Consider the following 144,179-nt stretch of genomic DNA (forward strand, 5'->3'; position numbering starts at 1 on the left):
TAAAGGGGGGATAGTACATTTGTACAGTCACCACTTTTTATGCAGGTGGTACCCTAGGCATTTTACATTTGCAAACATCCGTAATCCAGATATATTCTTGCAAGGCAAGGATTTTTTTTAATTGATGTATAGTCAAGTTTACAATGTTGTGTCAATTGCAAGGTGTTTTTTGACGTTTGAATTAAAAAATACTTTTTCAGGAGGGAAATTAGGTGTATTTATTTGTTTGATTTTTTAAAATGAGGTACTGGGGTTTGAACCCAGGATCTCGTACATGCTAAGCATGTGCTCCACCAATGAACAGTACCCTCTACCCCAAGGCAAGTTTTCTTATCCATTATTATGAAGCTTAGGAGTTCAAATAAATTGAATAGGAATCCAGATCTTTTGATCCTACTGTGGTCCTTCTCTTTATATTCTGCTGAAGGGGGTTGGGGAAGCATTTCCTTTGTTCATTTCTTTATTCAGCATTTTTGAGTAGTGACTTTATATCAGAGCCTTGCTAGGTGCTTGGAAATATAAAATAAGAAATGACACTTCTCTGCAGGGGCAGGAAGCCTAGACCAAAAACTGGGTAATGTGATCCGAGCTACAGTAGCCATGTGCAGACTATGAGGACAAACTGTACCCGCGGATTTGCTTTGGCTTCCCTTGCCTTCTGTCTGGTACACACCAGGTCACCGCAACCCAGATGGGCCCATAGCACACAGCAGAGTATGTACCTCGATCTCCTCTCCTGTCTCGGCAGGGCCTGCAACATGAGCATCCCTGACTACGTGCAGTGTGCTGAGGACCACCAGACTCTTCCCGTTGTAGTCCAAACCATGGAGATCATCTCAGAGGAGAATTTCTTTTGCATCTATCAGCTACTCACCTCGGTGAGCCATATCAGCCCATGTGGCTCCCAGTGGACACTCTGTATCCACTACAGGCACCGCTATGTGCCCGAGAATGGGTGGAGCGTCTTCCAGAAACACTGCAAGGTCGTGGGCCTTGTCACCATTACCGACTGTCTCTCTGCCAAGGCCTTGGAGAAGCTCCACGTGCAGAGGAGCTGTATGGCACCTCGATAATGACTCTCAGCTCTTTGCCTTTGTACTGCATGTGGAGGAAGTCGAGCAGCCGCGCACCGACGTTGCCTTCAAATTTAGAGGACTGCAGGGTGGTGGAGAAGAGGATCGAGGACTTCACTGAGTCACTCTTCATCTTGCTCAAGTCCAAGTGGCTGGATGGTGGCCCCAAGAATTCTGGGGACAAGATCCCCCTCCCCTGCATCCCGTTTGAGAAGGAGGACTTCATGGGACTGGACACAGACAGCAGGTAAGTTTACCTGGAGGCCAGTCCACCCTGGCTTTGTGCCGGATTGCTTCCCTACATCCACAAAGGGATCAGCAAGGAAGAAGTCTGTCTTGTAGCCAAGGGGGGATAGAGATGCAGCCCGCCGGTTTCCAGACATTTCAAAGTGAATCCGCCTTTGTTTCAGAGAGATCCTTTTAGGGTTAGTGTGGACACTTAGTCCCGCTTTACAGCCATGACCATGGTGGGACCCCTGGGGTTGCTGTCCAATAAAGTAGCCAAAGCCACTGATGCTAGGAGCACTGGGGAGGAGGCTGGACTGAGCTGAGATGTGCTGTAGGTCAAATGTACATCAGACACTGAGGCTTGTCTAGTAAAAGTATATAAACTATCTCTTTACTTCCTATATTGATTACATGTCAAAATGATAGTATTTTACATACAGTAGATTAAGTACGATCTGTTCTTAAAATCAGTTTCTAGTATTTGTTTTTTGTTTGTTGGTTTGTTTCTTTGTTTACCATTTTAAACGTGACAAATGGGAAACGTTATTTACATGGCTCTCATTTCATTTCTGTTGGGCAGCCTGTCCTGGGACAGTCTCATCCCTTTGCTTATAGATGAGATGCTGAACCCCGAGAGGCGGAACGAGGAGCTGGTTGAGCTGGGGCTGGAGCCGGTGTCTCCTGCCTCCCAGGCCCAGCACCTATTCTGCTCAGGCCCTCTCTTCTTGCCCGACAGCCTCCATGCCAAGTTAGGACATCAGAAACACCGCCGGGGACTTCCGAATGAACTCCTTATGCAGGGAAAGGCGTATCACGGTGTATGGGACAGAGCAGGGAAATGTTCATTCTCACTTTTTCCCTGTGATTAAGTCAACGGCCCCACTTTGCCTCGGAAGTACAGACGAGCTCTTCTGGGCTGCCTACCCCCCCAACTTCAGCTCTGTTTCCCGGTGTATCTGTTGTGCTGTCCCTCAGGCAGAAGAGGGTGAGATGCCTTTGCCGAGACGTGGAAACCTTTGCTGGGGAGAGTGAGGGAAGCTGTGTTCCCCCGGCCTACGGCCTCTGTCCTTGAGTCTGGAGAGGGCTCATGGTGGTCCCACAGGTGACGGTCGGAGAACCTGGCACATGTTTCTGGGCCCGCTGTGAAGGAAGTGCTCTGTGACTCTTGAACTTAGCTAAGATCAGATCCTACTCTCTGGTTGTTGGTAAGTTGGAGGAGAAGATGCTAGAGAATTGATAAAAAGAATGTCTAGACCAGCCCTGTGAGTGAGAAGCACAGGGGACACGAGTCCCACCTGCGAGAGACAATGTAGCGGGCTCTGGATGAATTTTCTGTTCCTCCCAGACATACCTCTATGACTTAAGGAAGGGGAGAGGCATGCTGTAGCCATGATCTGTACTTGTCCTCTCAGGGCCCTGTGATCTACATGCCCGCACTCCCCATCTGCTTCTTAAGATGAGCTGGCATGTATAGGAGCCTGGGCACTGCTGAGGGCATAACTGCCAGCACCGTGCTACACCAAGTCTGGCTCCGTTCACCTCTCCTGTCAACACCTGCTGAGGCCCCAGGCATTAGTCAAGGTAGGTGCATCGGTGCAACATAAGCAGGGACCACTTCTCCCCCTGGACAGACTGGTGAGTGAGCAGTGGAAGCCTGGAGCCCTGCCCCAGCCCCCACGCCAGTGCCTCCTCTTTTGTCATAGGAGGCACTGGTGATATTTTTGCTCAACAAATGCTTGTCTCTGAGTCTGCAGCCCCACCAGAGAATGCCAGATTGTTTTTGTCTTTTGAAGTCTGCCCTTGGGACTTGGCGGAGTATCCGGATGTGTAATTAGCATACAGTGCTTGACACTGTCCCCATTGTTTTCCCAGAACCTCGTGTACCAGGCATGGCTCCCAGTATCGAAATACAGCAGCGCATTAAACCTCCCTCCTTTTGGGTCTGTCTGTTCTGGTACCATAAGGGCTCAGCCAGCTTCTGAACGTCAGTGAGATAACGCGGCCAGTGAGCTCGGGTCAAGCACATTCTCCTCCAGTCACTTTTACCCCATTGTTGCTTTTAGTATTCCACAGTCATTAATTATTTAAACAATTCTTTGGTACAGGAGCAGAGCCTAATTCTCTCCTGCTACTCTTGGTGGAAGTGAGTAAAACGGTCCAGACTGAAATGCGACCACAATTTGTAGCTCAAAAGCTGCCTTGAAGCTTGTAGGTGGAATTTTGGTTAGGGGCGCTGACCACGTTGGGGTCCCCCGGCAGCGCCGCTCCCCTCAGGTCCCTGCTTTCCCTGGAGCAGGGGGTGAGGGTGGGTCTCACCATCCCCTCGTCCCTGGCCTCACACACTCACGTAAATTCTTGTACATGCTGTCAAAATCATTTTTGTTCTTGTGTGTTTCTAATTTTCTCTTGTTCCTCTTTTCCTTTTTCTTTATTCCTTTTTCATTTGTACTGCCCAGTGAGCATGTTGTTGCATCTGAAAATGTGGGCTGTGCACACCCTGCATTGGAAATAGCCAGATTGCCCTCCATACTGTCTCCATCGCTTTAAAAAGCAAAATCTTAATATCTGTCTTGATCCATGTATTATCCTAGTCATTTTGTATTTTCTAATGTTTTGGAATATTTGCTTTGTTAGCACATTACCCACTGGTGTTAGATACCTGTTAAAATCCTTGCTTTGAGGGACCTGTTTGGTCCTCCTTTTATTTGGTGACAAATGCGCCCTTATTAAATTTGTTTGATTGTTTTGAAGAAGTAAGATGCGAATTGATTTAGTCGGCTGCTCAGGGATTCTTTTCATGGAGTATTTAAACTTGTAAGGTCAAACCCTGCAGCATTTTGCTCGATTCCTGCTTTTACACAAACGTGCTCGGCACGCGGTTCCTGGCTGTCGCTGTGTGACGTGCGTGACGGCGCTTCCTGGCCGGCGGTCACTGGTGAGGAAGTGGCCGCCACGGAGGTGACAGCTGCAGGGGACGCTGTTGGAGGAAGCGGTCACCGTTTGGTTCTTTAATTTTTTTTTTTTTTTGCATTCAACTTCCCCGTGCCATTTACTTTACTTTGCCTTCATAAAGGGGCAGAATTGGGTCTAAAATCCATGACACTATTTGTTCCCTTTACGAGGCTGGTTTTTCTGGGTATCAGGACAACATGACCTTCTCCTAAGTAGCTGGCTCACCTGGATCTGTTGGACACAGGGACAGCTAAAAGGGCCGTAGCTTCCTCTCTGCTCCAGCCAGTGGGCATTCAGAGCTGGGTCTGTGGTTTGCCTCAGCAGCCGTGCAGACCTCCCTGCCCCGGCCTTTACTTTTAACCCATGTTGGCAGTAAAGAGTTGAATCCGTTTCTGTTGCAGCTGACATCCACCACTGACAGCCGTGTCGTTAGTTTGTGGTAGTCAGTCTCCAACACCCCAGACAACCGTGAAGGAAGATGATTTGGCCGACCTAGGACCCTGGATTCTCACCCTCACCATGGTTCATCTCACCCGGTGGAAGGGTGTGGCCACCACCATCATGCTGACCATGAGGCCTTGTTTCTCCTTTCATGCTCTGGTCCAAATGTGGACACTTCATTTTTCACTGAATTTGTCTCACTTGAGACAGGCCAGAATATCTGAATGAGTCCATCACATTCTGGGTGGGGAACAGAACAGAAGTAAGTGTCGCAAGTAGATGGAGTCTAGGCTGTCCGGGTTGGCAAATGCAGGCTGGGATCTGTGATGGCTGGGCTGTACACTGGACACAGGTCTTTCCCGTGGCTCCCGAGAGCCCAGGAGTTGGAGTGATAACAGCCTTCCGTGGGTTCCCCCATCCTCATCTGCTCACTGGCAAGTGTGTCTGCTAATTAGGAGCTCCCCCAGACCTCGGGCCCTTCAAAGCTCAGACCATGGGAAAATCTTGAGTCCCTTCTCCTGGGCCTCCTGTGTGAGAATGCAGTGCCTTCTGAGGTGACCAGCGGCAGGAGATGCCTCCCCCTCCAGGGAGCACCCTACGGCGGACTGTTCGTGAACCATGCTGTGAGCTTGTGTGTTTCCGGCCATGGTCCCTGCAAAACCACACTTGAGATCAGCTTATTGGTGAAAATAACAGGACTGATTCCAGGGCAGGGCCTGGGGGAGGGAACAGTGGAAATTGAATGTGACCTGAGACAACTAGGTGGGTGCTGAGGCTGTTACTAAAATGGGGAGTCTGGGAGGTACCTGCCAGGAATCGAATTCCAGAGTAAATGGTGGACATGAGGCATTTTTAAGATGCCATTTTTCATCCAAGTTAGGACTTCAAAGAGGCACTCGGCTCTATGAGACTGGGGCTCAGGTGAAGGAGCTGGACTAGAGATACAAGTTGGGAGTCGTCATTCTTAGCTGGTGTTCACAGCCTTGCATGTGAATTAGATCATCTCGAGAGCTGCAGACTGAGGCTGAGGGAGGGGAGGGCTGTGCCTCGGTTGGAGGAAAGCCCAGACCATGCAGCTTTGGTGTGTCAGCCAGCGGCGTTTGTCATTTTCAGAGCAATGCCATTTATCCTTAAGGGGCCTGGGGGTCAGCAGGGCCAGCCAGAAAGAAATCCAAAGGGAGAGTCTTGGCCACGTGTGCGTCTTAGGAAGGTGCAGAGGCTGCAGGATACGGAAGGTTAGAATCCTCAGAAGCTGGAGTTGGAGTGGGGAGAAGGTATTCACAGTCACCTGTGAGGGAGGGAGGGAGGCCTAGGGAGTCCCCACCCTACCGGACTCGCTTTCCCATGAACAGGAGGCAGTCAGACAGAGGATCTGAGGTAAGAAGGATGGGCACTGGGAGGGGAGCCAACCTGGAGAATGGTGCTTGGAAAGTTCTGGAATAGTCTCCCTGAAAAATAGAGTTAAAAATACCCAGACTCTTAAGAATATTGTTAGTGACTTGGGAGGAGGCAGTTGTTTTTCTGGCCTCCTAAGTGTAAGTCATGTATCCAGGGATACACAGAAGATACGGGCAGTCTGTTCCGGGGACTTGATCCTTACCAGGGGGATCAGTGCAAGTTTAAAGGGGCAGAAGGGCAGCGGAGCGAAACTAGCCAGGCCCCGTGTCAGGTAGCAGTCGGCCGCCCTACTTGCGTGTTTCATTCACATCCATGCCTCCCAGGTGGGCGCTGACAGCCCCCTTTTGGGGATTGGGAAGCCTTCTCAGAGGGGTTAAGGAATTGGTTTGTTTAGCGGTTGATAAATGCTGTAGCAGGATTCAAGCAGAGCCTTGTCAGACTTCAAGGGCATGTTCTCTGTACTGTTTCCAGTACTTCCCTGTTATACCTGGAATGGTGAAGTGGGTCAGATTTGGAGCCTTTCAGAAAAAGTATGATTTAAGAGCCTCAGGACTGTTTCACAAAGCTCAGCATTCTTTGATGGTTCTGAAGCATGCAGTGCTTTTCGCCCCACAGAGGTAACGTCTAACTCCATTGTCGATGATGTGCTTGCAAATGATATACAGGTGTAAAACCACACTTCGCAGCTTCTAAAGGGAAACTCTCCAATTCTCCCTTGGTCGGCTTTCTTCCACGGGGTGTAACTGTGCTGCAGCATAGGCCTGAGCTTCCGTATGGAGTGAGGATTTAATATCCGATGTTAGCATAAAATGGTCAGATGAAGAAAACCGACATTGACAATTTATTTTTGGGTTTCATTAGTCAAGATATACTATCAGTTAATGGCCCATATAGCAAATGAAATTCAGTATAGGACATTGCATTTCTTCCTTTCTATTTAGAGTTCTCTTACCGAATAAGGTTGCCTGCTTTGGAACATCAGATTCACCACCACGGCACCTATCAGTGTGTTGGTGTGATTGCATTTACAGAGTGAATCTAATCTGGTCTTCCTCAGCCCCAAACACTCCAGTGCAGAATCACGGGCTGTAGCCATCTGTTAGTCACGCAAATACTTCTAAAATTATATGATGCCAGAAAAGAAAGAAGAGAGAGAGAGAGAGATTGCCTTTATCAAAGTTCCTTTCAGTTCTAACTGCAAACTGTTGTTGAGCAGCTATTGTTTCCTTTGGATATGAATATATACATTTCTTTGCATGTAACCTAGGTTTTGGACTAGAACACCAAGTTCTTGCTGTCCCCAAGCCACAAAAATAGTAGCCAAATTGGACCCGTGTGAAATAGTTTATACTTTTTTCTGAGAAAGTATCCTTGAATTTGGGACTTGGACTGTGATTTCTGCTTTTTGCTTCCCTCAACCGTCTTGTAATCTCCCACTCCTTCCCACGTGGTTCCCAAGTGTTCGTGGTCTCAAAGGAGCGGGCAAACACCCAGTTGGTCACCATGTACTGCTGCTATAGATAGAGACCAGACAAGACCTAAAGGACATTATCGGAGAGGAATTCCTGGAAGAAATGGGCTCTACATTCAGTTGTGAGGACAGAGTAAGAGTCAGCCAGGAGAAGGAGTCAAGAATGTGTCTCAGATCGCAGGTGCAGCCCGGGCAGAGGCCTGGAGGCTTTTGGCGTGGGGACCCGTGGAGAGTGCCCTGTGCGGTCCAGGGTGGAGGGAGCCCCTGCTGGGGAGGACACTGGAGAGAGTCCGGGATGTAGGGCTTTGGAAGAAGTTGAGTTTTACTAGAACTGACACAGTAGGCAGTGAAGGGTGTCAACAGAAGTGACCCTCAGGAAAGGTACTTCTGGTTTTGCTTCTGATATTCTACAGACCGAAGGATCGGTACGGGCGAGAGCAGGTATGTCTGTCCCTTTGAGACCCAACCGGTCATTCATTTATACATTACACGTGCACTTCTGTGAGTCTAGGGGAGAGAGCATGTAGCCACATTAGTAAGCAAAATGTATTTGCTTCTTGAGAGCTTAGCATTGTCAGAAGTTGACTTAGCCTAGAAAGCTCTAGGAAGAGAGGAACAAATTGTGGAGGTTGGAGGGAGGGAAGGCTTCCTTGGGAAACAGTCAAAATGAGACTGGAGCAAGTGGGAAGTAGGAGCAGGTCAGGGGCCCCTGTGGTCACTGGGGACCTGTGTACTTAGGTGAGGATGGGCTAGCAGGGTCTGGGGTGGGGCTAGAACTCTAACAGGGAGCCTCTAAAGGGTTTGAAGTGGGGGTTGATGTAATCAAATTTGTGATTTGGGAAGGCTGCCGTGGCTCTCTGTGTTTGTATAGCGGGGAAGAGGGGGTGGGTGCCACCAACTGGGGGATCATTAGAAGACCATTCACAGGCTGGGATATGGGCATCGGGGCTACTTAGGGATGGCAGGGGCAGTGTGGATGCCGGCTTTCCTTATTGGGGGAGTTGTTAGCGGGCCGACCTAGAGGCATTTTGTGGCTGGAAGAAAACTGATGGAGGCCGCCAGGTGGATTTTCCTCTTCTCTCCTTCCCTGCCTAGTGTGATGATCTTAGCTCAGCCAACATTTGGAACAAAAGAGCTAATTTCCAGGGTTGCCCAGGACTTTGTAGAGCTCCTTCGAGTGAGATCTGATAGGATTTAGGTTTGTGTTCAGATCTGGATGTTCACTTAGCTAGAAACGTCCTGTCATTTCGATTTCCATAGGGGTTTTTTACTTCATAAAGATTGCTTTCTTGGTGAGAGGAAATTTAATACAGCTGTTGTCTTTTTCAAAAAAATCATATCATTTAAGAACTTTAATATTCAAAAGAATAGAAATATATAAAATATTTAAGGAAGTCGTTGGTGTAGTTTCTTTGCTTTCTGAGCTAATGTGGAGTTAGAGCCTTTGCATTACTTAATAGCACATCCTTGTCAGTATTTAAAGAGCTGATAGTGGGCGCCCCAGGCCCCACCTCTCAAAGAATCGTTAAAGTTTTCTCTGAAATAGTGAGGTCATAAAGGTCTTGTTTTCAGAAATCAAACGGTTTATAATACGCAGCATAGCCACATTTATAAAATAATAATTAGTTCAAAATTAAGAAAGTGGAGGATAATTGATTTTTTTAAAGCCTATACGTAAACTTTCTTGTGCTAATGTTGCAACTGGAAATTTTGAAAAGAAAAATCCTACTGCAATATCATCTACATGGAATACATATATGAGTTTTACGCTTGAAAAGTAACTGCGCAGTGGTTTTCAAAGTCAGGAGCATTCCAGCTCAGATACTGGCAGTGATGGTTGCTGGTTTTCAATGAAAGAGCCTAAATTTGCCTTCTTAGCTTTTTTATTTTTGTATTGAGAGGGTTGATTAGTGCTTTGCGAGCATGATTTTGGGGCAAATTGAGGGCAGATGTCGTGTAAAAACAGTGAGATATTTCCATGCATTTTATTTTCTGGACATCACCAGGGCACATGTGGGGTTTGTGCCTGCAGGCTGGAATGCTGCAGGACTCCCTAATCCATCACCATTATGTCCTGGAGCTGCTCAGGTCATTGAATGCTTTTCTGTTGCTTGGAGGAAAGGTGGTCTGATGGAGATGATCAGATGTGCAGTTAAAGTGCTATTACTTGAAATAAGAGTAACCTAGAAACATTGCTCTAACAATACAGGATGAGGGAGGAGAATTGTCTGAGCTACTTGCAGTGGGGAGTCTTCTCATGTTTCTCCCACACCGTGACTCCTGCCAATATCCGCCACAGTCCTGCACGGTAGTCCTGCCGAAGCAAGCAAGCACTTTGCTCAGAAACGCACTGAATTTCCTTGTGCCTCTGTTTGTTGGCTTTTTTTTGAACGCACATTTTGCCCTTTGCTTAAATGCCATCCATGCTAGTCAACTCTTACACTCATTTTTCTGGAACTCGTCCATAAATAGCTGCTGAATGGATGAACAGAATGTAGTATCTCCATGTAGTGGAAGATTATTCACACGTAAGAGTGAATTAAAAAGAAAAAAAAAAGAGGAAAATGAAAAAGGCCACCTGTTTTTGGAAGTCCACCCTGACTGTTCAACCCACACTTTTCCCTTTGAAACCCAATCACTTATGCTCCACTCTACTCTTTTTGATAGTGCTTACCACCTTCTAATAATCTTTAACGATTTCAAAAAAAAAAAAAAAGAAAGAGATGCTGATACCACTTCAAAATATACAAGCCTTGATAACAGCTTGTTAATTGAAAGGAAGCAGACACAAACGGTCAAATATTGTTGATTTCAGTGATCTGAAATGCCCAGAAAAGGCACATGCAGAGGCAGAGAGCAGGTGATGGCTGGAAGGGGCTGGTTGGAGGGGGATTAGGGAGTGACTGCTAGTGATAGGCGGATTCTTTAGGGGTGATGAAGTGTTCTGGAAATAGAAGGTGATGGGTGCTACACAACCGTGAGTTTGCAGAAGACTGCTGAGCGCTGTGTCTGGGAGTGCCTGTTGTTGGGGCATCTTTATTTTGTTCTCATCCTGCAATGTGAAGAGCCATCTTCTGCTGTGGCTGTTCTACTCCTGTGAGTGGTGAGGGTCAGAGACTTTGCAGAGTCATGTTTCTTTTTTCCCCCTGGGTGAGTGTAGGCAAAAAAAGATTTAAGCCTAAGAAAGTGCTCCATCTGCAGAAATGTCTTTTTGTTTTGCATGGTGTAAAAACCTTGAGAGCTTTTAATCGTTGAGGCCAGTCTGTGGGAGGAAATAGCCCGTGAAGCCTGTTTGAGCCCGGGAAGCACCGTGCATCTCTCCCAGACACGGGTGGGGATTGCACCCCCGTTCAGGCAGTGAAGGGCCCAGACCCGTGAGCAGACTTGACAATCGTGAATATTTACGTGTATCCGCTGCTTCATCTTGGATATTAATTTCAAGCTGAGTCAGTTTGTGGCGGCAGCCTCATCCTACATCAGGAATTTATAGTATCTGCTCTTTGAGGTGAAGACCTGACAGACTTGATTATTTAACAGTCTGCCTTGAATTGATATCTCAGATTCCTTTGTCAAAAGCAAAACAGCAGAAATACAGACGTCCTTTAATGCCAATGTGACCTGGAACGGGATTAGCCTCTGTGCCTCAGTCGCCTTATCTGTGAGTGGGTAAGATGATAACAGTGCTTCCCTCAGAGGAGCTGGTGAGGGGAGAGTCAGAAGCACAAATGGAGGACTTACACGAGGTGCTCATGAATGACCTAGTTTAGTGCTGTCAGTCTGGTGAGGCCTGAGGGGCAGAGATGTCAGAACAGAGCAGTCCTAGCCGGAGCTCGAACCGTGATGGCAGCTGTTATGATCAGTATCACCACTGTTGATTATCAGGTAGTTTATGACTTGGTAATATGAATTCATGAATAATGTTAAAGAACTAGATATCTCAGATCCAGTTTACATAGTCCTCAAAATTTCCTCTGAGAAATAGATGGTATCTTCCCCATCTTAAATCTGAGATGAGTCTCTAAAAAAGTCTGTATTCCTCCATCTTTTTGCTTTAATTCCCCATTTCTTAAAAAACAAAGTTTTTAAATGGAGTTACTGGGGACTGAACTGAGTGCCTCATGCATGCTAAGCACATACTCTCCCACATGAGGTATAACCTCCTCCCTGATTTTTTTTTAATTTACTTTCTTAATTTACGGAGTTTAGAGGCCTCTAATTCTTTTTCTGGAGACTTGTCCATGAACCTGTAAATCTATAATTAATGGACAAAATTTGGTTTATTAAAAAAAATCAATAGAATATTGTGCAATCCATCCAAAAAGAAATGCTCATTGACTTAAAATGTTTCTCCTTTAAGGGGATTTCTCCTTTGTGGTCTAGCTTAATTTATTAACAGGCATCCTCATCATCATAATGACCAAACTCGCTGTGAGTGGACACCTACCTAAGGCTAAAATGCTTTCCTCATGTTTTAGTTCATAGCAGGTGTTTGATTGTAGGTATCAGTGTCTCCTTTTTTGCAGCTGAGGGATTGAGAGATGGAGCAGCTTGTCCCAAATTACACGCAGCAGGCTGTGGCTAGCTCGGTGCTGGAACCCAGGCTGCACAGGATGCTTTCTTAATTGCTCCTCTAATCAGCCTCCCGTTAAGTGGTTACCCAAACACCTGTGACTCCATAAATGGCCGAGTTTAGTGATCTCAGCTTGATGATGCCTTCAAAGGAGAGACACCATTGAGAAGGTGAGACAGAGTGGCAGAAATTACAATTGTTTAGTTTCACAAATTTATAATTCTCAGGTAATTACTTAAAAAGTTAATTTTATATTTTAGTGCTCTGTAAGCACTAAAACATAACATTAAAAATAATTATAGTGCAAAAGAGAAGTGGGCTGAAAGTCCAACCACTGCTATTGATGTTACTTGTTTTTCTCTAGTGGCCCTTATTGACAGAAATACTTACAAAGACTGAATTGGTTTTATGTAGTCTTAATATGGAAGAAAAGGTTGTCAGTGAATATTGTAAGTAAAGTCTTTACTCTTTTCTTTCCTGTTGATGAATATGTAAGTTGTTTTCATGGCTTAAGTACATTTCCTCATTTGTGAAATTTTAGTAATATTGTTTAATTTGTCTGACTGTGAGAGTTAGACGCCTTGTATACAAAGAACACAAGAGGTGCTTAATAAAAGTGCTGTCACAATGACAGATATTTTAGATTGATCAACTCTGAATACTAAAGAGTGTCGCTTATTTCTGATGCATATTTAATATGTATATGTATGATATATTTGAATATGGTTTAAAGTAACAAGGATTCATTTTTTTTTTTGGTGTAGTATGAAGTTTTAATGAAATCTGTATCATTCTAGTGAGACAGGGACTAGTTAAATTGCCTTAATCAGATGACCTTGAAGATTATTTACACAGAATATGTATTGTTACAAATCAGAATTTATGTTGCCGTGTAACCATCCACTCAGATATTTAAATTCGTGGGATTCTGACCAGATCAATTAAGTTTAGTAAAATCCACATTGATCATTTTCAGGGAATAAGCTCCTCTCTTTTGTGATTAAAGAAAATTTTGATTTTTTTCTACACTCTTAACAGGTTTAAAATATCAAAACATTGATTTGACACATTACTTTTTTAATAGAGAGAATAAAGCTCATGCTGTTTTATTATGTAAATAAATATTTTTGTATGTCGACAAACTTGTATGATATCCTGGATCTTTGAGAAGTATTTTGCAAGATATTAGATAACCTACTGTTGGAAAAATACAAACGTGACTTTTATGAACATAGGCGTAGTACAGATCTGTTGGTTTTTGCTACAGTGCAAGACATGAGGCCTAGGATGCCTTTGCTGCCGATTGCCAGGAGGACACATTCCATGCCTCAGTTTCCCCTCCTGTAAAATGAAGTGGCTGAACTGGATTCTTTCCTCTTCTAAGATGAGTTTCCATGAGCCTATGTCTTCTGTTTATATTCAGGAGTATTAGCAGTATCAAATTAAATACTGAATATCCCTCCCTTCCCCCGAATCAAAGTGCAGTATATGCTACATAAGCTTTTAGTTATCTGATTCTCCTTTCTGATCCTACAGGCAATTTTTGTGTTGCATCTTTCCCGGCAACCTGGAAGGTCATTTTAGCCATAGGTGGCACTGTTGCACCTTCTTACAGTCTTAACATTCCTGTTTGTAAAAGAAGGCTTAAATAACTTTATTTTATTTTGATTTCTTTACTTAATGCTTCAGAAGAGCCCAATGTCTTTTATGTGTGTCTACCTGGAAAAGTTATTCTGCTTATATCTTAGATTTATTCTGTCATCTCACTGTGAACATTTCAGACTTGCTGTGCAAGCAATGGGAAAATCGGGCTTTTCTTCTAGTGTTAGAAACCAGTGAGCCGGGATTTTATAAAACAGCTAGAAGCGGCATCTGGACGACCTTAAAGGTGAAAAGTGTATTGAGTTCCCTGAGTTTTGACCCCGCCGCTGTGTGTTAATTGGTGGTAGGAGATTTGGTACATATACGAAGGGGTGTAGTTTTTTGACTTGGGTTTGGTTGCACGTGCTGCCACTGAGCCACGTGAGCCTGAGACAGTTCGTTTTGAGTTTTTCCCTCGTCTGTGAGATGGGGACATTCATATATGAATTGTAGAATTGTGAGAATTAGAAATTATGTGCAGTGTTTAACACAGTGAGTATGTCAAGAGGGCTCTTAAACTTTAGCTGCTGTTTTGTGTGAAGCCATCATTTGGGAGTCTTTGGCAATTACTAAGAAACAGGAAAATAAGAAGAGCTGTTTTTATGATGAAAGATATTTGAGGAGGTTCCATAGTTCCTATACCCATAATTTAGCATCAGCAGAGTCAGGACAGTTACACAGTCGCCCTGAACCAATGTTAAGCCACAGAATTATTTGTTGCTTCATATATTTTGGGGCTTAAGGAGATCCAATACTTATACACATGTTGTCTCCAGCAGCCAACTGAGAGATGACACAAAAGAGTAGACAGGCGATAAATGTCTTCTTTGTTACTGATGAAGCCACGTTCTTCATGAACTTCAAGGCTGTGGGAAAATGCGTGTCATGATACTGTGTCCCAGAAATACAGACTCACCCTGTCCCATGTAGCTCTGGGCCACAGCGAGCCTTCCCTTGAGAGGACCTGCCCCTTCATGCACAGGGCTTTCCTGCCATGGAGCTGAGCATCCCAGGTGCTTCCCAATGGTGACCAACACTGGAGTGAAAGGAAGGGTTTCACATGCCCCGCTTGTCTCCCCGGACTCACACCTCACTCTGTTAGTGTGATGAGTGCTAGCTGTGGGCCAGGGGCCAGGGGTGTGAAGGGAGAAGCACTCTCCATGGCCCAAAAGAGTGGTTAGGAGGCATCCCCTCCCTCAGTTTAAACAGGTGGTGGGGTGGAACATAACGGTACTCCCCAATTGTTTATAAAAGGAGAAATAAGGATGTTCTTTGGGACTTAGGCTAGCCAGGAAACACATAAGATGATTAGAGGGGAGACTTGTAAATCACTTTGATATTAAGTTGACATTTGTTGAACACCCAAAATGTGCTACATTCTTTTCTGAGCATTTTACAGAAATGAATCCTTCAATCTTCTCAACAAGCGAGTAAGGAAGGTTTGATTGTTATCCCAGTTTTACAGTGTGGAAATTGAGGCACACAGAGGGTAATTAAGTTGGCAAAATCACAGAACTATTAATTGGCAGAGCTGGTATTTAAACCCTGGCTGTCTGGTTTTGAGGCTCCCAGAGATGGGCTTTTTGTGTTTAGCGTTATCAGCATCCCTGAATCTTTGTACCTCTGTGCATCAGTTAGCCTATAAAGGACAGGGAAAGGAGAGTTACATGGGTGCTCATAGTCATGTCTTGCCACTGTCCACGGAGAGTGCACCGTGATTGGCGTTAATTGTCTTCTGGGCAGTAGATCTGTTCGTATAATAGAAATTTAGTTCATTGAGTTAATCTAGAAACCCTTCCTGCTCCGTTTCTGTCCATGCTTGCCATGTGACTGCCTGCCCGTTATCGGGCAGTGGAGGAGAAAATGTACTCATGGTTGAACTCTGATATTTCAGTCTGGTTCATAGATTCACGTCTTCTGTTACATTAATAAGCTAAGTTTCTGGTTTTCTTGCATCAGTGTCTCATGACTTTGGTTAATGTGAAACCAGTCCATGGGAGCCCAGGGGTGATGACGGTATAATTTCTGAGCACGCTGTGGCACTTCTACCCATGCAGACGTGGCTGAAGGATGTCCACCTTCCTCACTGATTTCCCCCAACAGCAGGGTCCTCTCCCACCCCTGGATGTGAGGTTGGGAGCTCTCTGAGTAGGCCAGTCAGAGGCCCAGTTAACCAATCAGAAAATGATGAAGTACCTGGAAGTGGGTTTAATAGAAGAAAAGGGCTTCCAGGTAGTCAGATGGGCTGTTCGAGTCCATTTGGTGAAAAGCTGTCCACTGTCTGTGGTTTAGCTGCTTCTTTGCTATTGAAAAGTCTGGAGTAGATGAAGGGATTTTAAAAAGCAGAAAGGAATGATTTCAGGTGGTACGTCCACACTGGTGAGAAGTGATGGATGACCACCAGTGTGAGGCATAGACAGAGTCTTACAAACTTCATAAAACAGCATTAAAAGCTCTGCCATCTGAGTGCACTTCATATGGGGTCCAGATCATCACTGGTGACGCAGTGAGGGCAAGTAACTGATGATGGCAGAAAGAACATGGACGCATCAAAAAGGTCTCGTTCACGTTCCCTGTTTAAGGGATGCGGCACAGTGTAATATATTTGAGCTGGTTTTTCACTGAAAAATTTTTAGTGTTTTCTGGGACTCCCCAGTACCCCAAGGGTCCATGCAGCTGGGTGTCCCCTCAGTGCAGCACTGTCAGCGCTTGCCCTGGGCTGACGCGGTGTCACACGGAGTAGGACGGTCAGCGTCCCCGGCTCCTCTGAGCTCCGTCTCCTCATCCGCAGAGCCGGGTTTCTCATCCGTGTCTACTTAGTAGGGTTGTTGAGAATCACACGTGAAGCTTCAGGGGTGACTTGTGGTTGTCTCTGTGATTGGCATATAGTGAATATTTGATAGAAACACTTGTTTTTTTAGTATAATTGTAGTACCTAGGTTGCAGTGGTTTTTAGTCTGCGTTTTTTTATAACTTTATTCTTATTTTTTTTGTTTTGCAACTTTGTTTATTTACTTTTATTTTTATTTTTTAACATTTTTTATTGATTTATAATCATTTTACAGTGTTGTGTCAAATTCCAGTGTTCAGCACAATTTTTCAGTCATTCATGGAAATATACACACTCATTGTCACATTTTTTTCTCTGTGATTTATCATAACATTTTGTGTATATTTCCCTGTGTTTATTCTTTTTTTTACATTTTTTATTGATTCATAATCATTTTACAGTGCTGTGTCAAATTCCAGTGTTCAGCACAATTTTTCAGTCATTCATGGACATATACACACTCATTGTCACATTTTTTTCTCTGTGATTTATCATAACATTTTGTGTATATTTCCCAGTGCTATACAGTGTAATCTTGTTTATTTATTCTACAATTTTGAAATCCCAGTCTATCCCTTCCCACCCTCTCCCCCCCCCCCCCCGGTAACCACAAGTCTGTATTCTCGGTCCATGAGTCTATTTCTGTCCTGTATTTATGCTTTGTTTTTGTTTGTTTTTGTTTTTTAGATTCCGCATATGAGCGATCTCATATGGTATTTTTATTTCTCTTTCTGGCTTACTTCACTTAGAATGACATTCTCTAGGAGCATTCATGTTGCTGCAAATGGCATTATGTTGTCGGTTTTTATGGCTGAGAAGTATTCCATTGTATAAATATACCACATCTTCTTTATCCAGTCACCTGTTGATGGACATTTAGGTAGTTTCCATGTTTTGGCTATTGTAAATAGTGCTGCTATGAACATTGGGGTGCAGGTGTCATCCTGAAGTAGTTTTCCTTCTGGGTACAAGCCCAGGAGTGGGATTCCTGGGTCATATGGTAAGTCTATTCCTAGTCTTTTGAGGAATCTCCACACTGTCTTCCATAGTGGCTGCACTATTCTTATTTTTAAATATGCACTTAGTTTATTTATTTTTTTGGAGGTACTGGGGACTGAAGCCAGGACATTGTGCATGCTAATCAGGTGCTCTACAACTGAGTAAAACACACCCTCCTTTTCTGCACTTGAATATAAATATTGCTATACACAAAATAGCTCTTAAACACCATCATGGGACCTAGTCACTGTATAGACAATTGAACACGTATGCTATTTCAATAGGAATAAATGTTGATGAGACATACATTTCTGAATCTGTTAATGTGCTTAAAAACGATCATAGGTAGTGATAAACACGAATCTTTGATCCAGTACTTCTTAGGGTCTGTTTTGCCATCAAGGGAAATTACATTCTACAGAGAAGGCTAACTGGGTCTCTTTGATATTTGGATGGTTTAGCAGATGATGAAGACTTTCAAAAGCTGACAGTTTTGTATTTTAAATTAACTACAAAGTTATCTTCTACAAGTTGTAAGTACTAAGCTTGTGAAGTGCTCAGTAATCCAGGGGGTATGTGTCTGTGTCTGTGTGAACGTTTGTGTGTGTGATATCAGGAAGATAGAAAGAAGTTCCATATAGACTTCTGATAACTTTCTCCTCCATTTCAAGGTGTAGGCATATATTTACATAAATAAATTGATATTCTTTTGTCATTTGGCATGTTGGGAATAAGACTTTCTCATACTTGTTTCAGAAGTGTTAGGGAGGTTGAGCTTAGGAAATGGGAGGATATAGAGACAGGGAGGTTCTTTAAACTGTGCAGAATGAGAAATAGTAACTTTTCTCTTTTCTTCTAGAGCAAACTGGCACTGAATTGTAACATAATATTACTCAGAATTGCTTTTCTGATCAGATACAAGTACCTCAGATTTTTTAAGGCAACATGAAAGATGAAATATGTTTTAGCATTTATCATTAAAAGAAGTTTTATTTTTCAAGTAAAAGGTTATAGCCTGTTCTTTCTTCCAGCGGTACAAGAAATTCTCATTGATCTATCTAAATGACCTCTGTGCTTAGATTCTTTGTGTTTTTTTTTTCTTTAAGTGCTTGTTTCATTGTGGTTTGAATGAATGTTTAAAATTTCTGGATTTTGATCTTTAGAACATGCTGATTTATCAAAACTGTTAAAAACCTGATTGTTCTCTGCTCCTGGTTTGGTGGGACAACCTACTGATTTCTGTTGTCTGTTCAAGAGGGAAATTCTTCCTCTAGCCTGCAGATCATTAAGTGAATGGTTTGCAGTGTGCCTTTAAAATTATTTGTATGCATTGAGCATGTTTGTCCAGTGAAATTTAAATTGACTCATTGTAATGACTTTGCTTTGATTCTGTGGTTTTGATCCTCTCCACAAGAATTTGAATTCTCTGTTGCATTTTGTATACGTGTTCTTAACAGGGGAAGAAATTTTACATTTTTTACAGAGGTGGGTTTTCCTATCCCCTCTGAATGCCTTCTAAAATTGATACATTAAAAAATCTGTTATTGCAGTGCATAATTATTTCATAAACTATTTTTTGGCATAATCAGAAACAATGACCAAGAATGATAATAAAAAATACGAAAATCTTCCTTCCTTTGAAGAATAGAAATCAGGTAGTCAGGCTCCCTCATGCTTTGTGCCTGACACAATTACTCTCATGTCATTGTGTATCATGATTCGGAGATGGAGTTGCTTCAGGTTTATAGATTTTTGTTTTAAAATTTGTGTTGAATACTTTCTCCAGACTGATGTTTCCTGTTGGGTTTGTGGAAAGAGTAGAAGGGAAAAAAATACTTTGTTTTGTTTTCAGGAGGCCTGAGTTGATGGGAAAAGAGTTGAGGGTGGGCTGAGGAAAAGAGTGACACTCCCTCTCCTCCTGGCTGAAATTGATGAACAAAGAAATCAATTAAGTATATCGATATTTGACCAATAGAATTTAGCGAGCCCAAACTGGCTAGAAATGCACAACGGAAATTACTGAATTCAGCTGCAGAATGAGGTGCTTTACCAAGTAGAAGCAGCAGAGAGCAATCAGAAAAATCAGTAATATGATGAGATATAAAAGGAATATTATATCTTTTATTTCTGAAACTTTTCTACGGAAAGTTGTGTAGAGCTAAAATTAAGTTTCAAGCATCAGGAGTTAAGAGAGTGGGTGGTTCCGTAGGATCGTTATTCTCGGATGTGCGTAGACCCTGCTAGAGTGGCTGAAGATGGCAGGAAGAGACCCACATCCAGGATTAGTCATCCTAGGGTGTCCTCCATAATGGTTCCATGTGGGGGCCCATGATTGGGTTAACAAATTATAACACAGCACAGTCGCCTCTGAACTTTAAGAAGAAAAAATATGCTTTGGTACTGCTTTGCAAGCAAGTTCCTGTGCATCTTCACTCCAGTCTCCTTTCCTTAAAAAGCAGAGACAATGCTTTGCTTGTGTAGTTGAGGTTTTAGGTAGCACTCTGCTGGTTGCAAAGCAAGGACTGAGACCCTCAGCTATAAACGCTGGGCTTGTGTGTTGTTAGTCTATTATCCCCAAAACAAAGACCTGGCTGGTCTGGTGGTGTGCTTTGTAATGAACATATCTAAAAGTGTATCTAGTTCCCCTCACCCCATGACTTCCCTAAACATACACTAATCCTTTGTACTCATTGTATATTCTACAATCCCTGCCTCATCCTGTCTTTCCCGAATTTCCTCCTTACTATCTCACAACTGTTAACGAATTTTTCCTTTGATTATACACAATAAATATGGGAACATTTGAGAGGCTCATGGAGATGGCTCCCTACTCCCTCTCGATTTCTTGACTTTTTCCACAGAGTCTTGAATAATCATTCCGTGTCGGTAAGACTTCTGCCAGCCAGAACCCACAGTTCCAGGTGAGAAGGATGCAGGCTTTATCTCTCCTACCGGAGGGAGAGACAGAAGAGAATTGAGATATGCTCCCCCGTGATCCCTTCCTGCCCCAGGTCTACTGCAGTTCACCTGCAGCCTTCTGGCCTCTGCTCACACTGCCTCTGTCCCAGGACTAAACTCATCCTTTTCTTCCCTTGTCAACATTTCCGGTACCTTTCAGAACTTGGTCTCTTCCCTGCAATTCAACCCTGGCAGATGTGATGGTGGTCAGCGTGCTGGTGGGCAGTCCTTTGGGGACCCCCAGGAGCCATGCTGATTCTCCTGAGTCTATCAATCTGGGTTACAGAACAGTCGAGCACTGAAGGAAGCCCATTCACGTGATGTCAACACAGCATTTCATCAGTTTCACTTTATTTTTAAATTTTCGGTGGAGAAAATATTTGTAGCAAACTCTTCCAGATATTCGCCGCCTGCTTTCCTCACCACCATTTCCTTGTTGGCTCTGGTGCTAGTTTTATGAATCAGGATTCTTCTCTGCTCATTTCTGGCAGCAGGGCTTGCCGAATCCTTGATCTGCATTTGAAGCAGAATGCTTCTTCGTGATGTCAAGGTGATTCTCCTATTTCTGAATATTTCGTGTACACTCAGCAACTGTTTCAAGTGAAATGCTCTTGTCCAATTTCGGTTAACTCACATTTGCTGATCTCCTGCTTTCATGCTGAGGGCAGTTTCTTTTTCCTCTAATAAAAGTTAGCAATTTGCATTTACTCTGGAAGGTACTGCCCCGAGATGCTTTTGTTCTTAACAGTTTTAATACAATTCACCCATTAAAATGTACATCGGTTTTTACTCTATGCCCAGAATTGTGCATCCCATTCAATCTTAGAACATTTTCATCCCCCCAACAGGATGCCCCGTATGCATAAGCAGACATTCCCATCTTCCCCATCCTCCCCCAGCCCCAAGGAGCCACTTTTCTCTCTGTGGATTTGCCTGTGCTGGACATTTAATGTAAATCGAGTCACTTCATGTAAGTGGAACCGTCTATTGTGACCGACTACTTTCACACTGAGTAACGTTTTCAATGTTTGTCCATGTTGTGGCCTGAGTCACTATTCTATGCTTTGCTATTGCTGAATAACATTCCACTGTATGGCTGGGCCCCTCTGTTTACCCATTCACCAGGTGATAGGCATTTGGGTTGTTTCTGCTTTTTGGCTGTGATGAGTAATGTCGCCGTGGACACTCATGTGGGATTTTTTATGTGGATATCTGTTTTCACTTCTCTTTCGTGTGTGCCCAGAGAGCAGAATTGCTGGGTAAGTCAGAAACGAAATGTTCAACTCTCTGAGGCCCTGCCAGGCTGTTTTCCAAAGTGGCCACGCTGTGTTACGTCCTCACCAGCAAGGGCTGTGCGCTCCACTTCCTCTGTGTCCTCATTAGTGCTTGTTACCATTTTTTTTTATTATAACCTATTGTTGTGAGTGTGAAGCGGCTTCTCCTAGTGGTTTTCACTAGATTTTCCTTACAGCTAATGCTATTGAACATCATTTCATTGTGCTTATTGGACATTTCTATGTTTTTCTTGAAAAATACCTTTTCAGAACATTTATTAATTTTTTAATTGAGTTGCCTTTTTATTGTTGAGTTGTAGGGGGTTTTTTTCTTCATTTGGAGATACAAATTCCTTATGAGATAAATGATTTGAAAAAATTTTCTCTAGTGTGTTGTTTTTTCACTTTCTGAATGGTGCCCTTTGAAGCAAAGTTTTAAATTTTGATGAACTCCAATTTATCTCTGTTTTCTTTGTTCCATGTGTTTTGGGGTATTATTTTAAATCTGAAGTATTTTATTTAAGCTTTTATGTATAAAATATCTAAATTTGTAGAAACAGTCTAGGAGATGGGTGCGGTTGTTTTCCCCCATCTTTGGATAGGAGACTGAGGTGCAGAAAATTTCACTGAAATATCAGTGTCACAGCTACCCAGTGCTGTGGGAGTTCAGACCCCTCATGTTTTTCCCCAGAATATGTGATCTTCACCACCATGCTCCACTACTGCCTGGAATCATTAATGAAAACATCTTTCCTTTTTTGATTTCTTGTTAGTTTGTTTTCTCATTGGGGACCTCATCTCCTTATTTTCCTTTCGGATGTCAGTGTAGATTTATTATAGGGCTCATGTAGGCAGAAGCATTGCTATCAGTTAACTTCTATATTACTCACTCTCCAGTGATGATTGTTGCTAGTTGACCTAATCAAGTCATGCTTAAGTCTTTCCTGCTCATGACACTAAAAACAGTCATGACTTACAGAACGCTCAAAGAAGAAAGTACTTGATTGATTTTATTTTGCTACCCAATCAAACCAATCAAGTAAAAACCCCAGTGTTGACACAGACTATAAGCCCTCCAGAATAGGGTCACTGTCTTCCTTGTGTTTCATTTATTTGGTCACAGTGTCTGGATAGTGCTTTGCTGTCCAGCAGTTTTGTGAGGATACTGTGCTCGTGAATATTTGTAAGCACAGAATTTTGACAACAGACTGTGTTGTTCATTTCACAAGGGAAAAGATAATATAGAAATACTGCTCAGATCTATTTTAAAATTAAGCTTGGAATTTTGAGAAGAATTCAAGAAGCCATACAAAGCTCTTTTTCACTAATTTTAGATCTATCTTAGACACTTTATGGTTACATAGCAGAGTAACTTATCAAGTAGATTTGACAAGAGGAGTGTTATATTGATTATTTGATTTAGTTGAAATATTCTACCAGGGATAAAGTCATAAGTGCCCATAAATGAACAAATATGTTTGTATTTCTATGCAACATGGGAGCAGACTACATATGTTTCTATATAATATATATGACTGTGTGTTTTAATCTGCCTGTCAGTGTTTTTTATAGTTTTTCAGCAATGTTATAACTTCAGAATTCTTCTAAGTTATTCACTCCCGATATTACTGCAGTTTGTACTGTGTATTCTATCTTATGGATGGGATTCCACTGTCCCCTCAGTGAGGAATTTCCTCTCCTATTCCGTTAGTAGCAGAGTTAAAGGAACTGTGATTTCTAGGCCTTTGCTTTTCATGTGTTTGCAGTTGGCTGTAAATCACGAATTTCCCTTTCTTGAGTTTTCATTTTTCAATAAGAATTTTTAAAATAATTGTTAATATGTTTCACCAGTCTCCCTAGAAACTTGATGTGTTTGTGCTTTTCAGTTTTCAATTTATGAAAATTGTAAATGCACACTTGTTTTTAAGTAGTCCTTTTTCACTAGATATTTGTTTACTTTTTAGAGTTAAAATAATTTTTTCCCAATGAATGAATCGGTGTTCATGTTTTAAAAGATAACTTACTTTTTATTTTTCTTATTCTAACAGGTATATTTGTTGTACAGAATTTAGAAAATAAGGATAAACAAAATAATAACTTAAAAATGGCCTCTAATCTCACTTGGAGATACAGATGTAAGGTTTGAAATTGAGAATTACAAGTCCTCTCACGTTGTACTTCTCTTTCAAGTACGTTTTGGTTACTGAGACCCTCGAATTCCCATATGAATTGTAGCAGCAGCTAGTCAGTTACTGCAGAGGAGCCCGCTGGGATTGTGATCGAGACCACGTTGTATGTATGCATCGCTCTGGAGAGCACTGCCATCCCAAGAATGCTGTCATCTGATTCAGGAATCTGCGTGGTGTGTCTTTCCAGGTATTTAGGTATTCTTTAATTTTTTTCAGCAATGTGTATGGTTTACATAGTATTATTTTATTTATTTTTTGCCTTTATACTGAGGACAAGTGTGCAAGGTACCAGGATTAGAATTGTATTATAGCCCCGCAACTTGCTGCCACCATGGACGCTGCGGTCTCTCTTTGCCCTTTGTAAAATCTCGCACAAAATAGGACCTAAGTAACTCTCTCTTGAAAGAATGATTATATGATTGCTGGATGATGCTTGAGAGTCCTTGGGATGATGTCTTTTTCCCAGACTTTCCTCTCTTCTTAACTATGCCCTTTCCCTTCCTTTCTTCCAGCCTGGGTTTCAGCGTGCCTGTGGCATTGATTTTTCTTGTCTGTGGACTCATCCTTTCACTAGTTCATGATAATGTTACATGTGGGCTGTGGAAACTTGCTAGATGTCAAGCAAGAGCAAATCCATTGCATGCTAGATTTTTTAGAGTGTGTTATTGTATTATCGATTGAAATTAAATCAGGCTGACCCATTGAGCCATCCCCTGAGCTCTTTTCGCCTTCCTACAGGTGATACTGCTCTCGTTGCTGCATGTGCCCTTCCCCCAGACTCGGTTTTGGAGTTGAGTAAGTCACCATCACTGGAGCCCTCTCATTAAAAATGAAGAAAACCTTTGCTCCTTCTCCCTGGTTGGGGACTTGGATGAGATGAGGTAACAGATAAAGAATGGAGCCCCACCTCATTCTGACCACCGCTCTTTCCGTTCATTTCTCCAGGGGAAGGGTACAATTCAAAAATATAAAGATTGTGAGCTAATGAGATAGACAAGACAACCGATCATTTATTAAATATCCTTTCATGCCAGAAACAAATGTATTATACACACAAAAAGCACATAAATTACGGTAGTACTGTGGTTACAAACGTGGGTCCGAGTTCGATTCCTGCTCTGGAGTGACAAGTCCTGTGAGATGGAGAAATGGTAGATCGGCTTAGCCTCTCTTGGACTTGTTTTCTGTCCTGCAGAGATGGGGTTCGCTAGGCATCCCTACCCCGTAGAGGTGCTGTGGGGTGTAAATGACGTGAGTGGGCAGCCCGAGCACACCTGCTCGTTCCTCGTAAGTGCAGGATAGCACAGCTTTTGCGGTGATGCCTTTATGACCACACCGTGTAGACTCTCAGTGCTCCGAAGGGATGCCTTGTGGATTGGAGATGGGATTCTCACTTCTGTAAATACCCAAGAATTGGGTTATTGGGCCTGGCTGATTTGAATCTATTCTTTAGAAAGTACATAATGTAGATATATTTTTCAAACATGCATGCTTTTTATCTTTTATTATTTATACTTCTACCCTCTCATCTCTTGGTGTGACATTTCATGGAATCCAGGAAACAGTCCTAAGCCACCTGCCTCTTCACACTTCTTTGTGGTGGTTTTCTTCCCTGACTAGAAGAGGGTTTTGCATAGGAAATTTTGTTTGCTCCCCTTCTCTTGGAGTCTCCCTGTTTGTCTGCCCATCTCTCACCTGTCCATCTGTCCATTTCTCTACCCACTCATTCTTCTGACTTGTTCCAAGAAGCATTTCAGGCAGCTTACAGAAGAACAGATACCAAATAAACAGGTGAGAAAATGGGGCCAATTTCAGACAGTGAGGCTTGCAGTTGAGCCTGTGTGAGATTTGCAGGCGTGAGACACACGCCTCTGCCTTGTGCCTTATAAGATAGACAGCATCAATATGCCTGAGGCTCCCAGCAGACACAGGGAAACAGGGTTTGTGGGAGATGCTTACTGTCTGTGAAATAAATAAGTGGCTTAGGAGAAGCCCAGACTTTCCAACTACTAAGGCTTAGGAGAATATATTGAGTGTCTTCCAAAATCAGATTATTGCATCTTTTCTTTTTCAGAGTTTTATGTATAGTTGGTTTACATTCTATAACTGGAAATTTCTCCAAAACTGCTGCCCACGTGAGTCCCATGACTCGGGAATGGGGTGGTTCTGCTCATTGACGGGTGTTGGCCAGAAACGGAAAATGACAGCCTCAAAGGAGCCTGGGATTAAGCAGTTATGTTTTGTCAGTGCTGTAGATTTCAGAAAATACTTTTACCATTTCTCTCTGCCTGAGGAAGCAGCGTGCTCTCTTCCCAGCATCAGGAGCTCAGGGCCACGTGATGGTGGGGGCTGACTGCACTGCCGTCAAAACAGCTGTGCTAGTCACTGCAGGTGTGGTGCTTTCACGTAGTGCATTTCATGTTCTTTAATAGGTTTCAACAGGTAGTTAATTAACTGAGTTAATTAACATTTAATAAATATAATGCTTTGTTGAAAAGACAGTTATAGGCAGAATATAAGTTGTGAACAATATAAAAACTGTTTCAATACTGAAATTTCAGTAGGGAAGATTCAGTTTATCTTATTTCCGCCTCTCTTTAAAAGAGAAAAGAAACAAGACAGAAAAAGCAGAGGATGATTTCTGTTCTTCCTCTCGGCTTGCAGGTGCCTTCACCTCCAGTGGCATCCATCCAGACACCAGCACTGACACTGGCCGTGCTCAGAACTGCCTCAGCCCTGAAGACACAACTGACAAATGGAAGGGGGACGCGCCCTGTTACAGCGGGTGCTTTCAATTTTTGGGTCCTTATGTAACTGCGCGGTGTTATTCAGGATCACCCATTCTGCACTGTGTGACGGTGCTTCGGTGTCTCCTAGTTATTTGTTTCTGTAAGTACTCATGTATTTTTTCCAATGTGTGTTACTAGACATCTAAAAATGCATTTTTCAGATGAAAAATAATGTGTATTTAATATAAAATTCTGAAGAAAGGGTCAAAAGGGTCTATCCTGTTCCCAGTATTCAGAGATAATAATTAACACTTTAAAATCTATTTTCTGTTCTTTTCATCAGTGTGTATTACCTCTGTCATAAAAACCAGCAAGCACTGTGTGCCTGTTTGCTGTGTGGAGACCTCCATTTTCCATTCAGCTTATGACAATTTTTTTTACAGTATTCTATCTCCGCTGGCATGATTTTTAATGACCATTATAGCATTCTGTCTTGTGGAGTCCTCGTCCATTTTACGTTGGACTTAAGTAAACTTTTATATTCCAAGTAAACTTAACTGGAATACTGAAAAGAGAACTGTGGTGGTACCGAAAGTCCCCTACTTCCCTTCCCCTTTTTTCCTGAGAGTAAAAACTGCTGACAATGTGGAGTATATATTTCATGACCTTTATGCCTATGTCATATATATACACACATACATAAACGTATATGAGAAATCTATGTATATGTGTGTGTATATATGCTTTATTGAAAAATAAGGCCATACTATATGTTTTCTGCAGCTCGGTTTATTCACTCAGGTATATATCACAGACGTCCTCTCCCTCCAGACTCACCCAGTCCTTTCAGATAGAGTAGAGTGGTCTCCTGATGTGCAGGTTTGGTCTCTTGTGTAAGGACACCTTTCGTGGGAGAGAACTGTGGACAAGGCCTTGGACCACGCCGAAACACCGGAACTTTAGTGGCCACAGCTCACCGTGATTTACCGCATCATTGTCTTGATGGTGGACACTTAAGTTTTCTCCATTTTCCACTGTCAGAAAGGGTGTCTGACTGGCATCCTTGTTGTACAAACATTCCTGTGATCTTGTATAAGTATTCCTTTAGTTAAGGTTTCTGGAAATTTAGTCCTTGGATGTGACAACTACATAAATCACAGGCTCCTTTCAAGTGAATCTAGAAATTCCTTCTCCTGTGGGGAATGAAAAGATGTAGAATAACTTATGTAACCAAATCTCTATCCGTGGGTATGATTCCACTTCAGCTTTTCTTCCCACCAATGTAAACAGTGCTGTGTAAATTCTCTGATGAGTACATCTATTTGAACTGATTCTTTTTGTAAATGAAACGATTCCTAAAAGTGAAGTTCAGCCTGTGTGTACACACGTTTTCCAGGGTTTACATATCCATTGACATGTCGTCCTCCAAAAGATCGCTCACAGTTTGTTGTCTCAAAGATGGACACTAGCTAGAATATCTTTTAAAAATATTTGCCAATATGATGAGCAAAATGATTTTCATTGTTTTAGTTTGCACTTTATGACCAGTGTGGTATTGAGCATTTTTCACTCATTAGCCATCTGACTTTTAAAAAGTGAATGATCCCTTTTGTCCTTTGCAAATATTTAAGTGAGGGAGCTTCTTGTTGCTTTGTGACAGCTCTATGTATATTATGAACATTAGCCCCTTGTCTTCATCAACATGTATCACAGAGCTTTCCCTTGTCATTTTTTGCCTTTCATTTTGTTCAGTAGGTTCATTTTTGTTATGGCCCAAAATAAACTTTAGATAGTAAATGTCTTCTTTTTCGGTTTTATTCTTGATATTATTCTTAGAAATGCTTTCTTATAATGGTATAAATTTCTTCTGTAGGTTTTCTTAATCTCTAAGATGGAGATGATAATAGTGTTGTCATAGTGAGGAGAAGCTGAATTGATATGAGCAAAGAGTTGTATTTGCTCTTATTAGTACTTTCTAATATTTACATCACTTTCTGTAATTTTTCTTGCGGTCATTTTGACCGGAATAGAATTTGATTTTTCAAGGGGATTCTGTGATTGTCCCAAGACAATTATTGAATTCCTACTTTGCTCTTTAATTTGAAATCCCACCTGTAAAAATACTTATATACACTAGAGTCTCTTTTTGAGCTCATGATTTATTTCTGTCAATCTTACTTTCCTACACTAGCACTATATCTTACATATTGTAAAAATTTATTTAATATCTGACAGTGCAAATTTTTTGATTTGCTTTTCGATCCCTATTTTTCTTTGCTAGTATTATGACTTCATTTTTCCTGAAGAATTCTAATATAATTTTTTCAAGTTAAAAAAAAGGATAAGTGTTGTCATGGGATTTTTTAGTAATTTTGAATTATCTTTAGGAGAACGTACATCTTTACAAAACTGTTTTCCTCCATACAAAGGTTGATGTCTCTACTTTCACACTTCTTACTTTACCCCTCAGTACAGTCCTGTACTTCCTCCATATACAACATGGGCATTGTTTTTGAGTTTATTCCAGATTATTGTTGATGTTTTTGTTAATTTTTTAAGTGAGAAATTTTTGCTATTATATTTTTTAACTGTTAAAACTGACACCTAGGAAGGCAGATTCGGTTTGTAAATACTCACTTTGTAACTTCTCATTTAAAATTGTAAGTATTAAGTACTCGATACACAATCCTTTCTTTTCTGTTTTTAAAAATTTGTTTCCAAGATTCTCAAAATGGTCATAGCTAAGTAGTATAGGTGGGGAGAGAGATGGAGAGAGGTAGTGTGGCTCATGTACAAACTGTGAGCACTTTCATGGCTGCCTTTATGCTGGAAAAGCTGCTGAAGAGTCCAGGTTAGACCAGGGGTGGCTTTGTATGCACTTGAAAGCCAGCTTTCCTGCCTGTATGGTGAAGCCTGGTGGGCGTGGCAGGTAGATGATCAAGGTCGAATGGAGGTTATTGGCTGCACAGAGCGCTGTGCCTGAGAACTGGAGACCATCGCCATGGGAAATGCTTGGTGCCAGGAACAATGCAGAGTAGCTGGGGACCCTGTGTGTTAAGGATTTTCCAGCCCTCGGAGTGGGAAGTTCAGACTCTGCATTCAGATCTGAGTTTGAATTCATCCTCTTTAGTTTACTTGTCCTCTGACTTTGGTCAAGCTATATACCCTCTTTCACTTCCTGTTTCCTTGTCTCTCAAAGTAGGAGAATTACAGCCTGCTGCTAGAGTGTTTGATCAGGTTAAATAATTTGTGTCTATAAGATGTCACGTACAGTCACAAGCTCAGTGAGAAAAGGGCTGTTGCCTGTTCTTCTGCAACTCAGTGCTTGACAAGACATGGGGGAAAGCCAGTCCGTAATTTGTGTGTGATGCAAGTAGGAACAAAAATAATGTCTTGCCTTTCCCTAGCAGTACTCTTACAGCTTTGCTTCATTTACATCTTTCCTCCTTTCCTTTCCTCTTTCCCATCCTCCACCAAAAGAGCCTGAGACTCTCTCAGAATAATAGATTCAAATTAATTTAAAGGTAGGCTCATTCTCACGAAATAATAGTAACATAAAAAAAAATCTGTGCACATCCCAGAATACATTGTATTTGATTTACACACACACACGTGTGCACACACACACACACACACACACAATCAGGCTACCTCCCACTTGCAGAGGGAGAAGGACCACTTTTTCTGAGTTTTCACTCACTGAGCGTGAGAACAATGTCTCTTACACAGACTTTCACCAGGCTTCGTGCATGGTGTTTTTAATTGAATTTCGGCTTTGTAGCCATAGATATAGTCTCCTAATAGAAGAGAGAAAGTGGAGACATAGACATTCTGCTGAGATATTGGTGTCATCATATTTTAGTTGGAACGGACTTAAGACAGCATAGAGTCATAACATTTCATGGGTGAGAATCCATTATGTTGTCACTTGGACAAGAAACTGGATCTTCTGCCATCTTGTCCACGTGGGTGAAGAGGCAACTGGGCAGGGGATGGCAGGCATCCTTCTTGCTTGAGTTCCATGTTCTTGCTAGTTTTCATTGCTCAGCTGCCTTTAGTTTATGTACATGAGGCCTCACATGGGAAGGTCACTCTGTCCTGATAGAATGAGTTTCTTATCAGCAAAAAGCTCTGGACCCACTCATATTTCCCAGAGTTTTCTGCTGACCTGCTGACACTTTATATAATTGAGACTTAAGAAAATACTGAATATAAAATCCTTATTGTTATTGTTTGCCCTCGAGTTCCATAGGAATGAGGTGCTGTCTCAGGCTGTCTAATGTTAGATCTGAACAATGATAGGGTGATAGGTTGTGCTGCTTTACCTCCAAAGTCAAAGGGGATTTCCACCTTAGCTTTTAGAATCAGGCAGATTAGTTCAAATCTTGCCTTTACCAATTATTATCTTTGTGTCTTGGGGGAGAAACTGTACTTTTTTGTGTCCAAATTTGTTTATCTGTAAATAAGTTCAGTATTTATTTTAAGGTTTCTGTTTCAGAATTGAATGAGCTAATACTCTCATTTATACCTAAAATAGTGATTGCATGGTTCTATGCTGGTGCCTTGGTAGTTGATTACTAAGGGACTCCGCAGTGAGAATGGGGGTGGGGGACTCCGGGGTAATAGAGCTTATATTCCAGGATATGCTTGTAAAAGACTGGATGTGCAGTGGATTTTTAGTAAATATCTACTCCTTTCCTAATCTGCATTGATTGTGTATATATCTTTATACTAATATATGAACAATTTTTATTGCAATTTAAATATCTTTGTAGTACTTACAATATGTAGCTTTAAAAAATACGTGAAATAAAATGATTTGACTTTTATTTTCTTTTCAATAAGCATAACAAAACAAAATAAAAAGAAGAAAATGTTTGAAGGAGTAGAAATAATTTTATTTCTTGGAATCAGTTCCGTATAATAGGTTTTTTGTTCGTGTTGTTAAACAGCATATAAAACTGATAAGTTGTGACATTCTGGAAATGAGGAAACAGTGGAGACATACTACCTCTAATGCAGTCACTTTGTTACCAAGTCCAAACTCGTTCTGCTTGCTGCATGACAGGCCTATAAATCGGGAGATGAGATGTTGGAGTAAGGAATAGTGACTTTATTTGAAAAGACGGCAGACCCAGAAAATGGCATATTGATATCCAGTAGAACTCTCTTCCCCAAGGCAGAATTCAGTCTCCTTTTATACTAAAAAGCGGCGGGGATGTAGCTGGTTGTTGCAAACTTCTTGCTGTACGAATTGTTTCTATTTGAAACCCTTTGTTCCTGCAGCTGTTCATGTGGGTCAAATTATGGTGCCCCCGTATAACCTCCAAAAAAAAGAATTTTTTTGCAACTTGCCATCTGTACATAAGTGTAGAAGAGCTAATATCCTTAAAGATCAGAGCCCGGAGAATAGGCCCTCCTGGGTATTTCAGGCTAAAGGCAACATTCTTTTACAAAAGGTGCAGAAACAGCAAGTCTGAGCCTAGAAAACAAGGTACAGGTTTAAAGTCAGACGAACACATCTAACATGGAGTGAAATTTGTTCTTTTCTATTAGAATTACTTTTTCTACCTCATAAATAATTTTAGTAAGAAACATGAGCAATTTTTTTATTTTTGCTTCTTAATAAAGGACTAAAACTACACTTTAGTGAGCAGGGATGCTGTGCGTGCTTTGGGGTCACAGCAAACTCTTGTTGGGGGTGCTCGACCCTGCAACATGTCTGATGCCCCGTGAGTGTTGGTGAGGGTCCCCCTAACCAGGGGCTCTCTTCAGGAACCACCATATGGGCATTGACCTCTGGAGACCTGTTTTTCAGCTGCAGGAAAATTTTTCAGAATCTGTGATGGGAAAATCACTCCAGCTGGGGATAATCAGGGAATAAAGGAAGAGGAAAAGGGCTTGAATTAGAGTAGAAGAGAAAGACAGAAGATCAGGGAGCCTGGGGGCTTGGCAGCGGGGCCTCGGGGGAGAGAGTAGCAGAGAAATGGAAGTGACCGTCTACGGAACCAGCTCCTGCACCTTTCCCCGCACCCAAGCCACACAGCTCTTAATTGGACCCAGGAATCTCTCCTGTCTGGATGTCACCCTGGGCAGAACCTTGAGAATCGAAGGTAAGGGGTGGGCAGCACTCACCTAGCGAGTCACTGAGGACTTTGATCAAGTCCACATTGACATTCCCAGTCATATGCCTTCACCTGTTCTTTATCTCAGGATCTGAGAAGCAGGAGCAAGGAACACAGGGAGAGATCCAGGAAGACATCTGACTGTGTTAAGAGACGACAGTCACAGCGACACTGGGAGTGAAAACACTTGTAGCAAAATAAAATAAATTCAAAACTATTGCATCAGAGCTGCATGTGTGAGAGAGCCTAAGCCTGTCTCAGAGTGCAGGGGACAAGAGGAAAGGAATGGTAAAATTAACACTGATAATTGAAATTTTGTTAAATAGCCTGCTACAGTTAATTTTATCACGTGAATGCATGCAGGTTTATTTCTATGAGCATTTATAGGTTCACACAACCCCACCAGCCCGTCTTGCCCCCATCGGGGATGGGATTTCTCAAGCACAGTGCCCCTCCTGCTTGCGTGGACCACGCTGCGGGTCCTCGCCTGGGGCCGCACTGCTACAGGACACTGAGTCCCCGAGGCACGGCCTGGGATACATGACAGGAACATCTGTGCTCTTGGCTGAGGGCCTCCGTTTCACTCTGCTGTGTAAGAATGCCGGTGACTCAGTTAGAAGCATGCATCCAAGCCGTCCTTCCGTGTCATCACCATGTAGAAGCAGTGTCTGAATCTTCTGAATTTCTGCAGAATGCGGTTTACAGTCACCTTCAACAAGTGAGTGTGTGTCCTCTTTCAAGTGGAGGAATTACTGCCGTTTTCCTGGAACTTACTCACCACTAGTCCATCTGATTTTTCTGTGCTAGGATTCAGTATGGTCTGCTAATAACTCTGCAGTCAGATCTAGAAACCCTGATGAAGAGGATTATTTATTTTCTTTCCTTATATGATAGAATTTTATTTTCAAAATTCTGAGTTTTCTGTTCTTGGAGGAATTTTTTTGGGCGTTGGATAAACAACTTTGCTCTTACCATCTTTTGACCTGTTGCTATATGCGTCTCGCCTGTCTTCTGTCACTTGTGAGGCGGTTCCATTTGTGACCCTGTCCTGGTTGTTCATGTAATAAAACATAAAATCTGTAAAAGTACAGTCCCTTTTACTCCGAAGACATTCCACAAATACTCCTTTAATCTGGGTGTGGTTTTAACAAGACACAATCATTAGAACATATACTTGCAGGTTGCCAGTGCAAAATCCCCAAATCAATTGTCTAGCTCAACATCTAAAATCTTTCTAATCTACGTTGGATTTGTATGGATAAGTGAAGTTGTTTGCTAAGAACTCAAGACCAGGTTTATAATACAGGCTGATTTAGCTCAGCAGGTCCTCCCAAGCTGAAGCTCTGCCAGAGGGCGGGGCCAAGGGGAGAGGGCGGGTCCTGCCCTCCCTGAGCTGACAGTTTCATGGCAAAGACCTTCATCAGGTGAAGAAATTGAAGTTTCTTCTAAGAAAATTGGGTCTGAAGAGTCCAAAAAGCGCGGGAGTGACACAATCCCATTTGTCTAAAGTAGGGAAGAGTGGCTGTGGGGCCACTTGGGAGACTCATGAGTCCAGGTGCGCAGTGTTGGTGGCTTCCACTTGAGTGGTAGGACAGTCAGTGGGTAAAAGCGAACAGATTGAAGGCATGTTTTGATGGTTAAAATGAAAGGATCAATGCTGTCTGTGAAGGTAGGATGGAGTAAGGCCCAGGTTTCTGGGTGGATTAATGAGTTAAATAATGGTCCTGCTGTGTTCTGAGGACGGAAAGCTGCAGAGAGAGTTCTGGGGGAAAACTGATGAGTTCAGCTGTGGGTAAAGTGAAAAGGTATTAGATGTGTGATCTGGGAGCTCTGGTGAGAGCCAGTAGTGAGTAGGGGGCGGGGAGAGAGACTTTCAAATCATTTTGTCTTCTGAACATACATATAAGAATGAGTAATGACATAACCCCTCTATATTCTGGATTTAAAACCCAGTAACATTTTGCTATATAGGCTGCAGGGGTTCTCAATTTTTTAATAGAAATAAAATAAATTGAAACAAAACAGTGGAGTTAATGAACATCTTAGAGTTGATGTGTGTCCTTGTATGTATTTTGATTTCTCATCTGTTTATAAACATAATCTACAAAAAGTTAACTTGCTTAGCATAACTGTTAAATAGAGGGATGTGACACACTCTGTTGGTGGCTCAAGGTGATTTCTTGGGCAAATTATGTAGCCTCTCTGTGCCTTAGTTGCATCTTCTGTGACTGCCCCCGGGCCCCTCATCACAGCTGATTCCCTAGAATAGATTTTGGGAGGGAGGCTGCTGAAGGGAGTAAGAGGTGGCAACTGCTAGGGACACTGAAGAGAGAGACAAAAACAGATTAAAGCCAAGAAACTGAGTGCTAATACACTCAAAGGAGAAAGAAACCCGCAGTGTTTTGAGCCCCTTAGCATAAGGGAAACAAAATCACGTGGATCCAAACTCTTGAGCATATGAGTATTGTGGGTGGGAGGGTGTTATCAGAAAAGGGTTGAAAGAGGCCTTTTGGTTTCCCTTAACGTTTCCAGTAAGGATGGGGCACAGAAGCGAAAACCACCTGCTTCACAGTAGAAGGTGCTGTTTTGTGCAAAACTGACGAAGGTTGGAGACCAGTGATCAGTTGTGCTGGCAAATGAAGAGACTTCTGGATTGGGACACTTGCTGTGACTTCCAGGTGACCTGCTGGCTGGGGGCTGTGAGGCGGGCAGTAGGTTTGCAGTGTGACCTGGGCATAATCCCTGGCTCTGAGGCCCCTGCAAGTTTCTGCAGCAGCTGCTCTTGCCCTGCGATGGGAGGGCATAAAAGGGCATTGTAGCACACGAGGGCAGGAAGGGGCTGCTTTAAAAGCAGACTTGTAGCCTCCTGCAGCTGCAGACCTGCAGGCAGTTTGGTTCATTGTCGTGGAGTGGACTTTGGAGGCCTTAGTGTCGTCTTAAGACTTGTTTTCCCTTGGGGACCGGGTTTGCCTTTGCATATTAATATTGAAGGTTTGGGCTTCTGGCAAAGCTGTTTTCACAGATGGGTATATACGTAACATATCGTATAAAATAAAACGTTTTTATTTAATATGTGGGACTTTGCAGTTTTTGGGAACAGCTCTTTTGACCTGGTCTCCACGGAGGACACTAGCGGTCGGCAGAGCGTGCGGGAGGGCAGGCAGCCTGCAGTGCTGCTGCGGTGGGTTCTCCCCAGCATGGTGCTCTGCTGAGTTCACTCTTCTATGAGTTTGGTTGCCAGAGGAGCAGACAGCATAGTAATGAGTTCTGGTGGGATTGTATAATGACAGGAAGAAAGAGGGAGCCGTAGTTCTTCGGGACTACTACACTCTTTTGGTTCCTGATCCAGTGTGTCCCATTACAGAATTGATGAGTTGTGTCTATTTTGGGACTTGATTGAAATAAACGTGCAGCCTGAATGTTAAGAGTTATGTTTTATTTGTCAGGAGGACTCGAGCCAGGATGACCGCCTCTCGGAACACTCTGAGGGACTGCTCCCAAGAGTAGGAGAGAAGCTAGGATTATATATGAGCTTTACAACAAAGACCAGGTAGTTAGAACAATAAAACATTGCTTGTTATCTAAAGAAAGCCAGGTATCTCACGTTCAAGAATTTAGTGCTTTTCAATATATGGGAGGAAGCCAACATTTGGGCTCACTGAATATATTCTTTAGACAAGCACCTAGCTATCTAGGGCCAGTAATCTGTCCTTTCTTATTCTGAGTCTGCTCAGAGGGCACCGTTGTGAGTGGCTGCAGGCCTGTTTTCACTGGGGTGCGGCAGCAGTCGCTGATGACTTGTTTTCAGCATTCTTTGTTTAGTGACATGGTTGCAGTATTTTCATTCACATTGTAGTATTTTCGTTCACAGAAAATTATGATATTACCCTGATTATGGATAATCTGGAACCTTGGAAAGGAACCGAGATGGAATTACTGCAGGTAACTTCTACTTTAATAAGCCGTGTGCAAACATGAACACGGAGGAAGCATACAAAAGGATTCGGTGGTGAATGGGAAGGGTTTCTGCACGTTACAGGAGAAGGCAAGGCAGAATTCCTCTTCTTTGTGGGCAGGGACGTGAGTCCAACTTTCCTTTCTGAAGTGCTTTCTGAGAACAGTTTATGGTAATTAAGGAACATAGACAAACGGTGGCACACATTGCGTTTAAAAGCTGGCCGGATTCAAACTTGGGTATTGGACAGGTGGATTTCATAGGCAAGTGGTCAGGTGGATGGGACAGAGATGGAGCCCAGGCCTGGGGCCATATTCACGTTGAAATCGCCATTACCTCACCATAGCACCTTGGACTAGAATGTAACCACTCTTAACCTGTTGGTGAATCTGTGAAATGGGCATGATAATATTCGTTACTTTCTGGGATCGTTGTAAGTTCTAAAGATCATTATAGCACACATGAAACACTTAACACACTGGCACTTAGCAGTTTACACTTTGTGCGGCCACCAAGCTTGGCGTGTGTCAGAGCCGTAAAGGCAGTATTTATCTGTTGAGGATGCACTGGTAGCCCCTTGGCTAGGTTGTGAATTTGGTGATTTCCTTTAATACTTGTAACTCTGTGTTCCATGGGCAGTTATTTTCAAAGACAGATGAGGAATCTCAGGGTAAAAAAGACTGTAATTTGCCCAAAGTCAGACCATAATTTTGGGTGCAGGGGCCTCGGTTCAACATGGGCCCCTAGGACTTGTGCCTTCTCCGTTCAGCACCAGAGCCAGATGTGGGCTCGGCTGTTTCCCTGCCCAAAATATCCGGCAGGCCGCAAGACACAACTGGCCCTGTGCTGCTTGAGCAAAATCTCCGGAGGAGAGGCAGTTACAAAAGGGATAAACATAAAAACAGACGACAGCAAACTGTGATCAGCTCTGAGAAGGAAAGGAACACGTCTCGCCGTGCAGAGCTGGGAGCTTTCCCGTCGGGCTGCTCTGGGGGCGTTCATCTCAGCTTAACAAACTCTACTGCTGCACCAAGGCAGGAAGGCAGGGCGCGTGTGGCCAGGTAGACAGGGCCTCATTGATCGTACTCATTCCCCATTAAGCGACAGCTCTCACGGGCACTTAACTAATAAACAGATGTTGGCCATAATCGTCACGCATTTTGACTGGTAGCTTTATTGGCGCCAACTTTGAGAGGAGGTCATTGAAGCTGGGGAGTTTGCTGCATGCCCGTGATTACCATGGAAATATTCCCACTGGTCTTTCAACCTAGACTGGTGTGGCTGTCATGTCCCGGCCCTGTGAATGGCATCGTGTAGCTTCTCCCAATTGCCCCAAATAACTTACATTGATATGCTTAATTCGTAGGAAATGGTATGTGGTAATAAGGGAAAAAAGGCAGTAAGAAATTGTTTGGAAAACTAGAAAAATATCTATTCTTTCCCAGCTGGGGGAGCGTACCCTGTATCACCCACCCTAATCACTGCCTGTCACCTCCTTCCTGCCGACTCCATGTTCAGAAGCCACTCTGAGCCTTGGGAGAACATTTTGCCTCATGAAACTTTTGACTAGGACCCGTGACTTCTCTGTCCCTGGTTAACTCTCTCTTCAAAGCCATGTAAATTTTTTGTAGGCTCGTCCACTCAGATGTAAGAATAGCCTCTTTAAACTTCTTGATGCAGCTCCTTAATGAAGATCTTGCGATGGAAACCTAGCCAAAACCTGGGAGGTATGCACATAGTGACTGCAACCACAGCACTTTGTGAGTTCAGAATCAGTGGGGTGGGTGACTCAGGAAAGGCTTTTTTAAGGTAATAAGGGGAAAGAGAAAGGACGCAGGCTATGTGAGAAAGAAACATCTCGGTCCCAGCCAGCAAGACACCTGTGTTCAGGATGGGGTGTGGCGAGTGCAGAGTTCTCACAAAAAAAGAACTGATGTGATGGGAGGGAGGACAGTTGGGTACTTTATTGGGGAGGAAAAAAGTGGGCTGAACATTTCCTGGTTGAATAAGAGGATTGTGACATGATGTGCTTGTATTTTGGAGAGAAGGGTTTTGTGGGGACAGGCCTAGGAGTATGCTGTCTGGCTGGGGAGTCAGCACAACAGAGAAACACAGAGAACCGGGCAGACCCCAAGACCCATGCTGGGGGAGAGGCTGCCTGCAAGCTGGAGCCCTGGAGGCTGCTTCTGTCCCTTAGCTGGGGTCTCAGACCTCCCTTCACAGACCAGTCCTGTTGATAGAAGAATAAAAAAACGTTGGGCATGAGAAGGGCTGTGTCCCAGGCTTTTGTTGAGTCCCTGGGATGTGCCCCACCAGATTTTGTTCCTTGACTTCATGCAGTAAAGAATTCAAGAGCAAGCCAGTGTTGAGTAAAGGTATATTTATTCAGAGAGATACATTGATAGGCAAGAGAAACTTCACGAGGTGTGGGGGTTTGATGCTCAGATTAGAAGTAGGTACACACTTCACAGACAGAGTGTGGGCCTTCACCAAAGAGGGAAAGAGTGGTGACCGCGAGGTGGCGCTGTGTTGCATGTTTTCTTGGGCTTGGTGGTTTCATATGCTAATAAGTAGAAGGACCAGCCTTAGGGCAAGGGGCTGGGATTTCCAAGGAGTTGGCCATTTCCCACCCTTTGACCTTTTGTGGCTATCATTGGGACTGCCATGGTGCCTGGGGCATGTTATTCACCAAGTTACTATTACAATGGGTGTTTACTGACTCTCAAGATCTGCTAGAAGTTAAATCTCTTCATCCTGAGCCTCAAGACCTTTTGGGGGTTGAATCCTTCACCATTTTGATGTCAATGGCTGCGGCCTTCCTTGAATGGCTGTGCTCTTCCCCCTTCCATCCTGTATCACTGTGATGACACAAAGACAGTAAAGGCTGGGCCCTAACCGTGCTCCTGCATTTAACGGCGGGAAGTGTGGGGTGGGCTTATGATGACTCTGAGTGGTGAGAAGGATGTTTCAGATTTTCCCACGTGAGACATGGGGACCTGCCAGCAGCCACTGCAGATTTATCCCACGGGCATTATCCCTTGTGTTGTTATGGAAACAACAGTCCAGCCAAGAAACAAGAATCACTCAGAGGGTTGGAGTATTGAGATTTATTACGTTGGCGGGCTCTGAGGGGCTTCTTTTCCAAAGCTCTGAGCCCCTCCAAGATGTGCACATGATGTTTTATACGGTTAATTACAAGTATGGGACTATTAGCCAATAAGGCTCAAACAACAAAAAGCAAGGGATCAGTACACTGAAGCTTATCAATTTGGAACAGATCCCGTTACTGACAATTGTTCACCTTGGATTTTCGGGTTAGCTTATTAGCCCAGTAAACTGACACTAAACTTCAGATTTACCAGGTATCCCAGCAAAACTTAGATCAGTAAACCGACACTTATCACATTTAGATTTGTGACTTAGCTTGTTAGACCAGCTGTGGTTTTCCTTCACAGTGTCACTTATCTTTTCTATTTTTCTTTTTTGCTTTTTTTAAGTATTTAATCCAAATTTAATATCAGGGTTTTTTGGGAAAGAAATTTCTCTTTTTCTTTTCTTTGGTGATCTTTTATGGGGGCAGGTAATTAGACGTATTTATCTGTTAGTGGAAGCCCTGGGGCTTGAACCCAGGACCCCGTGCACGCTAAGCACACGCTCTACCACCCGCCCCATCATCTTTTCTTTTTGGTTTAGCTGCCAAGAATCCTACAGCTGAATTTCTAGTCAGCCTTTAACACTTGCTCTGACTTCATGGAATCCATTTTTATGAGTTTATCTCCCCCTGGTTTCATTTAAGTATTGAATCTCCATTTTCTCTTCATTCTCAGGTTTGCCTTTTTGTTGTTAAGGTTGTTAAGCTGTTTTTAAAAGAATTGTTTAAATTCTCTTTAGCAAGAGGCTGAATGTGAATAAATATGTAAACAAACAGCACAATTAAATGCTTTTATACATTCTAAACTATTTAGTAGTTACTTAAAAACCGAATTGAATATTAAAGTGATAACATTTTAGAAATATTTTTTAATTTTTTAGAAAGGTATAGCTGATTTAAAATATGATATTAGTTTCAGGTGTACAATAGATGCTCCATTTATAGTTACTGTAAAACATTGTCTGTATTCCCTGTGTTGTAAGGTACATCCCTCTAGCGTGTTTACATTACATGTTGCAGTTTGTGTAAGAAAGTTGGGTAATGCAGAGTCTGGGACGTGGCTGTGTCTGACCCAGGTTCACGCTCACCCTGCCTGTCAGAGCTCAGGCCTTCACTCCTTTCTGCAGGGGAGCGAGTGGAGGCAGCTCTCATCAGTGCTGGCACCACCCTCTGAGTGGCAGTGACAGCAGTCACTGTGTGTGGACGTGCAAAGTGTTTTTCCAAGAGCTTTATATGCGTTTCTGAATTTAATAATAAAAGCCCTCCTGTGAGGAAGCGTTTTAAGCTTTTAATGTATAATACATCTTATTTTGATATTGATAGATTTCAAACCACCAGAAAATTTAAAGGAGTAGTAAAATAAAACCTTAAATACAGTTCACCTTAAAGGGCACTATTTGAATTTTTGTGTCTGGCTTTTTAGCATAAAGTTTCAAGGTTCATCCATATTGTAGCCAGAATTAGTACTTTATTCTTTTTGTTTGATAATATCATTTTCCTTTTTTTCGTTTTTGGTCTATTTAAAAATATTTTCATTGAAGTCTAGTCAGTTTATAATTTTGTGTCAGTTTCTTGTGTGCAGCACAACATTTCAGTTAATTAGGAACATACCTGTATTCATTTTCATACTCTTTTTAAACACAAGATACTATGAGATATTAAATATATTCTCCTGTGCTATACAGTATAAACTTGCTGTTTATTTGTTACATACTCAGTATCTGCAAATCTTGAACTCCCAATTTATTCCTTCCCACACCCTCTCCCCTCTGGTAACCATAGTTTGGTTTCTATGACTCTGTGTCTGTTTCTGTTCTGTAGATAAGTTTATCTTTTTGTTTCTTTCTTTTTTTTTTAGATTCCACCTGTGAGCAATCTCATATGGTATTTTCCTTTCTCTTTATAGCTTACTTCACTTAGAATGACATTCTCCACGTCCATTGATGTTGCTACAAATTGCATTATTTTATTATTATTTTATGGCTGAATAGTAGTCTATTGGACAAATATGCTACAACCTTTTTATCCAGTCATCTCTCAGTGGACATTTCGGTTGTTTCCATGTCTTGCTATTGTAAATAGTGCTGCTGTGAACATTGGGGTGTAGGTGTCTTTTTGAATTAGGGTTCCTTCTGGATATATGCCCAGGAGTGGCATTGCTAGTTCATATGGGAGGTCAATTTTTTGTCTTTAAAGGAACATCTATACACTTTTCCACAATGGCTCCACCAAACTGAATTCCCTCCACAGTGTAGGAGTGTTCCCAATTCTCCGCAGCCTCTCCAGTATTTATTGTCAGTGAACTTCTGAATGATGCCTATTCTGACTGGTGAGAGGTGATACTTGATTGCAGTTTTGATTTGCATTTCTCTGATAATGATATTGAACATTTTTTCATGTGGCTACTGGCCATTTGTACGTCTTCATTGGAGAAATGTTTCTTTAGGACTTCTGCCAATTTTTGAATTGATTGTTTGTTTTTTTTTCATATTAACTGTAAAAGCTGCTTACATATTCTGGGAATTAAGCCCCTAGCAGTTTCATTTATTGCAAATATTTTCTCCCATTCCATAGGTTGGTTGTCTTTTTGTTTTGCTTACTGTTTCCATAGCTGTGCAAAAGCTTGTAAGTTTAATTAGATCCCTCTTGTATATTTTTGGTTGTTTTTCTATTGCTTGAGTAGACTGATCTAGGAGAACATTGCTGAGATGTATGTCAGATGTTTTGCCTATGGTTGCTTCTAAGAGGTTTATAGTGTCTTGTTTACATGTTTAAGTCTTTAACAGATTTTAATTCTTTTTTGTGTATGCTGTGTGGCAGTAGTCTAGCTTCAATGATTAACATGCAGCTGTTCAGTTTTCCCTACACCATTTGCTGAAGAGGCTGTCTTTACTCCATTGTATGTTGTCACCTCCTTTGTCAAAGTTTCAATGACCAAAATTTTGTGGGCCTATTCTTGGTAATTTTGTTTATCCGTTCATTGATGGATGGATATTGTTAGTAACTTTTGGCTACTCTGAATGATACTGCTATGAATATTGATGTGAAATTTTTTATGAGAATATGTTTTCATTCTTTTGGCTGTACATTTGGCCCGCCATATCTGTAGTTTCCACTTCATGGATCTAGATGGCTGATTGTAAAGGGACTCAAACATCCTTGGATTATGGTATCCAGGGTGTGGGGTTCCTGAAACCAACCACCCAAGGGTATTGAGGGATGACTCTACATATAGGAGTGGAATTGCTGAGCCATACAACTCTAAGCTTTTGAGGAAATACCAGACTTCTCCAAAGAAGCTGCAGCATTGTCCCTTTCCCCTGGCCGCATATGAGGTTTCTCTGCCTCCTGAACGACATTTGTTATTGTCCATGTTTTGGTTATAACCATCCTAGTGGGTGTAAAATGAGATCTCATTTTGTTCTTGATTTCGCTAGTGATGCTGAGCATCGTTTCATATGCTTATTGGCCATTTGTATATCTATTTAAATTCATGGTAAATTTAAAAATTGTGTCTATTTTCTTGTATTGCTCAGTTGAAAGCATTCGTTATATATCCTGGATACTACTCTCTTATTAGATACATGCTTTGCAAAATTTTTCTTCTATTCTGCAAACTGTCTTTTCACTATATTTTTTTAAACATTAAAACAATTTCTTTACAGGGGAGGTAGATAGATGAAATGATTTATTTTATTTTTCTTACTAAGCACGCCCTCTCTGACTTGAGATAACCATTTCCCCTGTCATTTCACTTTCTTGATGATGTCCTTTGTAAAAAAAAGATTTTAATTTTGGTGAAGTCCAGTTTATCTGCTTTTTTCTTCTATCACTTGTGCTCTTGGTTTTGTATCTAGGAAACCAAAGCCTGTCCTAGGCCCACAAAGATTTATACTGTGTCTTCTTTTAGAAATTTTATAAGTTTAATTTTTACATTTCTGTCTGTGATCTATTTTGAATTAATTTTATTTGTTATATAAAATATGGGTGTTCAGATTCCAGATTGATTCTTTTGCCTGCAGATACCCAGCTGTCCCTGCACCATTTGTTGAATAGGCTATTCTTTCAATGGAGTGTTTTTGGCCCCCAGGTGGAAAACTGTCTGTAAATGAAAGTTTTCCCCGTGGGTTTTTATTGTGTCTCTTAAATTTATTTATCCAAACTTATGCCAGTTTCATACTGACTTAGTGCTATAGCATTTTAGTACACTTTAAAGTGAGTCCTCCAACTTTACTCTTCTTTTTCAAGGTTGTTTTTGCTGTCCTGGGCCCCTTGCACGTCCATATGAATTTTGGGTTCAGTTTTTCAATTTTTGCAATGAAGTTGGCTGGAATTTTGATAGGGATTCCACTGAATATATAGATCACTTTGAGGAGTCTTAACATTTTTAATAATATTGTCAATCATTCCATGAAAATGGAATGTCTTCCATATATGTAGATCTTTTAAAATTTATTTTGTTGATACTTCAAAAAGTTCAATGTACAAATCTTGTAAATTTTTGTTAAATGTATCTCTCACTTTATTCTTAATGCTGTTGTAAAAGGAAAGGCTGAGTTTCTTATGGGTGGTACTATATATCAATCTTCTTATTTCTAGAATTCCTTCACAGCAAATACCCTTGGTATATATTTGCTACATAAATCTATCCACAACTATTCCCCGCCCCGTGTTATAAGAAACCAAGACCCAAGGTAAGCTACTTGAAAACACCTATGTGGAAGTGAGAAATGAGACCCATGGTTGGGGCTTTGTGCAGATGATACTGAGAGCTTATTCAGAATGGCTTCTTCTTAATTACTTTTAAACAACCCTTTCAGTGTATTTAGTCAGATACATTAAGATTATGCCCTTTTGATGTGCGGAGTAGCTAAGACTATAATTTTCAAATAAATTCTAGTGAGAGTGTTGTACTTGAAACCTAATTTGCATCAATCTTTGAAGATTTATGTTTCAGGAGATTTGACTAAAGAACACCTATCTTTATTCTATTACGAGGACTAAATGCTCAAGCAACATGTAAGAGTTTGAGCAAACTGCCCCCGCCCCGTAGTGCTGGGTGGCTGCAGCTGTAACTGGAGTCAGTGCTTACCTCTCCCAGTACGCTAGTGCTGATCTGCTCAAAGTGGTTCATCCAACAGTTTGTCAGTAGCCTGTTGGACAAAGTCATAAAACATTGATTGAAGATTGCTAGAATGCAATATATTCTTACTAATATTAAGTAAGCACACATTGAGTGCTTACTGTATGATGGAATTGTCCCTCAGCCTCACATGAATATTATTTCTCTTAAAACCTCATATATTTCCTTGTTATTCTCACTTTACAGATAAGGAGACTGAGAATTAGGTCTTCTCTCTTTTGGGGGGAGCTCATTATCAATGATGGGAAGTTGTAAGGAAAAAGATATTGATTCATCATGAGAAAACATTTTTGTGAGAGTCAGCAATGAAGATGAACACTGAAGAATGTGATCATTGTTCGAGTGAGACAAGCCCTGGGTTGTGCGGAGTCAGCATCCCTGTCCTGGACACGGCACGTGTAGAGCTGCGTGCTGGGTGAGGCAGCGCGGCCACGCAGGGAACGCGGATGCTGGGGTCTTAGGCTGTGCTCAAGCCCGGTGGGGCTTTCTCCTAAGGGCAGTGCACCATCATTGACAGATTTTAAGTAGGAGAATAGGCTGCTCTCGTAGTTCATATTTGTCTTGTAGAATGCTTGGAAAAGTTTAGAAGGCTTGGCAGGAGGTGATGTGCTGAGTCAGAGTAGGGTGGCTGCGAGGTGTAGCAGTGTCCAATTTTCAAGTGGTTTTCAGGCCCAGGCTTGTGGCTTAGTAGCCGTGTCAGTTTGAATGACACACACAAGGAATTGAAACAATTTATCTAATCAATTGAAGCAGTGATGTACCCAATTCCCAGGACTGTTGTGGAGATCCAGTGAGATACACTGTGCAGTGTGCAGCGTGGTCTCCAGCAGAGAGTCAGTGCTGAGTGAGTGCCAGTGAGTATCTGGTAGGTCAGTTGAGGGTGGTGGTACTCTGTGACTGAGGATATCTGGTCCCTGAAGGAGGGGTCCATTCACATCTGTGAGTAATGGGCCTGAGTTGGGAGACGCAGGGAAACCTTACCCTCCGACCAGGAGCCCTGGGCAGGACGGCTATGGGAGGAACACCGTGAAGTCAGCTCTTTGCAGGTTGAGTTGGGAGTGCCCTTGAGATATCTACGCAGAGTCACGAGCTTAAAGAGGAGGTCTGGGCCCAGGCTGTGCATTTTCCTAAAATCTCAACTCCTGAGGACACCGATGTATTGATCACTGAAAGTGAAGTCATACTTTAAAGGACAAATGAATAGTAGTATCATCACTGTCAACAAAGCTCACGTCTATTTATTCATCACTCACTTTGCTAATTGGGTACTTACAGAGCTCACTTCACCGTCCTCCCGTGGGCTCCGGCTCCACAGAGAAGAGCTTGTGTGTCTCCTTCTTTTCCAGAAGAAGACACATTTAGCTTGTAGCCTTCTGTACCTTGCCAGACTTAGGATATTAGTTTGTTGGTTTAATTGTATTTTCTGTTGGCCATGTCCTGACAGGAGAGAAATTTTACCTCATGGTCATGTTTCAATTAGCTGTTACTGAGAATTGCTGATCTGATACATAGTGTATGTATTATATTAACTTTGTAGAGTAGTTATCATTTTTCTGTCTTTGCCCTTTAATTTTGTTTGCCCCTTCAGTGTTCTATCCTTTATGGGGCCTTATTTTTTTTTAATTAAATAATGTCTGTTAACAGTTAAGAAAACAAAAGCAAAGAAAAAATGCACATGAGAGCTAAATTTAGAAAATGTCTAGTGTGTTTTCTGTCTCGGCAATGGAGGGTTGTATAACCTCTTGGAAACCTTCATTAGACAAGTTTCTTAAAATGCTGATTGAGAAATAAAACCATCCTTCCTCATCTTTCAAGCTGCACAACTCATTGTCAAGAAAGGGGAAATCCTCAGAAGCCAAGACAAACGAGAAAGCAGGGATTCTGGGAGATAAGTGAGCGTTAGAATCCGTGGTGTGCTGGTTGGCTCCTGAACTGATTTTCAGTTGCCTTGACAGGAGGGCAGGAGTTTAGTCCCAGGCCTCTCACACTAGGAGTTGGATGGGTGATCATATAATGGGCCTTGCCCATCCTGAGAATCTTGGTTTACTAAAGGGTGAAAGAGGAAAAAGAAAATTCCTCAAGACAAGAAAGTAAGGAAAGTCAATTTTTTGGAAGAGGGGGAAAATAACAAATCCAAAGTAAGGATATAGTTTAAAGCTGTTCTGGCATGAGAGTGACCACAAACTCCTGGCAGAAAAGCACAGCTACTCCTTGATTGATAAGTTGTGTTTTGAATGAATCAGTGAACAGCTATTCCGAAAAAGGCCTCCAGAGTCTTGTGGATCAAGATACTGGACAGCAAACACCTCTCTTCCTAGGTCTCATTCAAATAACCAGAAAGGTTTTAAAGGAAAGTAGCAATAATCTGAGTTCTATTTATTGACATTACTATATGCTAAGAATTCAGAGGTGACTATGGAGTTGTCTCCTCTTTTATGGACCTTACTTTCTCTTTGGGGAGACAAAATGACATAGTTGGGTATCTTGGTGGAGGGAGGTGTTAGTCTGTTGCAATTAGCCAGGAGAGGAGATTAAGAAAACAGTGAAGGGTGGGTGAACTTTTTAGCTGAGGACAGTCTTGTTCACTTGGCTTTTAATTGCAGGCTCAATGAGCTGTCACTGGAGGGAATAGATCTTACGGAGGATGGGCTTAGCTCAGGCCTCTTTGGAATGGACAAGTGAACCTGGAGAAAGACAGTCAAATCTGTGCAGACATTAAAGTTCACTTGAACGTGTTCCATCCCTGAGCCAAAGATAGGACAAATATGGAGCACTTCTTGAGGGCAGAGGAGTGGTTTTTAAGGTTCTTCAAGAATGAATCCCAGGGAACCGAGATGGCCAGTTGTCAAATTGAGACTTTGTTCTTTGGACGGTGTACCCAGCAAGGGTATTGGCCTTTTATATGGTTCCATTTGTCTTTAATACATGTCTTTTGATGAGGACGTGGGCACAAGTGTTTGACACCTTGTCGAGGCGATTTTGGATACCTGCCTAGAAGCACGGGCACAGTTGCGGCTGCGTCATACATCTTGCAGCCCATCCCTTTCTCCGGCTCTGTAATCACGGCAGAGTGGTTCCTTGTTGACCTGTCCATCTCCTCTGTGACATCATAACCCATGAAAAGACCGGAGCATATTAACTTGGCTTTGTTAAAGTCAAAGGTACAGATCAAATATGGAGTCAGATTTGTTCTTTCCTATTTCAGTAGTGCCATGGAGAAGGCAGTTTGGGCAGCTTTTTGAGGTGTCCTGGAGGCTTTCTCTCTCAGCTTCTGGGCGCCTCTGTTGAAAACCCTTCATAGCTATCTGGCCTGCTGGAAAAGCACTCTGCCTGTTTTACCCTGAAGATGTGTTCTGTTTATAAACTCATCTCTACTCCTTGGAAAACAACACAAGAAAAACTCAGTTGGTTTTTCACCAGCCATGGCAGGGGTGAGATAAACCATGTTATTATTTCATAAAATAATAGTAATAATAGTAATATTAATAGTAGTAGCAGTAGTAGTAGTAGTAATAATAATAATAGTAATAATTATATTAAAAGAATTCTTAAAACACGACTGCACATTGGAGAGAGTCAATAAATGCTTTCTGGCTTAAATCAAAAGTGATGACTCAGTGATTCCATGGCTGCTGTATTTGCTATGCTAGTTACTCCTTTGTTCCATTACACAGTTTTTTTAACTGAAAAAGAAATACAAGCAAATGGTTAAAAAAAAAACTCAAACAGAGCACAAAAATACACAAGTGAAAGAAGTTTTCCCTCATCTTCTGTTCTTTCAGCCCTCTCTGGAGATGCCACTGTTTGCTATCCTTTGGGTGCTGTTCCAGATATGCTTTGCACATTCCCACCTATGTATGTAAATTCCTTTAAAATTTTAGTTATTTTTAACTTAAAGGGGTTTAAATCCTCAAGTGGCTTCTGGCCGGGTAATAGAACAGAACAAATCTGACTCCATATTAGATCTGTTCCTTTGAATTTAACCCTATGCTCTGTCTCCTAGGCTTCATCTTGCTTGTAATCAATGTCGCCTGGAGCCTGAAATATACAGGAGAGCCTATTCTGAAGCCTCTGACCTTTAAGGATATTTAACACTTTTTCATTCATTTAAAGATAGCAAATTGCAGAATAGAAAATAACGTTTGTTTTGTTGGAGGTTTGCAGGGATCTGACCCACGCAGATAGCTGCAAGAAGAAAGGATTCTAACAAGAAGGAATTCCTACACTAAGAAGTTTGCAACAACCAAGCACATAGGAAAGGATCCTGAATTGTGACTTGGGGAGATGGTTTTCCAGGACATTAGTTTGCCATCTAGGTCTACAGAAACTTGCTATTCCATGCCCCAACATCTGGTCTCCCAACTTATTGTCCTGTCCTGCACTGAGGAGAAAGAATTTCGACTTGGTAACACTCCTATCTACCTAGAAAGCTGGGCACTGGAGCTGAGTGTTATGGAAACAGGCCAGCCAAGAAAAGCACCAATCGGGGTGTTGGTGTACTCAGAAGTATTATGCCGGTGGGCTCAGTGGGGCTCCTGCTCTGAAGTTCTGAGCACCTCCAAGACGTGCACATGAGGTTTTAAAGGCTTAATTACAAGTAAGGGGGAATTAGCCAATAAGGCTCAAAGAACAAAAAGCAAGGAATCAGTACACTGGAGCTTATCAATTTGTAGCAGATCACATTACTGACACTTGTTGAGCTTGGAATTACGAGTTAGGTTGTTAGCCCAATAAACTGACACTAAACTTCAGATATATGAGATAGCCCTGCAGAATTTAGATCATTAAACAGACACTTATCACACTTAGATTTGTGACTTAGCTTGTTAGCCCAGCTGGACTTTTCCTTCACATGAGGACAGCTCTCCCACACCCAGGGAACTACTGTGAGCCCTTGAAGTTTCCACTAGGGTTGGGTATGGTTTACCCAGGAGGGATGGGGACTGTGCACCAACACTCAGGCAGTCTGCTCTGTCTGGGGCTCTGATCTTGTACCATCCCGCTCCCCGCCAGCCCAACACCTGGGACAGTGGAGCTAAGGCAGTGATCCTGCCTGCCTGTTTCCCAGCGTGTAAAAGGGGATTATGTACCTTTCCAAGGTAGTTCTGAGCGACAACACCTGCGGGTGCTTGGTTCTCAGAGCAAGAGAAAACCCAGGTCCGCGTGGGGGCAATGGGTGTGATCCCCATAGAGTTTCTGCAGAAGCATCCCATGGAGGGCTGGATCAGGGAGGTAAAATTTGAGCTGCGGAACTTGAAGGGTTACAGAAGGGTACAGAGGCAGGTCTGCCGCCTAGGGGTGCCCCAGAGGTAAAGCTTTTTCTCTCCAACTCCGCTAAGACCCTCCCCTCTCCAGATCCCTCCCTACTCTCTGCTCATCGTGTCCATCTGTATCCCTCCAATTTTCCCGTCCTCTCCACCCGCTCCCATGTTCTCCCTCCCTCCCTCCCTGTCCCACCTTCTCTCACAGAACCCAGAGAGGATCGCTGGCCCTCCTGCGCATGCGCAGTCAGTGCCAAGTGGTCCGCTGGTTGGAAGCTCTATATCCTAGCCGGGGATCGGGCCCAAAGGTTTCTCAACTCTGTCGCCCGGTAGGACTTTGGTTCCTGTCTGGGGCCGGGGCCTCTGGCTGTGGAAGTGCAAGGTGGGGGGCTCCCGGGAAAGTGGTCAGGCGGTTGCGGGAGGGCGGTCCGCCTGTCACAGTCCCCAAGGGCGCCAGGCAGCCCGTGTTCAGATGAATTGCTCAGGCCAGACCCCTCTACCCGCGCCACCTGCCCCGGCGCCCCGGCCACAGCTGCCAAGGGCCAGGTGTGCCCCTACCACCTCTCACCCAGCCGGGATCCCCTCAGTCCGCGGCTGCCGTCCCCTTCCCCTCTCCCGCCCGCGAGTCCTCTCCTCCCTGGCTTCCTCTCCTTGGCCACCGGCCCGTTCACGCCCATGGGAGGGCTGTGTCCGGGCGGGCGGGGACTGCGGACCCGGACGGGGCGGGGGGCTGGGGCTGGGGCTGGGGCTGACCTCACCTCCGAGCAGGGCTGCAGCCCGCGTCCCTCCCCTTTCCCTCCTCCCCGGGGCAGCCCTCCTCTCCCTTTCCCGCTCCCGGAGGACCAGCTCAGTGGCCTGGGCACTGCTCCCTGGGCTGAGAACCTCCGGCTGTAACGCCCTGCTTCTCCAGTTGGAGTCGGAAAAAGGGAGCCTCAGTGCTGAGCGAGCTTCTGTCTCCTCCCTCAGTTTTTCTGCTGCAGGTAAGTACTTTTAACACTTTCAGGTGTTATCATGGCTGTGCTTGTTGATGTCACGTGTTTTTATAGTGAGAGTGATTACAGTGGTGAAAGCAGGGCTTGGTTCTGTTAAAAATGAGCTGAAGGCATGAGGCTGTGACATCCTCCTTCCTTCCCTCTCCCAGGGTGAAAGGAGTGATCCTCGATTTTCAAAAGATAGTTACAGTCCCTAACTAGCCCAGCCCAGCTAGTGTGTGTTAAGAGGAACAGCACCACCAGAGGCCTTGGAGACCCAGGGATATTGCAGTCCTAAAGAGCTCCTGGCACAGTTTGGTTTGTTTTGGTTTTTTGTTTTTCTTAAATTGTGTGATAGACTAGTGGTATAAACAGAAAAATAATTGTCAAGAAATATTTCTTCATGTAACAGTGTTATTGTGATATAGTTCACACACCATGAATTCCATCCATTTAAATGGTACAATTCAGCAGCTTTTAGCATATTCACAGTTGTGCAACCATTATTATTCCAGAACGTTTTCATCACTTCAGAAAGACCAGTGGAAATGAATGACCTATCCACCCCTCTGAAGTGGTGGTTCTAAAGAAATTTCTTGGCTATTCCTGATCATAAATTAACTTGTTACATTCCAAGAAAAATCTGGTAGGAATTCTAATCAGAATTGCAATGAATCTGTCTATCAAAACTGGAAGAATTAATGTCTTTATGGCATAAACTTCTTCTACCCATGAATATATCTGGGACCCTATCTTTTCATCTGTCCAGTGACTGGCCCATGGGAAGTCCTCACTACTTGTTGTACTTGTGAATGATGAGATTCTATACATCGTTAGTTGCAACTGTAGCCTTTCACAGAAGAGAAAAGTAACCTCAGTGAAGCAAGTGACTCTCTGATGGTCAGAAAGAGTGACAGCCAGTGCTGGAGTGATCCAGTGGACTTGGTGCTTGCAACCAGAATTCTCCACCACATACAGTTAAGGGGATTAGAGTGTTCTTTTATTTTTTCTTAATGGCGTTGCTTTTATTTTTACTTATTTTTATAAATTCTTTTTTATTTAAGTTTAGTCAATTTACAATGTTAGTTTCAGGTGTACAGCAGAGATTCAGTTATAAACATATGCATATGTATATATATGTTTTAGATTGTTTTTAGTATAACTCATTACAAGAAATTGAATATAGTTCCCTGTGTTATACAGCAGGTCCTTGTCATTTATTTTATATTTACTAATTTGTATCTGTTAATCCCCCCTTCCCTGCCTGCTAAACACAGTTTACTTTCTATGTTCATGAGTCCATTTATAGGAGCACCGTTTTTCCTAGTAATATATGCTCTTTGGCTGCTTTCAGTTTCAGTAATTTCATCTTATCTGTGGGTGCTTTTATTCTGGTGGCCTTTATGTGGTTTGCACACGTGGTAATAGAGATCTGTATTTGGGACAAATTCAGGCCTCTGTAGTCCCTGGTACAGAGTGCCCACTGAATTGATGCTTGAACTGGGAAAAAGGCACAGTAAATTTTGGAATTTCAACTATGGTTGAGAATTCCAGGGTTCTATAACCTGTTTAGACAACCTTAATATTGGCTGCACCCATACTGGGTAATTTGGTGGAAATTCATGGTATGGTGGTGTAGAGACAGGGAATTGCATGCTTCTTCTCTTTCTGTTTTATTACACTCATTCTCCTGGGCCTCCCAGATCCTCCCCCAGAAGGGCCCAGGGCTGGCTTGGTGCTGCGCTGAGGCAATATTTGTTAATAAGGCCCTTTCCTCTACTCATCTGAGCCTCTGGTTCTTTCTCTGCACAATGAGGGCTTAGACTTGATAAGTACTTTTCAGTTTCTTTTAAAGCCATGTTTCCTTTGAGAAACAGAAAATGCAAATCTCTCCTCTCAGCCCAACCCTTTAGATTTTGATAATTCCTCCAAGGAGTGACATAGCTCTTTGTGGAATATGAATGTGATTGTGATCCCAGGTGAAACAGAAAAGACTCTTCAGAGATTGATTGCAGGCAGAGGGCAGGAAAGGGGCAGTATGTCACACTTTCTAGTGTGAGCACTGGAGCAGGGGCTTGGATTTAAATATGGTGACTGACGTGGCCTCTCTCTAATCTTGTAGAATGTGATAAACATCTCTACCTCAGTTTCTTGATGTGTCAAGTTGGGATGATAATATTTTAAGGCTTTTGTGAAACATTATACACATAAGCCACTTGTGTCTCGGTAGAAACAAGACCTGCTAGGGATTCAGGGATTTGTTTAAAAAAAATCTTGTCCATAGCAGACTGTCTGTGTGTATTTTAAGTTCCTGGAGGGTGAGGGTGAGTCTGAAGCCCATTGTGGGACAGGTGGGCCATAGTTCTCTGTGCCCCAGATTACCCCCTCCTCCCCAGTCCTCTTCCTCAGTCCAGGATGAAGTTCCCTTGTAGATTTTCTCAGAGGTCTTGTGGAAATAGCTTTTCATTTTATTGTTTCACCAAGAAGTTCTGCCATCATGATCTCTTTGGTCAGGCTTTGAAGGGCTGCCATCATGATATCTGGTAAAAATTCTATGGAATTGGGAGTTTCTATTTAATGAAAAGGAATAAAAATTACAAATAGAAAATTAGAACAAGGGTGGTTTCAGGGGCTCTTTGAAATGGACACCATTAGCTTTGTTAGCTTCAGGTGCTGTGGCCTGTTGCCACGAGGACCCATTCTCTTGCTCTGCAGTTGGAGGTACCAGTGGGTCCAGTGGGAATGATAACTGAGTGTATCTAATGGGCTGGGCATTGATCTATTTGTACTGTGTGTTCCTAATTTGAGACAGTGAGCTCACCTAACCTCAATAACCTCTTTAAAAAATTAGACTTTTTATTTTGAGATGTAATGTTGATTCCCATGTGGTAGTAAGAGATTATATGGAGAGGGCTTATGGATCCTTTTGCCCAGTTTTCCTTCATGGTTCCATCTTGCAATGGTGAGGTACAATTCATTACTGACTCACTAACAATTTGAGGTTTGTGTTATTGCCCTCATTTCTATTCATGAATAAACTGGGGCTTAGAGAAGCACACAGGCCTACCCAGGTCACCCACTTTGTTAGTGCAGAGTCGGGTGAACGTGGGCTTGGGATTTCCAGGCAGTACCATTATGATGGTCTGTGGCAGGGAGCAGCATTCACTTGCTTGTTTATTCATTCATTCAACAAACATTTATTGAGTAAACTCTGTGGGTCATATGCTTTCTTTGGCTTATCTGATTATTCATCACTACTGAGAATCAGGCAATGTTTCTATTTTTTAATCTGAGAAAATTAGCTCTGAGAGGTTATAACCCTCCGAAAGGAAGTATAGCTCATTAAGGAGGGATAGTACATTTGTACAGTCACCTCTTTTTATGCAGGTGGTACCCTAGACATTTTACATTTGCAAACATCCATAATTCAGATATATTCTTGTAAGGCAAGGATTTTTTTTTTAATTGAAGTATAGTCAAGTTTACAATGTTGTGTCAATTGCAAGGTGTTTTTTGACTTTTGAATTAAAAAATACTTTTTCAGGAGGGTAATTACGTGTATTTATTTGTTTCATTTTTTAAAATGAGTTACTGGGTTTTGAACCCAGGACCTCGTACATGGTAAAAATGTGCTGTACCACTGAACTGTATCCTCTTCCCCTAGGCAAGTTTTCTTATCCATTATTATGAAGCTTAGGGGATCAAATAATTTGGATACAAATCCAGATCTTTTAATCCTACTGTGGTCCTTTTCTTTATATTCTGCTGAAGGGGTTTGGGGAAAGCATTTTCTTTGTTCATTTTTTATTCAGCATTTTTGAGCAGTGACTTTGCATCAGGGCCTTGCTAGGTGCTTGGAAATAGAAAATAAGAAATGACCCTTCTCTGCAGAGGCAGGAAGCCAAGACCAAAAGCTGGGTAATATGATCCGAGATGCATTAGCCATGTGCAGACTCTGAGGACAAACTGTACCCCCGGATTTGCTTTGGCTTCCCTTGCCTTCTGGCTGGTACACACCAGGTCACAGCAACCCAGATGGGCCCGTAGCACACAGCAGATTATGTACCTCGATCTCCTCACCCCTCTCGGCAGGGCCAGCAACATGAGCATCCCTGACTACGTGCAGTGTGCTGAGGACCACCAGACTCGTCCCGTTGTGGTCCAACCAATGGAGATCATCTCAGAGGAGAATTTCTTTTGCATCTATCAGCTACTCACCTCGGTGTGCCATATCAGCCCATGCGGCTCCCAGTGGACATTCTGTATCCACTACAGGCACCACTATGTGCCCGAGAATGGGTGGAGCGTCTTCCAGACACACCGCAAAGTCGTGGGCCTTGTCACCATTACCAACTGTCTCTCTGCCAAGGCCTTGGAGAAGCTGCACGTGCAGAGGGGCTGTATGGCACCGCGCTTAATGACTCTCAGCTCTTTGTCTTTGTGCTGCATGGGGAGGTAGCCGAGCAGCCGTTCACCGACGTGTCCTTCAATCTACGAGGACTGCAGGGTGGTGGAGAAGAGGATCGAGGACTTCACTGAGTCACTCTTCATCTTGCTCAAGTCCAAGTGGCTGGATGGTGGCCACAAGAATTTTGGGGCAAGATTCCCCTCCTCTGCATCCTGTTTGAGAAGGAGGACTTCATGGGACTGGACACAGACAGCAGGTAAGTTTACCTGGAGGCCAGCCCACCCTGGCTTTGTGCCGGATTGCTTCCCTACATCCAGAAAGGGATCAGCAAGGAAGAAGTCTGTCTTGTAGCCAAGGGGGGAGGGAGGTGCAGCCCGCTGGTTTACAGACATTTCAAAGTGAATCCGCCTTTGTTTCAGAGAGATCCTTTTAGGGTTAGTGTGGACACTTACTCCCGCTTTACAGCCAGGACCATGGTGGGAACCCTGGAGTTGCTGTCCAATAAATTAGCCAAAGCCACTGATGCTAGGAGCACTGGGGAGGAGGCTGGACTGAGCTGAGATATGCTGTAGGTCAAATGCACATCAGACGCTGAGGCTTGTCTAGCAAATGTATATAAACTATCTCTTTACTTCCTACATTGGTTACATGTCAAAATGATAGTATTTTACATACAGTTGATTAAGTAAGATCTGTTCTTAAAATCAGTTTCTAGTATTTGTTTTTTGTTTGTTGGGTTGTTTTTTTGTTTACTATTTTATACGTGGCAACTGGGAAACTTTCTTTACATGGCTCTCATTTCATTTCTGTTGGGCAGCCTGTCCTGGGACAGTCTCATTCCTTTGCTTTTGGATGAGATGCTTAACCCCGAGAGGCGGAACGGGGCACTGGTTGAGCTGGGGCTGGAGCCGGTGTCTCCTGCCTCTCAGGCCCAGCACCTGTTCGGCTCAGGCCCTCTCTTCTTGCCCGACAGCCACCATGCCAAGTTAGGACATCAGAAACACCGCCAGGGACTCCCGAATGAACTCCTTATGCAGGGAAAGGCGTATCACGGTGTATGGGACAGAGCAGGGAAATGTTCATTCTCAGTTTGTCCCTGTGATTAAGTCAAAGTCCCCACTTTGCCTCGGAAGTACAGACGAGCTCTTTTGGGCTGCCTACCCCCCCACCTTCTGCTCTGTTTCCCGGTGTATCTATCGTGCTGTCCCTCGGGCAGAAGAGGGTGAGATGTCTTTGCCGAGAAGTGGTCCCCCTTTGCTGGGGAGTGTAAGGGAAGCTGTGTTCCCCCGTCCTATGGCCTCTGTCCTTGTGTCTGGAGAGGGCTCATGGTGGTCCCACAGGTGACGGTCCGAGAACCTGGCACATGCTGCTGGGCCCGCCGTGAAGGCAGTGCTCTGTGATTCTTGAACTTACCTAAGATCAGGTCCTACTTTCTGGTTGTTGGTAAGTTGGAGGAGAAGATGCTAGAGAATTGATAAAAAGAATATCTAGACCAGCCCTGTGAGCGAGAAGAGAAGTGGACCCGAGTCCCACCTGCGAGAGCCCACCTAGCGGTCTCTGGATGATTTTTCTGTTCCTCCCAGATATACCTGTATGGCTTAAGGAAGGGGAGAGGCTTGTCGTGGCCATGATCTGTGCTTGTCCTCACAGGGCCCTGTGATCTACATGCCCGCACTCCCCTTCTGCTTCTTGGGGATGTGCTGGTATGTTTAGGAGCCTGGGCACTGCTGAGGGCATAGCTCCCAGCACCGTGCTACACCGAGTCTGGCTCTGTTCAACTCACCTATCAACACCTGCTGAGGCCCCAGGCATTAGTCAAGGTAGGTGCATCGGTGCAACGTAAGCAGGGACCACCTTCTCCCCCTGGACAGACTGGTGAGTGAGCAGTTGAAGCCTTGAGCCCTGCCCCAGCCCCCACGCCAGTGCCTCCTCTTTTGTCATAGGAGTCACTGGTGACATTTTTACTCAACAAATGCTTGTCTCTGAGTCTGCAGAGCCACCAAAGAATGCCAGCTTGTTTTTGTCTTTTGAAGTCTGCCCTTGGGACTTGGCGGAGTAGCCGAATGTGTACTTAGCCCACAGTGTTTGACACTGTCACCATTGATTACCCAGAACCTCATGTACCAGGCATGGCTCCCGGCATCAAAATACAGCAGCGCATTAAATCTCCCTCCTTGTGGGTCTGTCTGTCCTGGTACCATAAGAGCTCAGCCAGCTTCTGAACGTCAGTGAGATAACGCGGCCAGTGAGCTCAGGTCAAGCACATTCTCCTCCAGTCACTTTTACCACATTGTTGCTTTTAGTATTCCACAGTCATTAGTTTTTTAAACAATGCTTTGGTGAAGGAGCAGAGCCTAATTCTCTCCTGCTACTCTTGGTGGAAGTGAGTAAAACGGTCCAGAATGAAATGCGACCACAATTTGTAGCTCAAAATCTGCCTAGACGCTTGTAGGTGGAATTTGGGTTAGGGGCGCTGACCACGTTGGGGTCGTCTGGCAGCACGGCTCCCCTCAGGCCCCTGCTTTCCCTGGAGCAAGAGGTGAGGGTGGGTTTCACCATCCCCGCGTCCCTGGCCTCACACACTCACGTAAATTCTTGTACATGCTGTCAAAATCATTTTTGTTCTTGTGTGTTTCTAATTTTCTCATCTTCATCTTTTCCTTTTTCTTTATTCCTTTTTCACTTGTACTGCCCAGTGAGCATGTTGTTGCATCTGAAAATGTGGGCTGTGCACATCCTGCATTGGAAATAGCCAGATTGCCATCCGTGCTGTCTCAATCATTTTAAAAAGCAAAAACTTAACAGCTGTCTTGATCCATGTATTATCCTCGTCATTTTGTATTTTCTTAATTTTTGGAATATTTACTTTGTTTGCACATTACCCACTGGTTTTTGATACCTGTTAAAATCCTTGCTTTGAGGAACCTGTTTGGTCCTCTTTTTATTTGGTGACAAATGTGCCCTTATTAAATTTGTTTCATTGTTTTGAAGAAGTGAGATGCGAATTGATTTAGGCGGCTGCTGAGGGATTCTTTTCATGGAGTATTTAAACTTGTAAAGTCAAATTCTGCGGCAACTTGCACGATTCCTACTTTTATACAAACGTGCTCGGCACGAGGTTCCTGGCTGTCGCTGTGTGACGTGCGTGACGGCGCTTCCTGGCCGGTGGTCACTGGTGAGGAAGTGGCCGGCTCGGGGGTGAGCATCTGCAGGGGACGCTGTTGGAGGAAGCAGTCACCGTTTGGTTCTTTAATTTTTTTTTTTTTTGCATTCAACTTCCCCGTGCCATTTACTTTACTTTGCCTTCATAAAGGGGCCGAATTGGGTCTAAAATCCATGCCACTATTTTGTTCCCTTTACGAGGCTGGTTTTTCTGAGTATCAGGACAACATGGCCTTCTCCTAAGTAGCTGGCTCACCTGGATCTGTTGGACACAGGGACAGCTAAAAGGGCCATAGCTTCCTCTCTGCTTCAGCCAGTGGGCATTCAGAGCTGGGTCTGTGGTTTGCCTCAGCAGCCGTGCAGACCTTCCTACCCAGGGATTTACTTTTAACCCATGTTGGTAGTAAATAGCTGAATCCGTTTCTGTGCAGCTGACGTTCACCACTGACGGCCGTGTCATTAGTTTGTGGTAGTCAGTCTCCAACACCCCAGACAACCATGAAGGAAGATGATTTGGCCGACCTAGGACCTTGGATTCTCACCCTCACCATGGTTCATCTCACCCGGTGGAAGGGTGTGGCCACCACCATCATGCTGACCATGAGGTCTTCTTTCTCCTTTCATGCTCTGGTCCAAATGTGGACACTTCATTTTTCACTGAATTTGTCTCACTTGAGACAGGCCAGAATATCTGAATGAGTCCATCACATTCTGGGTGGGGAACAGAACAGAAGTAAGTGTCGCAAGTAGATGGAGTCTAGGCTGTCCGGGTTGGCAATTGCAGGCTGGGATCTGTGATGGCCGGGCTGTACCCTGGACACAGGCCTTTCCCGTGGCTCCCATGAGCCCAGGAGTTGGAGTGAGAACAGCCTTGCCTGGGTTCCCACATCCTCATCTGCTCACTTTCAAGTGTGTCTGCTAATTAGGAGCTCCCCCAGACCTCGGGCCCTTCAAAGCTCAGACCACGGGAGAACCTTGAGTCCCTTCTCCTGGGCCTCCTGTGTGAGAATCCAGTGCCTTCTGAGGTGGCCAGTGGCAGGAGATGCCTCCCCCGCCGGGGAGCACCCTACGGAGGACTGTTATTCAGTGCACCATGCTGTGAGCTTGTGGTGTTCCGACCATGGTCCCTGCAGAACCACACTTGAGATGGGCTTATTGTCATAAATAACAGGACTGATTGCAGGGCAGGGCCGGGGGGAGGGAAGAGTGGAAATTGAATGTGACCTCAGAAAACTAGGTGGGTGCTGGGGCTGTTACTAAAATGGGGAGTCTGGGAGATACCTGCCAGGAATCGAATTCCAGAGTAAATGGTGGACATGAGGCATTTTTAAGATGCCATTTTTCATCCAAGTTAGGACTTCAAAGAGGCACTCGGTTCGATGAGCCTGGGGCTCAAGTGAAGGAGCCGGACTAGAGATACAAGTTGGGAGTCGTCATTCTTAGCTGGTGTTCACAGCCTTGCATGTGAATTAGATCTTCTCGAGGGCTGCAGACTGAGGCTGAGGGGGGGCAGGGCTGTGCCTGGGTTGGAGGAAAGCCCAGACCATGCAGCTTTGGTGTGTCAGTTAGCTGCATTTGCCATTTTCAGAGCAATGCTATTTATCCTTAAGGGGCCAGGGGGTGGGCAGGGCCAACCAGGAAGAAATCTGCAGGGAGGGTCGTGGCCACATGTGCGTCTTGGGAAGGTACAGAGGCTGCAGGGTCTGGGAGGGTAGAGTCCTCAGAAGCTGAAGTTGGAGTGGGGAGTGGGGAGAATGTAGTCACAGTCACCTGTGAGGGAGGGAGGGAGGCCTAGGGAGTCCCCACCTTACCGGACTCTCTTTCCCATGAACAGAAGGCAGTCAGACAGAGGATCTGAGGTGAGAAGGGATGGGCACAGGGAGGGGAGCCAACCTGGAGAATGGTGCTTGGAAAGTTCTGGAGTAGTCTCCCTGAAAAATAGAGTTAAATATACCCAGACTCTTAAGAACATTGTTAGTGACTTGGGAGGAGGCAGTTGTTTTTCTGGCCTCCTAAGGGTAAGGCATGTATCCAGGGATACACAGAAGATACGGGCAGTCTGTTCCAGGGGCTTGATCGTTACCGGGGGAACAGTGCAAGTTTAAAGGGGGAGAAGGGCAGCGGAGGGAAACTAGCCAGGCCCCGTGTCAGGTACCAGTCGGCCGCCCTACTTGCGTGTTGCATTCACATCCATGCCTCCCAGGTGGGCAGTGGCAGCCCCCTTTTGCAGATTGGGAAACCTTCTCAGAGGGGTTAAGGAATTGGTCTGTTTAGCGGCTAGTAAATGCTGTAGCAGGATTCAAGCAGGGCCTTGTCAGACTTCAAGGTCATGTTCTCTCTACTGTTTCCAGTACTTCCCTGTTATACCTGGAATGGTGAAGTGGGTCAGTTTTGGAGCCTTTCAGAAAAAGTATGATTTAAGAGCCTCAGGACTGTTTCACAAAGCTCAGCGTTCTTTGATGATTCTGAAGCACGCAGAGCTTTTCGCCCCACAGAGGTAACGTCTAACTCCTTTGAAGATGACGTGGTTGCAAATGATGTACAGGTGCAAAACCAGACTCTGCAGCTTCTGAACGGAAACTCTCCAGTTCTCCCTTGGTCAGCTTTCTTCCGCGGGATGTAACTGTGCTGCAGCGTAAACCTGAGCTTTCCGTATGGAGTGAGTGTTTAATATCCAAAGTTAGCATAAAACGGTCAGATGAAGAAAACCGACGTTGACAATTTATTTTTGGGTTCCATTAGTCAAGATATACTATCAATTAATGACCCATATAGCAAATGAAATTCAGTATAGGACATTGCATTTCTTCCTTTCTATTTAGAGTTCTCTTACAGAATAAGGTTGCCTGCTTTGGAACATCAGCTTCACCACCACGGCACCTATCAATGTGTTGGTGTGATTGCATTTACAGAGTGAATCTAATCTGGGCTTCCTAAGCCCCAAACACTCCTGTGCAAAATCACGGGCTGTAGCCATCTGTTAGTCACGCAAATACTTCTAAAATTATATGATTCCAGAAAAGAAAGAAGAGAGAGAGAGAGATTGCCTTTATCAAATTTCCTTTCAGTTCTAACTGCAAACTGTTGTTGAGCAGCTCTTGTTTCCTTTGGATATGAATATATACATTTCTTTGCATGTAACCTAGGTTTTGGACTAGAACACCAAGTTCTTGCTGTCCACAAGCCACAAAAATAGTAGCCAAATTGGACCCGTGTGAAATAGTTTATACTTTTTTCTGAGAAAGTATCCTTGAATTTGGGACTTGGACTGTGATTTCTGCTTTTTGCTTCCCTCAACCGTCTTGTAATCTCCCACTCCTTCCCACGTGGTTCCCAAGTGTTCGTGGTCTCAAAGGAGCGGGCAAACACCCAGTTGGTCACCATGTACTGCTGCTATAGATAGAGACCAGACAAGACCTAAAGGACATTATCGGAGAGGAATTCCTGGAAGAAATGGGCTCTACATTCAGTTGTGAGGACAGAGTAAGAGTCAGCCAGGAGAAGGAGTCAAGAATGTGGCTCAGGTCGCAGGTGCAGCCCGGGCAGAGGCCTGGAGGCTTTTGGCGTGGGGACCCGGGGAGAGTGCCCTGTGCATTCCAGGGTGGAGGGAGCCCCTGCTCGGGAGGACACTGGAGACAGTCCGTGGTGTAGGGCTTTGGAAGAAGTTGAGTTTTACTAGAACTGACACAGTAGGCAGTGAAGGGTGTCAACAGAAAGTGACCCTCAGGAAAGGTACTTCAGGTTTTGCTTCTGATATTCTACAGACAGAAGGATCGGGATGGGCGAGAGCAGGTATGTCTGTCCCTTTGAGATCCAACCCGTCATTCATTTATTCATAACACGTGCACTTCTGTGAGTATAGGGGAGAGAGGGTGTAGCCACGATAATAAGCAAAATGTATTTGCTTCTTGAGAGCTTAGCATTGTCAGAAGTTGACTTAGCCTAGAAAGCTCTAGGAAGAGAGGAACAAATTGTGGAGGTTGGAGGGAGGGAAGGCTTCCTTGGGAAACAGTCAAAATGAGCCTGGAGGCAAGTGAGAGGTAGGAGCATGTCAGGGGACCCCTGAGGTCACTGGGAACCTGTGTACTGAGGTGAGACTGGGCAAGCAGGGTCTGGGGTGGGGCTAGAACTCTAACAGGGAGCCTCTGAAGCATTCGAAGTGGGGTTGATGTAATCAAATTTGTGATTTGGGAAGGCTGCCGTGGCTCTGTGTGTGTAGCGGGGATGAGGGGGTGGGTGCCACTAACTGGGGGATCATAAGAATACCATTCACAGGCTGGAATATGGGCATCGGGGCTACTTGGGGACGGCAGGGGCAGTGTGGATGCCGGCTTTCTTTATGGGGGGCTTGTTAGCGGGGCCGCCCTTGAGGCACCTTGTGGCTGTAAGAAAACTGATGGAGGCTGCCAGGTGGACTTTCGTCTTCTCTCTTTCCCTTCCTTGTTTGATGATCTTAGCTCAGCCAACATTTGGAACAAAAGAGCTAATTTCCAGGGTTGCCCAGGACTTTGTTGAGCTCGTTCGAGTGAGATCTGATTGGATTTAGGTTTGTGTTCAGATCTGGATGTTCACTTAGCTAGAAACGTCCTGTCATTTCGATTTCCATAGGGGTTTTTATTCTTGATAAAGATTGCTTTCTTGGTGAGAGGAAATTTAAAACAGCTGTTGTCTTTTTCAAAAAATCCTCTTTTAAGAATTTTAATATTCAAAAGAATACGAATATATAAAATATTTAAGGAAGTCTTTGGTGTGGTTTCTTTGCTTTCTGAGCTAATGTGAAGTTAGAGCCTTTGCATTACTTAATAGCACATCCTTGTCAGTATTTAAAGAGCTGTTAGTGAGCGCCCCAGGTCCCACCTCTCAAAGAATCGTTAAAGTTTGCTCTGAAATAGTGAGGTCATAAAGGTCTTGTTTTCAGAAATCAAACGGTTTATAATACACAGCATAACTCCATTTATAAAATGATAATAAGTTCAAAACTAAGAAAGTGGAGGATAAATGATTTTTTTAAAGCCTAAACATAAATTTTCTTGTGCTAATGTTGCAAGTGGAAATTTTGAAAAGAAAAATCCTACTGCAATATCATCTATTTGGAATACATATATGAGTTTCACGTTTGAAAAGTATCTGCGCAGTGGTTTTCGAAGTCAGGAGCATTCCTGCTCAGATACTGGCAGTGATGGTTGCTGGTTTTCAATGGAAGAGCCTAAATTTGCCTTCTTGGCCTTTTGGTTTTTTTATAGTGAGAGGGTTGAGTAGTGCTTTGCCAGCATGATTTTGGGGCAATTTGAGGGCAGATGTCGTGTGCCAGCAGTGAGAAATTTCCATGCATTTTATTTTCTGGACATCACCAGGGCACATGTGGGGTTTGTGCCTGCAGGCTGGAATGCTGCAGGACTCCCTGATCATTCACCTTTATGTCCTGGAGCTGCTCCGGTCAGTGAATGATTTTCTGTGGCTTGGAGATAATGTGGTCTGATGGAGATGATCAGATGTGCAGTTAAAATGCTATTACTTGAAATAAGAGTAACCTAGAAACATTTCTCTAACAATACAGGATGAAGGAGGAGGATTGGCTGAGCTGCTTGCAGTGGGGAGTCTTAGTTGACTCCCTCACCGTGACTCCTGCCAATATCCACCCCAGCCCTGCACGGTAGTCCTGCCGAAGCAAGCAAGCACTTTGCTCAGAAACAGACTGAATTTCCTTGTGCCTCTCTTTGTTGGATTTTTTTGAAAGCACATTTTGCCCTTTGCTTCAATGCCATCCATGCTAGTCACCTCTTACACTCATTTTTCTGGCCTCGTCCATAAATAGCTGCTGAATGGATGAACAGAATGTAGTATCTCCATATAGTGGAACATTATTCACACGTAAGAGTGAATAAAAAAGACAAAAAAGAAGAGGAAAATGAAAAATGCCACCTGTTCTGGGAAGTCCACTTTGACTGTTCAACCCACACTTTTCCCTTTGAAACCCAATCACTTATGCTCCACTCTACTCTTTTTGATAGTACTTACCACCTTCTAATAATCTTTAACGTTTTCAAAAAAAAAAAAAGAAAGAGATGCTGATACCACTTCAAAATGTACAAGACTTGATAACAGCATGTTAATTGAAAGGAAGCAGACACAAATGGCCACATATTGTTGATTTCAGTGATATGAAAAGCCCAGAATAGGCACATGCAGAGGCAGAGAGCAGGTGATGGTTGGAAGGAGCTGGTTGGAGGGGGATTAGGGAGTGAGTGCTAGTGACAGGGGGATTCTTTTGGGGTGATGAAGTGTTCTGGAAATAGAAGGTGATGAGGGCTGCACAACCGTGAGTGTGCAGAAGACTGCTGAGCACTGTCTCTGGGAGTGCCTGTTGTCGGGGCATCTTTATTTTTTTCTCATCCTGCAATGTGAAGAACCATCTTCTGCTCTGGCCATTCTACTCCTGTGAGTGGTGCGGGTCAGAGACTTTGTAGAGTCATGTTTCTTTTTTCCCCCTGGCTGAGTGTAGGCAAAAAAGATTTAAGCCTGAGAAAGTGCTCCATCTGCAGTAATGTCTTTTAGATTTGCATGGTGTAAAAATCTTGAGATCTTTTAATCATTGAGGCCAGTCTGTGGGGGGAAATACCCCGTGAAGCCTGGGTGAGCCGGGGAAGAGCCGCGCTTCTCTCCCAGACACGGGTGGGGATTGCACCCCCGTTCAGGCAGTGAAGGGCCCAGACCCGTGAGCAGAGTTGACAATCGTGAATATTTACGTGTATCCGCTGCTTCATCTTGGATATTAATTTCAAGCTGAGTCAGTTTGTGGTGGCAGCCTCATCCTACATCAGGAATTTATAGTATCTGCTCTTTGAGGTGAAGACCTGACAGACTTGATTATTTAACAGTCTGCCTTGAATTGATATCTCAGATTCCTTTGTCAAAAGCAAACAGCAGAAATACAGAATTCCTTTAATGCCAATGTGACCTGGAACGAGTTTAGTCTCTGTGCCTCAGTGGCCTTATCTGTGAGTGGGAAAGATGATAACAGTGCTTCCCTCAGAGGAGCTGGTGAGGGGAGAGTCAGAAGCACAAATGGAGGACTTACAAAAGATGCTCTTGAATGACCGAATTTAGTGCTCTCAGCCTGGTGAGGCCTGAGGGGCAGAGATGTCAGAACAGAGCAGTCCTAGCCAGAGCTCGATCCGTGATGGAAGCTGTTATGATCAGTATCACCACTGTGCGTTATCAGGTAATTTTAAGACTTGGTAATATGAATTCTTGAATAATGTTAAAGGACTAGACATCTCAGATCCAGTTTACATAGTCCTCAAGATTTCTTCTGAGAAATGGATGGTTTCTTCCCCATCTTAAATCTGAGATGAGTCTCTAAAAAATTCTGTATTCCTCCATCTTTTTGCTTTAATTTTCCATTTCCTAAAAAAACATGTTTTTAAATGGAGTTAATGAGGACTGAACTGAGTGCCTCATGCATGTTAAGCACTTACTCTCCCAAATGAGGTATAATCTCCTCCGTGATTTTTGTTAAAATTTACTTTCTTAGTTTACAGAGGTAAGAGGCCTCTAATTCTTTTTCTGGAGACTTGTCCATGAACCTGTAAATCTATAATTAATGGACAAAATTTGGTTTATTAAAAAATCATTAGAATATTCTGCAATTCATCCAAAAAGAAATGCTCATTGACTTAAAATGTTTCTCCTTTAAGGGGATTTCTCCTGTTTGGTCTAGCTTAATTTGTTAACAGCCATCCTCATCATCATAATGACCAAACTCACTGTGAGTGGACACCTACCTAAGGCTAAAATGTTTTCCTCATGTTTTAATTCATAGCAGGTGTTTGATTGTAGGTATCAGTGTCTCCTTTTTTGCAGCTGAGGGATTGAGAGATGGAGCAGCTTGTCCCAAATTACACGCAGCAGGCTGTGGCTAGCTCGGTGCTGGAACCCAGGCTGCACAGAATGCATTCTTAATTGCTCCTCTTATCAGCCTCCCGTTAAGTGGTTACCCGAACACCTGTGACTCCATAAACGGCCGAGTTTAGTGATCTCAGACTGATGAGGCCTTGAAAGGAGAGACACCATTGAGAAGTTGAGACAGAGTGGCAGAAATTAAAATTGTTCATTTTCACAAATTTTTAATTCTCAGGTAATTACATAAAAAGTTATTTTTTTTTATTTTAGTGCTCTGTAAGCACTAAAAACAAAACATTAAAAATAATTATAGTGCAAAAGAGAAGTGAGCTCTTAAAGTCCAACCACTGCTAATGATGTTGCTTGTTTTTCTCTTGTGGCCCTTTTTGACAGAAATACTTACAAAGACTGAATTGGTTTTATGTAGTTTTAATATGGAAGAAAAGATTGTCAGTGAATATTGTAAGAAAAGTCTTTACTCTTTTCTTTCCTGTTGATGAATATGTACTTTATTTTCATGGCTTAAGTACATTTCCTCATTTGTGAAATTTGAGTAATATCGTTTAATTTGTCTGACTGTGAGAGGTAGATGCCTTGTATACAAAGAACCCAAGAATTGCTTAATAAAAGTGTGCTGTCACAATGACAGATATTTTAGAAGGATCAACTCTGAATACTAAAGAGTGTCGCTTATTTCTGATACATATTCAATATGTATTTGTATGATATATTTGAATATGGTTTAAAGTAACAAGGATTCATTTTTTTTTTGGTGTAGTATGAAGTTTTAATGAAATCTGTATCATTCTAGTGAGACAGGGACTAGTTAAATTGCCTTAATCAGATGACCTTGAAGATTATTTACACAGAATATGTATTGTTACAAATCAGAATTTATGTTGCCATGTAACCATCCACTCAGACATTTAAATTCGTGGGATTCTGACCAGATCCGTTAAGTTTAGTAAAATCCATATTGATCATTTTCAGGGAATAAGCTCCTCTATTTTGTGATTAAAGAAAATTTTGATTTTTTTCTACATTCTTAACAGGTTTAAAATATCAAAACATTGATTTGACATGTCACTTTTTTAATAGAGAGAATAAAGCTCATGCTGTTTTATTATGTAAATAAATGTTTTTGTATGGCAACAAAATTGTATGATATCCTGGCTCTTTTAGTATTTTGCAAGATACTTAGATAACCTACTGTTGGAAAAATACAAACGTGAATTTTATGAATATAGGCCTAGTACAGATCTGTTGGTTTTTGCTACAGTGCAAGACATGAGGCATAGGAGAACTTTGCTGCTGATTGCCAGGAGGACAGATCCCATGTCTCAGTTTCCCCTCCTGTAAAATGAAGTGGCTGAACTGGATTCTTTCCTCTTCTAAGATGAGTTTCCATGAGCCTATATCTTCTGTTTATATTCAGGAGTATTAGCAATATCAGATTAAATACTGAATATCCCTCCTTTCCCCCGAATCAAAGTGCAGCATGTGCTATATAAGTTTTATTTATCTGATTCTCGTTACTGATCCTACAGGCAATTTTTGTGTTGCATCTTTCCTGGTAACCTGGAAGGTCATTTTACCCATAGGTGGCACTGTTGCACCTACTTACAGTCTTAACTTTCCTGTTTGTAAAAGGAGGCTTAAACAACGTTATTTTATTTTGATTACTTTACTTAATGCTTCAGAATAGCCCAATGTCCATTATGTCTGTCTAACTGGAAAAGTTATTCTGCTTATATCTTAGATTTATTCTGTCATCTCACTGTGAACATTTCAGACTTGCTGTGCAAACAATAGCAAAATCGGGCTTTTCTTCTAGTGTTAGAAACCAGTGAGCCGGGATTTTATAAAACAGCTAGAAGCGGCATCTGGAGGACCTTAAAGGTGAAAAGTGTATTGAGTTCCCTGAGTTTTGACCCCGCCGCTGTGTGTTAATTGGTGGTAGGAGATTTGGTACATATACGAAGGGGTGTAGTTTTTGATATGGTTTGCCTGCACGCGCTGCCACTGAGCCACTTGAGCCTGAGTCAGTTCGTTTTGAGTTTTTCCCTCGTCTGTGAGATGGGGACATTCGTATCTGATTTGTAGAATTGTGAGAATTAGAAATTATGTGCAGTGTTTACCACAGTGAGTATGTCAAGAGGGCTCTTAAACTTTAGCTGCTGTTTTGTGTGAAGCCATCATTTGAGAGTCTTTGGCAATTACTAAGAAACAGGAAAATAAGAAGAGCTGTTTTTATGATGAAAGATATTTGAGGAGGTTCCATAGTTCCTATACCCATAATTTAGCATCAGCAGAGTCAGAACTGTTACACAGTCGCCCTAAACCAACGTTAAGCCACAGAATTATTTGTTACTTCATACATTTTGGGGTTTAAGGAGATCCAATACTTATACATATGTTGTCTCCAGCAGCCTACTGAGAGATGACACAAAAGAGTAGACAGGCGATAAATGTCTTCTTTGTTACTGATGAAGCCACGTTCTCCATGAACTTCAAGGCTGTGGGAAAATGCATGTCATGATACTGTGTCCCAGAAATACAGACTCACCCTGTCCCATGTAGCTCTGGGCCACAGCGAGCCTTCCCTTGAGAAGACCTGCCCTTTCATGCACAGGGCTTTCCTGACATGGAGCTGAGCATCCCGCATGCTTCCCAATGGTGACCAACACTGGAGTGAAAGGAAGGGTTTCACATGCCCTGCTTGTCTCCCCGGACTCACAGCTCACTCTGTTAGTGTAATGAGTGCTAGCTGTGGGCCAGGGGCCAGGGGTGTGAAGGGAGAAGCACCCTCCATGGCCCAGAGGAGTGGTTAGGAGACATCCACTCCCTCAGTTTAAACAGGTGGTTGGATGGAACATAAGGGTGCTCCCCAAGAGTGTGTAAAAGGAGAAATAAGGATTTTATTTGGGACTTAGGCTAGCCAGGAGACAGATAAGATGATTAGAGGGGAGACTTGCAAAACAATTTGATATTAAGTTGACATTTGTTGAACACCCAAAATGTGCTACATTCTTTTCTGAGCATTTTACAGAAATGAATCCTTCAATCTTCTCAACAAGCGAGTAAGGAAGGTTTGATTGTTATCCCAGTTTTACAGTGTGGAAATTGAGGCACACAGAGGGTAATTAAGTTGGCAAAATCACAGAACTAGTAATTGGCAGAGCTGGTATTTAAACCCTGGCTGTCTGGTTTTGAGGTTCCCAGAGATGGGCTTTGGGTGTTTAGCATTATCGACATCCCTGAATCTTTATACCTCTGTGCATCAGTTAGCCTAGAAAGGACAGGGAAAGGAGTGTTACACAGGAGCTCATAGTCATTTCTTGGCCGCTGTCCACGGAGAGTGCACCGTGATTGGCGTTAATTGTCTTCTGGGCAGTAGATCTGTTCGTATAATAGAAATATAGTCCATTGAATTAATCTAGAAACCCTTCCTGCTCCGTTTCTGTCCATGCTTGCCATGTGACTGCCTGCCCGTGATTGGGCCGTGGAGGAGAAAATGTACTCATGGTTGAACTCTGATATTTCAGTCTGGTTCATAGATTCACGTCTTCTGTTACATTAAAAATTTAAGTTTCTGGTTTTCTTGCATCAGTGTCTCATGAGCTTGGTTAATGTGAAACCAGTCCATGGGAGCCCAGGGATGATGACGGTATAATTTCTGAGCACGTTGAGGCATTTCTACCCGTGCAGACGTGGCTGGAGGATGTCCAGCTTCCTCACTGATTTCCCCCAACAGCATGGTCCTCTCCCACCCCTGGATGTGAGGTTGGGAGCTCTCTGAGTAGGCCAGTCAGAGGCCGAGTCCACCAACCAGAAAATGATGAAGTACCTGGAAGTAGGTTTAATAGAAGACAAGGGCTTCCAGGTTGTCAGATGGGCTGTTCGAGTCCATTTGGTGAAAAGCTGTCCACTGTCTGTGGTTGAGCTACTTCTTTGCTGTTGAAAAGTCTGGAGTAGATGAAGGGATTTTAAAAAGCAGAAAGGAGTGATTTCAGGTAGTACGTCCACACCGGTGAGAAGTGATGAATGACCGCCTTTGTGAGTCATAGACAGTCTTACAAACTTCATAAACCAGCTTTAAAAGCTCTTCCATCTGAGTGCACTTCATATGGGGTCCAGATCATCACTGGTCGCACTGTGAGGGCAAGTAACTGATAATGGCAGAAAGGACACGGAGGCATCAAAAAGGTCTCAGTCACTTTCCCTGTTTAAAGGATGCAGCACAGTGTAATATATTTTAGCTGGTTTTTCACTGAAAAGTTTTTAGTGTTTTCTGGGACTCCCCAGTGCCCCAAGGTTCCATGCAGCTGGGTGTCCCCTCAGTGCAGCTCTGTCAGCGCTTGCCCTGGGCTGACGCGGTGTCACGGGGAGCAGGACAGTCAGCGTCCCCGGCTCCTCCGAGGTCCGTCTCCTCATCCGCAGAGCCGGGTTTCTCATCCGTGTCTACTTAGTAGGGTTGCTGAGAATCACACGTGATGCTTCAGGTGTGACTTTTGGTTGTCTCTGTGATTGGCATATAGTTAATATTTGATAGAAACACTTGTTTTTTTAGTATAATTGTAGCACCTAGATTGCAGTGGTTTTTAGTCTGCATTTTTTATAACTTTATTCTTATTTTTAAATATGCACTTATTTTTATTTATTTTTTTTGGAGGTACTGGGGACTGAAGCCAGGACATTGTGCATGCTAAGCAGGTGCTCTACAACTGAGTAATACACACCCTCCTTTTCTGCACTTGAAGGTAAATATTGCTATACACAAAATAGCTCTTAAACACCATCATGGGACCTAGTCACTGTATAGACAATTGAACACGTATACTATTTCAATAGGAATAAATGTTTTTGAGACATACATTTCTGAATCTGTTAATGTGCTTAAAAACGATCATAGGTAGTGATAAACACGAATCTTTGATCCAGTACTTCTTAGAGACTGTTTTGCCATCAAGGGAAATTACATTCTACAGAGAAGGCTAATTGGGTCTCTTTGATATTTAGATGGTTTAGCAGATGATGAAGGCTTTCAAAAGCTGACAGTTTTGTATTTTAAAGTAACTACAAAGTTACCTTCTACAAGTTGTAAGTACTAAGCTTGTGAAGTGGCCAGTAATCCAGGGGGTATGTGTCTGTGTCTGTGTCTGTGTCTGTGTGAACGTTGGTGTGTGTGATTTCAGGAAGGTAGAAAGAAATTCCATATAGACTTCTGATACCTTTCTCCTCCATTTCAAGGTGTTGGCATATATTTACACTAATAAATTGATATTGAGTTGTCATTTGGCATATTGGGAATAAGACTTTCTCATACTTGTTTCAGAAGGATTAGGGAGCATGAGCTTAGGAAATGGGAGGAGATAGAGGCAGGGAGGTTCTTTAAACTTTGTGTAGAATTAGAAACAGTAACTTTTCTCTTTTCTTCTAAAGCAAACTGGCACTGAATTGTAACATACTATTACTCAGAATTGCTTTTCTGATCAGATACATGTACCTCAGATTTTTAAATGCAACATGAATGATGAAATGTGTTTTAGCAGTTATTTTTAAAAGTAGTCTCTTTTCAAGTAAAAGGCTATAGCCTGTTCTTTCTTCTAGCGGTACAAGAAATTCTCATTGTTCTGTTGCAATGATCTATGTGCTTACTTTCTTTTTTTTTTTCTTTAAGTGCTTTTTTCATTGTGATTTGAATGAATGTTTAAAATTTCTGGATTTTGATCTTTAGAACATGCTGATTTCTCAGAACTGTTAAAAACCTGATTGTTCACTGCTCCTTGTTTGGTGGGGCACCCTATTGATTTCTGTTGTCTGTTAAAGAGTGAAATTCTTCCTCTAGCCTGCAGATCATTAAGTGAATGGTTTGCAGTGTGCCTTTAAAATTATTTGTATGCATTGAGCATGTTTGTCCAGTGAATTTTAAATTGACTCATTGTAATGACTTTGATTTGATTCTGTGTCTTTTGCTCCTCTCCACAAGAATTTGAATTCTCTGTTGCATTTTGTATACGTGTTCTTAACAGGGGAAGACATTTTGCATTTTTTACAGAGGTGGGTTTTCCTATCCCCTCTGAATGCCTTCTAAAATTGATACAATAAAAATCAGTTATTGCAGTGCATAAATATTTCATAAATTATTTTTTGGCATAATCAGAAACAATGACCAAGAATGATAATAAAAAATACGAAAACCTTCCTTCCTTTGAAGAATAGAAATCAGGTAGTCAGGCTCCCTCATGCTTTGTGCCTGACACACTTAATCTCATGTCATTGTGTATCATGATTCGGAGATGGTATTGTTTCAGGTTTATAGATTTTTGTTTTAACATTTGTGTTGAATTCTTTCTCCAGGCTGATGTTTCCTGTTGTGTTTGTGGAAAGAGTAGAAGGGAAAAAAATACTTTGTTTTGTTTTCAGGAGGCCTGAGTTGATGGGAAAAGAGTTGAGGGTGGGCTGAGGAAAAGAGTGACACTCCCTCTCCTCCTGGTTGAAATTGATAAACAAAGAAATCAATTAAGTATATCGATATTTGACCAAAAGAAGTTAGCGAGCCCAAACTGGCTAGAAATGCACAATGGAAATTACTGAATTCAGCTTCAGAATGAGGTGTTTACCAAGTAGAAGCAGCTTAGAGCAATCAGAAAATCAGTAATATGATGAGATATAAATGGAATATTATATCTTTTATTGCTGAAACTTTTCTACGTTAAGTTGTGTAGAGCTAAAATTAAGTTTCAATCACCAGGAGTTAAGAGAGTGAGTGGTACTGTAGGATCGTTATTCACGGATGTGCCTAGACCCTGATAGAGTGGCTGAAGATGGCAGGAAAAGACCCACATCCAGGATTTTCATCCTAGGGTGTCCTCCATAATGGTTCCATGTGGAAGCAGATGATTGGGTTAACAAATTGTAACACACCCCAGTCGCCTCTGAATTTTAAGAAGAAAAAATATGCTTTGATACTGCTTTACAAGCAAGTTCCTGTGCATCCTCACTCCAGACTCCTTGCCTTAAAAAGCAGAGACAATGCTTTGCTTGTGTAGTTGAGGTTTTAGATAGCACTCTGCTGGTTGTAAAGCAAGGACCGAGACCCTCAGCTATAAACGCTGGGCTTGTGTGTTGTTAGATAATGTATTATCCCCAAAACAAGGACCAGGCTGGTCTGGTGGTCTGCTTTTTAATGAACATATCTAAAAATGTATCTTGTTCCCCTCACCCCATGACTTCCCTAAAGATACACTAATCCTTTGTACTCATTGTGTATTCTACAATCTCTGCCTCATCCTGTCTTTCCCGAATTTCCTCCTTACTATCTCACAACTGTTAACGAAGTTTTCCTTTGATTATACCCTATAAATATGGGAGCATTTGAGAGGCTCATGGAGATGGCTCCCTAATCCCTCTCGATTTCTTGACTTTTTCCACAGAGTCTTGACTAATCATTCCTTGTCAGTAAGACTTCTTCCAGCCAGAACCCACAGTTCCAGGTGAGAAGGATGCAGGCTTTATCTCTCCTACCGGAGGCAGAGACAGAAGAGAATTGAGATATGCTCCCCCGTGATCCCTTCCTGCCCCAGGTCTACTGCAGTTCACCTGAAGCCTTCTGGCCTCTGCTCAGAGGGCCTCTGTCCCAGGACTGACCTCAGCGTTTTCTTCCCTTGTCAATATTTCCTGTGCCTTTCAGAACTTGGTCTCTTCTCTGCAATTCAAACCTGGCAGATGTGATGGTGGTCAGCGTGCTGGTGGGCAATCCTTTGGGGACCCCCAGGAGCCATGCTGATTCTCCTTAGTCTCTCAATCGGGGTTACAGAACAGTCGAGCACCGAAGGAAGCCCATTCTCGAGATGTCAACAGAGCATTTCATCACTTTCATTTTATTTTTCAATTTTTGGTGGAGAAATTATTTGTAGTGAACTGTTCCAGATATTTGCCACCTGCTTTCCTCATCACCATTCCTTGTTGTCTCTGGTGCTAGTTTTATAAACCAGGTTTCTTCTCTGGTCATTTCTGGCAGCTGGGCTTGCCGAATCCTTGATCTGTATTTGAAACAGAATGCTTCCTCGTGATGTCAAGGTGATTTTCCTATTTCTGAATATTTCGTGTACACTCAGCAACTGTTTCAAGTGAAATGCTCTTGTCCAATTTCGGTTAACTCACATTTGCTGATCTCCTGCTTTCATGCTGAGAGCAGTTTCTTTTTCCTCTAATAAAAGTTAGCAATTTGCATTTACTATGGAAGATACTGGCCCAAGGTCCTTTTGTTCTTAAGAGTTTTAATACAATTCACCCATTAAAATGTACATCGGTTTTTACTCTATGCCCAGAATTGTGCATCCCATTCAATCTTAGAATATTTTCATCCCCCCAACAGGAAGCCCTGTACGCATAAACAGACATTCCCATCTTCCCCATCCTCCCCCAGCCCCAAGGAGCCACTTTTCTCTCTGTGGATTTGCCTGTGCTGGACATTTCATGTAAATCGAGTCACTTCATATAAGTGGAAACGTCTATTGTGACTGACTTCTTTCACACTGAGTAACGTTTTCAATATTTGCTCATGTTGTGGCCTTAGTCACTATTCTATGCTATGCTATTGCTGAATAACATTCCACTCTATGGCTGGGCCCCACTGTTTACCCATTCATCAGGTGATACGCATTTGGGTTGTTTCTGTTTTTGGCTGTGATGAGTAATGTCGCCGTGAACACTCATGTGGGATTATTTATGTGGATATTTGTTTTCAGTTCTCTTACGTGTGTGCCCAGAGAGCAGAATTGCTGGGTAAGTCAGAAACGAAATGTTCAACTCTCTGAGGCCCTGCCAGGCTGTTTTCCAAAGTGGCCACGCTGTGTTACATCCTCACCAGCAAGGGCTGCGTGCTCCGCTTCCTCTGTGTCCTCTTTAGTGCTTGTTACGCTTTTTTTTTTTATTATACCCTATTGTAGTGAGTGTGAAGCGGTTTCTCCTAGTGGTTTTGACTTGATTTCCCTTACAGCTAATGCTATTGAACATCATTACATTGTGCTTTATGGACATTTGTATATTTTCCTTGAAAAATACCTTTTCAGATACTTTATTAACCTTTTAATTGAGTTGCCTTTTTATTGTTGAGTTGTAGGGTTTTTTTTTCTTCATTTTGAGATACAAATTCCTTACCAGATAAGTGATTTGAAAAAATTTTCTCCTCTGTGTTGTTGTTTCACTTTCTGGATGGTGCCCTTTGAAGCAAAGTTTTAAATTTTGATGAACTGCAATTTGTCTCTGTTTTCTTTGTTTCTTGTGCTTTTGGGGTATTATTTAAACTCTGAGGTATTTTATTTAAGCTTTTATATATAAAATAACTTAATTCTTAGGACCGTTATAGGAGATGGGTGCAGTTGTTGTCCCCAGTCTATGGATAGGAGACTGAGATGCAGAAAATTTCACTGAAATATCAGTGTCACATCTACCTAGTGCTGTGGGATTTCAGACCCTCATGTTTGTCCCCAGCATTTGTGATCTTCACCACCATGCTCCACTACTGCCTGGAATCGTTAATGAAAATGACTTTCATTTTTTGATTTCTTGTTAGTTTGTTTTCTCATTGGGGACCTCATCTCCTTATTTTCCTTTCGGATATCAGTGTAGATTTATTTTAGGTCTCATGTAGGCAGAAGCATTGCTATCAGTTAACTTCTTTATTACTCACTCTCCAGTGATGATTGTTGCTAGTTGACCTAACCAAGTCATGCTTAAGTCTTTCCTGCTAATGACACTAAAAACAGTCATGACTTATAGAATGCTCAAAGAAAGTACTTGATTGATTTTATTTTGCTACCCAATCAAACCAATCAAGTAAAAACCCCAGTGTTGACACAGACTATAAGCCCTCCAGAATAGGATCACTGTCTTCCTTCTGTTTCATTTATTTGGTCACAGTGTCTGGATAGTGACTTGCTGTCCAGCAGTTTTGTGAGAATATGGTGCTCGTGAATCATTGTAAGGACAGAATTTTGACAACAGACTGTGTTGTTCATTTCACAAGGGAAAAGATAATATAGAAATACTGCTCAGATCTATTTTAAAATTAAGCTTGGAATTTTGAGAAGAATTCAAGAAGCCATACAAAGCTCTTTTTCACTAATTTTAGATCTATCTTAGACACATATGGTTACATAGCAGAGTAAGTTATCAAGTACATTTGACAATAGGAGTGTAATATTGATTATTTGTTTTAGTTGAAATATTCTACCTGGGATAAAGTAATCAGTGCCCATAAATGAACAAATATGTTTGTATTTCTATGCAACATGGGAGCAGAGTTCATGTTTCTATATAATATGTATGACTGTGTGTTTTAATCTGTCTGTCAGTGTTTTTATAGTTTTTCAGCAATGTTGTAACTTCAGAATTCTTCTAACATATTCACTCCCGATACTACTGCAGTTTGTACTGTGTATCCTATCTTATGCATGGGATTCCACTGTCCCCTCAGTGAGGAATTTCCTCTCCTATTGAGCTAGTAGCAGAGTTAAAGGAACAGTGATTTCAAGGCCTTTGCTCTCCACGTGTTCGCAGTTTCCTGTCAATCAGGATTTTCTCTTTCTTGTGTTTTCATTGTGCAATTAGAATTTTTGAAAATAATTATTAATATGTTTCACCAGTCTCCCTAGAAATTTGATGTGTTTGTGCTTTTCAGTTTTCAATTTATGAAAATTGTAAATGCAGACTTGTTTTTAAGTAGTCCTTTTTCACTAGATATTTGTTTACCTCTTTATAGTTAAAATAATTTTCCCCAATGAATGAATCGGTGTGCATGTTTTAAAAGATACTTTAGTTTTTATTTTTCTTATTCTAACAGGTATATTCGTTGTACAGAATTTAGAAAATAAGGATAAACACAATAATACCTTAAAAATGGCCTCTAATCTCACTTGTAGATACAGTTGTAATGTTTGAAATTGAGAATTACAAGTCCTCTCACTTTGTTCTACTCTTTCAGGTACGTTTTGGTTACTGAGACCCTCAAATTCCCATATGAATTGTAGCAGAAGCTAGTCAGTTATTGCTGAGGAGCCCGCTGGGATTGTGATCAAGACCACGTTGTATGTGTGCTTCACTCTGGGGAGCACTGCCATCCCAAGAATATTGTCATGTGATCCAGGAATTTGCGTGGTTTGTCTTTCCAGGTATTTAGGTCTTCTTTAATTTATTTCAGCAATGTGTATGGTTTACATAGTATTATTTTACTTTAATTTTTGCCTTTATACTGAGGACAATTGTGCAAGGTACCAAGATTAGAATTGTATTATAGCCCCGCAACTTGCTGCCACCATGGACGCTGTGGTCTCTCTTTGCCCTTTGTAAAATCTCGCACAAAATAGGACCTAAGTAACTCTCTCTTGAAAGAATGATTATATGATTGCTGGATGATGCTTGAGAGTCCTTGTGATGATGTCTTTTTCCCAGACTTTCCCCTCTTCTTAAATATGCCCTTTCTCTTCCTTTCCTCCAGCCTGGGTTTCAGCCTGCCTGTGGCATTGATTTTCCTTGTCTGTGGACTCTTCTTTTCACTAGTTCATGATAATGTTACATGTCGGCTGTGGAAACTTGCTAGATGTCAAGAAAGAGCAAATCCATTGCATGCTAGTATTTTTAGAGTGTGTTATTGAATTATCAATTGAAATTAAATCAGGCTGACCCATTGAGCCATCCCCTGAGCTCTTTTTGCCTTCCTACAGGTGATACTGCTCTCGTTGCTGCATGTGCCCTTCCCCCAGACTTAGTTTTGGAGTTGAGTAAATCACCATCACTGGAGCCCTCTCTTTAAAAGATGAAGAGAACATTTGCTCCTTCTCCCTGCTTGGGGACTTGGATGAGATGAGGTAACAGATAAAGAATGAAGCCCCACCTCATTCTGACCACTGCTCTTTCCATTCATTTCTCCAGGGGAAGAGTACAATTCAAAAATATAAAGATTGTGAGCTAATGAAATATACAAGACAACCGATCATTTATTAAATGCACTTTCATGCCAGAAACAAATGTATTATACACACAAAAAGCACATAAATTACGGTAGTACTGTGGTTACAGACGTGGGCCGAGTTCGAGTCCTGCTCTGGAGTGACAAGTCCTGTGAAATGGAGAACTTGTAGGTCGGCTTAGTCTCTCCCGGACTTTTTTCTTTCCTGCAGAGACAGGGCTCGCTAGTCATCCCTCCCCCGTAGAGGTGCTGTGGGTTGTAAACGACGCGCGTGGGAAGGCCAAGCACAGCTGCTCGTTCCTCGTAAGTGCAGGATAGCACAGCTTTTGCGGTTACGGCTTTATGATCGCACCGTGTAGACTCTCAGTGCTCCGAAGGGATGTCTTGCGGATTGGAGATGGGATTCTCACTTCTGTAAATACCCAAAGATTGTGTTATTGAGCCTTGCTGATATAAATCTATTCTTTAGAAAGTACATAATGTAGATATATTTTTCAAACATGCATGCTTTTTTTCTTTTATTATTTATACTTCTACCCTCTCATCACGTGGTGTGACTTTTGATGGAATCCAGGAAACAGTCCTAAGCCACCTGCCTCTTCACACTTCTTCGTGATGGTTTTCTTCCTTGACTAGAAGAGGGTTTTGCATAGGAAATTTTGTTTGCTCCCCTTCTCTTGGAGTCTCCCTGTTTGTCTGCCCATCTCTCACCTGTCCATCTGTCCATTTCTCTACCCACTCATTCTTCTGACTTGTTCCAAGAAGCACTTCAGGCAGCTTACAGAAGAACAGATACCAAATAAACAGGTGAGAAAATGGGGCCAAGTTCACAAATTGAGGCTCGGAGTTGAGCCTGTGTGAGAGTTGCAGGCGTGAGACACACGCCTCTGCCTTGTGACTAATAAGATAGACAGCATCAATGTGCCTGAGGCTCCCAGCACACACAGGGAAGCAGGGTTTGTGGGAGATGCTCACTGGCTGTGAAATAAATAAGTGGCTTAGGAGAAGCCCAGCCTTTCCAAATACTAAGACTTGGGAGAATATTTTGAGTGTCTTCCAAAATCAGATTATTGCATCTTTTCTTTTTCAGAGTTTTATGTATAGTTGGTTAACATTCTATAACTGGAAATTTCTCCAAAACTGCTGCCCACGTGAGTCCCATGACTCGGGAATGGGGTGGTTCTGCTCATTGACGGGTGTTGGCCAGAAACGGAAAATGACAGCCTCAAAGGAGCCTGGGATTAAGCAGTTATGTTTTGTCAGTGCTGTAGATTTCAGAAAATGCTTTTACCGTTTCTCTCCATCTGAGGAAGCAGCGTGCTCTCTTCCCAGCATCAGGAGTTCAGGGTCTCGGGATGGTGGGGGCTGACTGCACTGCCGTCAAAACAGCTGAGCTAGTCACTGCATGTGTGGTGCTTTCACGTAGTGCATTTCATGTTTTTTAAAAGGTTTCAACATGTAGTTAATTAACTGAGTTAATTAACATTTAATAAATATGAGGCTTTTTTGAAAAGACAGTTATAGGCAGAATATAAGTTGTGAACACTTTAAAAATGGCTTCATTACTGAAATTTCAGTAAGGAAGATTCAGTTTATCTTATTTACGCCTCTCTTTAAAAGTAACAAAGAAACAAGACAGAAAAAGCAGAGGATTACTTCTGTTCTTCCTCTCGGGTGCAGGTGCCCTCACCTCCAGTGGCATCCATCCAGACACCAGCACTGACACTGGCCGTGCTCAGAAATGCCTCAGCCCTGAAGACACAACTGACAAATGGAAGGGAGCCGCGTCCTGTTACAGCGGGTGCTCTCACCTTGTGGGTCCTTATGTAACTGCGTGGTGTTATTCAGGATCGCCCTTTCTACACTGTGTGACGGTGCTGCGGTGTCTCCTAGTTATTTGTTTCTGTAACTACTCATGTATTTTTTCCAATGTGTGGTACTAGACATCTAAAAATGCATTTTTCAGATGAAAAATAATGTGTATTTAATATAAAAGTCTGAAAAAAGAGTCAAAAGGGTCTATCCTGGTCCCAGTACTCAAAGATAATAATTAACACTTTAACATCTATTTTCTGTTCTTTTCATCAGTGTGTATGAGCTCTGTCATAAAAACCAGCGAGCACTGTGTGCCTGTTTACTGTGTGGAGACCTCCATTTTCCATTCGGCTTATTACACATTTTTCTACAATATTCTATCTCCCCTGACATGATTTTTAATGACCAGTATAGCATTCTGTTTTGTGGAGGCATCGTCCATTTTACTTCGTACTTAAGTAAACTTTTAAATTCCAAGTATACTTAATTGAAATTCTGAAAAGAGAACTGTGGTGGTACCGAAAGTCCCCTACTTCCCTTCCCCTTTTTTCCTGAGAGTAAAAGCTGCTGACAATGTGGAGTATATATTTCATGACCTTTATGCCTTTGTCATATATATATACACACATACATACACGTATATGAGGAATCTATGTATATGTGTGTGTATATATGCTTTATTGAAAAATAAGGCCATACTATATGTTTTCTGTAGCTCGGTTTATTCACTAACGTATATATCATAGACCTCCTCCCACTCCAGACTCACCCGGTCCTTTCAGATAGAGTAAAGGGGTCTCCTGATGTGCAGGTTTGGTCTCTTGTGTAACGACACCTTTCGTGGGAGAGTACTGTGGACAAGGCCTTGGACCACGCCGAAACGCTGCAACTTTAGTGCCCACAGCTCTCCGTGATTTACCGCATCATTGTCTTGATGGTGAACACTTAAGTTTTCTCCATTTTCCACTGTCAGAAAGGGTGTTTGACTGGCATCCTTCTTGTACAAACATTCCTGTGATCTTGTATGAGTATTCCTTTAGCTAAGGTTTCTGGAAATTTAGTCCTTGGATGTGACAACTTCATACATCACAGGATGCTTTCAAGTGAATCTTGAAATTCCTTCTCCTGTGGGGAATGAAAAGATGTAGAATAACTTATGTAACCAATTCTCTATCGCTGGATATGATTTCACTACAGCATTTCTTCCCACCATTGTAAACAGTGCTGTGCAAATGTTCTGATGAGTACATCTTTTTGAACTGATGTTTTCTAAATGTAACGATTCCTAAAAGTGGAGTTCAGCCTGTGTGCACACACGTTTTTCAGAGTTTACATATCCATTGACATGTCATCCTCCAAAAGATCGCTCACAGTTTGTTGTCTCAAAGATGGACACTAGCTATAATATCTTTTAAACATATTTGCCAATATGACGAGCAAAATGATTTTCATTATTTTAGTTTGCACTTGATGACCAGTGAGGTTTTGAGCATTTTTCACTCATTAGCCATCTGACTTTTAAAAAGTGAATGATCCCTTTTGTCCTTTGCAAACATTTAAGTGGGGGAGCTTCTTGCTGCTTTGTGACAGCTCAATGTGTATTATGAACATTAACCCCTTGTCTTCATCAACATGTATCAGAGAGCTTTTACTTGTCATTTCTTGCCTTTCATTTTGTTCAGTAGATTCATTATTGTTGTGGCCCAAAATAATCTTAAGATAGTAAATGTCTTCTTTTTGGGTTTTATTCTTAGAAATGCTTTCTTATAATGGTATAAATTTCTTCTGTAGGTTTTTTTAATCTCTAAGATGGAGATGATAATGGTACTTGTTACAGTGAGGAGAAGCTGAATTGATATGAGCAAAGAGTTGTATTTGCTCTTATTAGTACTTTCTAATATTTACATCATTTTCTGTAATTTTTCTTGTGGTCATTTTGACGGGAATAGAATTTGTTTTTTCCAGGTATTCTCTGATTGTAACAAGACAATTATTAAATTCATACTTTGCTTTTTAATTTGAAATCCCACCTGTAAAAAATACTTATGTATACTAGAGTCTCTTTTTGAGCTCATGATTTAATTCTGTCAATCTTACTTTCTTACTCTAGCACTATATCTTACATATTGTAAAAATTTATTTAATATATTACAGTGCGAATTTTTTGATTCTTTTTTCGATCCCTAAATTTCTTGGTTTGTATTATGACTTTATTATTCCTGAAGAATTCTAATATAATTTTTTCAAGTTAAAAAAAAACAGATAAGTGTTGTCATGGGATTTTTTAGTAATTTTGAATTATCTTTAGGAGAACGTACATCTTTAAAACTGCTTTCCTCCATACAAAAGGTTGATGTCTCTACTTTCACACTTTTACTTTACCCCTCAGTACAGTCCTGTACTTTCTCCATGTACAACATGGGCATTGTTTTTGAGTTTATTCCAGATTATTGTTGATGTTTTTGTTAATTTTTTAAGTGAGAAATTTTTGCTATTATATTTTTTAACTGTTAAAACTGACACCTAGGAAGGCAGATTCGGTTTGTAAATACTCACTTTGTAACTTCTCATTTAAAATTGTAAGTATTAAGTACTTGTTACAGAATCCTTTCTTTTCTGTTTTTAAAAATTTGTTTCCAAGATTCTCAAAATGGTCATAGCTAAGTAGTATAGGTGGGGAGACAGATGGAGGGAGGTAGTGTGGCTCATGTACAAACTGTGAGCACTTTCATGGCTGCCTTTATGCTGGAAAAGCTGATAAACAGTCCAGCTTAAACCAGGGTGGCTTTGTATGCACTTGAAATCCAGCTTTCCTGCCTGTATGGTGAAGCCTGGTAGGCATGGCAGGTAGATGATCAAGGTCGAATGGAGGTTATTGGCTGCACAGAGCGCTGTGTCTGAGAACTGGAGACCATCGCCATGGGAAATGCTTGGTGCCAGGAACAATGCAGAGGAGCTGGGGAACCTTGTGTTAAGGATTTTCCAGCCCTGGGAGTGGGAATATCAGACTCTGCATTCAGATCTGAGTTTGAATTCATCCTCTTTAGTTTACTTGTCCTCTGACTTTTGTCAAGCTATATACCGTCTTTCACTTCCTGTTTTCTTGTCTCTCAAATTAGGAGAATTACATCCTGCTGCTCGAGTGTTTGATCAGGTTAAATAATTTGTGTCTATAAGATGTCACATACAGTCACAAGCTCAATGAGAAATGGGCTGTCGCCTGTTCTTCTGCAGCTCAGTGCTTGACAAGACATGGGGGAAAGCCAGTCCCTAATTTGTGTGTGATGCAAGTAGGAACAAAATTAATGTCTTGCCTTTCCCTAGCAGTATTCTTACAGCTTTGCTTCATTTACTTCTTTCCTCCTTTCCTTTCCCCTTTCCCATCCTCCACCAAAAGAGCCTCTCAGAAAAATAGATTCAAATTACTTTAAAGGTTGGCTCATCCTCATGAAATGACAGTATCATAAAAAAAACTGTGCAAATCCCAGAATAAATTTTATATGATTTACACACACACATGTGCGTGTAAACACGCACACACACAAAATCAGTCTACCTCCCACTTACAGAGGGAGAAGGTCCACTTTTTCTGAGTTTTCATTCACAGAGAGTGAGAACAATGTCTCTTACACAGACTTTCACCAGGCTTCGTGCATGGTGTTTTTAATTGAATTTCTGTTTGTGGCCATAGATATAGTCTCCTAATAGAAGAGAGAAAGTGGAGACATAGACATTCCGCTGAGATATTGGTGTCATCATATTTTAGTTGTAAAGGACTTAAGACAGCATAGAGTCGCAACATTTTATGGGTGAGAATCCATGATGTTGTAACTTAGACAAGAACCTGGGTCTTCTGCCATCTTGTCCATGCGGGTGAAGAGGCAACTGGGCAGGGGATAGTAGGGATCCTTCCTGCTTCACTTCCATGTTCTTGCTAGTTTTCATTTCAGCTGCCTTTAGTTTATGTTCATGAGGCCACTCATGGGAAGGTCACTCTGTCCTGATAGATTGAGTTTCTTATCAGCGAAAAGCTCTGGACCCACTCATATTTCCCAGAGTTTTCTGCTGACCTGCTGACACTTTATATAATTGAGACCTAAGAAACTACTGAATATAAAATCCTTATTGTTATCGTTTCCCCTCGAGTTCCATAGGAATGGGGTGCTGTCTCAGGCTGTCTAAAGCCAGATCTGAACAAAGATAGGGTGATGGGCTGTGCTGCTGGACCTACACAGTCGAAGGGGATTTCCACCTTAGCTTTATAATCAGGCAGATTAGTTCAAATCTTGCCTTTACCAATTATTATCTTTGTGTCTTGGGGGAGAAACTGTACTTTTTTGTGTCCAAATTTGTTTATCTGTAAATAAGTTCAGTATTTATTTTAAGGTTTCTGTTTTAGAATTGAATGAGCTAATTCATTCATTTATACCTAAAATAGCGATCGCATGGTTCTATGCTGGTGCCTTGGTAGTTGATTACTAAGGGAATCGGCAGTGAGAATGGGGGTGGGGGACCCCTGGATAATAGAGCTTATATTCCAGGATATGCTTGTAAAAGACTGGATGTGCAGTAGATTTTTAGTAAATATCTACTCCTTTCCTAATCTGCATTGATTGTTTATATATCTTTATACAAATATATTAACAATTTTTATTGCAATTTAAATATTTTTGTAGTATTTACATTATGTAGCTATAAAAATACATGAAATAAAATGATTTGACTTTTATTTTCTTTTCAATAAGCAAAACAAAATAAAATAGAAAAGAAAAAAGTCTTGAGGGAGTAGAAATAATTTTATTTCTGTGGAATCAATTCCGTATAATAGGTCTTTGTCATGTTGTTAAACAGCATATAAAATTGATAGGTTGTGACATACTGGAAATGAGGAAACAGTGGAGACATACTACCTCTAATGCAGTCATTTTGTTACCAAGTCCAAACTCGTTCTGCTTGCTGCATGACAGGCCAATAAATGGGGAGATGAGATGTTGGAGTAAGGAATAGTGACTTCATTTGAAAATCTGGCAGACCCAGAAAATGGCATATTGATATCCAGTAGAACTCTTTTCCCCAAAGCAGAATTCAGTCTCCTTTTATACTAAAAAGCGGCGGGGATGTGGTTGGTTGTTGCAAACTTCTCGCTGTACGAATTGTTTGTCCTTGGAATCCTTTGTTCCTGCAGCTGTCCATGGTGGGTCAAATTAAGGTGCCCCCGTAAAACCTCCAAATAAAAGAAAGGTTATTATCTATTTTGCAACTTGCCATCTGTACATAAGTGTAGAAGAGCTAATATCCTTAAAGATCAGAGCCCGGAGAATAGGCTGTCCTGGATATTTCAGGCTAAAGGCAACTTTTTTTTACAAAAGGTGCAGAGATAGCAAGTCGGAGCCTAGAAAACAAGGTACAGGTTTAAAGCCAAACGAACACATCTAACATGGAGTCAAATTTGTTCTTTTCTTTTACAATTTCTTTTTCTAACTCATAAATAATTTTAGTAAGAAACATGAGAAATTTTTTTTATTTTTGCTTCTTAATAACGGATTACAACTACACTTTAGTGAGCAGGGATGCTGTGCGTGCCTTGGGGTCACAGCAAACTCTTGTTGGGGGTGGTCGACCCTGTAACATACCTGATGTCCCGTGAGTGTTGGTGACGGTCCCCCTAACCAGGGGCTCTCTTCAGGAACCACCATATGGGCATTGGCCTCTGGAGACCTCTTTTTCAGCTGCAGGAAATTTTTTCAGATTTTGTGATGGAAAAATCTCTCCAGCTGCAGATAATCAGGGAATAAAGGAAGAGGAAAAGGGTTTGAAGTAGAGTAGAAGAGAAGGACAGAATATCAGGGAACGTGGGGGCTTGGCAGCGGGGCCTCGGGAGAGACAGGAGCAGAGGTGTGGAGGGTCCCGGCTACGGAACTAGCTCCTGCACCTTTCCCCGCACCCAAGCCACACAGCTTTTAATTGGGCCCAGGACTCCCTCCTGTCTGGATGTCACCCTGGGCAGAACTTTGAGAATCGAAGCTAAGGGGTGGTCAACACTCACCTAGGGGGTCACTGAGGACTTTGCTCAAGTCCACATTGACTTTTCCAGTCATGTGCCTTCACCTGTTCTTTATCTCAGGATCTGAGAAGCAGGAGCAAGGAACTCATGGAGAGATCCAGGAAGATATCTGACTGTGTTAAGAGACGACATCCACAGTGACACGTGGAGTGAAGACACTTGCAGTAAAGTAAAATAACTTCACAACTATTGCATCAGAGCTGCAAGTGTGAGAGAACCTAAGCCTGTCTCAGAGTGCAGGGGACAAGAGAAAAGGAATGGTAAAATTACCACTGACATTTGAAATTTTGTTAAAAAGAATGCTACTGTTAATTGTATCACTTGAATGTATGCAGGTGTTTTTGTATGAGCATTCATAGGTTCACAAAACCCCACCAGCCACTCTTGCTCCCATCTGGTGTGGGCTTTCTCAAGCACAGTGCCCTTCCTGCTTGGGTGGGCCACGCTGCTGGTCCTCGCCTGGGGCCGGACTGCTACAGGACACTGAGTCCCCGAGGCACGACCTGGGATACATGACAGGAACATCTCTGCTCTTGGCTGAGGGCCTCCGTTTCCCCCTGCAGTGTAAGAATGCCGGTGACTCAGTTAGAAGCATGCATCCAAGCCATCCTTCCGTGTCATCACCATCTAGAAGCGGTGCCTGAATATTCTGAATTTCTGCAGAATGTTGTTTACAATCACCTTGAACAAGTGAGTGTGTGTCCTCTTTCAAATGGAGGAATTACTGCCGTTTTCCTGGAACTTACTCACCAGTAGTCCATCTGATTTTTCTGTGCTAGGATTCAGTATAGCCTGCTAATAACTCTGCAGTCAGATCTTGAAACCCTGATGAAGAGGATTATTTATTTTCTTTCTTTATATGATAGTATTTTACTTTCAAAATTCTGAGTTTTCTGTTCTTGGAGGAATTTTTTTGGGGTTTGGAGAAACAACTTTGCTCTTACCATCTTTGTGACCTGTTGCTATATGCATCTCACCTGTCTTCTGTCACTTGTGAGGCGGTTCCATTTGTGACCCTGTCCGGGTTATTCATGTTATAAAACATAAAATCTGTAAAAGTACAGAACCCTTTTACTCCGAAGACATTCCACAAATACTCCTTTAATCTGGGTGTGGTTTTAACAAGACACAAATATTAGAACATATACTTGCAGGTTGCCAGTGCAAAATCCCCAAATGAATAGTCTAGCTCAACATCTAAAATCTTTCTTATCTACCTTGGATATGTATGGATAAGTGAAGCAGTTTGCTAAGAACCCAAGACCAGGTTTAGGATACAGGCTGATGTAGCTCAGCGGGTCCTCCCAAGCTGATGCTCTGCCAGAGAGTGGGGTTGAGGGGAGAGGGCGTGCCCTGCCCTCCATGAGCTGACAGTTTCATGGCAAACACCTTCACAAGGTGAAGAAATTGGAGTTTCTTCTATGAACAGTGGGTCTGAAAAGAGCCCAAAAAGCATGGGAGTGACACAATCCCATTTGTCTCAAGTAGGGGAGAGTGGCTGTGGGGCCACTTGGGAGACTCGTGAGTCCAGGTGGGCAGTGTTGGTGGCTTCCACTTGAGCGGTAGGATAGTGGGTAAAAGCGAACAGATTGAAGGCATGTTTAGATGGTAAAAAGAAAGATTTAAAGCTGTCTGTGAAGGTAGGATGGAGTAAGGCCCAGGTTTCTGGGTGGATTAATGAGTTAAATGATGGTCCTGCTGTGTTCTGAGGAGGGAAAGCTGCAGAGGGCTTTCTGGGGGAAAACTGATGAGTTCAGCTGTGGGTAAAGTGAAAGGTTGTTAGATGTGTGGTCTGGGATCTCAGGTGAGAGCCAGTAGTGAGTAGGGAGAGGGGAGAGAGACTTTCAAATAATTTTATCTTGTGAACATACATATAAGGATGAGTAATGACACACTTAACCCCTCTATATTCTGTATTTAAAACCCAGTAACATTTTGCTATATTGGTTGCAGGGGTTCTTAATTTTTTAATACAAATAAAATAAATAGAAACAAAATAGTGGAGTTAATGAATATCTTAGAGTTGATGTGTGTCCTTGTATGTATTTTGATTTCTCATCTTTATAAACATAATCTACAAAAAGTTAACTTGCTTAGAATAAGAGTTAAACACAGGGACATGACACACTCTGTTGGGGGTTGAAGGTGATATCTTTGGCAAATTATATAGCCTCTCTTTGCCTTTGTTGCATCTTCTGTGAATGCCCCCGTGCCCCTCATCACAGCTGATTTCCTAGACTAGAAGTTGGGAGGGAGGCTGCTGAAGGGAGTAAGAGGTGGCAACTGCTAGGAACAAAGAAGACAAAGACAAAAACAGATTAAAGCCGAGAAACTGAGTCCTAATACCCTCAAAGGAAAAATAATCCCGCAGTGTTTGGAGCCACTAATCATAAGGGAAACAAAATCACGTGGATCCAAATCTCTTGAGCATATGTATATTGTGGGTGGGAGGGTATCATCAGAAAAGGGTTGAGAAGAGGCTTTTTGGTTTCCCTTAACGTTTTCAGTAAGAATGGGGTGCAGAAGCAAAAACCACCCGCTACACAGAAGAAGGTGTTGTTTTGTGCGAAACTGACCAGTTTGGAAACCAGTCATCAGTGGTGCTGGGAAATGAAGAGGCTTCTGGTTTGGGTGGGGCACTTGCTGTGACTTCCAGGTGACCTGCTGGCTGGGGTCTGTGAGGCGGGCAGTAGGTTTGCAGTGTGACCTGGGCATAATCCCTGGCTCTGAGGCTGCTGGTCTGACTTAGCAGACCTGGGCGCACACTGTCCTAATGGGGCATCTCGCGATGTGGCCTGGGACACCTGCCATGCTGAGGGCGAGAGGAGGGATCCCCTAAGGGGGTGTCCCTGTGAAGAGTAGAAACGTCCTCCTGCAGGGGAGGAAGAGCCTCTGAGCAGCGGGCCGGATGCACAGGCAAGAGCAGCCTGAGCACGGAGATTTCGGGGACCTGGAAGTCATAAAGTGGCCCGAACAGCCTTGTTCCTGAGAAACTGGAGGGAAAAGATGCTGCAAATGCAGGCTAATTTCAGACCCTGTGGTGGGTCATGAGTGATAGGAAAGAACTGGTCAGGCAGGCACGAAAGAACCCTGTGGTTGTCCCAGTTGGGGCGTCACACCAGAGGGAGGAGCAGAGTTATAGACTTTGCCACTTATTAGCTGTGTGACTTTGAACAATAACACCCCACCTCTCTCTATATATATCTTCATCTGTAAAGTGACAGAGTGACAACTCGTGTCATCAGAAGGCTTAGTTTAGCTCTGATCCTCATTGTCCAGTCCTGTCAGTGCTGCCCAGCAAGGTTCTGCAGTGGGTGCTCTTACCCTGAGATGGGAGGGCGTAGAAGGGCATTGTAGCACCCGAGGGCAGGAAGGGGTTGCTTTAAAAGCAGACATGTAGCCTCCTGCAGCTGCAGACCTACAGGCAGTTTGGTTTATGGTCGTGGAGAGGACTTTGGAGGTCTTAGCATCGTCTTAAGGCTTGTTTTCCCTTGGGGACCTGATTTGCCTTTGCAGATTAATGTTGAAGATTTGGGCTTCTGGCAAAGCTGTTTTCAGAGATGGGTATATATGTAACATATAGTATAAAATGAAAGGTTTTATTTAATATTTGGGACTTTGTAGCTGTAGGGAACAGCTCTGTTGGCCTGGTTTCCACGGAGGACACTAGCGGTCGTCAGAGCGTGCGGGAGGGCAGGCAGCCTGCAGTGCTGCTGCGGGGGTTCTCCCCAGCAGGACGCTCTGCTGAGTTGACTCTTCTCTGAGTTTGGTTGCCAGAGGAGCAGACAGCAAAGTAATGAGTTCTGGTGGGATTGTATAATGACAGGAAGAAAGAGGGAGCCGTAGTTCTTAGGGACTACTACACTCTTTTGGTTCCTGATCCAGTGTGTCCCATTACACAATTGATGAGTTGTGTCTATTCTGGGACTTGATTGAAATAAACGTGCAGCCTGAATGTTAAGAGTTATGTTTTATTTGTCAGAAGGACTCGAGCCAGGATGACCGCCTCTCAGAACACTCTGAGGGACTGCTCGCAAGAGTAGGGGAGAAGCTAGGATTATATAGGAGCTTTACAACAAAGACCAGGTAGTCAGAACAATAAAACATTGCTTGTTATCTAAAGAAAGCCAGGTATCTCAAGTTCATGAATTTAATGCTTTTCAATATATGGGAGGAAGCCAACATTTGGGCTGACTGAATATATACTTTAGACAAGCACCTAGCTATCTAGGGCCAGTAATCTGTCCTTTCTTATTCTGAGTCTGCTCAGAGGGCACCGTTGTGAATGGCTGCAGGCCTGTCTTCACTGGGGGGTGGCGGCAGCCGCTGATGACTTGTTTTCAGCATTCTTTGTTTAGTGACATGGTTGCAATATTTTCATTCAATTTGTAGTGTTTTCATTCACAGAAAATTATGGTATTACCCTGATTATGGATAATCTGGAAGCTTGGAATGGAACCGAGATGGAATTACTGCAGGTAACTTCTACTTTAATAAGCCATGTGTAAACATGAACACGGAGGAAGCATACAAAAGGATTCGGTGGTGAATGGGAAGGGTTTCTGCACGTTACAGGAGAAGGCAAGGCAGAATTCTTCTTCTTTGTGGGCAGGTATGTGAGTCCAACTTTCCTTTCTGAAGTGCTTTCTGAGAACTGTTTATGGTAATGAACCAACATTGACAAACGGTGACACACATTGCATTTAAGAGCTGGCTGGCTTCAACTTGGGTATTGGACAGGTGGAATTCATAGGCAGTGGTCAGGTGGATGGGACAGAGATGGAGCCCAGGCCTGGGCCCATATTCAGGTTGAAATCGCCATTTACTCACCATAGCGCCTTGGACTTGAATGTAACCTCTCTTAAACTGATGGTGAGTCTGTGAAATGGGCATGATAATATTCGTTACTTCCTGGGCTTGTTGTAAGTTCTGAAGATCATTATAGCACACATGAAGCACTTAACACACTGACACTTAGCAGTGTACACTTTGTTCGACCACCACGCTTGGTGTGTGTCAGAGCCTTAAAGGCAGCATGTGTCTGTTTAGGATGCACTGGTAGCCCCTTGGCTACTTTGTGAATTTGGTGATTTCCTTTAATACTTGTAACTCTGTGTGCCATGGGCAGTTATTTTTATGGACAGATGAGGAATCTCAGGGTAAAAAAGACTGTGTAATTTGCCCAAAGTCAGACCATAATTTTGTGTGCAGGGGCCTCGGTTCAGCATGGGCTCCTGGGCCTTCTGCTCTCTCCGTTCAGCACCAGAGCCAGATGTGGGCTCGGCTGTTTCCCAGCCCAGAATATCCGGCAGGCCACAAGACACACCTGGTCCTGTGCTGCTTGAGCAAAATCTCCGGAGGAGAGGCAGTTACAAAAGGGATAAACATAAAAACAGACGACAGCAAATTGTGATCAGCTCTGAGAAGGAAAGGAACACGTCTGGCCGTGCAGAGCTGGGAGCTTTCCCGTCGGGGCTGCTCTGGGGGCGCTCATCTCAGCTAAACAAGCTGTGCTGCTGCACCAAGGCAGGAAGGCAGGGCGCGTGTGGCCAGGTAGACAGGGCCTCGTTGATCGTACTCATTCCCTATTAAGTGGCAGGTGTCACAGGCACTTAACTAATAAACAGATGTTGGCCAGAATCATCACGCATTTTGCTTGGTAGTTTTATTGGCGCCAACTTTGAGAGGAGGTCATTGAAGCTGGGGAGTTTGCTGCATGCCCGTGATTACCATGGAAATACCCCCACTGGTCTTTCAACCTAGACTGGTGTGGCTGTCATGTCCCAGCCCTGTGAATGGCATCGTGCAGCTTCTCCCAAGTGGCCCAAATGACTGACATTGATATGCTTAATTCGTAGGAGATGGTATGTGGCAATAAGAGAAAAAGGTAGTAAGAAATTGGAAAACTAGAAAATAACCAATTCTTCCCCTGCTGGGGGACCGTACCCTGTGTCTCTCACCCCACTCACTGCCTGTCACCTCCTCCCTGCCGACTCCGTGTTCAGAAGCCACTCTGAGCCTTTGAAGAACATTTTGCCTCATGACACTGTTGACTAGGACCTGCGACCTCTCTGTCCCTGGTTAACTCTCTCTTCAAAGCCATTTAAATTTCTTGCAGGCTCCTCCACTCAAATGTAAGAATAGCCCCTTTAAACTTCTTGATGCAGCTCCTTAATGAAGATCTTGGGAAGGAAACCTAGCCAAAACCTGGGAGGTATTCACAGAGTGAATGTAACCTGAGCATTTTTTGACGTTCAGAATCAGAGCGGTGGGAGACACAGGAAGGCCTTTTTAAGTTAGAAAGTGGAAAGAGAAAGGACTCAGGATGTTTGAGACTGAAACATCTCGGTCCCAGCCAGCAAGGCACCTGCGTTCAGGATGGTGTGTGGGGAGTGCAGAGTTCTCAAAAAGAAAGAAGTGGTGGGATGGCAGGGAGGACATTTAGGTAATTAACTGGGGAAGGAAAAAGTTGGCTGAACAATCCATGGTTGAACAAGAGGATTGTGACATGATGTGCTTGTATTTTGGAGAGAAGGGTTTTGTGGAGCCAGGCCTAAGGAGAAATCTCTCTGACTGGGGAGTCAGCACAACAAAAAAACACAGAGAACCAGGCAGACCCCATGGCCCCTGATGGGGGAGAGGCTGCCCACCAATTGGAGACCTGGAGGCTGCTTCTGTCCCTTAGCTGGGGCCTCAGACCTCACTTCACATCCCAGTCCTGTTGATACAAGAAAAAATATGTGGGGCATGAGAAGGGCTGTGTCCCAGGCTTCCGTTGAGCCCCTGGGATGTGCCCCACCAGATTTTGTTCCTTGGCTTCATGCAGTAAAGAATTCAAGAACAAGCCAGTGTTGAGTAAAGGTAGATTTATTCAGAGAGATACATTGACAGGCATGAGAAACGTCACGAAGTATGGGGGTTTGATGCTCAGATTAAAAGTATGCACACACTCCACAGAAATAGTGTGGGCCTTCTCCAAAGAGGTAGAGAGAGGGGTTCCTGGGATGTGGCTCTGTGTTGCTCCTTTTCTTGGGCTTCGTGGTTTCATATGCTAATAAGTAGAAGGACCAGCCTTAGGGCAAGGGGCTGGGATTCCAGGGAGTTGGCCATTTTCCACCCTTTGACCTTTTGTGGCTAGCCTTGTGACTGCCATGGTGCCTGGGGCCATGTTATTCACCATGTTACTATTACAATGGGTGTATAATGAAGCTCAGGATCTACTAGAAGTTAAATCTCTTCATCCTGAGCCTCAAGACCTATTGGGGGTTGAATTCTTCACCATTTTGATGTTAATTGCTGTGGTCTTTCTTGAATGGCTTGCTCTGCCCCCTTCCATCCTGTCTCACTGTGATGACACAGAGAGAGCAAAGGCCGGGCCCTGCCTGTGTTCCTGCATTTAACAGCGGGAGATGTGGGGTGGGCTGAGGATGACTCTGAGTGGTGAGAAATATGTTTCAGATTTTCCCACATGAGACATGGGGACCTGCCAGCAGCCATCGCAGATTTATCTCACGGGCATTATCGCTTGTGTTGTTACGGAAACAACAGGCCAGCCAAGAAATAAGCAGCACTCAGAGGGTGGGAGTACTGAGATTTATTATGCCAGCGGGCTCAGAGGGGCTTCTGTTCCCAAGCCCTGAGCACATCCAAGACGTGCACATGAGGTTTTATAGGGTTAATTACAAGTATGGGGCTTTTAGCCAATAAGGCTCAAACAACAAAAAGCAAGGAATCAGTACACTGAAGCTTATCAATTTGGAACAGATCACGTTACTGACAATTGTTGACCTTGGATTTACGAGTTAGCTTGTTAGCCCAGTAAACTGACACTGAACTTCAGATTTACGAGTTAGCCCAGCAAAACTTAGATCAGTAAACCGACACTTATCACACTTAGATTTGTGACTTAGCTTGTTAGCCCAGCTGGGGTTTTTGTTCACAGTGTCACTCATCTTTTCGATTTTCCTTTTATTTTTAAAGTATTTAATCCAAATTTAATATCAGGATTTTTTTGGAAAGAAATTTCTCTTTTTCTTTTCTTTGGGGCTCTTTTGGGGGGTAGGTAATTAGGTATATTTATCTGTTAGTGGAGGCCCTGGGGCTTGAACCCAGGACCCTGTGCACACTAAGCACACGCTCTACCACCTGCCCCATCATCTTTTTCTTTTTGCTTTAGCTGCCAAGAATCTTACAGCTGAATTTCTAGTCGGCCTTTAACACTTGCCCTGACTTCATGGAATCCATTTTTATGAGTTTAGCTCCCCCTGGTTTCATTTAAGTATTGAATCTCCATTTTCTCTTCACTCTCAGTTTTGCCTTTTTGTTGTTATGGTTGTTAAGCTGTGTTTAAAAAATTGTTTAATTTCTCTTTTAGCAGGAGGCTGAAGTAAATAAATATGTAAACAAACATCACACTTAAATGCTTTTATATATTCTAAGCTGTTTAGTAGTTAATTAAAAACCAAATTGAATATTAAAGGGATAACATTTTTAAATTATTTTTTAATTTTTTATAAATACATAGCCGATTTAAAATATATGTTTCAGGTGTACAATAGATGCTCCATTTATAGTTACTGTAAAACATTGTCTGTATTCCCTGTGTTGTAAGATACATCCCTCTAGAGTGTTTACATTACATGTTGCAGTTTGTATAAGAAATTTGGGTAACGCAGAGTCTGGGACGTGGCTGTGGCTGACCCAGGTTCACGCAAACCCTGCCTGTCAAAGCTCAGGCCTTCACTCCTGTCTGCAGGGGAGCGAGTGGAGGCAGCTCTCATCAGCGCTGGCACCACACTCTGAGTGGCAGTGACAGCAGTGACTGTGTGTGGACGTGAAAATTGTTGTTCCAAGAGTTTTACATGCTTTTCTGCATTTAATAATTAAAGCCCTCCTGTGAGGAAGGGTTTTAAGTTTTTAATGAATAATACATTTTATTTTGATATTGATAGACTTCAAAACTCCGGAAAATTTACAGGAGTAGTACAATAAATGCTTAGATACAGTTCACCTTAAAGGGCACTATTTGCCCTTTTGTGACGGGCTTATTTTAGCATAAATTTTCAAAGTTCATTCATATTGTAGCCTGAATCAGTACATTATTCTTTTTGTTTGATAATATCCTTTTCCTTTTTTTTCGTTTTTGGTCTATTTAAAAATATTTTCATTGAAGTCTAGTCAGTTTATAGTGTTGCGTCAGTTTCTTGTGTACAGCACAAAACTTCAGTTAAATAGGAACATACCTGCATTCATTTTCATATTCTTTTTAAACATAAGTTACTATAAGTTATTAAATATATTCTCCTGTGCTATACAGTATATACTTGCTGTTTATTGTATACATACTCAGCATCTGCAAATCTTGAACTCCCAATTTATTCATTCCACACCCTCTCCCCTCTGGTAACCATAGTTTGGTTTCTATGTCTCTGTGTCTGTTTCTGTTCTGTAGATAAGTTTATCTTTTTGTTCCTTTGTTTTTGTTTTTTTTGTTGTTGTTGTTTTAGATTCCACATGTGAGCGATCTCATATGGTATTTTTCTTTCTCTTTCTGGCTTATTTCACTTAGAATGTCATTCTCCTGGTCCATTCATATTGCTGCAAATGGCATTATTTTATTATTATTTTATTGCTGAATAGTAGTCTATTGGACATATATACTACAACCTCTTTATCCAGTCGTCTGTCAGTGGACATTTAGGTTGTTTCCATGTCTTGATATTGTAAATAATGCTGCTGTGAACATTGGGGTGAAAGTGTCTTTTTGAATTACGTTTCCTTTCGGATATATGCCCTGGAGTGGGATTGCTGTGTCATCTGGGCCCCCAAGGTTTTGTCTTTTGAGGAACCTCTATACAGTTTTCCACAATGGCTCCACCAAACTGCATTCCCACCACAGTGTAGGAGTGTTCCCAATTCTCCACAGCCTCTCCAGCATTTAGTGTCTATGAACTTCTGAATGATGGCTATTCTGACTGGTGAAAGGTGATACTTGTTTGCAGTTTTGATTTGCATTTCTCTGATAATGATATTGAGCATTTTTTCATGTGCCTATTGGCCATTTGTATGTCTTCATTGGAGAAATGTTTCTTTAGGTCTTCTGCCCATTTTTGGATTGAATTGTTTGTTTTTCTTTTTTATCAAGTGTAAAAGCTGTTTACATATTCTGGGAATTAAGCCCTTGTCACTTTCATTTAATGCAACTATTTTCTCCCACTCCATAGGTTGTCTTTTTGCTTTAATTTTTGTTTTCTTTTCTGTGCAAAAGCTTGTAAGTTTAATTAGAACCCACTTGTATATTTTTGCTTGTATTTCTATTGCTTGAGTAGACTGCTCTTGGAAAATATTGTTGAGATATATGTCAGATGTTTTGCCTATGTCTTCTTCTAAGAGGTTTATAGTGTCTTGTCTACAATTTTAAGTCTTTAAGCCATTTTGAATTCATTTTTTTGTATGTTGTGAGGGGGTAGTCTAACTTCATTGATTTACATGCAGCTGTGCAGTTTTCCCTGCACCATTTGCTGAAGAGGCTGTCTTTGCTCAATTGTATGTTCTCACCTCCTTTGTCAAAGATTCAATTACCAAAAGTTTGTGGGACTATTCTTGGTAATTTTGTTTATCCATTCATTGATGGATGGATATTTTTAGTGACTTTTAGCTACTCTGAATGATACTGCTATGAATATTGATGTGCAAGTTTTTGTGAGAATACATTTCCATTCTGTTGGCTGTACAGTTGGCCCACCATATCTGTAGTTTCCACTTCATGGATCCAGATGGCTGATTGCAAAGGGACTTGATCATCCTTGGATTATGGTATCCAGGGTGGGGGGTTCCTGAAACCAACCCCCCGAGGACACTGAAGGATGACTCTACATGTAGGAGTGGAATTGCTCAGCCACATAACTCTAACCTTTTGAGGAAACATCGGGCTCTTCCAAAGAAGCTGCACCATTGCCCCTTTCCAACGGCTGCATATTGAGGGTATCCATTTCTCTGCCTCCTGACTGACACTTGTTATTGTCCATGTTTTGATTATAACCATCCTAGTGAGTTTAAAATGAGATCTCATTTTGATTTTGATTTCACTAGTGATGCTGACCATCTTTTCAGATGCTTATTGGCCAATTGTGTATCTATTTAAATCCTTGGCAAATTAAAAAATTGGGTCGATTTTCTTTGTATTGTTCAGTTGTAAGCATTTGTTTTATATCCTGGATACTAGTCTCTTATTAGATATATGCTTTGCAAGATTTTTCTCCTATTCTGCAGATTGTCATTTCACTTTAATTTTTTTAAACATTAAAACAATTTCTTTATAGGGGAGGTAATTAGATTTATTCATTTTGTTTTTCTTCCTTAGCACGCACTCTATCATTTGAGCTACCCCTTTCCCCTTTCATTTCACACTCTTGATGTTGTCCTTTGTAACAAATGATTTTAATTTGATGAAGTCCATTTTATCTATTTTGTTTTATCACTTGTGCTCTTGGTATTGTATCTAGGAAGCCATAGCCTATCCTATGACCACAAAGATTCATACTATGTCTTCTTTTAGAAAGTTCATATATTTACTTTTTACGTTTCTGTCTGTGATCCATTTTGAATTAATATTTGTTATATAAAATACGGGGTCCAGATTCCAGATTCATTCTTTTGCCTTCAGATACCCAGGTGTCTCTGCTCCATTTGTTGGATAGACTATACTTTCAATGGAGTGTTGTTGGCACATTTCTGGAAAACTGACTGTAAATGTAAGTTTCCCCCCAGGATTTTTTATTGTGTCTCATAGATTTCTGCATCCAAACTTATGACAGAAGCATAATGACTTGAGTGCTATAGATTTGCTGTAACCTTTGAGTGAGTCCTCCAAATTTGCTCTTCTTTTTCAAGATTGTTTTGGCTGACCTGGGTCCCTTGCTTTCAATATGAATTTTGGGATCAGTTTTTCAATTTTTGCAAAGAAGTCAGCTGGAATTTTGATAGGGATTCCATTAAATATGTAGATTACTTTGGGAAGTCTTAACATTTTTAACAATATTTTCTACCATTGCATGATCATGGGATGCCTTCCATATATGAAGATATTTTAAAATTTTTTTGGTGATACTTCAAAATATTCAATGTACAAATCTTGTAAACTTTTGTTAAATGTATCTCTCATTTTATTTTTTATGCAGTTGTAAATGGAACGGCTTAGCTTCATAAGGGTGGGACTATATATATCAATTTATTTATTTCTAGGATTCCTACATAGCAAATACACTAGGTTTATATTTGCTACATTGATCTATCCACAATTCTTCCCACCCCCGTGTCATAAGAAACCAAGACCCAGCTTAAGCCATCTGAACACCTATGTGGAAGTGAGAAATGAGACCTTTGGGTGGGGTTTGTGTAGATGATACTGAGATCTTATTCAGGATGGCTTCATCTTAATTTCTTTTAAACAATCCTTTCAGAGTACATAGTCAGATACATTAGGAAAATGCTGTTTTGATGTGCGGAGGAGCTAAGACTATAATTTTCAAGTAATTTCTAGTGAGAGTGTTGTACTTGAAACATAATTTGCATCAATCTTTGAAGATTTATGTTTCAGGAGCTTTGAGTAAATAATACCTGTCTTTATTCAATAACTACAACTAAATGCTCAAGCAACATGTAAGAGTTTGAGCAAACTGCTCCCGCCCCGTAGTGCTGGTTGGTTGCAGCTGTAACTGGAGTCAGCGCTTACCTCGCCCAGTACACTTGTGCTGATCTGCTCAAAACAGTTCGTCCAACAGTTTGTCGGTAGCCTTTTAGACAAAGCCATAAAACATTGATTTAAGGTTGCTGGAATGTAATCTATTCTTATTAATATTAAGTAAGCACATATTGAGTACTTACTGTATGTTGGGAATTGTCCCTCAGCCTCACATGAATATTACTTCTAATAAAACCTCTCATATTTCCCTGTTATTTGCACTTTACAGATAAGGAGACTGAGGATTAGGTCTTCTCTCTTTTGGGGGGAGCTCATTATCAATGATGGGAAGTTGTAAGGAAAAAGATATTGATTCATCCAGAGAAAATATTTTTCTGAGATTCAGTATTGAAGAAGGTAACCACTGAAGAGGGTGATCATTGTTTGAGTGAGACGAGCCCCGGGTTGTACGGAGTCAGCATCCCTGTCCTGGACGCTGCACGTGTAGAGCTGCGTGGTGGGTGAGGCGGCGCGGCCGCGCAGGGAAAGCAGATGCCGGGCCGTTGGGCTGTGCTCAGGCCCGGTGGGGCTTTCTCCTAAGAGCAGTGGACCGTCATTGACAGATTTTAAGTAGGCTAGTGCGATGCTCTCGTAGATCACTTTTGTCTTGTAGAATGCTTAGAAACATTTAGAAGGCTCGGCAGGAGGTGATGTGATGAGTCAGAGTAGGGTGGCTGCGAGGTGTAGCAGTGTTCAATTTTCAAGTGATTTTCAGTCCCAGGTTTGTGGCTCAGTAGCCGTGTCACTTTGGATGACACACCCAAGGAAGTGAAACAATTTATCTAATCAATAGAAGCAGTGATGTACCGAACTCCCAGGACTGCTGTGTAGATCCAGTGAGATAACGTGTGCACAGTGTGCAGCATGGTCCCCAGCACAGAGTCAGTGCTGAGGGAGTACCAGTGAGTACCTGGTAGGACAGGTGTGGGTGGTGGATCTCGTTGACTGAGGAAATTTGTCCCTGAAGGAGGGGTCTTGTCACATCTGTGAGTGATTGGCCTGAGCTGGGGAGGCAGGGAGACCTTGCCCCCGACCAAGGGCCCTGGGCAGGATGGCTATGGGAGGAACACCGTGAAGTTAGCTCTTTGCAGGTGGAGTTGGAGGTGCCCTTGAGACATCTAAGTGCAGTGTCACAATCACAGAAGTGGTCTGGTCCCGGGCTGTGCATTTTCCTGCTGAGATATTGATCTCTGAACGTGAAGACATACTTTACAGGACAAGTGAATAGTAGTATCATCTCTCATCAAAGCTCACATCTCTTTATTCATCACTCACTTTGCTAATTGGGTACTTACAGAACACACTTCACTGTCCTCCCCTGGGCTCAGGCTCCACAGAAAAGAGCTGGTGAGTCTCCCTCTTTTCCAGAAGAAGACACACTTAGCTGGTAGACTTCTATACCTCGCCAGACTTAGAATTTTAGGTTGTTGATTTAATTCTATTTTCTGTTGGTCATCTCCTGACAGGAGAGACGTTTTACCTCATGGTCAGGTTTCAATTAGCTGTTACTGAGAATTGCTGGTCTGATCCATAGTGTATTTATTCTATTAACTTTGTAGAGTACTTATCATTTTTCTGTCTTTGCTCTTTAATTTTGTTTGCCCCTTCAATTTTCTATCTTATTTGGGACCTTATTTTATTTTTTAATTAAAAAATGTCTATTAGCAGTTAACAAAACAAAAGCAAAGAAAAAATGCACATGATAGCTAAATTTAGAAAATATCTTGTGTGTTTTCTGTCTCAGCAATGGAGGGTTCTAGAAACTCGTGAAAAGCTTCATTACATAAGTTCCTTTAAATTCTGATTAAGAAATAAAACCTTCCTTCCTCATCTTTCAAGCTGCACAGCTAATTGTCAAGAAAGTGAGGGGAAATTCTCAGAAGCCAAGACAAACCAGAAAGCAGGGATTCTGGGAGATACGTGAGCCTTAGAAGCCCTGGGGTGCCGGTTGGCTCCTGAACTGAGTTTCAGTTGCCCTGGCAGGAGGGCAGGAGGTGAGCCTGTGGCCTCTCACACTGGGAGTTGGATGGCTGTTCTTATATAAGGCCAAGCACATCCTGAGAATCCTGCTTTATAAAAGGTTGAATTAGAAAGAAAAGAATAAAAGCATTCCTCAAGGCAAGGAAGTAAGGAAAGTAAAATTTTTTGGAAGCGGGAAAAAATAACATATCCAAAGTAAGGATTTAGTTTAAAGCTGTTCTGGCATGAGAGTGACCACAAACCCATGGCAGAAAATCACAGCTCCTCCCGGAAAGAGAAGGTGTGTTTTGAATGAATCAGTGGACAGCCATTCTGAAAAAGGCCTCCAGAGTCTTCTGGATCAAGATACTGGACTCAAACACCTCCCTTCCATGGTCTCATTTAAATAACCAGAAAGGTTTTAAAGGAAAGAAGCCATAATCATAGTTCTATTTATTGACATTACTTTATGCTAGGAATTCAAAGGTGACTATGGAGTTGTCTCCTCTTTTATGGACCTTACTTTCTATTTGACATAGTTGGGGAACTTGGTGGAGGGTGGTGTTAGTATGTTGCAATTAACCAGGAGAGGAGTTTAAGAAAGCAGTGAAGGGTTGGTGACATTTTTCGCTGAGGACAGTCCTGTTCAGTTGGCTTGTAATTACAGGCTCGTTGAGTTGTCACCGGAGGGAATTAATCTTAAGGAATTTGGACTTAACTCAGGCCTCTTCAGAATGGACAAGTGAACCTGGAGAAAGACAGTCAAATCTGTGCAGACATTGAAGTTCACTTCAACATGTGGTATCCATGAGCCAAAGATAGGACTAGTAGGCAGCACTTCTTGAGGACAGAGGAGTGGTTTTTAAGGTTCTTCAAGAATGAATCCCAAGGTACCGGGATGGCCAGTTGTCAAACTGTGACTTTGCTCTTTGGACGGTGTATCCACCAAGGGTATTGGCCGTTTATAAGTTTCCATTTCTCCTTAATACATGTCAGGTTATGAGGACGTGGGCATAAACGTTTCACACCTTGTCAAGGTGACTTTGGGTACCTGCCTAGAATCATGGGCACAGTTGCGGCTGCGTCATACATCTTGCCGCACATCCCGCTCCCCGGCTCCGTGATCACGGCAGAGTGGTTCCTTATTGAGCTGTCCATCTCCTCTGTGACATCGTAACCAAACAAAAGATTGGAGAGTATTAGCTTGGCTTTTTTCTTTTCTAACATTCCCTTCAAATTATGATGACTGATAGTGGACCCAATTACGTTTGCAGATGATTTACAAGTAGGGCTGTCAGTACAAACCTTGTAATCCCCGCTGTGTGATCTAGAGAAGAAAGTTACACTCTTTCCAAATTGTTTTGATGCACTTATGTGGGAAAATGATGTATGTTTGAATATGTATTTCCTCTCTTAATCATCATGGCTAGAGATGAATATTTGTAGACATGGAATGAGTACTCTGTATTTGAACTGTATGGTCCCCTAAATTCTCCCCAGCTTTTTAAAGTCATCACTGGAGTGCTACCTCCAGAGTGCCGCAAAGCATCCAACACTGCCTGCTCTTCGGACACTGTAAGTTTCCAAGTTGGAGAAGGCTGCTGGCTGGTGAGGCATTCTCTCGCACATCTCTGGTTGGGTGATGTGAGCTGAGAACACAAGAATTGGCAGACAGTAACTAACCACGATCACGTCCATTTCTGGAACACTCATGGAGGATTTTACACCTATGCTAGTGGAATACGTTATTTCATTTAGTTTTCCCAAAAATCATAATTAGATTTTATCACCTGTATTAAAAAGGAAACTGTCAAAGCGAGTGACGTGCAGACTTTGGACTGGAACACGGGTCTTTCTGATCCCTGTCTGTGTTCCCTCCCCGGCCTATCCTTGCAAATGACCAGGAGACTCTTCCTCAGTCTTGAGTTTCCCTCTGATGTTACCGCTCTCTTTGTTTCTAAGAGAGGAAAACAAGTCTAAACTTACTTTCCAGTTGGAAATGGAATGGAGAGTTAACGTTGGAAGCCGGGAGAATCTGTCCTGTGATGAAGTGGTCTCCGAGCCACTTCCACTGGGATGTCACATCACTGTCTGGGCCCCTTGCTCAGCCTGTGCACAGGTGACAGCGCAGTTGTGCCGAGCAGTCCTCCCGGACAGGGCAGTGGGTTGGAAATGAGTTTGGGGATTTGGTTTCATTACACAAGTTCCTGAGGGCCTTGACCTGGCACTTCGAGTGGGAGCATTCCCTGTCCCACAGACTGTGCTCTGGGCCCGTGCAGACCTGACGTGGCCTCAGCCTGAGTCTCAGGGCCCGTGGTGATGAGGAGCATTTTAGCCCAGGGTCTGCCGGAGGCTCTGAGACTACTGGGCTGTGGGACTTTGTCCAGGATGATAATAATTCCTCCCCGAGTTTCAGATTTCCTTGCCTGTGAGCCGGGGTAGTAGTTGTTTCTGAGATGATTGTAATGATTCAGTAATGGGCGCAGCGTGTGCTGACAGGTAGCTGGGTGCTTTAGGAGCAGAAGTCGCAGTCACTCTGTCAGCCTCTCCCTGTGCGCTCTGTGCTTTGAGAAGTTGTGTGTTTGGTGAAAGTCCCGCCCAGACCCTAGGGTCTAGATGAACTGTTGTTCCTTTACTTTCCCTTCCTTTTCCTCTTTCCCTTCTCTGTGTCCCGTGTTTAGGTAGCAGATTCCTCTATTTCAGGGAATACGGGCTTTTCTAGTAAAGGGACAGGTGGAATGCGGAGAGGTGGGGCCCAGAGGGGGTCTGGAGTGTCTGCACAGTGCTGCTTCCCTGCGTTTCTGCATACGGTCCCATCAGTGCACTAAGTCAGCCTTCCTCTTCCTTCCTGTGTCATCGGGTCTCTGTTTTAAGGGAAAACCATTTTTATGGGTCTTTTTTCACTTACGTGTTTCATTCAGATGCTTGTTGCTTTTCTCCCTGTGCTTCAGCGTTCTGAGGAGAAAATTCAGCCGTGCAGCATCCTCTCCGAGCTCTACGAGTTGATCGGCTTCCACTGCAAGTCCACCTTCTTCAAGCGGGTGGCCCCCGTGCGGCACGCGGCCCCCGGCATCCCGGAGCCTGGCGGGAAGGCCTGCTCCCGACTCCTCCTGCAGACGCTTCCTGGCTACAGTCTGTCACTGGACTTGCAGGACTTCAGCAAATGTGTTGGAACTAAAACATTGCTTCAGCCCCATTAACCATGCCTGGTTTGGGCCCTGCTGTCCTGCCTCATCAGGGTGAATCTTGATTCATTTAGAACAGGGCTCAGCAGACTTTTCCTTTCAAGGGCTTGGGGGTAAATATTTCAGGGTCTGAAAACCTCCTGATCTCTGGTGCAGCTGCTCAGCTCTACTGTTCAGATGCCAGAACAGCCAGATAGTCCACACACCCATAGAGCTTTATTAACAGCGGTGGCTGGGGCTGGATTGGGTGTATGAACTGCAGTTTGCCCCCACAGCCTCCTCAATATTGACACCTGCACCAGAGTGTACATTTGTGACAATGGGTGAACCTACACTGACATGTCATCATCACCCATAGCCCATAGTTGACACTAGGATTTACACATTGTGTTGTGCACTCTGTGGGTTTGGACAGATGTACAATGACATGTATCCACCATCACAGCATCATACAGAGTCGTCTGTCTTAGTGACCTTAAAATGCTCCGTGCTGCACCTCATTCATTGCTCTTTCCCCTCTAGCCTCTGGCAGCCACTGATCTTTCAGTCTCTGTGTTTTTCCCTTTCCCAGAACACCATACAGTTGGAATCAGACAGTTGCTGAAACTTCCCAGATTGGCTTCTTTCACTTGGTAATATGCATTTAAGGTTCCTCCATGTCTTTCCATTCCTTGATAACTCATTTCATTTTAGCACCAAATAATAGTCCATTTTCTGGCGGGACCACAGTTTATTTATCCATTCACCTACTGAAGAAGAGCTTAGTTGCTTCTGAATCCTGTTGAGTATGAATAAAGCTGCTATTAACATCTGTATGCAGATTTGTGTGTGAACATAAGTTTCCATTTCATCGAGTAAACACCAAGGAGCACAGTTGCCGGATCATATGTTAGAATTACGTCTAGCTCTGTAAAAAATTGCCAGACCGTCTTCCAAAGTACCTGGGCCATTTTTCATTCCCACCAACAATGCATTATAATTTCTGGTGCTCCACATCCTCACCAGCATTCGGTGCTGTCAGTGTTCTGCATTTTGGCAGTTCTGACAGGTGTGCAGTGGTATCTCGCTGTTTCAGTCTGCATCCCCTTGATGACAGGTGCTGTGGAGTATCTTTCCAAAGGCTTCTTTGGCATCCAGATTTCTTCTTTGAAGAGGTGTGTGTTCAGGCATTTTGCTCATTTTTTAATCAGGTTATTCATCCTTCTTGTTGAGTGTAAAGAAATTTTGGTATATTCTGGATTTCAGCCCTTTATCAGTGTGTCCCTGCCCTTCACCTTCAGTGCCAGAGTTGTCCTTTGGGTCTCAGTGGAGTGTCAGATCTTCAAAGAGATTCCCTGTCTTCCCTCAGCCTAAATACTGTCCTTGTATTTTTCACTTTCATTGACTCATTTTGTTCTTTTTAAATAGCATTTCCCATAATTTGTAAGTATATTAAAGAGAAAAGGGCAATGATTGAACACCGCCTGCCCCACCAGGCTGTGTGCCCTGTGAGAGCAGAGGCCCTGTCCCCACTCACCGTTTCCCATGACAGCACATGGCACATGTCCATGTAAAAGTGTGTAACGTGGGGCCAAACCTGATGAGCAGCTATGATGACATGTGTTGTCTACCATTTATTGAGTAGACTTTGTTTCTGATCTTAATTATTAAATCATATGAATGAAACTTGGTTGTTTTGAAAAATAAAACAACAAAGCACACCTCAATGTGATTGCTAATTTCTACTTAGATTTCTGACCCAGGAGGGGATGTTCACCATCATTTTGTGGAGGAGGTTGGGAAGGTAAAGTAAGAGAGTGAGATCAAATAAAGTAAAAATGATAACAGTCAGTTGGCTTTATTTTCACTGAAATAAAAGTTATTTTAAACCCTATCTCAGCTGTTGTTCTGTTGTTTTAAACATTTCTCATAGAATTAAATGGAAGCCCACTAAACCCTGAAAGGGAAACTGTGTGCTCAGGTCCTGAAATTTGTTTATGTCTATTTCTTGAGATACAAATTTCCCTGCTGGTTACAGAAATTCGAGGCGGGAACACAACAGTGCACTGCATGTGTCTGCCGGCTTCACGGGCTGCTCATTGTCAATTTCATTTTCTTGGGTTGCAGTTTAGGACGGATTTCCATGAGAAATATTGCTCAGCCTTTTCCTGAATGAAGGATTGAATTTTCCACAGGAAATATTATGAAAGAGAGTGACAAGGCACAAGGGTTTCCCATAAAGGAATAGTTGATGTAATAAACTCTCACTATGGTGAATATTTTTAATAAAAGCCAGTTGAAAATTTTATCACTAGGTCAAATGGCACAAATCCGTCTGAAGAAAAAAGATTCAAATTTTATAGAAGAAGAGGTTTGAATCAAGTACAAATTATGATTTCTACACTATTTGTTGTAAGAAATTATAATCAGTCTTATCATAATTGCCGGTGGTAGGAAGTGGATCATTATTTATTTATTAAAAAAAAATCCACAAGGTGCTATTTGCCCAATTCTTGATGCGGCAGTCCTGTGGTTAGTTAAGTTGGGACATTTAGGAAACTTAGCTAGGTTTTCCAGACATTGATTTCAGCCACTTTATCTTTACTACAATCTCTTCTTTTGTGTCGGCATATGGTCCATACATATATATGGGGAGGAACAACCTCCAACTCGGTTTTACAGTGCAAACCGCAGGAACTTCAAACCGGCACTACGAAACAAACTGAGAAACCAGAGTAAGGGTTTTTCCTGCAACCCGTTCCCTTTGTGCTGGATGAACGAACGTCTCTCCACATGCTCAGTTCTGAGAGACAAGTGTGTGTGAAAGCCGTCCTTCACCTAGCTTGAAGGGAACACAAAGTTTCTTTTCAGTTGCCAACTCCACTCCATACATATATATGGGGAGGTACAAGCTCCAACTCGGTTTTACAGTGAAAACGGCAGGCACTTCAAACCGGCACTAGGAAACAGACTGAGAAACCAGAGTAAGGGTTTCTCCTGCAAACCGTTCCCTTTGTGCTGGATGAACGAACGTCTCTCCACATGCTCAGTTCTGAGAGATAAGTGTGTGTGAAAGCCGTCCTTCACCTAGCTTGAAGGGAACACAAAGTTTCTTTTCAGTTGCCAACTCCACTCCATACATATATATGGGGAGGTACAAGCTCCAACTCCGTTTTACAGTGAAAACGGCAGGCACTTCAAACCGGCACTAGGAAACAGACTGAGAAACCAGAGTAAGGGTTTCTCCTGCAACCCGTTCCCTTTGTGCTGGATGAACGAACGTCTGTCCACATGCTCAGTTCTGAGAGTTAAGTGTGTGTGAAAGCCGTCCTTCACCAAGCTTGAAGGGAACACAAAGTTTCTTTTCAGTTGCCAACTCCACTCCATACATATATATGGGGAGGTACAAGCTCCAACTCGGTTTTACAGTGAAAACGGCAGGCACTTCAAACCGGCACTAGGAAACAGACTGAGAATCCAGAGTAAGGGTTTCTCCTGCAACCCGTTCCCTTTGTGCTGGATGAACGAACGTCTCTCCACATGCTCAGTTCTGAGAGATAAGTGTGTGTGAAAGCCGTCCTTCACCTAGCTTGAAGGGAACACAAAGTTTCTTTTCAGTTGCCAACTCCACTCCATACATATATATGGGGAGGTACAAGCTCCAACTCGGTTTTACAGTGAAAACGGCAGGCACTTCAAACCGGCACTAGGAAACAAACTGAGAAACCAGAGTAAGGGTTTCTCCTGCAACCCGTTCCCTTTGTGCTGGATGAACGAACGTCTCTCCACATGCTCAGTTCTGAGAGATAAGTGTGTGTGAAAGCCGTCCTTCACCTAGCTTGAAGGGAACACAAAGTTTCTTTTCAGTTGCCAACTCCACTCCATACATATATATGGGGAGGTACAAGCTCCAACTCCGTTTTACAGTGAAAACGGCAGGCACTTCAAACCGGCACTAGGAAACAGACTGAGAAACCAGAGTAAGGGTTTCTCCTGCAACCCATTCCCTTTGTGCTGGATGAACGAACGTCTCTCCACATGCTCAGTTCTGGGAGATAAGTGTGTGTGAAAGCCGTCCTTCACCTAGCTTGAAGGGAACACAAAGTTTCTTTTCAGTTGCCAACTCCACTCCATACATATATATGGGGAGGTACAAGCTCCAACTCGGTTTTACAGTGAAAACGGCAGGCACTTCAAACCGGCACTATGAAACAGACTGAGAAACCAGAGTAAGGGTTTCTCCTGCAACCCATTCCCTTTGTGCTGGATGAACGAACGTCTCTCCACATGCTCAGTTCTGGGAGATAAGTGTGTGTGAAAGCCGTCCTTCACCTAGCTTGAAGGGAACACAAAGTTTCTTTTCAGTTGCCAACTCCACTCCATACATATATATGGGGAGGTACAAGCTCCAACTCGGTTTTACAGTGAAAACGGCAGGCACTTCAAACCGGCACTAGGAAACAGACTGAGAATCCAGAGTAAGGGTTTCTCCTGCAACCCGTTCCCTTTGTGCTGGATGAACGAACGTCTCTCCACATGCTCAGTTCTGAGAGATAAGTGTGTGTGAAAGCCGTCCTTCACCTAGCTTGAAGGGAACACAAAGTTTCTTTTCAGTTGCCAACTCCACTCCATACATATATATGGGGAGGTACAAGCTCCAACTCGGTTTTACAGTGAAAACGGCAGGCACTTCAAACCGGCACTAGGAAACAGACTGAGAAACCAGAGTAAGGGTTTCTCCTGCAACCCGTTCCCTTTGTGCTGGATGAACGAACGTCTCTCCACATGCTCAGTTCTGAGAGTTAAGTGTGTGTGAAAGCCGTCCTTCACCTAGCTTGAAGGGAACACAAAGTTTCTTTTCAGTTGCCAACTCCACTCCATACATATATATGGGGAGGTACAAGCTCCAACTCCGTTTTACAGTGAAAACGGCAGGCACTTCAAACCGGCACTAGGAAACAGACTGAGAAACCAGAGTAAGGGTTTCTCGTGCAACCCATTCCCTTTGTGCTGGATGAACGAACGTCTCTCCACATGCTCAATTCTGGGAGATAAGTGTGTGTGAAAGCCGTCCTTCACCTAGCTTGAAGGGAACACAAAGTTTCTTTTCAGTTGCCAACTCCACTCCATACATATATATGGGGAGGTACAAGCTCCAACTCGGTTTTACAGTGAAAACGGCAGGCACTTCAAACCGGCACTAGGAAACAGGCTGAGAAACCAGAGTAAGGGTTTCTCCTGCAACCCGTTCCCTTTGTGCTGGATGAACGAACGTCTCTCCACATGCTCAGTTCTGAGAGTTAAGTGTGTGTGAAAGCCGTCCTTCACCTAGCTTGAAGGGAACACAAAGTTTCTTTTCAGTTGCCAACTCCACTCCATACATATATATGGGGAGGTACAAGCTCCAACTCGGTTTTACAGTGAAAACGGCAGGCACTTCAAACCGGCACTAGGAAACAGACTGAGAAACCAGAGTAAGGGTTTCTCCTGCAACCCGTTCCCTTTGTGCTGGATGAACGAACGTCTCTCCACATGCTCAGCTCTGAGAGTTAAGTGTGTTTGAAAGCCGTCCTTCACCTAGCTTGAAGGGAACACAAAGTTTCTTTTCAGTTGCCAACTCCACTCCATATATATATATGGGGAGGTACAAGCTGCAACTCGGTTTTACAGTGAAAACGGCAGGCACTTCAAACCGGCACTAGGAAACAGACTGAGAAACCAGAGTAAGGGTTTCTCCTGCAACCCGTTCCCTTTGTGCTGGATGAACGAACGTCTCTCCACGTGCTCAGTTCTGAGAGAAAAGTGTGTGTGAAAGCCGTCCTTCACCTAGCTTGAAGGGAACACAAAGTTTCTTTTCAGTTGCCAACTCCACTCCATACATATATATGGGGAGGTACAAGCTCCAACTCGGTTTTACAGTGAAAACGGCAGGCACTTCAAACCGGCACTAGGAAACAGACTGAGAAACCAGAGTAAGGGTTTCTCCTGCAAACCGTTCCCTTTGTGCTGGATGAACGAACGTCTCTCCACATGCTCAGTTCTGAGAGTTATGTGTGTGTGAAAGCCGTCCTTCACCTAGCTTGAAGGGAACACAAAGTTTCTTCTCAGTTGCCAACTCCACTCCTTACATATATATGGGGAGGTAAAAGCTCCAACTCGGTTTTACAGTGAAAACGGCAGGCACTTCAAACCGGCACTAGGAAACAGACTGAGAAACCAGAGTAAGGGTTTCTCCTGCAACCCGTTCCCTTTGTGCTGGATGAACGAACGTCTCTCCACATGCTCAGTTCTGAGAGATATGTGTGTGTGAAAGCCGTCCTTCACCTAGCTTGAAGGGAACACAAAGTTTCTTTTCAGTTGCCAACTCCACTCCATACATATATATGGGGAGGTACAAGCTCCAACTCGGTTTTACAGTGAAAACGGCAGGCAATTCAAACCGGCACTAGGAAACAGACTGAGAAACCAGAGTAAGGGTTTCTCCTGCAACCCGTTCCCTTTGTGCTGGATGAACGAACGTCTCTCCACATGCTCAGTTCTGAGAGTTAAGTGTGTGTGAAAGCCGTGCTTCACCTAGCATGAAGGGAACACAAAGTTTCTTTTCAGTTGCCAACTCCACTCCATACATATATATGGGGAGGTACAAGCTCCAACTCGGTTTTACAGTGAAAACGGCAGGCACTTCAAACCGGCACTAGGAAACAGACTGAGAAACCAGAGTAAGGGTTTCTCCTGCAACCCGTTCCCTTTGTGCTGGATGAACGAACGTCTCTCCACATGCTCAGTTCTGAGAGATAAGTGTGTGTGAAAGCCGTCCTTCACCTAGCTTGAAGGGAACACAAAGTTTCTTCTCAGTTGCCAACTCCACTCCATACATATATATGGGGAGGTACAAGCTCCAACTCGGTTTTACAGTGAAAACGGCAGGCACTTCAAACCGGCACTAGGAAACAGACTGAGAAACCAGAGTAAGGGTTTCTCCTGCAACCCATTCCCTTTGTGCTGGATGAACGAACGTCTCTCCACATGCTCAGTTCTGGGAGATAAGTGTGTGTGAAAGCCGTCCTTTACCTAGCTTGAAGGGAACACAAAGTTTCTTTTCAGTTGCCAACTCCACTCCATACATATATATGGGGAGGTACAAGCTCCAACTCGGTTTTAGAGTGAAAACGGCAGGCACTTCAAACCGGCACTAGGAAACAGACTGAGAAACCAGAGTAAGGGTTTCTCCTGCACCCCGTTCCCTTTGTGCTGGATGAACGAACGTCTCTCCACGTGCTCAGTTCTGAGAGATAAGTGTGTGTGAAAGCCGTCCTTCACCTAGCTTGAAGGGAACACAAAGTTTCTTTTCAGTTGCCAACTCCACTCCATACATATATAAGGGGAGGTACAAGCTCCAACTCGGTTTTACAGTGAAAACGGTAGGAACTTCAAACCGGCACTAGGAAACAGACTGAGAAACCAGAGTAAGGGTTTCTCCTGCAACCCGTTCCCTTTGTGCTGGATGAACGAACGTCTCTCCACATGCTCATTTCTGAGAGATAAGTGTGTGTGAAAGCCATCCTTCACCTAGCTTGAAGGGAACACAAAGTTTCTTTTCAGTTGCAAACTCCAATCCATACATATACATGGGGAGGTACAAGCTCCAACTCGGTTTTACAGTGAAAACGGCAGGCACTTCAAATCGGCACTAGGAAACAGACTGAGAGTCCAGAGTAAGGGTTTCCCCTGCAACCCGTTCCCTTTGTGCTGGATGAACGAACGTCTCTCCACATGCTCAGTTCTGAGAGATAAGTGTGTGTGAAAGCCGTCCTTCACCTAGCTTGAAGGGAACACAAAGTTTCTTTTCAGTTGCCAACTCCACTCCATACATATATATGGGGAGGTACAAGCTCCAACTCGGTTTTACAGTGAAAACGGCAGGAACTTCAAACCGGCACTAGGAAACAGACTGAGAAACTTGAGTAAGGGTTTCTCCTGCAAAACGTTCCCTTTGTGCTGGATGAACGAACGTCTCTCCACATGCTCAGTTCTGAGAGCTAAGTGTGTGTGAAAGCCGTCCTTCACCTAGCTTGAAGGGAACACAAAGTTTCTTTTCAGTTGCCAACTCCACTCCATACATATATATGGGGAGGTACAAGCTCCAACTCGGTTTTACAGTGAAAACGGCAGGCACTTCAAACCGGCACTAGGAAACAGACTGAGAAACCAGAGTAAGGGTTTCTCCTGCAAACCATTCCCTTTGTGCTGGATTAACGAACGTCTCTCCACATGCTCAGTTCTGAGAGATAAGTGTGTGTGAAAGCCGTCCTTCACCTAGCTTGAAGGGAACACAAAGTTTCTTTTCAGTAGCCAACTCCAATCCATACATATATATGGGGAGGTACAAGCTCCAAATCGGTTTTACAGTGAAAACGGCAGGCACTTCAAACCGGCACTAGGAAACAGACTGAGAAACCAGAGTAAGGATTTCTCCTGCAACCCATTCCTTTTGTGCTGGATGAACGAACGACTCTCCACATGCTCAGTTCTGGGAGATAAGTGTGTGTGAAAGCCGTCCTTCACCTAGCTTGAAGGGAACACAAAGTTTCTTTTCAGTTGCCAACTCCACTCCATACATATATATGGGGAGGTACAAGCTCCAACTCGGTTTTACAGTGAAAACGGCAGGCACTTCAAACCGGCACTAGGAAACAGACTGAGAAACCAGAGTAAGGGTTTCTCCTGCAACCCGTTCCCTTTGTGCTGGATGAACGAACGTCTCTCCACATGCTCAGTTCTGAGAGATAAGTGTGTGTGAAAGCCGTCCTTCACCTAGCTTGAAGGGAACACAAAGTTTCTTTTCAGTTGCCAACTCCACTCCATACATATATATGGGGAGGTACAAGCTCCAACTCGGTTTTACAGTGAAAACTGCAGGAACTTCAAACCGGCACTAGGAAACAGACTGAGAAACCAGAGTAAGGGTTTCTCCTGCAAAACATTTCCTTTGTGCTGGATGAACAAACGTCTCTCCACATGCTCAGTTCTGAGAGTTAAGTGTGTGTGAAAGCCGTCCTTCACCTAGCTTGAAGGGAACACAAAGTTTCTTTTCAGTTGCCAACTCCACTCCATACATATATATGGGGAGGTACAAGCTCCAACTCGGTTTTACAGTGAAAACGGCAGGCACTTCAAACCGGCACTAGGAAACAGACTGAGAAACTAGAGTAAGGGTTTCTCCTGCAACCCGTTCCGTTTGTGCTGGAACAACGAACTTCTCTCCACATGCTCAGTTCTGAGAGTTAAGTGTGTGTGAAAGCCTTCCTTCACCTAGCTTGAAGGGAACACAAAGTTTCTTTTCAGTTGCCAACTCCACTCCATACATATATATGGGGAGGTACAAGCTAAAACTCGGTTTTACAGTGAAAACGGCAGGCACTTCAAACCGGCACTAGGAAACAGACTGAGAAACCAGAGTAAGGGTTTCTCCTGCAACCCGTTCCCTTTGTGCTGGATGAACGAACGTCTCTCCACATGCTCAGTTCTGAGAGATAAGTGTGTGTGAAAGCCGTCCTTCACCTAGCTTGAAGGGAACACAAAGTTTCTTTTCAGTTGCCAACTCCACTCCATACATATATATGGGGAGGTACAAGCTCCAACTCGGTTTTACAGTGAAAACGGCAGGCACTTCAAACCGGCACTAGGAAACAGACTGAGAAACCAGAGTAAGGGTTTCCCCTGCAACCCGTTCCCTTTGTGCTGGATGAACGAACGTCTCTCCACATGTTCAGTTCTGAGAGTTAAGTGTGTGTGAAAGCCGTCCTTCACCTAGCTTGAAGGGAACACAAAGTTTCTTTTCAGTTGCCAACTCCACTCCATACATATATATGGGGAGGTACAAGCTCCAACTCGGTTTTACAGTGAAAACGGCAGGCACTTCAAACCGGCACTAGGAAACAGACTGAGAAACCAGAGTAAGGGTTTCTCCTGCAACCCATTCCCTTTGTGCTGGATGAACGAACGACTCTCCACATGCTCAGTTCTGGGAGATAGGTGTGTGTGAAAGCCGTACTTCACCTAGCTTGAAGGGAACACAAAGTTTCTTTTCAGTTGCAAACTCCAGTCCATACATATATATAGGGAGGTACAAGCTCCAACTCGGTTTTACAGTGAAAACGGCATGCACTTCAAACCGGCACTAGGAAACAGACTGAGAAACCAGAGTAAGGGTTTCTCCTGCAACCCGTTCCCTTTGTGCTGGATGAACGAACGTCTGTCCACATGCTCAGTTCTGAGAGTTAAGTGTGTGTGAAAGCCGTCCTTCACCAAGCTTGAAGGGAACACAAAGTTTCTTTTCAGTTGCCAACTCCACTCCATACATATATATGGGGAGGTACAAGCTCCAACTCGGTATTACAGTGAAAACGGCAGGCACTTCAAACCGGCACAAGGAAACAGACTGAGAAACCAGAGTAAGGGTTTCTCCTGCAACCCATTCCTTTTGTGCTGGATGAACGAACGTCTCTCCACATGCTCAGTTCTGGGAGATAAGTGTGTGTGAAAGCCGTCTTTCACCTAGCTTGAAGGGAACACAAAGTTTCTTTTCAGTTGCCAACTCCACTCCATACATATATATGGGGAGGTACAAGCTCCAACTCGGTTTTACAGTGAAAACGGCAGGCATTTCAAACCGGCACTAGGAAACAGACTGAGAAACCAGAGTAAGGGTTTCTCCTGCAACCCGTTCCCTTTGTGCTGGATGAACGAACTTCTCTCCACATGCTCAGTTCTGAGAGTTAAGTGTGTGTGAAAGCCGTCCTTCACCTAGCTTGAAGGGAACACAAAGTTTCTTTTCAGTTGCCAACTCCACTCCATACATATATATGGGGAGGTACAAGCTCCAACTCGGTTTTACAGTGAAAACGGCAGGCACTTCAAACCGGCACTAGGAAACAGACTGAGAAACCAGAGAAAGGATTTCTCCTGCAACCCATTCCGTTTGTGCTGGATGAACGAACGTCTCTCCACATGCTCAGTTCTGGGAGATAAGTGTGTGTGAAAGCCGTCCTTCACCTAGCTTGAAGGGAACACAAAGTTTCTTTTCAGTTGCCAACTCCACTCCATACATATATATGGGGAGGTACAAGCTCCAACTCGGTTTTACAGTGAAAACGGCAGGCACTTCAAACCGGCACTAGGAAACAGACTGAGAAACCAGAGTAAGGGTTTCTCCTGCAACCCATTCCCTTTGTGCTGGATGAACGAACGACTCTCCACATGCTCAGTTCTGGGAGATAGGTGTGTGTGAAAGCCGTACTTCACCTAGCTTGAAGGGAACACAAAGTTTCTTTTCAGTTGCAAACTCCAGTCCATACATATATATAGGGAGGTACAAGCTCCAACTCGGTTTTACAGTGAAAACGGCAGGCACTTCAAACCGGCACTAGGAAACAGACTGAGAAACCAGAGTAAGGGTTTCTCCTGCAACCCGTTCCCTTTGTGCTGGATGAACGAACGTCTGTCCACATGCTCAGTTCTGAGAGTTAAGTGTGTGTGAAAGCCGTCCTTCACCAAGCTTGAAGGGAACACAAAGTTTCTTTTCAGTTGCCAACTCCACTCCATACATATATATGGGGAGGTACAAGCTCCAACTCGGTATTACAGTGAAAACGGCAGGCACTTCAAACCGGCACAAGGAAACAGACTGAGAAACCAGAGTAAGGGTTTCTCCTGCAACCCATTCCTTTTGTGCTGGATGAACGAACGTCTCTCCACATGCTCAGTTCTGGGAGATAAGTGTGTGTGAAAGCCGTCTTTCACCTAGCTTGAAGGGAACACAAAGTTTCTTTTCAGTTGCCAACTCCACTCCATACATATATATGGGGAGGTACAAGCTCCAACTCGGTTTTACAGTGAAAACGGCAGGCATTTCAAACCGGCACTAGGAAACAGACTGAGAAACCAGAGTAAGGGTTTCTCCTGCAACCCGTTCCCTTTGTGCTGGATGAAAGAACTTCTCTCCACATGCTCAGTTCTGAGAGTTAAGTGTGTGTGAAAGCCGTCCTTCACCTAGCTTGAAGGGAACACAAAGTTTCTTTTCAGTTGCCAACTCCACTCCATACATATATATGGGGAGGTACAAGCTCCAACTCGGTTTTACAGTGAAAACGGCAGGCACTTCAAACCGGCACTAGGAAACAGACTGAGAAACCAGAGAAAGGATTTCTCCTGCAACCCATTCCGTTTGTGCTGGATGAACGAACGTCTCTCCACATGCTCAGTTCTGGGAGATAAGTGTGTGTGATAGCCGTCTTTCACCTAGCTTGAAGGGAACACAAAGTTTCTTTTCAGTTGCCAACTCCACTCCATACATATATATGGGGAGGTACAAGCTCCAACTCGGTTTTACAGTGAAAACGGCAGGCACTTCAAACCGGCACTAGGAAACAGACTGAGAAACCAGAGTAAGGGTTTCTCCTGCAACCCGTTCCCTTTGTGCTGGATGAACGAACGTCTCTCCACATGCTCAGTTCTGAGAGTTAAGTGTGTGTGAAAGCCGTCCTTCACCTAGCTTGAAGGGAACACAAAGTTTCTTTTCAGTTGCCAACTCCACTCCATACATATATATGGGGAGGTACAAGCTCCAACTCGGTTTTACAGTGAAAACGGCAGGCACTTCAAACCGGCACTAGGAAACAGACTGAGAAACCAGAGTAAGGGTTTCTCCTGCAAACCATTCCCTTTGTGCTGGATTAACGAACGTCTCTCCACATGCTCAGTTCTGAGAGATAAGTGTGTGTGAAAGCCGTCCTTCACCTAGCTTGAAGGGAACACAAAGTTTCTTTTCAGTAGCCAACTCCAATCCATACATATATATGGGGAGGTACAAGCTCCAAATCGGTTTTACAGTGAAAACGGCAGGCACTTCAAACCGGCACTAGGAAACAGACTGAGAAACCAGAGTAAGGATTTCTCCTGCAACCCATTCCTTTTGTGCTGGATGAACGAACGACTCTCCACATGCTCAGTTCTGGGAGATAAGTGTGTGTGAAAGCCGTCCTTCACCTAGCTTGAAGGGAACACAAAGTTTCTTTTCAGTTGCCAACTCCACTCCATACATATATATGGGGAGGTACAAGCTCCAACTCGGTTTTACAGTGAAAACGGCAGGCACTTCAAACCGGCACTAGGAAACAGACTGAGAAACCAGAGTAAGGGTTTCTCCTGCAACCCGTTCCCTTTGTGCTGGATGAACGAACGTCTCTCCACATGCTCAGTTCTGAGAGATAAGTGTGTGTGAAAGCCGTCCTTCACCTAGCTTGAAGGGAACACAAAGTTTCTTTTCAGTTGCCAACTCCACTCCATACATATATATGGGGAGGTACAAGCTCCAACTCGGTTTTACAGTGAAAACTGCAGGAACTTCAAACCGGCACTAGGAAACAGACTGAGAAACCAGAGTAAGGGTTTCTCCTGCAAAACATTTCCTTTGTGCTGGATGAACAAACGTCTCTCCACATGCTCAGTTCTGAGAGTTAAGTGTGTGTGAAAGCCGTCCTTCACCTAGCTTGAAGGGAACACAAAGTTTCTTTTCAGTTGCCAACTCCACTCCATACATATATATGGGGAGGTACAAGCTCCAACTCGGTTTTACAGTGAAAACGGCAGGCACTTCAAACCGGCACTAGGAAACAGACTGAGAAACTAGAGTAAGGGTTTCTCCTGCAACCCGTTCCGTTTGTGCTGGAACAACGAACTTCTCTCCACATGCTCAGTTCTGAGAGTTAAGTGTGTGTGAAAGCCTTCCTTCACCTAGCTTGAAGGGAACACAAAGTTTCTTTTCAGTTGCCAACTCCACTCCATACATATATATGGGGAGGTACAAGCTAAAACTCGGTTTTACAGTGAAAACGGCAGGCACTTCAAACCGGCACTAGGAAACAGACTGAGAAACCAGAGTAAGGGTTTCTCCTGCAACCCGTTCCCTTTGTGCTGGATGAACGAACGTCTCTCCACATGCTCAGTTCTGAGAGCTAAGTGTGTGTGAAAGCCGTCCTTCACCTAGCTTGAAGGGAACACAAAGTTTCTTTTCAGTTGCCAACTCCACTCCATACATATATATGGGGAGGTACAAGCTCCAACTCGGTTTTACAGTGAAAACGGCAGGCACTTCAAACCGGCACTAGGAAACAGACTGAGAAACCAGAGTAAGGGTTTCTCCTGCAAACCATTCCCTTTGTGCTGGATTAACGAACGTCTCTCCACATGCTCAGTTCTGAGAGATAAGTGTGTGTGAAAGCCGTCCTTCACCTAGCTTGAAGGGAACACAAAGTTTCTTTTCAGTAGCCAACTCCAATCCATACATATATATGGGGAGGTACAAGCTCCAAATCGGTTTTACAGTGAAAACGGCAGGCACTTCAAACCGGCACTAGGAAACAGACTGAGAAACCAGAGTAAGGATTTCTCCTGCAACCCATTCCTTTTGTGCTGGATGAACGAACGACTCTCCACATGCTCAGTTCTGGGAGATAAGTGTGTGTGAAAGCCGTCCTTCACCTAGCTTGAAGGGAACACAAAGTTTCTTTTCAGTTGCCAACTCCACTCCATACATATATATGGGGAGGTACAAGCTCCAACTCGGTTTTACAGTGAAAACGGCAGGCACTTCAAACCGGCACTAGGAAACAGACTGAGAAACCAGAGTAAGGGTTTCTCCTGCAACCCGTTCCCTTTGTGCTGGATGAACGAACGTCTCTCCACATGCTCAGTTCTGAGAGATAAGTGTGTGTGAAAGCCGTCCTTCACCTAGCTTGAAGGGAACACAAAGTTTCTTTTCAGTTGCCAACTCCACTCCATACATATATATGGGGAGGTACAAGCTCCAACTCGGTTTTACAGTGAAAACTGCAGGAACTTCAAACCGGCACTAGGAAACAGACTGAGAAACCAGAGTAAGGGTTTCTCCTGCAAAACATTTCCTTTGTGCTGGATGAACAAACGTCTCTCCACATGCTCAGTTCTGAGAGTTAAGTGTGTGTGAAAGCCGTCCTTCACCTAGCTTGAAGGGAACACAAAGTTTCTTTTCAGTTGCCAACTCCACTCCATACATATATATGGGGAGGTACAAGCTCCAACTCGGTTTTACAGTGAAAACGGCAGGCACTTCAAACCGGCACTAGGAAACAGACTGAGAAACTAGAGTAAGGGTTTCTCCTGCAACCCGTTCCGTTTGTGCTGGAACAACGAACTTCTCTCCACATGCTCAGTTCTGAGAGTTAAGTGTGTGTGAAAGCCTTCCTTCACCTAGCTTGAAGGGAACACAAAGTTTCTTTTCAGTTGCCAACTCCACTCCATACATATATATGGGGAGGTACAAGCTAAAACTCGGTTTTACAGTGAAAACGGCAGGCACTTCAAACCGGCACTAGGAAACAGACTGAGAAACCAGAGTAAGGGTTTCTCCTGCAACCCGTTCCCTTTGTGCTGGATGAACGAACGTCTCTCCACATGCTCAGTTCTGAGAGATAAGTGTGTGTGAAAGCCGTCCTTCACCTAGCTTGAAGGGAACACAAAGTTTCTTTTCAGTTGCCAACTCCACTCCATACATATATATGGGGAGGTACAAGCTCCAACTCGGTTTTACAGTGAAAACGGCAGGCACTTCAAACCGGCACTAGGAAACAGACTGAGAAACCAGAGAAAGGATTTCTCCTGCAACCCATTCCGTTTGTGCTGGATGAACGAACGTCTCTCCACATGCTCAGTTCTGGGAGATAAGTGTGTGTGAAAGCCGTCCTTCACCTAGCTTGAAGGGAACACAAAGTTTCTTTTCAGTTGCCAACTCCACTCCATACATATATATGGGGAGGTACAAGCTCCAACTCGGTTTTACAGTGAAAACGGCAGGCACTTCAAACCGGCACTAGGAAACAGACTGAGAAACCAGAGTAAGGGTTTCTCCTGCAACCCATTCCCTTTGTGCTGGATGAACGAACGACTCTCCACATGCTCAGTTCTGGGAGATAGGTGTGTGTGAAAGCCGTACTTCACCTAGCTTGAAGGGAACACAAAGTTTCTTTTCAGTTGCAAACTCCAGTCCATACATATATATAGGGAGGTACAAGCTCCAACTCGGTTTTACAGTGAAAACGGCAGGCACTTCAAACCGGCACTAGGAAACAGACTGAGAAACCAGAGTAAGGGTTTCTCCTGCAACCCGTTCCCTTTGTGCTGGATGAACGAACGTCTGTCCACATGCTCAGTTCTGAGAGTTAAGTGTGTGTGAAAGCCGTCCTTCACCAAGCTTGAAGGGAACACAAAGTTTCTTTTCAGTTGCCAACTCCACTCCATACATATATATGGGGAGGTACAAGCTCCAACTCGGTATTACAGTGAAAACGGCAGGCACTTCAAACCGGCACAAGGAAACAGACTGAGAAACCAGAGTAAGGGTTTCTCCTGCAACCCATTCCTTTTGTGCTGGATGAACGAACGTCTCTCCACATGCTCAGTTCTGGGAGATAAGTGTGTGTGAAAGCCGTCTTTCACCTAGCTTGAAGGGAACACAAAGTTTCTTTTCAGTTGCCAACTCCACTCCATACATATATATGGGGAGGTACAAGCTCCAACTCGGTTTTACAGTGAAAACGGCAGGCATTTCAAACCGGCACTAGGAAACAGACTGAGAAACCAGAGTAAGGGTTTCTCCTGCAACCCGTTCCCTTTGTGCTGGATGAAAGAACTTCTCTCCACATGCTCAGTTCTGAGAGTTAAGTGTGTGTGAAAGCCGTCCTTCACCTAGCTTGAAGGGAACACAAAGTTTCTTTTCAGTTGCCAACTCCACTCCATACATATATATGGGGAGGTACAAGCTCCAACTCGGTTTTACAGTGAAAACGGCAGGCACTTCAAACCGGCACTAGGAAACAGACTGAGAAACCAGAGAAAGGATTTCTCCTGCAACCCATTCCGTTTGTGCTGGATGAACGAACGTCTCTCCACATGCTCAGTTCTGGGAGATAAGTGTGTGTGATAGCCGTCTTTCACCTAGCTTGAAGGGAACACAAAGTTTCTTTTCAGTTGCCAACTCCACTCCATACATATATATGGGGAGGTACAAGCTCCAACTCGGTTTTACAGTGAAAACGGCAGGCACTTCAAACCGGCACTAGGAAACAGACTGAGAAACCAGAGTAAGGGTTTCTCCTGCAACCCGTTCCCTTTGTGCTGGATGAACGAACGTCTCTCCACATGCTCAGTTCTGAGAGTTAAGTGTGTGTGAAAGCCGTCCTTCACCTAGCTTGAAGGGAACACAAAGTTTCTTTTCAGTTGCCAACTCCACTCCATACATATATATGGGGAGGTACAAGCTCCAACTCGGTTTTACAGTGAAAACGGCAGGCACTTCAAACCGGCACTAGGAAACAGACTGAGAAACCAGAGTAAGGGTTTCTCCTGCAACCCGTTCCCTTTGTGCTGGATGAACGAACGTCTCTCCACATGCTCAGTTCTGAGAGATAAGTGTGTGTGAAAGCCGTCCTTCACCTAGCTTGAAGGGAACACAAAGTTTCTTTTCAGTTGCCAACTCCACTCCATACATATATATGGGGAGGTACAAACTCCAACTCGGTTTTACAGTGAAAACGGCAGGCAATTCAAACCGGCACTAGGAAACAGACTGAGAAACCAGAGTAAGGGTTTCTCCTGCAACCCGTTCCCTTTGTGCTGGATGAACGAACGTCTCTCCACATGCTCAGTTCTGAGAGATAAGTGTGTGTGAAAGCCGTCCTTCACCTAGCTTGAAGGGAACACAAAGTTTCTTTTCAGTTGCCAACTCCACTCCATACATATATATGGGGAGGTACAAGCTCCAACTCGGTTTTACAGTGAAAACGGCAGGCACTTCAAACCGGCACTAGGAAACAGACTGAGAAACCAGAGTAAGGGTTTCTCCTGCAACCCGTTCCCTTTGGCTGGATGAACGAACGTCTCTCCACATGCTCAGTTCTGAGAGTTAAGTGTGTTTGAAAGCCGTCCTTCACCTAGCTTGAAGGGAACACAAAGTTTCTTTTCAGTTGCCAACTCCACTCCATATATATATATGGGGAGGTACAAGCTCCAACTCGGTTTTACAGTGAAAACGGCAGGCACTTCAAACCGGCACTAGGAAACAGACTGAGAAACCAGAGTAAGGGTTTCTCCTGCAACCCGTTCCCTTTGTGCTGGATGAACGAACGTCTCTCCACATGCTCAGTTCTGAGAGAAAATTGTGTGTGAAAGCCGTCCTTCACCTAGCTTGAAGGGAACACAAAGTTTCTTTTCAGTTGCCAACTCCACTCCATACATATATATGGGGAGGTACAAGCTCCAACTCGGTTTTACAGTGAAAACGGCAGGCACTTCAAACCGGCACTAGGAAACAGACTGAGAAACCAGAGTAAGGGTTTCTCCTGCAAACCGTTCCCTTTGTGCTGGATGAACGAACGTCTCTCCACATGCTCAGTTCTGAGAGTTATGTGTGTGTGAAAGCCGTCCTTCACCTAGCTTGAAGGGAACACAAAGTTTCTTCTCAGTTGCCAACTCCACTCCATACATATATATGGGGAGGTAAAAGCTCCAACTCGGTTTTACTGTGAAAACGGCAGGCACTTCAAACCGGCACTAGGAAACAGACTGAGAAACCAGAGTAAGGGTTTCTCCTGCAAACCGTTCCCTTTGTGCTGGATGAACGAACGTCTCTCCACATGCTCAGTTCTGAGAGATAAGTGTGTGTGAAAGCCGTCCTTCACCTAGCTTGAAGGGAACACAAAGTTTCTTTTCAGTTGCCAACTCCACTCCATACATATATATGGGGAGGTACAAGCTCCAACTCGGTTTTACAGTGAAAACGGCAGGCACTTCAAACCGGCACTAGGAAACAGACTGAGAAACCAGAGTAAGGGTTTCCCCTGCAACCCGTTCCCTTTGTGCTGGATGAACGAACGTCTCTCCACATGCTCAGTTCTGAGAGTTAAGTGTGTGTGAAAGCCGTCCTTCACCTAGCTTGAAAGGAACACAAAGTTTCTTTTCAGTTGCCAACTCCACTCCATACATATATATGGGGAGGTACAAGCTCCAACTCGGTTTTACAGTGAAAACGGCAGGCACTTCAAACCGGCACTAGGAAACAGACTGAGAAACCAGAGTAAGGGTTTCTCCTGCAACCCATTCCCTTTGTGCTGGATGAACGAACGACTCTCCACATGCTCAGTTCTGGGAGATAAGTGTGTGTGAAAGCCGTACTTCACCTAGCTTGAAGGGAACACAAAGTTTCTTTTCAGTTGCAAACTCCAGTCCATACATATATATAGGGAGGTACAAGCTCCAACTCGGTTTTACAGTGAAAACGGCAGGCACTTCAAACCGGCACTAGGAAACAGACTGAGAAACCAGAGTAAGGGTTTCTCCTGCAACCCGTTCCCTTTGTGCTGGATGAACGAACGTCTGTCCACATGCTCAGTTCTGAGAGTTAAGTGTGTGTGAAAGCCGTCCTTCACCAAGCTTGAAGGGAACACAAAGTTTCTTTTCAGTTGCCAACTCCACTCCATACATATATATGGGGAGGTACAAGCTCCAACTCGGTTTTACAGTGAAAACGGCAGGCACTTCAAACCGGCACTAGGAAACAGACTGAGAATCCAGAGTAAGGGTTTCTCCTGCAAACCGTTCCCTTTGTGCTGGATGAACGAACGTCTCTCCACATGCTCAGTTCTGAGAGATAAGTGTGTGTGAAAGCCGTCCTTCACCTAGCTTGAAGGGAACACAAAGTTTCTTTTCAGTTGCCAACTCCACTCCATACATATATATGGGGAGGTACAAGCTCCAACTCGGTTTTACAGTGAAAACGGCAGGCACTTCAAACCGGCACTAGGAAACAGACTGAGAAACCAGAGTAAGGGTTTCTCCTGCAACCCGTTCCCTTTGTGCTGGATGAACGAACGTCTCTCCACATGCTCAGTTCTGAGAGATAAGTGTGTGTGAAAGCCGTCCTTCACCTAGCTTGAAGGGAACACAAAGTTTCTTTTCAGTTGCCAACTCCACTCCATACATATATATGGGGAGGTACAAGCTCCAACTCCGTTTTACAGTGAAAACGGCAGGCACTTCAAACCGGCACTAGGAAACAGACTGAGAAACCAGAGTAAGGGTTTCTCCTGCAACCCATTCCCTTTGTGCTGGATGAACGAACGTCTCTCCATATGCTCAGTTCTGGGAGACAAGTGTGTGTGAAAGCCGTCCTTCACCTAGCTTGAAGGGAACACAAAGTTTCTTTTCAGTTGCCAACTCCACTCCATACATATATATGGGGAGGTACAAGCTCCAACTCGGTTTTACAGTGAAAACGGCAGGCACTTCAAACCGGCACTAGGAAACAGACTGAGAAACCAGAGTAAGGGTTTCTCCTGCAACCCATTCCCTTTGTGCTGGATGAACGAACGTCTCTCCACATGCTCAGTTCTGGGAGATAAGTGTGTGTGAAAGCCGACCTTCACTTAGCTTGAAGGGAACACAAAGTTTCTTTTCAGTTGCCAACTCCACTCCATACATATATATGGGGAGGTACAAGCTCCAACTCGGTTTTACAGTGAAAACGGCAGGCACTTCAAACCGGCACTAGGAAACAGACTGAGAATCCAGAGTAAGGGTTTCTCCTGCAACCCGTTCCCTTTGTGCTGGATGAACGAACGTCTCTCCACATGCTCAGTTCTGAGAGATAAGTGTGTGTGAAAGCCGTCCTTCACCTAGCTTGAAGGGAACACAAAGTTTCTTTTCAGTTGCCAACTCCACTCCATACATATATATGGGGAGGTACAAGCTCCAACTCGGTTTTACAGTGAAAACGGCAGGCACTTCACACCGGCACTAGGAAACAGACTGAGAAACCAGAGTAAGGGTTTCTCCTGCAACCCGTTCCCTTTGTGCTGGATGAACGAACGTCTCTCCACATGCTCAGTTCTGAGAGATAAGTGTGTGTGAAAGCCGTCCTTCACCTAGCTTGAAGGGAACACAAAGTTTCTTTTCAGTTGCCAACTCCACTCCATACATATATATGGGGAGGTACAAACTCCAACTCGGTTTTACAGTGAAAACGGCAGGCAATTCAAACCGGCACTAGGAAACAGACTGAGAAACCAGAGTAAGGGTTTCTCCTGCAACCCATTCCCTTTGTGCTGGATGAACGAACGTCTCTCCACATGCTCAGTTCTGGGAGATAAGTGTGTGTGAAAGCCGTCCTTCACCTAGCTTGAAGGGAACACAAAGTTTCTTTTCAGTTGCCAACTCCACTCCATACATATATATGGGGAGGTACAAGCTCCAACTCGGTTTTACAGTGAAAACGGCAGGCAATTCAAACCGGCACTAGGAAACAGACTGAGAAACCAGAGTAAGGGTTTCTCCTGCAACCCGTTCCCTTTGTGCTGGATGAACGAACGTCTCTCCACATGCTCAGTTCTGAGAGATAAGTGTGTGTGAAAGCCGTCCTTCACCTAGCTTGAAGGGAACACAAAGTTTCTTTTCAGTTGCCAACTCCACTCCATACATATATATGGGGCGGAACAAGCTCCAACTCGGTTGTACAGTGAAAACGGCAGGCACTTCAAACCGGCACTAGGAAACAGACTGAGAAACCAGAGTAAGGGTTTCTCCTGCAACCCATTCCCTTTGTGCTGGATGAACGAACGTCTCTCCACATGCTCAGTTCTGGGAGATAAGTGTGTGTGAAAGCCGTCCTTCACCTAGCTTGAAGGGAACACAAAGTTTCTTTTCAGTTGCCAACTCCACTCCATACATATATATGGGGAGGTACAAGCTCCAACTCGGTTTTACAGTGAAAACGGCAGGCAATTCAAACCGGCACTAGGAAACAGACTGAGAAACCAGAGTAAGGGTTTCTCCTGCAACCCGTTCCCTTTGTGCTGGATGAACGAACGTCTCTCCACATGCTCAGTTCTGAGAGATAAGTGTGTGTGAAAGCCGTCCTTCACCTAGCTTGAAGGGAACACAAAGTTTCTTTTCAGTTGCCAACTCCACTCCATACATATATATGGGGTGGTACAAGCTCCAACTCGGTTTTACAGTGAAAACGGCAGGCACTTCAAACCGGCACTAGGAAACAGACTGAGAAACCAGAGTAAGGGTTTCTCCTGCAACCCGTTCCCTTTGTGCTGGATGAACGAACGTCTCTCCACATGCTCAGTTGTGAGAGATAAGTGTGTGTGAAAGCCGTCCTTCACCTAGCTTGAAGGGAACACAAAGTTTCTTTTCAGTTGCCAACTCCACTCCATACATATATATGGGGAGGTACAAGCTCCAACTCGGTTTTACAGTGAAAACGGCAGGCACTTCAAACCGGCACTAGGAAACAGACTGAGAAACCAGAGTAAAGGTTTCTCCTGCAACCCATTCCCTTTGTGCTGGATGAACGAACGTCTCTCCACATGCTCAGTTCTGGGAGATAAGTGTGTGTGAAAACCGTCCTTCACCTAGCTTGAAGGGAACACAAAGTTTCTTTTCAGTTGCCAACTCCACTCCATACATATATATGGGGAGGTACAAGCTCCAACTCGGTTTTACAGTGAAAACGGCAGGCACTTCAAACCGGCACTAGGAAACAGACTGAGAAACCAGAGTAAGGGTTTCTCCTGCAACCAGTTCCCTTTGTGCTGGATGAACGAACGTTTCTCCACATGCTCAGTTCTGAGAGTTAAGTGTGTGTGAAAGCCGTCCTTCACCTAGCTTGAAGGGAACACAAAGTTTCTTTTCAGTTGCCAACTCCACTCCATACATATATATGGGGTGGTACAAGCTCCAACTCGGTTTTACAGTGAAAACGGCAGGCACTTCAAACCGGCACTAGGAAACAGAATGAGAAACCAGAGTAAGGGTTTCTCCTGCAACCCGTTCCCTTTGTGCTGGATGAACGAACGTCTCTCCACATGCTCAGTTCTGAGAGATAAGTGTGTGTGAAAGCCGTCCTTCACCTAGCTTGAAGGGAACACAAAGTTTCTTTTCAGTTGCCAACTCCACTCCATACATATATATGGGGAGGTACAAGCTCCAACTCGGTTTTACAGTGAAAACGGCAGGCACTTCAAACCGGCACTAGGAAACAGGCTGAGAATCCAGAGTAAGGGTTTCTCCTGCAACCCGTTCCCTTTGTGCTGGATGAACGAACGTCTCTCCACATGCTCAGTTCTGAGAGTTAAGTGTGTGTGAAAGCCGTGCTTCACCTAGCTTGAAGGGAACACAAAGTTTCTTTTCAGTTGCCAACTCCACTCCATACATATATATGGGGAGGTACAAGCTCCAACTCGGTTTTACAGTGAAAACGGCAGGCACTTCAAACCGGCACTAGGAAACAGACTGAGAAACCAGAGTAAGGGTTTCTCCTGCAACCCGTTCCCTTTGTGCTGGATGAACGAACGTCTCTCCACATGCTCAGTTCTGAGAGATAAGTGTGTGTGAAAGCCGTCCTTCACCTAGCTTGAAGGGAACACAAAGTTTCTTCTCAGTTGCCAACTCCACTCCATACATATATATGGGGAGGTACAAGCTCCAACTCGGTTTTACAGTGAAAACGGCAGGCACTTCAAACCGGCACTAGGAAACAGACTGAGAAACCAGAGTAAGGGTTTCTCCTGCAACCCATTTCCTTTGTGCTGGATGAACGAACGTCTCTCCACATGCTCAGTTCTGGGAGATAAGTGTGTGTGAAAGCCGTCCTTCACCTAGCTTGAAGGGAACACAAAGTTTCTTTTCAGTTGCCAACTCCACTCCATACATATATATGGGGAGGTACAAGCTCCAACTCGGTTTTACAGTGAAAACGGCAGGCACTTCAAACCGGCACTAGGAAACAGACTGAGAAACCAGAGTAAGGGTTTCTCCTGCAACCCGTTCCCTTTGTGCTGGATGAACGAACGTCTCTCCACATGCTCAGTTCTGAGAGATAAGTGTGTGTGAAAGCCGTCCTTCACCTAGCTTGAAGGGAACACAAAGTTTCTTTTCAGTTGCCAACTCCACTCCATACATATATATGGTGAGGTACAAGCTCCAACTCGGTTTTACAGTGAAAACGGCAGGCATTTCAAACCGGCACTAGGAAACAGACTGAGAAACCAGAGTAAGGGTTTCTCCTGCAACCCGTTCCCTTTGTGCTGGATGAACGAACTTCTCTACACATGCTCAGTTCTGAGAGTTAAGTGTGTGTGAAAGCCGTCCTTCACCTAGCTTGAAGGGAACACAAAGTTTCTTTTCAGTTGCCAACACCACTCCATACATATATATGGGGAGGTACAAGCTCCAACTCGGTTTTACAGTGAAAACGGCAGGCACTTCAAACCGGCACTAGGAAACAGACTGAGAAACCAGAGTAAGGGTTTCTCCTGCAACCCGTTCCCTTTGTGCTGGATGAACGAACGTCTCTCCACATGCTCAGTTCTGAGAGTTAAGTGTGTGTGAAAGCCGTCCTTCACCTAGCTTGAAGGGAACACAAAGTTTCTTTTCAGTTGCCAACTCCACTCCATACATATATATGGGGAGGTACAAGCACCAACTCGGTTTTACAGTGAAAACGGCAGGCACTTCAAACCGGCACTAGGAAACAGACTGAGAAACCAGAGTAAGGGTTTCTCCTGCAACCCGTTCCCTTTGTGCTGGATGAACGAACGTCTCTCCACATGCTCAGTTCTGAGAGATAAGTGTGTGTGAAAGCCGTCCTTCACCTAGCTTGAAGGGAACACAAAGTTTCTTTTCAGTTGCCAACTCCACTCCATACATATATATGGGGAGGTACAATCTCCAACTCGGTTTTACAGTGAAAACGGCAGGCACTTCAAACCGGCACTAGGAAACAGACTGAGAAACCAGAGTAAGGGTTTCCCCTGCAACCCGTTCCCTTTGTGCTGGATGAACGAACGTCTCTCCACATGCTCAGTTCTGAGAGTTAAGTGTGTGTGAAAGCCGTCCTTCACCTAGCTTGAAGGGAACACAAAGTTTCTTTTCAGTTGCCAACTCCACTCCATACATATATATGGGGAGGTACAAGCCCCAACTCGGTTTTACAGTGAAAACGGCAGGCACTTCAAACCGGCACTAGGAAACAGACTGAGAAACCAGAGTAAGGGTTTCTCCTGCAACCCGTTCCCTTTGTGCTGGATGAACGAACGTCTCTCCACATGCTCAGTTCTGAGAGAAAAGTGTGTGTGAAAGCCGTCCTTCACCTAGCTTGAAGGGAACACAAAGTTTCTTTTCAGTTGCCAACTCCACTCCATACATATATATGGGGAGGTACAAGCTCCAACTCGGTTTTACAGTGAATACGGCAGGCACTTCAAACCGGCACTAGGAAACAGACTGAGAAACCAGAGTAAGGGTTTCTCCTGCAAACCGTTCCCTTTGTGCTGGATGAACGAACGTCTCTCCACATGCTCAGTTCTGAGAGTTATGTGTGTGTGAAAGCCGTCCTTCACCTAGCTTGAAGGGAACACAAAGTTTCTTCTCAGTTGCCAACTCCACTCCATACATATATATGGGGAGGTAAAAGCTCCAACTCGGTTTTACAGTGAAAACGGCAGGCACTTCAAACCGGCACTAGGAAACAGACTGAGAAACCAGAGTAAGGGTTTCTCCTGCAACCCGTTCCCTTTGTGCTGGATGAACGAACGTCTCTCCACATGCTCAGTTCTGAGAGATATGTGTGTGTGAAAGCCGTCCTTCACCTAGCTTGAAGGGAACACAAAGTTTCTTTTCAGTTGCCAACTCCACTCCATACATATATATGGGGAGGTACAAGCTCCAACTCGGTTTTACAGTGAAAACGGCAGGCAATTCAAACCGGCACTAGGAAACAGACTGAGAAACCAGAGTAAGGGTTTCTCCTGCAACCCGTTCCCTTTGTGCTGGATGAACGAACGTCTCTCCACATGCTCAGTTCTGAGAGATAAGTGTGTGTGAAAGCCGTCCTTCACCTAGCTTGAAGGGAACACAAAGTTTCTTTTCAGTTGCCAACTCCACTCCATACATATATATGGGGCGGAACAAGCTCCAACTCGGTTGTACAGTGAAAACGGCAGGCACTTCAAACCGGCACTAGGAAACAGACTGAGAAACCAGAGTAAGGGTTTCTCCTGCAACCCATTCCCTTTGTGCTGGATGAACGAACGTCTCTCCACATGCTCAGTTCTGGGAGATAAGTGTGTGTGAAAGCCGTCCTTCACCTAGCTTGAAGGGAACACAAAGTTTCTTTTCAGTTGCCAACTCCACTCCATACATATATATGGGGAGGTACAAGCTCCAACTCGGTTTTACAGTGAAAACGGCAGGCACTTCAAACCGGCACTAGGAAACAGACTGAGAAACCAGAGTAAGGGTTTCTCCTGCAACCCGTTCCCTTTGTGCTGGATGAACGAACGTCTCTCCACATGCTCAGTTCTGAGAGATAAGTGTGTGTGAAAGCCGTCCTTCACCTAGCTTGAAGGGAACACAAAGTTTCTTTTCAGTTGCCAACTCCACTCCATACATATATATGGGGTGGTACAAGCTCCAACTCGGTTTTACAGTGAAAACGGCAGGCACTTCAAACCGGCACTAGGAAACAGACTGAGAAACCAGAGTAAGGGTTTCTCCTGCAACCCGTTCCCTTTGTGCTGGATGAACGAACGTCTCTCCACATGCTCAGTTGTGAGAGATAAGTGTGTGTGAAAGCCGTCCTTCACCTAGCTTGAAGGGAACACAAAGTTTCTTTTCAGTTGCCAACTCCACTCCATACATATATATGGGGAGGTACAAGCTCCAACTCGGTTTTACAGTGAAAACGGCAGGCACTTCAAACCGGCACTAGGAAACAGACTGAGAAACCAGAGTAAGGGTTTCTCCTGCAACCCATTCCCTTTGTGCTGGATGAACGAACGTCTCTCCACATGCTCAGTTCTGGGAGATAAGTGTGTGTGAAAACCGTCCTTCACCTAGCTTGAAGGGAACACAAAGTTTCTTTTCAGTTGCCAACTCCACTCCATACATATATATGGGGAGGTACAAGCTCCAACTCGGTTTTACAGTGAAAACGGCAGGCACTTCAAACCGGCACTAGGAAACAGACTGAGAAACCAGAGTAAGGGTTTCTCCTGCAACCCGTTCCCTTTGTGCTGGATGAACGAACGTCTCTCCACATGCTCAGTTCTGAGAGATAAGTGTGTGTGAAAGCCGTCCTTCACCTAGCTTGAAGGGAACACAAAGTTTCTTTTCAGTTGCCAACTCCACTCCATACATATATATGGGGAGGTACAAGCTCCAACTCGGTTTTACAGTGAAAACGGCAGGCACTTCAAACCGGCACTAGGAAACAGACTGAGAAACCAGAGTAAGGGTTTCTCCTGCAACCCGTTCCCTTTGTGCTGGATGAACGAACGTCTCTCCACATGCTCAGTTCTGAGAGTTAAGTGTGTGTGAAAGCCGTGCTTCACCTAGCTTGAAGGGAACACAAAGTTTCTTTTCAGTTGCCAACTCCACTCCATACATATATATGGGGAGGTACAAGCTCCAACTCGGTTTTACAGTGAAAACGGCAGGCACTTCAAACCGGCACTAGGAAACAGACTGAGAAACCAGAGTAAGGGTTTCTCCTGCAACCCGTTCCCTTTGTGCTGGATGAACGAACGTCTCTCCACATGCTCAGTTCTGAGAGATAAGTGTGTGTGAAAGCCGTCCTTCACCTAGCTTGAAGGGAACACAAAGTTTCTTCTCATTTGCCAACTCCACTCCATACATATATATGGGGAGGTACAAGCTCCAACTCGGTTTTACAGTGAAAACGGCAGGCACTTCAAACCGGCACTAGGAAACAGGCTGAGAAACCAGAGTAAGGGTTTCTCCTGCAACCCATTCCCTTTGTGCTGGATGAACGAACGTCTCTCCACATGCTCAGTTCTGGGAGATAAGTGTGTGTGAAAGCCGTCCTTCACCTAGCTTGAAGGGAACACAAAGTTTCTTTTCAGTTGCCAACTCCACTCCATACATATATATGGGGAGGTACAAGCTCCAACTCGGTTTTACAGTGAAAACGGCAGGCACTTCAAACCGGCACTAGGAAACAGACTGAGAAACCAGAGTAAGGGTTTCTCCTGCAACCCGTTCCCTTTGTGCTGGATGAACGAACGTCTCTCCACATGCTCAGTTCTGAGAGATAAGTGTGTGTGAAAGCCGTCCTTCACCTAGCTTGAAGGGAACACAAAGTTTCTTTTCAGTTGCCAACTCCACTCCATACATATATATGGGGAGGTACAAGCTCCAACTCGGTTTTACAGTGAAAACGGCAGGCACTTCAAACCGGCACTAGGAAACAGACTGAGAAACCAGAGTAAGGGTTTCTCCTGCAACCCGTTCCCTTTGTGCTGGATGAACGAACGTCTCTCCACATGCTCAGTTCTGAGAGATCAGTGTGTGTGAAAGCCGTCCTTCACCTAGCTTGAAGGGAACACAAAGTTTCTTTTCAGTTGCCAACACCACTCCATACATATATATGGGGAGGTACAAGCTCCAACTCGGTTTTACAGTGAAAACGGCAGGCATTTCAAACCGGCACTAGGAAACAGACTGAGAAACCAGAGTAAGGGTTTCTCCTGCAACCCGTTCCCTTTGTGCTGGATGAACGAACGTCTCTCCACATGCTCAGTTCTGAGAGTTAAGTGTGTGTGAAAGCCGTCCTTCACCTAGCTTGAAGGGAACACAAAGTTTCTTTTCAGTTGCCAACTCCACTCCATACATATATATGGGGAGGTACAAGCTCCAACTCGGTTTTACAGTGAAAACGGCAGGCACTTCAAACCGGCACTAGGAAACAGACTGAGAAACCAGAGTAAGGGTTTCTCCTGCAACCCGTTCCCTTTGTGCTGGATGAACGAACGTCTCTCCACATGCTCAGTTCTGAGAGTTAAGTGTGTGTGAAAGCCGTCCTTCACCTAGCTTGAAGGGAACACAAAGTTTCTTTTCAGTTGCCAACTCCACTCCATACATATATATGGGGAGGTACAAGCTCCAACTCGGTTTTACAGTGAAAACGGCAGGCACTTCAAACCGGCACTAGGAAACAGACTGAGAAACCAGAGTAAGGGTTTCTCCTGCAACCCGTTCCCTTTGTGCTGGATGAACGAACGTCTCTCCACATGCTCAGTTCTGAGAGATAAGTGTGTGTGAAAGCCGTCCTTCACCTAGCTTGAAGGGAACACAAAGTTTCTTTTCAGTTGCCAACTCCACTCCATACATATATATGGGGAGGTACAAGCTCCAACTCGGTTTTACAGTGAAAACGGCAGGCACTTCAAACCGGCACTAGGAAACAGACTGAGAAACCAGAGTAAGGATTTCCCCTGCAACCCGTTCCCTTTGTGCTGGATGAACGAACGTCTCTCCACATGCTCAGTTCTGAGAGTTAAGTGTGTGTGAAAGCCGTCCTTCACCTAGCTTGAAGGGAACACAAAGTTTCTTTTCAGTTGCCAACTCCACTCCATACATATATATGGGGAGGTACAAGCCCCAACTCGGTTTTACAGTGAAAACGGCAGGCACTTCAAACCGGCACTAGGAAACAGACTGAGAAACCAGAGTAAGGGTTTCTCCTGCAACCCGTTCCCTTTGTGCTGGATGAACGAACGTCTCTCCACATGCTCAGTTCTGAGAGAAAAGTGTGTGTGAAAGCCGTCCTTCACCTAGCTTGAAGGGAACACAAAGTTTCTTTTCAGTTGCCAACTCCACTCCATACATATATATGGGGTGGTACAAGCTCCAACTCGGTTTTACAGTGAAAACGGCAGGCACTTCAAACCGGCACTAGGAAACAGAATGAGAAACCAGAGTAAGGGTTTCTCCTGCAACCCGTTCCCTTTGTGCTGGATGAACGAACGTCTCTACACATGCTCAGTTCTGAGAGATAAGTGTGTGTGAAAGCCGTCCTTCACCTAGCTTGAAGGGAACACAAAGTTTCTTTTCAGTTGCCAACTCCACTCCATACATATATATGGGGAGGTACAAGCTCCAACTCGGTTTTACAGTGAAAACGGCAGGCACTTCAAACCGGCACTAGGAAACAGGCTGAGAAACCAGAGTAAGGGTTTCTCCTGCAACCCGTTCCCTTTGTGCTGGATGAACGAACGTCTCTCCACATGCTCAGTTGTGAGAGTTAAGTGTGTGTGAAAGCCGTGCTTCACCTAGCTTGAAGGGAACACAAAGTTTCTTTTCAGTTGCCAACTCCACTCCATACATATATATGGGGAGGTACAAGCTCCAACTCGGTTTTACAGTGAAAACGGCAGGCACTTCAAACCGGCACTAGGAAACAGACTGAGAAACCAGAGTAAGGGTTTCTCCTGCAACCCGTTCCCTTTGTGCTGGATGAACGAACGTCTCTCCACATGCTCAGTTCTGAGAGATAAGTGTGTGTGAAAGCCGTCCTTCACCTAGCTTGAAGGGAACACAAAGTTTCTTCTCAGTTGCCAACTCCACTCCATACATATATATGGGGAGGTACAAGCTCCAACTCGGTTTTACAGTGAAAACGGCAGGCACTTCAAACCGGCACTAGGAAACAGACTGAGAAACCAGAGTAAGGGTTTCTCCTGCAACCCATTCCCTTTGTGCTGGATGAACGAACGTCTCTCCACATGCTCAGTTCTGGGAGATAAGTGTGTGTGAAAGCCGTCCTTCACCTAGTTTGAAGGGAACACAAAGTTTCTTTTCAGTTGCCAACTCCACTCCATACATATATATGGGGAGGTACAAGCTCCAACTCGGTTTTACAGTGAAAACGGCAGGCACTTCAAACCGGCACTAGGAAACAGACTGAGAAACCAGAGTAAGGGTTTCTCCTGCAACCCGTTCCCTTTGTGCTGGATGAACGAACGTCTCTCCACATGCTCAGTTCTGAGAGATAAGTGTGTGTGAAAGCCGTCCTTCACCTAGCTTGAAGGGAACACAAAGTTTCTTTTCAGTTGCCAACTCCACTCCATATATATATATATGGGGAGGTACAATCTCCAACTCGGTTTTACAGTGAAAACGGCAGGCACTTCAAACCGGCACTAGGAAACAGACTGAGAAACCAGAGTAAGGGTTTCTCCTGCAACCCGTTCCATTTGTGCTGGATGAACGAACGTCTCTCCACATGCTCAGTTCTGAGAGTTAAGTGTGTGTGAAAGCCGTCCTTCACCTAGCTTGAAGGGAACACAAAGTTTCTTTTCAGTTGCCAACTCCACTCCATACATATATATGGGGAGGTACAAGCCCCAACTCGGTTTTACAGTGAAAACTGCAGGCACTTCAAACCGGCACTAGGAAACAGACTGAGAAACCAGAGTAAGGGTTTCTCCTGCTACCCGTTCCCTTTGTGCTGGATGAACGAACGTCTCTCCACATGCTCAGTTCTGAGAGATAAGTGTGTGTGAAAGCCGTCCTTCACCTAGCTTGAAGGGAACACAAAGTTTCTTTTCAGTTGCCAACTCCACTCCATACATATATATGGGGAGGTACAAGCTCCAACTCGGTTTTACAGTGAAAACGGCAGGCACTTCAAACCGGCACTAGGAAACAGACTGAGAAACCAGAGTAAGGGTTTCTCCTGCAACCCATTCCCTTTGTGCTGGATGAACGAACGTCTCTCCACATGCTCAGTTCTGGGAGATAAGTGTGTGTGAAAGCCGTCCTTCACCTAGCTTGAAGGGAACACAAAGTTTCTTTTCAGTTGCCAACTCCACTCCATACATATATATGGGGAGGTACAAGCTCCAACTCGGTTTTACAGTGAAAACGGCAGGCACTTCAAACAGGCACTAGGAAACAGACTGAGAAACCAGAGTAAGGGTTTCTCCTGCACCCCGTTCCCTTTGTGCTGGATGAACGAACGTCTCTCCACATGCTCAGTTCTGAGAGATAAGTGTGTGTGAAAGCCGTCCTTCACCTAGCTTGAAGGGAACACAAAGTTTCTTTTCAGTTGCCAACTCCACTCCATACATATATAAGGGGAGGTACAAGCTCCAACTCGGTTTTACAGTGAAAACGGTAGGAACTTCAAACCGGCACTAGGAAACAGACTGAGAAACCAGAGTAAGGGTTTCTCCTGCAACCCGTTCCCTTTGTGCTGGATGAACGAACGTCTCTCCACATGCTCAGTTCTGAGAGTTAAGTGTGTGTGAAAGCCGTCCTTCACCTAGCTTGAAGGGAACACAAAGTTTCTTTTCAGTTGCCAACTCCACTCCATACATATATATGGGGGGGTACAAGCTCCAACTCGGTTTTACAGTGAAAATGGCAGGCACTTCAAACCGGCACTAGGAAACAGACTGAGAAACCAGAGTAAGGGTTTCTCCTGCAACCAGTTCCCTTTGTGCTGGATGAACGAACGTCACTCCACATGCTCAGTTCTGAGAGTTAAGTGTGTGTGAAAGCCGTTCTTCACCTAGCTTGAAGGGAACACAAAGTTTCTTTTCAGTTGCCAACTCCACTCCATACATATATATGGGGAGGTACAAGCTCCAACTCGGTTTTACAGTGTAAACGGCAGGCACTTCAAACCGGCACTAGGAAACAGACTGAGAGACCAGAGTAAAGGTTTCCCCTGCAACCCGTTCCCTTTGTGCTGGATGAACGAACGTCTCTCCACATGCTCAGTTCTGAGAGATAAGTGTGTGTGAAAGCCGTCCTTCACCTAGCTTGAAGGGAACACAAAGTTTCTTTTCATTTGCCAACTCCACTCCATACATATATATGGGGAGGTACAAGCTCCAACTCGGTATTACAGTGAAAACGGTAGGCACTTCAAACCGGCACAAGGAAACAGACTGAGAAACCAGAGTAAGGGTTTCTCCTGCAACCCATTCCTTTTGTGCTGGATGAATGAACGTCTCTCCACAGGCTCAGTTCTGGGAGATAAGTGTGTGTGAAAGCCGTATTTCACGTAGCTTGAAGGTAACACAAAGTTTCTTTTCAGTTGCCAACTCCACTCCATACATATATATGGGGAGGTACAAGCTCCAACTCGGTTTTACAGTGAAAACGGCAGGCATTTCAAACCGGCACTAGGAAACAGACTGAGAAACCAGAGTAAGGGTTTCTCCTGCAACCCGTTCCCTTTGTGCTGGATGAACGAACTTCTCTCCACATGCTCAGTTCTGAGAGTTAAGTGTGTGTGAAAGCCGTCCTTCACCTAGCTTGAAGGGAACACAAAGTTTCTTTTCAGTTGCCAACTCCACTCCATACATATATATGGGGAGGTACAAGCTCCAACTCGGTTTTACAGTGAAAACGGCAGGCACTTCAAACCGGCACTAGGAAACAGACTGAGAAACCAGAGTAAGGGTTTTTCCTGCAACCCATTCCCTTTGTGCTGGATGAACGAACGTCTCTCCACATGCTCAGTTCTGAGAGATAAGTGTGTGTGAAACCCGTCCTTCACCTAGCTTGAAGGGAACACAAAGTTTCTTTTCAGTTGCCAACTCCACTCCATACATATATATGGGGAGGTACAAGCTCCAACTCGGTTTTACAGTGAAAACGGCAGGCACTTCACACCGGCACTAGGAAACAGACTGAGAAACCAGAGTAAGGGTTTCTCCTGCAACCCGTTCCCTTTGTGCTGGATGAACGAACGTCTCTCCACATGCTCAGTTCTGAGAGATAAGTGTGTGTGAAAGCCGTCCTTCACCTAGCTTGAAGGGAACACAAAGTTTCTTTTCAGTTGCCAACTCCACTCCATACATATATATGGGGAGGTACAAACTCCAACTCGGTTTTACAGTGAAAACGGCAGGCAATTCAAACCGGCACTAGGAAACAGACTGAGAAACCAGAGTAAGGGTTTCTCCTGCAACCCATTCCCTTTGTGCTGGATGAACGAACGTCTCTCCACATGCTCAGTTCTGGGAGATAAGTGTGTGTGAAAGCCGTCCTTCACCTAGCTTGAAGGGAACACAAAGTTTCTTTTCAGTTGCCAACTCCACTCCATACATATATATGGGGAGGTACAAGCTCCAACTCGGTTTTACAGTGAAAACGGCAGGCACTTCAAACCGGCACTAGGAAACAGACTGAGAAACCAGAGTAAGGGTTTCTCCTGCAACCCGTTCCCTTTGTGCTGGATGAACGAACGTCTCTCCACATGCTCAGTTCTGAGAGATAAGTGTGTGTGAAAGCCGTCCTTCACCTAGCTTGAAGGGAACACAAAGTTTCTTTTCAGTTGCCAACTCCACTCCATACATATATATGGGGAGGTACAAGCTCCAACTCGGTTTTACAGTGAAAACGGCAGGCACTTCAAACCGGCACTAGGAAACAGACTGAGAAACCAGAGTAAGGGTTTCTCCTGCAACCCGTTCCCTTTGTGCTGGATGAACGAACGTCTCTCCACATGCTCAGTTCTGAGAGAAAAGTGTGTGTGAAAGCCGTCCTTCACCTAGCTTGAAGGGAACACAAAGTTTCTTTTCAGTTGCCAAATCCACTCCATACATATATATGGGGAGGTACAAGCTCCAACTCGGTTTTACAGTGAATACGGCAGGCACTTCAAACCGGCACTAGGAAACAGACTGAGAAACCAGAGTAAGGGTTTCTCCTGCAACCCGTTCCCTTTGTGCTGGATGAACGAACGTCTCTCCACATGCTCATTTCTGAGAGATAAGTGTGTGTGAAAGCCATCCTTCACCTAGCTTGAAGGGAACACAAAGTTTCTTTTCAGTTGCAAACTCCAATCCATACATATACATGGGGAGGTACAAGCTCCAACTCGGTTTTACAGTGAAAACGGCAGGCACTTCAAATCGGCACTAGGAAACAGACTGAGAGTCCAGAGTAAGGGTTTCTCCTGCACCCCGTTCCCTTTGTGCTGGATGAACGAACGTCTCTCCACGTGCTCAGTTCTGAGAGATAAGTGTGTGTGAAAGCCGTCCTTCACCTACCTTGAAGGGAACACAAAGTTTCTTTTCAGTTGCCAACTCCACTCCATACATATATAAGGGGAGGTACAAGCTCCAACTCGGTTTTACAGTGAAAACTGCAGGAACTTCAAACCGGCACTAGGAAACAGACTGAGAAACCAGAGTAAGGGTTTCTCCTGCAAAACATTTCCTTTGTGCTGGATGAACAAACGTCTCTCCACATGCTCAGTTCTGAGAGTTAAGTGTGTGTGAAAGCCGTCCTTCACCTAGCTTGAAGGGAACACAAAGTTTCTTTTCAGTTGCCAACTCCACTCCATACATATATATGGGGAGGTACAAGCTCCAACTCGGTTTTACAGTGAAAACGGCAGGCACTTCAAACCGGCACTAGGAAACAGACTGAGAAACTAGAGTAAGGGTTTCTCCTGCAACCCGTTCCGTTTGTGCTGGAACAACGAACTTCTCTCCACATGCTCAGTTCTGAGAGTTAAGTGTGTGTGAAAGCCTTCCTTCACCTAGCTTGAAGGGAACACAAAGTTTCTTTTCAGTTGCCAACTCCACTCCATACATATATATGGGGAGGTACAAGCTCCAACTCGGTTTTACAGTGAAAACGGCAGGCACTTCAAACCGGCACTAGGAAACAGACTGAGAAACCAGAGTAAGGGTTTCTCCTGCAACCCGTTCCCTTTGTGCTGGATGAACGAACGTCTCTCCACATGCTCAGTTCTGAGAGATAAGTGTGTGTGAAAGCCGTCCTTCACCTAGCTTGAAGGGAACACAAAGTTTCTTTTCAGTTGCCAACTCCACTCCATACATATATATGGGGAGGTACAAGCTCCAACTCGGTTTTACAGTGAAAACGGCAGGCACTTCAAACCGGCACTAGGAAACAGACTGAGAAACCAGAGTAAGGGTTTCCCCTGCAACCCGTTCCCTTTGTGCTGGATGAACGAACGTCTCTCCACATGTTCAGTTCTGAGAGTTAAGTGTGTGTGAAAGCCGTCCTTCACCTAGCTTGAAGGGAACACAAAGTTTCTTTTCAGTTGCCAACTCCACTCCATACATATATATGGGGAGGTACAAGCTCCAACTCGGTTTTACAGTGAAAACGGCAGGCACTTCAAACCGGCACTAGGAAACAGACTGAGAAACCAGAGTAAGGGTTTCTCCTGCAACCCATTCCCTTTGTGCTGGATGAACGAACGACTCTCCACATGCTCAGTTCTGGGAGATAGGTGTGTGTGAAAGCCGTACTTCACCTAGCTTGAAGGGAACACAAAGTTTCTTTTCAGTTGCAAACTCCAGTCCATACATATATATAGGGAGGTAAAGCTCCAACTCGGTTTTACAGTGAAAACGGCATGCACTTCAAACCGGCACTAGGAAACAGACTGAGAAACCAGAGTAAGGGTTTCTCCTGCAACCCGTTCCCTTTGTGCTGGATGAACGAACGTCTGTCCACATGCTCAGTTCTGAGAGTTAAGTGTGTGTGAAAGCCGTCCTTCACCAAGCTTGAAGGGAACACAAAGTTTCTTTTCAGTTGCCAACTCCACTCCATACATATATATGGGGAGGTACAAGCTCCAACTCGGTATTACAGTGAAAACGGCAGGCACTTCAAACCGGCACAAGGAAACAGACTGAGAAACCAGAGTAAGGGTTTCTCCTGCAACCCATTCCTTTTGTGCTGGATGAACGAACGTCTCTCCACATGCTCAGTTCTGGGAGATAAGTGTGTGTGAAAGCCGTCTTTCACCTAGCTTGAAGGGAACACAAAGTTTCTTTTCAGTTGCCAACTCCACTCCATACATATATATGGGGAGGTACAAGCTCCAACTCGGTTTTACAGTGAAAACGGCAGGCATTTCAAACCGGCACTAGGAAACAGACTGAGAAACCAGAGTAAGGGTTTCTCCTGCAACCCGTTCCCTTTGTGCTGGATGAACGAACTTCTCTCCACATGCTCAGTTCTGAGAGTTAAGTGTGTGTGAAAGCCGTCCTTCACCTAGCTTGAAGGGAACACAAAGTTTCTTTTCAGTTGCCAACTCCACTCCATACATATATATGGGGAGGTACAAGCTCCAACTCGGTTTTACAGTGAAAACGGCAGGCACTTCAAACCGGCACTAGGAAACAGACTGAGAAACCAGAGAAAGGATTTCTCCTGCAACCCATTCCGTTTGTGCTGGATGAACGAACGTCTCTCCACATGCTCAGTTCTGGGAGATAAGTGTGTGTGAAAGCCGTCCTTCACCTAGCTTGAAGGGAACACAAAGTTTCTGTTCAGTTGCCAACTCCACTCCATACATATATAAGGGGAGGTACAAGCTCCAACTCGGTTTTACAGTGAAAACTGCAGGAACTTCAAACCGGCACTAGGAAACAGACTGAGAAACCAGAGTAAGGGTTTCTCCTGCAAAACATTTCCTTTGTGCTGGATGAACAAACGTCTCTCCACATGCTCAGTTCTGAGAGTTAAGTGTGTGTGAAAGCCGTCCTTCACCTAGCTTGAAGGGAACACAAAGTTTCTTTTCAGTTGCCAACTCCACTCCATACATATATATGGGGAGGTACAAGCTCCAACTCGGTTTTACAGTGAAAACGGCAGGCACTTCAAACCGGCACTAGGAAACAGACTGAGAAACTAGAGTAAGGGTTTCTCCTGCAACCCGTTCCGTTTGTGCTGGAACAACGAACTTCTCTCCACATGCTCAGTTCTGAGAGTTAAGTGTGTGTGAAAGCCTTCCTTCACCTAGCTTGAAGGGAACACAAAGTTTCTTTTCAGTTGCCAACTCCACTCCATACATATATATGGGGAGGTACAAGCTCCAACTCGGTTTTACAGTGAAAACGGCAGGCACTTCAAACCGGCACTAGGAAACAGACTGAGAAACCAGAGTAAGGGTTTCTCCTGCAACCCGTTCCCTTTGTGCTGGATGAACGAACGTCTCTCCACATGCTCAGTTCTGAGAGATAAGTGTGTGTGAAAGCCGTCCTTCACCTAGCTTGAAGGGAACACAAAGTTTCTTTTCAGTTGCCAACTCCACTCCATACATATATATGGGGAGGTACAAGCTCCAACTCGGTTTTACAGTGAAAACGGCAGGCACTTCAAACCGGCACTAGGAAACAGACTGAGAAACCAGAGTAAGGGTTTCCCCTGCAACCCGTTCCCTTTGTGCTGGATGAACGAACGTCTCTCCACATGTTCAGTTCTGAGAGTTAAGTGTGTGTGAAAGCCGTCCTTCACCTAGCTTGAAGGGAACACAAAGTTTCTTTTCAGTTGCCAACTCCACTCCATACATATATATGGGGAGGTACAAGCTCCAACTCGGTTTTACAGTGAAAACGGCAGGCACTTCAAACCGGCACTAGGAAACAGACTGAGAAACCAGAGTAAGGGTTTCTCCTGCAACCCATTCCCTTTGTGCTGGATGAACGAACGACTCTCCACATGCTCAGTTCTGGGAGATAGGTGTGTGTGAAAGCCGTACTTCACCTAGCTTGAAGGGAACACAAAGTTTCTTTTCAGTTGCAAACTCCAGTCCATACATATATATAGGGAGGTAAAGCTCCAACTCGGTTTTACAGTGAAAACGGCATGCACTTCAAACCGGCACTAGGAAACAGACTGAGAAACCAGAGTAAGGGTTTCTCCTGCAACCCGTTCCCTTTGTGCTGGATGAACGAACGTCTGTCCACATGCTCAGTTCTGAGAGTTAAGTGTGTGTGAAAGCCGTCCTTCACCAAGCTTGAAGGGAACACAAAGTTTCTTTTCAGTTGCCAACTCCACTCCATACATATATATGGGGAGGTACAAGCTCCAACTCGGTATTACAGTGAAAACGGCAGGCACTTCAAACCGGCACAAGGAAACAGACTGAGAAACCAGAGTAAGGGTTTCTCCTGCAACCCATTCCTTTTGTGCTGGATGAACGAACGTCTCTCCACATGCTCAGTTCTGGGAGATAAGTGTGTGTGAAAGCCGTCTTTCACCTAGCTTGAAGGGAACACAAAGTTTCTTTTCAGTTGCCAACTCCACTCCATACATATATATGGGGAGGTACAAGCTCCAACTCGGTTTTACAGTGAAAACGGCAGGCATTTCAAACCGGCACTAGGAAACAGACTGAGAAACCAGAGTAAGGGTTTCTCCTGCAACCCGTTCCCTTTGTGCTGGATGAACGAACTTCTCTCCACATGCTCAGTTCTGAGAGTTAAGTGTGTGTGAAAGCCGTCCTTCACCTAGCTTGAAGGGAACACAAAGTTTCTTTTCAGTTGCCAACTCCACTCCATACATATATATGGGGAGGTACAAGCTCCAACTCGGTTTTACAGTGAAAACGGCAGGCACTTCAAACCGGCACTAGGAAACAGACTGAGAAACCAGAGAAAGGATTTCTCCTGCAACCCATTCCGTTTGTGCTGGATGAACGAACGTCTCTCCACATGCTCAGTTCTGGGAGATAAGTGTGTGTGAAAGCCGTCCTTCACCTAGCTTGAAGGGAACACAAAGTTTCTTTTCAGTTGCCAACTCCACTCCATACATATATATGGGGAGGTACAAGCTCCAACTCGGTTTTACAGTGAAAACGGCAGGCACTTCAAACCGGCACTAGGAAACAGACTGAGAAACCAGAGTAAGGGTTTCTCCTGCAACCCATTCCCTTTGTGCTGGATGAAC

The 144,179-nt window shown here is 43.7% G+C and overlaps 1 long non-coding RNA gene across 1 annotated transcript; it reads left to right on the forward strand.

Moving 5' to 3' along the window:
- The first annotated feature begins 1,053 nt into the window (after positions 1–1,053).
- On the forward strand, positions 1,054–91,363 carry LOC140698891 (uncharacterized). Its single transcript, XR_012076894.1, has 8 exons — positions 1,054–1,320; positions 24,026–24,211; positions 24,763–24,905; positions 26,689–26,913; positions 77,822–78,008; positions 86,745–86,944; positions 87,248–87,374; positions 91,092–91,363. It is a non-coding gene; the product is annotated as an uncharacterized lncRNA (long non-coding RNA).
- Positions 91,364–144,179: the final 52,816 nt, after the last annotated feature.

The sequence above is a fragment of the Vicugna pacos genome, chromosome 10 (assembly GCF_048564905.1).
Source record: "Vicugna pacos chromosome 10, VicPac4, whole genome shotgun sequence".
Lineage (NCBI taxonomy): Eukaryota > Metazoa > Chordata > Mammalia > Artiodactyla > Camelidae > Vicugna > Vicugna pacos.